This window comes from Vulpes vulpes, chromosome 9 (assembly GCF_048418805.1).
Source record: "Vulpes vulpes isolate BD-2025 chromosome 9, VulVul3, whole genome shotgun sequence".
Lineage (NCBI taxonomy): Eukaryota > Metazoa > Chordata > Mammalia > Carnivora > Canidae > Vulpes > Vulpes vulpes.
This window is the reverse complement of record NC_132788.1, coordinates 21,645,248-21,781,297: the sequence shown is the minus strand read 5'-3', so window position 1 is coordinate 21,781,297 and position 136,050 is coordinate 21,645,248. Positions and strand designations below refer to the sequence as shown.

General features: G+C 47.8%; 3 protein-coding genes, 1 non-coding gene and 1 pseudogene across 6 annotated transcripts; 2 read left to right on the top strand and 3 right to left on the bottom strand.

Annotated features, from left to right (window-relative positions):
* Positions 1-1,809: 1,809 nt before the first annotated feature.
* Positions 1,810-1,952, bottom strand: LOC112926844 (U4 spliceosomal RNA). The gene has a single exon (XR_003236418.2). It is a non-coding gene; the product is annotated as a U4 spliceosomal RNA (small nuclear RNA).
* A 2,744-nt stretch (positions 1,953-4,696) lies between these two features.
* On the bottom strand, positions 4,697-60,646 carry SCARA3 (scavenger receptor class A member 3). 2 transcript variants are annotated; one of them, XM_072719543.1, is made up of 6 exons: positions 60,390-60,524; positions 36,322-36,420; positions 35,007-35,126; positions 31,315-31,413; positions 28,895-29,938; positions 4,697-5,188 (listed from the first exon to the last, which is right to left on the bottom strand). In XM_072719543.1, the coding sequence occupies exons 1-6, from the start codon at positions 60,394-60,396 to the stop codon at positions 5,157-5,159; spliced, it is 1,401 nt and encodes a 466-aa protein (XP_072575644.1). In that variant the 5' UTR covers positions 60,397-60,524; the 3' UTR covers positions 4,697-5,156. The 2 variants fall into 2 exon arrangements, with proteins under 2 accessions (XP_072575644.1, XP_072575643.1); XM_072719542.1 differs by lacking the exon at positions 4,697-5,188 and adding an exon at positions 10,377-13,160 and having other exon boundaries at positions 60,390-60,646.
* An 8,274-nt stretch (positions 60,647-68,920) lies between these two features.
* On the top strand, positions 68,921-68,987 carry LOC140594085 (U4 spliceosomal RNA; annotated as a pseudogene).
* Positions 68,988-76,168: 7,181 nt separating this feature from the next.
* CLU (clusterin) lies at positions 76,169-93,765 on the top strand. The gene is made up of 9 exons (XM_026007878.2): positions 76,169-76,707; positions 80,293-80,424; positions 81,986-82,134; positions 85,058-85,228; positions 86,900-87,305; positions 88,405-88,509; positions 91,655-91,884; positions 92,797-92,972; positions 93,517-93,765. The coding sequence occupies exons 2-9, from the start codon at positions 80,328-80,330 to the stop codon at positions 93,524-93,526; spliced, it is 1,344 nt and encodes a 447-aa protein (XP_025863663.2). The 5' UTR covers positions 76,169-76,707; positions 80,293-80,327; the 3' UTR covers positions 93,527-93,765.
* Positions 93,766-102,002: 8,237 nt separating this feature from the next.
* LOC112926784 (L-gulonolactone oxidase) lies at positions 102,003-134,071 on the bottom strand. 2 transcript variants are annotated; one of them, XR_011994170.1, is made up of 12 exons: positions 133,739-133,902; positions 132,782-132,883; positions 130,235-130,360; positions 128,185-128,279; positions 124,313-124,403; positions 121,012-121,197; positions 111,411-111,518; positions 110,404-110,480; positions 106,440-106,589; positions 104,914-105,540; positions 103,514-103,604; positions 102,003-102,747 (listed from the first exon to the last, which is right to left on the bottom strand). XR_011994170.1 is itself a non-coding variant. In XM_026007879.2 (12 exons), exons 1-12 carry the CDS (start codon positions 133,739-133,741, stop codon positions 102,619-102,621), a joined length of 1,323 nt encoding a protein of 440 aa, XP_025863664.1. In that variant the 5' UTR covers positions 133,742-134,071; the 3' UTR covers positions 102,003-102,618. The 2 variants fall into 2 exon arrangements, 1 of the variants encoding a protein (XP_025863664.1); XM_026007879.2 differs by having other exon boundaries at positions 105,376-105,540; positions 133,739-134,071.
* Positions 134,072-136,050: the final 1,979 nt, after the last annotated feature.

Here is a 136,050-nt window from a genome sequence, read left to right as displayed (position 1 = left end):
ACACAGGCAGAGAGAAGCAGGCTCCATTCAGGAAGCCTGACATGGTACTTGATCCTGGGTCCCCAGGATCACACTCTAGGCTGAAGCTGGCGCTAAACCTCTGGGTCACTGGGGCTGCCACATTCTCTGCCTTTTAATTTGAGTGTTTAATTCACTTATATCTAACGTAATTATTATATAATTTATTTAAGTGCATATCTTTCTCTTCATTTTTTAAATTTACCATTTTTTTGTTCATTAACTCCTCTTTCCTATCTATTTTTAGATTAAGTATTTTGGTTTTATTTTTTGGGGGTTGCCATAAAAGTTACAATGTACACCCTTACTTATCATAGACTACCTTGAATTAATTTATTTCACTCACATATCATGTAAGAACTTTCAACTTACCTACCTCCCTTTCATTGTGCCATTAATATCACTCATTTTGCTTTTTTTGTTTGAAGTAACTTCACAATGCATTGTGATGATTTTCCCTTTAACAATAAATTTTATTTTAAATAAATCAAGAAATAAAAAGTATTTTATATACATAGCACTTATGGTATCCTTCCTCAGGTAAGGGAGCGTTGTATTTGGAACTTAAGTTTCTAACTGGTGTAATCTCCTTTCAGCCCAAAGATCTTCCCTTAATATTTCTTTTTTTTGGGCAGGTCTACTGGCTATGAAATTACTCAGCTTCATTTATATGAAAATCTCTTTTACACTCCGTGTTTATGTACTTTTACATGTTGACAAGTTGACATGCTTTTAATATATTTAAGAAATTTTTTGCCTAACTATTACTAAGATTTTTCTATGGTTCTTTTTTGATGTTTTATATTTTTAGCTTTTACATTTAGGTCTATAATACATTTTGAGTTAATTTTTATGTATGTTCTAAGATAAAGGTCAAGATTCATATTTTGTATATCACTATAGCATTGCTTCAGTACCATTTGTTGTAAAGACTATCCTTTCTCCATTGAATTGCTTTGGCACTTTTACTGAACGTCAATACACAATATATGAGTTGATCTATTTCTCAACCTTCTATTCTGTCCCATTGATCTATGAGTCTATCTCTATACAAATACTACATTATCTTGATTACTATAGCTTTGTAAGTCTTGAAATCAGGTAGTATAAGTCTCTCAACTTTGTTCTTTTTAAAAATAGTTTTGGCTCTTCTTGGTCCTTTGCATTTCCAAACAAATCTTAGAATAAGTTTATCAATTTCTTTAAAAATTCCTCATGGGATTTTTGTTAGAATTACATTGACTCTATATAGCCATATGGAGTAAAAGACAATATTGAGTCTTCTGATCCATGAACATTGTATATATCTATATTTATTTAGGTCTTCCTGCAGTTCTCACAGCAATGCTATGTGATTTTCCATTTTCTAAATTTTAGGTTTTACGTGTATTTTGCCAAATTTATTACTGAGTATTTCACATTTTTTGATACTATTGTGTTATTATTTTTTATTTCAATTTCTAATTGTGCCTTGTTAATATATAAAAATACAATTGATATTTGTATATTGACCTTGTATTCTGCAATTTTGTTTACTCATAATTTTTATGAATCACTTTTTTTTTTTTTTGTAAATCCTTGGTGTTCTTTACATAGACAATCAAACTGTCCTTAAATAAAGACAGTGTTACTTTTTCCTTTTCAACCTGGATATTTCAACCTGCAATTGGATGCAATTGGATGCATGGATGCAATAAAGGAAGTAAAAGAGCTGTAGTAGTTTAACACATGGTTAATTCAAAGTGGTTAAAGCATACATCTTTTATTCTTTTCAGATCTTAGGGGAAAGCATTAAGTCTTTCATTATTAAATATTATGTTAACTCTAGGTTGTTTGCTTCTTTGTTTTAGGAAATTTTTTTATCAGTTTTCAATTAGCGATAATTGCACCTCGGATAAGCCTCACTGGCTATGATACTGCCACTGCGCAAAGCTGGATATTTTTTTATCAGATTGAGAAAGATCCATTCTATTCCTAGTGTAGTGTGAGGTTTTTTTTAATAAATGAATTTTGGATTTTTTCAAGTGCTTTTTCTGCATCTATGGAGATGATCATATTGGCTTATTTTCTATTAATATGGTGAATTATCTTTATTTTAAGTGTTGAAACAACTTTGTATTCCTGAGACAAAACTTATTCATGATATATCACCCTTCTTATATATTGTTGGGTTCAATTTGCTAAAACTTTGTTAAGAAATTATGCTTCTATATCCTAAGTATCTGCCATTTCCTTTTCTTATAAGGATTTTCTTTTCCCGTAATATGTATTAGGTTATGTTATCAAGATTATGTTGGACTGATAGAATGAGTTAGCAAGTGTTTCCTCCTCTTCTATTTCCTGAAAGAGTTTGCGTATAATTTGTATTATTTTTTCTTTAAATTTTTGGCAGAATTCATCATTGAGCTCAGCTGAGTCTGGAGTTTTCTTTGTGAAGGCTTTTTAACTAAAGTTGTATTTATTTAATAGTAAGAGAGTTATTCACATTTATTATTATCAATTTCTTCTTGAGTGAGCTGTAGTAGTTCATGTTTTTCAAGAGATTTATTTCATCTAAGTTTTTATTTTATTGGCTCACATTGGCTTAAAATTGTTTATAATGTGTCATTATTATTGTAATATCTTTAGGATCTGTAGTGATAGCCTCACTATCATTGTTGATATTAATAATTTGTGTCTTCTCTTATTTCTGATCAGTGTGATTAGAGGCTTATCCATTTATTGATCTTCCCAAGTAACCAGTTTTTTTGTTTTATAAACTTTTCTCAATTTTCTCTTTTATTTTTTTATCCTTATTATCTCTTTTCTTCTGTTTACTTTGGACTTAATTTACTTTTCTTTTTCTAGTTTCTTAAGGTCAAAGTTTAGATAATTGATTAGAAAGTTAGAGAGCTTTCCTCTTTTCTTTTCTTTTCTTTTTTTAAAGTAGTTTCCATGCTAACTGTGGAACCCAATGCAGGGTTTAAACTCATGACCCTGAGATCAAGACCTGAGCTGACACCAAGGGGTGGACACCTACCCTACTGAGCCACCCAGGCACCCCAAGACCTTTCTTCTTTTCTAATGTAAGTATCTAATGTTATAAATTTCCCTCTAAGCGCTGCTTTAGTTATATCACACAAATTCTTTTATGTTATGTTTTCATTTTCATGAAGTTCAAAACATTTTCTAATTTCTCTTGTGATATTTTTCTTTGATTCCTGGGCAGTTAAAAGTGTGTTGTGTAGTTTCTATTTATTTGGAGATTTAGATATCTTTCTATGTTCATTTCTAATTTAATCCCATGTGGTCAGAGAATATACTCTGAGTGGTTTTAATTCTTTTGAATTTGTTGTTATTTGTTTTATGGCTTACAGTATGCTTCATCTTGGTAAATATTTTTTCTGCCCTTGCAAAGAATGAATATTCACCTGTTGTTGGGTGCAGTGGTCTTATCTTATCATTAGGTCAAATTAGTTGATAGTATTGTTCAAATTTTTTATATCCTTACTATTTTTCTGTTTACTTATTCTACCAATTATTAAGAAAGGCTTTCTTACTGTGTGTCTAAAATCAGTTTACAGTCATCTCATGAACCCTGTGTTTCTTTCTGTACACATTTACCCAATCATTCAAAAGTGCACTCAGTGCACAGCTTCCTCCTTCCCAGTACCCTGTCTGGCCCCCAATTCTAATTGTCTTGGGCAGCCCCAAAGTCCAGCCTCTACTCCTTCCACCTGGTGAGACCACTATGATCTGGGCCCTACTTCTCTCTTTTTTTAAAATAATTTTTTAAAAGATTTTGTTTAACTTTTCATGAGAGACACACAGAGAGAGGCAGAGACATAGGCAGAGGAAGAAGCAGGCTCCCAGCAGGAAGCCCGATGCAGAACTCAATCCCAGGACCCTGGGATCATGACCTGAGCCAAAGGCAGATAGATGCTTAATCACTGAGCCACCCAGATGCCCCAGGCCCTGCTTCTCTGTGAGGTGGTTTGGAAAGTGTTCCTGGGCAGGAAGCTAAAATGAATCTGGAGCTCACCATTTTTCTTTTAAACCAAGTACAGTATGTGGCAGCTAGTTGCAGCTCAAGAACTATTTGTCAAATGAGTGAACAACTTCAGTGGGACCTCCACACTACCTATTAAGTTTTTAAATGTTTCCATGTCTGAATGAAGGGAGCTCTATGAAGCTGAAATAAGGACAATGATGGATAATGGGGAACAGGATAATGTAAATAGCAATCAGGCTTCTCTAGGGCATTTAGAAGTTCTTGAAGTTCAGAAGAAGGAAACATTAGACTACAAATCTAAAATCATCACGTGGGGATTCTTTCCAAGTAGGGAGCTCTGCTTTATCACAAGAGAGAATGTTAGAAGCAACAGAGCTGACTTAGGACAGTTGTGTTCAAATATTTTTTTCATACCCCTTTAGTAAAAAAAAAATTGGGAAATTTTTAGATTCCCTAATATATGTAAATAAATTTTATACATTATTTTTATGTTTCTAATATTGGCTAATGTCTCAAGGCATAACTGCAGTTAGGGCATTGCTTATTATTAAAGATTGTGAATATAAATTATTTTCAAATCATATTCTTGGTCACTTCAAACTCTGGCTGACTTCATATCAGATCTGATTACATGAAAACGAAGTATGACTTAGTATAGATAAAACACAATTAGTAGACATTTTAATATTTAATAGTTCGTTCTTCACACTGGAGAATTTAATTGGGTGCCCATTTTGGAGATCTTGGGTTTAGGGAAAAGACCACAGGGAGGTTGGTGGCCTGGCTGAGGGTAGGCACCTGGCTTCCTTTGCAAAGTCTCCAGCATTCACAGCAGGAAGCATGCTCCTGCCTCTAACTCCTGCACTGCTCTTCCCAATGCCCTGACATGTTAGTGACAAAGCAGCTGGGACAGAAAGGCTGGGCAGCTCTGAGATTCAGGGCCTTTTGACTGCTTTGTCAATAGCTCGCTCTGCGTTCTTGAACAAGTCTGCTTCTGCAGAACTCCACTTTCTCAGCTGCAAAGCACAGGCCCAACTAAATTCCCAATCCTACCATTCTGTAAGAAGTATCTCACTGTAGCTGACTTCTATAAATTCTGGGTCCAAATCCTTCAAATCCACATAACATCAGCGTGGCCTTGGGTGAATTACTTGACTTTTCTCAGCCTTGTTTTCTGACCTATAAAGTGAAAATACTTTTAGTTTGTGAGAATTGAATGAGATACCATTCACAAATTAAAAATACAAACCAAAACATGGTTCACTTTCTATATCTCTTACACCTGTGATTCTCAAATTTTATTGGGGGCGGGGTGGTATCAGAATTCCCTGGGATTTTCCCCCCTCACTCCTCCTAGGCCACCCCATCTGTGATTCTGAAGCAGTGGTGTGGAGGCTGGCAGTCTGCATTTGTATGGCCTCCTGGGTGGTTGTGCCTGCTAAGAGCACTGCCCTAATCTTTGTGCATCTCCTACCACATCAAACACAGAGCCTTGCACTTTGAAGTGTCCAAAAGAAAACAAAGGGACTGGACAGGTGATGGCAAGGGAAACAATCTATGCTTCTGCAGGTCAAACCAGCCCCTGCGAGGCTGCTCAGTGTGTAGCTTGTGTGTCCAGCCACTTCCCTCTCCAGCCCAGCCCGGCCCTGCTGGGAAGCACGGTGCGGTCAGACCATGTTTGTCAGCTCTCTGCTTGCCTCTCCTATGGCTCTGTTTTGACAGGTGTGTCCAAGGCTGGCACAGCACATGTTGCCAGCTCAGCCCTGGAGGAAGGTCTGGACACACTGCTCTGGGCCATGTCCTGCCCTAGCTGGAGGGGCAGTGAGGTGGCCAGGGGAGGAATGGTGGGCAGGCCTGGGGTTTTTAGACATATCCCAGTCCTGTGGCCTCCAGGAAGCCCCTTTGCTCTCCTTAGGAGGAAGCCCAGAAGTTTCTTCACGGCTTTGCAAATCTGGTGGAGATTAAAATAACCGGCCGGCAAAGGCCATGATTCTAATCCAGTGACTGAAATCTCGCAGGCTATCACCCCTTAGTCTGAGTTCAGACTTGAATGCCTTAGCCCGGGGATTCCTGGGTAGCTCAGCAGTTTAGCATCTGTCTTTGGCCCAGGGTGTGATCCTGGAGTCCCGAGATCGAGTCCCACATCGGGCTCCTGGCATGGAGCCTGCTTCTCCCTCTACCTGTGTCTCTGCCTCTTTCTCTGTGTCTCTCATGAATAAATAAATAAAATCTTAAAAAAAAAAACTATTAAAAAAAAAAAGAATGCCTTAGCCCTGGCAAGTTCTAGGAAAGCAAGCAGGGCAGGAGGAAGAACACTTGGCTAGGATGGCAAGATAAATATGGCACATTCCAGGTGACTCCCTGATGGTTTTAAGACTGGGCCACTCTCTTTGTTTCCTAGCAGAGAACCCAAAAGTCAGAGAGGGGCAGTGTCAGCCTGCAGTCCCACAGGAATAGGAAGCCCAGCAGGGCAGAAGCGTGACCAGTTCCACGTCCATGAAGGAACTCCGTCATGGAGCCCATCCAATCATCCCACTATGATGTGGATGGATCCATCTCACACAGATTTTGCACAGAACAGTGTACTGATTCATAGTGTCGTTACACACTTATGGTTCCAGCTGCCCTCCCCAGCAGCACCCGCGGTCAGCTCTTGGGCTTTCCAGCAATACCTAAAATGGTCTGGACACTCTGAAGGGTCACATTAGTAGGAGGGGCTGTTTGATAAGAGAGAGGGACTGGGGGTACTTTCTGGAGAATGTGCATCAGGCGCTGCCCAATGGTTGTGACCAACAGCAAAGTGGCCTGAGTAGAGTTGTAGCACAACCAGAGATGTGAGAGGTTGTGGGGACCAGGACCTGAGAGACCTGAGTTCTGATCCCAGATGGGTGACAAACTCCTGACCTGTCTCAGCCTTTGCTTTTTGCCATGTGAAGTAGAGAGGTTGAGCCTGGTGACTCACCAGCTCACTCTTGAATCTAACAATGCAGAGAATGTGGGAGTGGGAGTTGCAGGGGCTGGAGTTCTGGCCAGTTGTCCGCAGAGGACAGGGTTGAGTGCCACTGCCATTCAAGAAGCTCTGGATTTGCATAATGACCCTCGTGGTAATGGCTGCTAATGGCATAATCACCATTGCCATGTACTACAGTCTGAACTGGCTGAAGCCTTAACCCCCAGTGTGACTTATCTGGAGATTGGATACTAGGAGGTAACTGAGGTTAAAAGAGATTATAAGGATGGGGCTCTAATCTGTTAGGACTGTGGCCTTATAAGAAAAGGAGAAGGATGCTTTCTCTCACTCCCTTCCTCCTCCTCTGATGCTTCTCTCCCCTCCCCCCATCCCAGAACCAGGTGGGGACACAGCAAGAAGGCAGCCATCTGCAAGTGAGGAAGAGCTGGCATGTTCCTCTTGGACTTCCTAGCCTCTAGAACCCCGAGAAAATTAATTTCTATTGGTTGAGCCACCTGGCCTGTGGTACTTTGTTATGGCAGCCTGAGCTGACTAATGTAGCCAGCAATTGGCCAAGTGCATTGTTAAAAAGAAAACTCCAGGTCCCAAATGGTGGTGGTAATTGGGCCAGGTCAGGCCATCAAACCTGGGCTGAATATCTAACCTAATTGTAGTTTCGATCGCCCCTAGAAATGTAAGTCTTAACCTGTCCATCAGGCATTTTCTGATGAGCCCCAGTGAGGTCATTTGTGGGGCCTTCTCCCTTCCTCAAAGGAAGATGGGGTCATCTGCATAATAACCCCCACCCCCTGCCCTTCCCAGCATGGGAAGGGGATTTTGCCTGAAATAATCCTTCCTTTTCTTTTGCTTATAATTTTTTTGCCTCACCCTCCTTCCTACAAAAACTTTCCATTTTGTGCGACTCCTCCGAGTGCTTCCCTATTTACTAGAGGGGATGCTGCTGGTTTCATGAATCATTTAATTAAGCCAATTAGATCTTCAAATTCAGTCAGCTGTATTTTTGTTTTTTGTTTTTTTACAGTATCCTTTTACTTAACCCACTCAATGACCTCAGGAGGTCAGGAGGTAGGTGCAATTATAACTCCCATTTTACAGGGAAGGGAACAGAAGCACAGAGAGGGTAACTTGCCCAAGGCTGAGTTTCTTTTTCTTTCTTTTCTTTTTAAAAAGATTTTATTTATTTATTCATGAGAGACACAGAGACACAGGCAGAGGGAGAAGCAGGCTCCCTGTGGGGAGCCTGATGCGGGACTCAATCCCAGGATCCCAGGATCACACCCTGAGCCAAAGGCAGATGCTCAACCACTGAGCCACCCAGGTGTCCCAACGCTGAGTTTCAATATAAGTACATCTAAAAACTCATCATCTATATGACTTTGGGAAGTTAATCTCTCTAAACCTCAGTTTTCCCACCTGTAAAGAGGGAATGATGATAGTACACATGGACAGAAGAGCTACATTATAAACTGTAATGAGGTTTAGATGTGTTATTATATGCAAAGCCCTTCGAGTGGGATTCTGTTGCACAGTAAGTCCCCCACCCGTGTCTACTTTTATTATTGTCGTTGTAATTCTCTTATTCCTTTACTGTCAACTGCAGTGTTCATGGCCAGCTTCACTCAGTCAGTCTTGCTCTTATGCCTCTAATTTTACCACATGACCCCCTCCCTGTGTGGTCCTAGCCCATGGGATTGGGGTAGACCTTGGACTAACCGCCAGGGTTAGCAATTTGATGACTCTCCTAGGGCTGGGGATTAGAAACTGAAGACTAGTCTTTGGGTGGAAAGCAGTAGCCCTGTTAAGCTATGCCTTACGCAAATAGAAGATGCTGGTCAGGAGAAAGGAGACAGAGGGGAGCCGAGAAGAGAAATCAGTGGCCACTGAGAGACCATCATCCTCTGCAGTGAAGACAGGAGCCTGGGATGCTGGCAGCTTTCCATGGGTAGCTGGTCTTAAGTGTCTGTAGTGCTGATATTGCCTGCTGTGCCCACATCTTAAATCCCCCCTCTTTTACTTCCTTGAGAGGACTTCTGGGACCAGGGAAAGTGGAGGTGTCAACCTGGGTGTGTGTGTGTGGAGGGCTGTGTGACCGCACGGTGGGCTCCAGGTGACTACCTCACCCTTGCCTGTGGATCAAGCTGACCCCCTCCAAACCACACAGCCAGGGATGCTGGTGCCAACTGTCCAGGACACATGAGCTTTTCTTACGTGTTTGCTTTTATGCTCTCAAATCGCTCAGTTTTTGATCCCTGCAGCCTTGTCTCTCATTCTGGACCCCAACTCATCCCTTGGAATTGATCGCAGATCTAACTTTTCTGGATTTTAACTCCAGGACACTGGCTTGCCCTCCAGCTTGGGCTCCTCCAGCTCTTGCTTGCCAAGCCCAGCTCTCTGGGCTCTTGGCTCATGTTGGTGTGTCTCAACACGGCCCTGCCAGCCATGCCGTCAACCCCACCCTGGACAGTGATTAGCTTGAATTTCCAGAGGTGTTCTTGGGGACCCAGGCTGTAAAATGACACCACTGGATCGTCCTCGCTGCCTCCCTCAAGGCCCACCATCTCCGTGCCACCGCCTGGGTGACACCTTCCATGGCCTACTCAGCCTCACCTGCCACACTTGCTCCCGGGGACTCCTTCTTCTCCCACCCTTGGCCCACCTCACACACTGCAGGAGAGGGAGAGCTATCACCGTTCCCTATGTGCCATCCTCCCCTCCTAGAGGTGAGACCCACGCACAAGGCCTCTGTGCTAACCACTACTTCTACGGGTGTGTCTGTGAGGATGTTTCCAGAAGAGATTAGCATTTGAATTGGTAGATTGAATTAAGAAGAGCACCTTCACTAAAGCAAGTAGGTATCATCCCATCTGTTGAGGGTGAGAGAGTAGAACAAAAAGGTGAAGAGAATTCTCTCTCTACCTGACCGTGTGAGCTAGAACATTGGTCTTCTCCTGCCTTGCACTGGAACCTACACTATGGTCTCTCCTGGTTCCCAGGTCTTTGGACTCAGACTAGAACTACACCATTGATTCTCCTGCATCTACAGTTTGCAGACAGCAGATCATGGGACTTCTCATTCTGGATCTGTCTCTGCCCACCCACTCCCCCACGCCCCAATATATATACACACACGCACACACACACAGGTGTACTGTTGTCTGCCCTTATATGCACTTTGCTTCCCAAGTTATAATTACAACTGTCAACACAGTCCAGAAGCTGATGATCCTCCTTCTGACCTAGAGGCGGAAGGTCAATAGTAGCTCAACACCTATGTCACAGCGCCTACGTCATTCACCTCACTTCCTCCCATCACATAGGCATTTTATCATCTCACATCCTTGCGAGAAGAAGGGTGAGTACAGGGCAATAAGATACTTTGAGAGAAAGAAAAAGAGACCACGTTCATACAACTTTTATTATAGCATATTGTTATAATTGTTCTATTTATTATTGCTGTTGTTAACCTCTAAACTGTGCCTAAGTTATAAATTAAACTTTACCATAGGTATGTATATTTGGGGGGAAAAAAAGCATAATCTGTATAAGGTTTAGTACTATCTGTGGTTTCAGGCATCCACTGAGGGTCTTGGAACATATCCTTCACAGATAATGGGGGACTACTGTATAGTCTATTGGTTTTGTTCCTAGGGGGAAAGTACAAAATACAAAAATACAAAAATACAAAATACAGAAGCAAAACAGGGCATAGGACTTGAACCAGGCCATGTTTTGCTAGCAAATGAACATACTATGCTACCATAGACTGAATATTTGTGTCTCCCCCAAATTTATATGTTGAAATTCTTAACCCCCAGTGCGATGATAATTAGGAGGTGGCAGCCTTTGGAAGGTGTTTGGTTCTTCAGGATGGAGCCCTCATGGATGGGATTTGTGCCTTTATAAAAGTGACCCCAGAGAGCTACCCCCCCACCCCCCCGCTTCCTGCCATGTGAAGGCACAGTGAGAGTATGGCCATCTACGAACCAGGAGGTGGTCTCTCGCCAGACCCTAAATCTGCTGGCACCTTGATCATGGACTTCCAGCCTCCGGAACCATGAGAGATAAATTTCTGTTGTTCATGAGTCATCGATCTGTGGTATTGTTATAACAGCCCGAGTGGACTAACACATCGGCTGTAGAAGCCAGCCCCCGGGGACAGAGCCCCCTCACACACTCCAGCTTCCTGGGGCTTGGCTGATTCACGGAGGGGGGTCCCCAGCTGTCCTCTGCTGGATCCTGGAGAGCCAGGCCTTTTGGGGGAGGATCTAGCCTGGTCTCTTCCTCCTTTTCCCTTTTATCTGCTCGTCTTAGACGCAGAAACGGGCAGCCTCGGGAAGGGACCCCTCAGGTGTCCGGGACCCGTTTTAGCCTGCTGCAACAATAAGAAAGCTCACCTTGTTTCTCCCCGGGCTCCTGCTCCTGAAGGGGAATTCCCTCTCATGCTCTTGGTTCCTGGCCCCGACAAGACCACTGTGAGTTCCTGGCAGGGCTCAGTGTTTCTAGATCAAGGGCCAGAGGGTTAGCCCCAAACTCCACAGTGAGTATCCAGGGGACTCCTTGTCCACTGGTTCCCCGTCAAAGGCCAGGCAAGCAGAACCCCAAAAGGCTAAGCTATGCCCCTGGCTGGGCCAAAAGGACCAGAAGACAGCTCCCTCCTGGAAACAGCTCTTTACTGAATCATTACTACTATGTCGCATGATATCATGTCAACAGAATTACATGGCAGTAGTGGCGGGGGGGTGGGGGGACAGGTGGGAGTGCAAACCAGTTGCACACCTGTTAGAAGGAGGAGGTGGCATTAAGGCTTTGGGAAGGAGGAGGGGGCCAGGGAGGAGGCGGCTCCAGGCCCCCAGCCCTGGGTGGTCAGAATCTTTGGAATCAGTTGAGCCTGTGGGCGGCCTTCACCTCGCTGGGGGAACTTCCCGGTGGCCCTTCTGGCCCAGTGACCGCGGCCTCTTCACACTTGCCTCTGCCTCCCTTCCACCAGTGTCCCAGCTGCTGGGCACCGCTCTGGGAGAATGTTCTGGGGCCTAGATAGCCTTCCTGTGCAGACGAGACTCCTTCTTGCATTTCCTCCAGGATGCTCCTGAGAGAAAGTGGCCAGGATGAAGTGAGGAATTTTTTGAAGACGTGAAAAAAATTGCTGAGCTCCTGGGAGCACTGGGCCCAGAGCCTGAGAATGGTGGCACACATGGAGTCACTCTGTCCCGCGTGAGGCAGGGGCAGCTCCTGGGACTCTTCCCACAGTCGTGATGAGAGTGTTTGGGTGGTCACATCCACCTTGTCCCTAGAGTTTGAACCATATCCCCTGCGGGTTTTCCTGGGTCTTTTTGACCAAAGGCAACTTCTGGCTAGGTTGGTTCTGAAGATGCTGCAAAGCAGAGTTGGTCAGCAATTCAGAAACAGACTCAAGACCTTCCTCCCAAGGTAGCCACCTCCCTGGCAGGCTCAGTCACAGGAGACGGGGGTCTCTTCCTGCACAGCCAGAGAAACCCGGCTGGCCCCCCTGGCCAGCAGGGAAATGCGTGTACGTGTGCGTGTGTGTGTGAGGGGCTGCTTTCTATGGTACAGTCAGTACTGGGGGGCCCGGAGGTGCATGGGCAGGCTGGGAGGCAGCCCCTTGGGATCAAAGGGCCACAAGTGTCTGTAGGTGTGGCTCTCTGGGTGGCCGGCTCTGCCCCGAGGCCCTTCCCAGCATTCTGTGTAGCAGTGTTTGGGACTGAGGCCCTTAGTAGCGACTCTGGCTTCCTGGTGGGCCTGGGGGCCCTGGGAGTCCAGGGGGCCCCTGAATCCCTGGTTCACCCTTCAGCCCCACAGGTCCCCGCTGGCCCGGTGACCCTGTCTTCCCAGCAATCCCTGGTTTTCCCTGAGGCCCTGGGGGCCCTGGAGACCCTGGGGGCCCCTCTGGCCCTGGGGGACCCACGTCTCCCTTAGGGCCTGGCTGTCCTCTTGCGCCTCCACTTCCAAAGCTGCCCTTTGATCCTTTGAGACCTGGGAAACCTCGAAGGCCAACCGGCCCCCTTTCTCCCACAGGTCCTGGGTCTCCAGGCTGCCCCTGAGGACCCTGGGGGCCTGGGGGGCCCAAGCTGCCTGGGTCTCCTTTTGGTCCTCTGCTGCCAACGGGCCCTTTCACGCCCAAGTCTCCTTTGAGTCCTCTTGGTCCTGGAGGGCCAGGAGCACCTAGGGCCAAAGAAGAGAGGGAAGAAGTCAGTCCACAAGGGGACGGGTCTCATGAGGCTTGCCCACGGAGTAGGTGTGGCAACACAGGCCACTGGGACAGGCCCAAGGATCAGCCAGACACCAAGGCCAGATCTGCCAAATGCAGTCTCTGGAAGCTCGGGCTGATTAAGTGACTTCTCTAAGTCAGCTGTACCCCCTGTGACATGGGGATGAGAAGACTCACCGGCAGGCTAGCGGGGATTCTGAGACAAGGCATAAAAGTGTCTGGCATGAGGCCTGGTGTGCAGTGGGAATTCATCGTTCTGACCTCAGGGCTCAGTTTGGGAACTAAGAGAACTAGACAGCTCTGGGAAAAGGCCAAGAGTGTCCCGGGACTGTCTGTCCAGGTCTGGAGGCCGCCTGGCCTTCTACACCTCCTCGTGATTTTTTAAAGATTTTATTTATTTATTCATGAGAGACACAGAGAGAGGCAGAGACATAGGCAGAGGGAGAAGCAGGCTCCCTGCGGGGAGCCCAATACAGGACTCGATCCCAGGACCCTGGGATCATGACCTGAGCCAAAGGCAAATGCTCAACCACTGAGCAACCCAGGCACCCCTCATGGTCTTTGATACAACCCCCCTCCCCACTGACGTCTCAACCCCAGGCTCTGCCCCTGACAGTCAGGCATCTGGGACAGGAGATGGAGTCAGGTGACATAGGTCAGAAAAGTGAGGCATGAGAAGCAGACCCCTCCCAGGATTAGTGCATGGGGCACAACAGCCCAGAGAAAGGACAGCTCCTCCAGGAGGCCCACCCTGACTACCCCCACCAAATCTCTAAGCTTCTGCGGCTACTACTTGCTGAATCTTTCAGGTGACATGTAGAAAAAGAAGCCATGGTACAGTGAAAGCAAACCTGTGGTGCCTATCTGGTGAACCCTGCTAGACTGTGGAACCCCAGGAAGAGGGTAAGGACCACAGCTCACATCCCCTGCCCTGGGCAGGGAGCGTGGCACATGGCAGGGAAAGCTCACCAACAGCTGTGGACCCCCCTGCTCCCACCGGGCTCTGGCCTAGTGCCTGGGGCAGATGCTGAGATGAAGATGTGGTCTGTCCCTAAAGAGCCCAGGTCAGCTCCCAAGCCAGATGACCGTAACACCCTTCTCACTATGTAAGTCTCAGGGTCACCACCTCCCGAACTGTGCCAACTCTGAGGATACAAAGCAGAGTGTGGCCATTACTCTGCCCAAGGCATCCCTGAATGCCCGGAGCATGGAGCAAAGAGGACCCCCCGGCCTCGTGAGGATCATGCAGCAAAGGCCCAGCGAATACCTGGCTTTCTTTAGTGGTCTCTGCAAAGGACGCTGGGTAGGGGTGGTGGGAGCAGCAGGCCGAGGGCTGGCCTGAGGGATGAATTCTAATGCCCATACTCAGCTCTCCCTGAGAATTCTGTGGCTACATCATTCCTCTTGTGAAAGACTTGCAGCATTTTCGAGCGAGGTGGGGGCCAGTCCAACTCCTACATTTCACGGAGGAGGCGACGAAAGCCCAGGGAGGTGAAGCAGTATCCTCAGGGGCCCCTGAGCGGAAACCAGAACCCAGGTAGGCCTCTCGGGGAGGAGGGAGCCTGCAGCTGGGAGCTGGGAGCCCTGCCAGTGGCCGTGACCCAGGTCTGCGGCGTCAGGGCCTCCTCCCCAGCTAACGAAGATGCCACTGCTGTTAATCCTGGCTGGTGCTCCCTGCTGCCCACCCTCTCCACCCCTCAGTGCTCCCCACCCCTGCTGCTCCCTGTGTCTGTTTCCCAGTGTTTCTACGGAACAGTGTCGGTGAATACCAGCCTCTTAAGATCGAAACTGGGATCTAAACTGGGAACTGGAGCCCAGACAGAGTCAGCCCCCCTGAGGGCCAATAAAAACCTTCCAGCCATTCCCTGCCCCCGCCTGCCCCCGCCTGCCCCTGCCCACTTTCCCCACACGGGGGGCTGCGGCCCTGTGTGGGCGGGGTTCACGTGGCCTGCCAGCTGCACAGGCTGGATTCCATCACCGGGCTGGCTGGCTGCGGAGGGGACCTGGCCTGGGAGCAGCCGGGAGGCAGGATCTGCTCTTCGGTCCTCAGAGGGCCTCCCCCAGCCCCTCACCCCACCCCGCAGCGAGGCAGCCAGAACCACCTGGTACAGGGCCTGGCAGGACTTGCTGGGAGCTGGCAAAGCCACGGCACCGGTCTTCACCCCAGCTCTGGCCTTGGCGCCCGAGCCAGCTGAGGTTGGAAAAGCCGAGCCATTCAGAGGTGGAGAGGCCCCTGGAGGCTTGCTGGGTGCCTGGGCGTCAGAGGGCCCTGGAGCAATGCTGGCTGAGCTCCTGCCCACGCTGGAGCTCATGTCTCATTCATGAAATGGAGAGTTGCACCTGACAGTTCCGAAGGGCCCCTGTAGCTTCGCTACCCCCTCTCCTCGTGCCTCCTCGGCCTGCTTCCTTGGGCTCACCCTCTGCCCGGTTCTCCAGCTCTCTCCTTACACCTACTTCCGCAGCTTCCACCCTTGTTCCCTGCATGGATGTGTCCACCGTCCCCATCTCCAACCTTGACTCAGGAAAAGCATGAGAAGTCTCATCTCATCTTGACAAGGTGACCCTGCTCTGAGCAGCCCCCAGGTCCAGCAGGGCCCCCTCACTCTCTCCCGTGCCACTGTCTTCATCAGGTGCCCACCCCTCTCTTGCCCAACAGGTGCAGCAGCTGACTGAGAGGACCGCTAAGGGCCTCTATGCTGGTAGCAAGGGAGAAAAGGCAGGGGGTAAAGGCCCTCTCTTCTGTGCCCCCCTCCAGTCCTTGCAGGTGCCTCTTCCTGGGGAAGCTCTTGGCGGCTTCCCTGGATGGGGAAGGCTGGGCGCCCACATGCCCGGGGAAAGGTGCATTCAGAAGCCTGGGTCACACTGTCCACCTCATTGCCTCAGGAGGCAACAGCCTCCAGCATGAGTGGAAGGAGGACTTCAGAGGAAAAGAGAGACCTCCCTCTCCGTACCCCCAGTTCTGGCTGCCACCACCCACCACATCTCTGAGAACACAGAGGGAGGTCCTAGACAGTCACCTTGAGGACAGTGGGGGCGAGGGGTGGCCTCATCTGGGGCTAAAAACAAGGCCTCCCTCACTGCCCACGTCAGGGGCCGGTGGTTGGAGCCTGCCCCGTGGTGGCATGCCTGTGCCATCCAGCCCCGGGCTCCCTCTCTGACTGCTCTGTGACCTGCCTCTTCTTGGAGAAGGATAGGGCAATGAAAGCAGGGAACAGGTGTCTACTGAGTCTCTCCCATGTCAGCGCCGCACAGGGAGATTGTTGGCCCATTCTACAGAGGAGGAACAGTGGTGCAGAGGGTGGCAGCTTGCCCAAGATCATCAACTAACTGTAAGGGGGAGAGACCAGATTTAAAGCCAGGCCTGAAGCTCAGAAACCCAGGCTCCTTCCCCCTACCCTGCTCCTTCTGGTCCTCATCACACTGTGGCCAGGGCTCTGGGCTCCTTCCCCCCACCTCCAGCCCCTCCTGGCCTCTGATGGCCAGGGCCTCCTGCCTAGTGCTGCCCAGAGGAGGGTCCACACGGAGTGGGGAAGGGGAACCCAAAGGTGAGCTGAGCCTCTGCAGGTCCCTCCTGGGCTGGCCATGAATCATGCTGTCGGAGGGGAGGGCCGGCGGGACCTGGGTCTAGCCTGGGAGGAAGTAAACAACCGTAGTTTAGTGGTTAGCTTTGGAGCCAGGAATGTGGACAGAGGCACTCTGCGGGACAGGGTGCCCCTGACACAGCCCATAATCAGATCTTGGTATTGGTAGGGCTAAGGGCAAAGGAGGGGAGGGCTGAATCGTGCTCTGGGCTGTGGGGGGACACTGAGCAGCGATGGCTGAGTTGGGGGAGAGGCACGGAGTACCCTGCAGTTCTGGGGAGGCCCATAATTACTCAGGAAGCCAGAGACTATAATTAGGCCATCCTGGCCCATTAGGGTAGAGCCACAACTGACTGCATGTCTGGGACAAGTAGGTGGTCTCCCCCTGGTGTGCATAGGGAATGGGAGGAGGTAGTGGAGGGGTGTGTGTGAGCAGAAGCACCAAGTCTGTCAGCACCCAACACTGCCCACCCAGGGGTGGGGTGGTGCATGGGCAGGAGGGGCCCATGGTCTGCTCATGAACCAAAGCAGCAGGCCAGCTGGCAAGGATGGAAAGAAATAGAAACAGAAGGGGCGCCTCTTAGAAGACTGGTGCCATGGAAGGTACGCTAGCCTGGCCAAAGGGGTGGGGGGACCCGGGTTTGGGTCTCAGCTCTGGTATTCACAAACCGGATGGCTGGGGAAGTCTTTGTCCTTCCTGGCACCTCAGGGTTACTCTATTCAGTGAATATGTTGGCCTGGGTCAGGGACTGTCGATACCGATACCGGCTGTTGCTGCCTGAGGAACCTGGGGAAAAATGACAATGGACTTCTACTTCCGTGACGCGCTAGACCCCAGCGACCAAACTTCCCACTGAGAACAATCGGAATCATCAGATAAAGTAGCAAGACATCCTTCTGATGGCTTTGAAGAGAGATCAAAGGCCGGAATCAACCAAAATCACAGGCAGAAGGGAGACCCCTTAAAGCCTGGCATTCTTTGCCACTTTTCTTCTCAAGGGATCTGTCGATTAGTGATTAGTTTGGGCAGAGAAGCTGGGAAGCCAGAGAGAAGGCTGCAGCTGTCAGGCTGAGAAGTGGGGCAGGCTTTCGGCGGCTTCGCTGGGGCTGGCGTTCAGGGCTGCCAAGATTCAGGAGGAAGGAGACTGTGCGTGTGTTTGCTGTGAGGACACAGGGCAGAGAAGTCGAACAGAGCACTCAGCTTCATTCAGCGGTGCTGGAGAGACAATAATTGGAGTTCAAGAATGACAAGGTGGCAGCGCCCTACTAAACAGTCCTCCAGGACCATGTACTGTAAGTTCAAGGGCGTCAAAAATAGGCCAAGTGTTAGGGCACCCGGGTGGCTCCAGCTCGGTTGGTTAGGCATCCAGCTCATGATCTTAGAGTGGTGAGATCGAGCCCCACGTGGGGCTCTGTACTGGGCTTGGAGCCTGCTTAAGATTCTCTCTCTCCCTCTGCCCTTCCCTCCTCAAGCACGTGGCCTGTCTCTTTCAAAAAGCAAAAAGAAATAGGCCAAGTGTCACCTTTCTTGCCCACCCTCAGTCTCTAGCTTTGTTTATGCTTTCATTATGCATTCACTGAGCAAATGTTTCCTGAGTGCCTTCCAAGGGCAGGCACTCTGCTGGGTACTTGGGGAGTGAGACAAGGAGCCCATCATCAAGCAAATTAGATTTGGAATCACCCCTGAAATTAGGACACCCTTTTACATTTTGCAAAAACTTCTCTCTGGCTTCTCAGCTTCTTTGTCCATTGTTCATACCCATTATTGACAATGATATGGGATACAAGCAAGGTAGGTATTAATATTCCTATTTGTGGATGAGGAAAATGAATTGAAAGTAGCCAAGAGCCTTGTCCAAGGTCACGTGGCTAATGAGCAATGATGGTTTCCTGTCTCCAATTCTCAAGTAACATCCTTGTCTATCATACACACAGAAATCATCCTACAGAGTAGGAAGAGAACTATCCTATGAGAGGCACAAACACTATGGAAGTGTCCCAGGCTTTCTGTTGAGCAAATGGAGCTGGAGGAGGTCTCAAAGAACAGCTGGTCTTATCCTTCCACTTTCAGATAAAGAACAAAAATAAAAAATGGAGGCTTAAGAAGATTAAAAGATTCTGCCTAAAGAATCAGAGCAAATTAGAAGTCAGACTTCTTTCCCATGTAGTTTAAAAGTCCAGCCCTCAGTCAGCATCTTCCACACTGACAAATATAAATTAACATGACTCCCGTAGGCTTTTAGAATGAGGTTCCCCTCCAACACTTTGAATATCATCTCTCCCTTCTCTATTCTGCCCCATACCCTACACCTAGGCAGGACCTGAGTGGAAGTCCTTTTTGGTATCTGCAAACTCATGTTCTGGATGTGTGCATCTTAGAGGCACAAGGGGTCAGAATTTATTTTTTTTAAATTTTTTTTTAATTTTTTTATTTATTTATGATAGTCACAGAGAGAGAGAGAGAGAGAGGCAGAGACATAGGCAGAGGGAGAAGCAGGCTCCGTGCACCGGGAGCCTGATGTGGGATTCGATCCCGGGTCTCCAGGATCGCGCCCTGGGCCAAAGGCAAGCGCCAAACCACTGCGCCACCCAGGGATCCCAAGGGGTCAGAATTTAAAATCATAGTGTGACCTTGAGTTCATGGCTTAACCTTCCCCAGTCTCAGGTCACCCTTCTGTAAAATAAAGACACCAACTGCCTTGTCTACTATGCTAAGGTAGTTGTGCAGCTGAAATGAAATAAAGTGCATGAATGGGCTTTGTCATTGGGAAAGCTTTATATTTCATTTGTTCTTAGGCTCAATGCCACAAATATACAAAATTACCAGAGAATGAACCGTGAGAACTACCTAGTAATGTCTTTGCTGGAAAAATGCATCCTAGAGCGTGTATCCTAGAGATACATATTTTAGGTGAAATACTGTGGGGAGGCTTCAGTTACCCAAGAAACACTTGGTACCTGGGTTTGTTGCAAAAATAGGACAACAGGTAAACAAGACCTACCCCCACCCAACAACATCAATTTAGATTAAATTAAAAAAAAATTAACCCTAGTGGCAGTAGAAATGCTCAATGATATAAAATAAAGGCAATATAGGTTTGAGATGAAATGGTTAAAGCAAAATAGAGAATCAGAGAGGTTGGTTCCAAGTCTGTGCTCTGCAGAAAGAACAGAGCTGTCTGGGGTTGTGGGGTCCTCCTTCCTTCCACCTTAGAGCTCCCTAGGTTAATAGGCCCAGATGTTTGGCCCCTCAAATGTGAAGCATAAATTCTGGAACTGCCAGATCTCGGTGGCTAACTAATTATATTATCTAGAGCCAAGACTGGTTATATTTTCAGGTTGAATATTCTTCCCACAAAGACCTACGTTTCCTTGGGAAGGGCCCAGGGAGCCTGAGTGTAGCCGTCCAGATTCCTAGTATAAAGGAATCCTGATTAGGAGTCTTTTGGACTATTTTCCAAGAGAAAAACTGTTGGGAATGCTGCTGTGAAGGAGTAGGATGAAAAGGTAATAGTATTTGTTAGGGATTGAATTGTGTCCCCTCAAAATTCATATTCTGAAGTCCTAACCCCTAATACCTTGGAATATGACCTTCCTTGGAGACAGGATCTTCATAGAATCAATTTCAAATGTGGCCACTAGGTAACCCCGAATCCGATATGACTGGTGTCCATATGAAAAGGGGAAACTAGATACAGAGACAGACACGCACAAAGAGGAGATGAAGAGACAAGGAGAAGCCAGAGCCATCTATAAACCAAGGCTTGGAACAGAGCCTCAGAGCCCTCAGAAGGAATCAACCCTGCTGACACTTTAATCTCAGACTTCTGGCCTCCAGAGCTGTGAGACAGTACATTTCTGTTCTTTAAGCCTCCTGGTCTTTGGTACTTTGTAACAGCAACCTGAGCAGCTAATACAGTGCTTATTTTGTAATGAAGTTCTCATAAGCAGAAGCCATAGAGCATTTCAAGTAAATTGAAGGAGTGAGCAAGGGAACCCACCTTTGATATGGAATCTAGGGGTAAGCTGGGGATGGAGGTACCCCAAAGGGAAGAGGAGGCCAGCCTCTTGCTGGGGAAATTGATGGGGAGTAGACAGGACCAGACCACAGCAACTACACCGAGCAGCCTGCACTGTCACCAAGGAGCACGTTGCATTTGCTCAGGTGCTTTTAGAGGGACAGGGTTTTATGTCCTTGGAGAAGGCCATTCAAGGCAGCTTGCAACTTTGGATCTGAACTTCCTCGAATCTGAATCCTGTGTCCATTCTTGATACCTGTGTGAGCTTGGCTAGACCCCCATGTAATATCCAGTACTTCAACTGTAGGCTTTTTGGGTTCACAATTTCAGGGCTCCTGGGAATGAAAGGAGATAATGTGTATGCCATATGCTTTCTCCAGGATCTTGGTATGTATTGCTCCCTCCACCTAGAACTCTTCTGCTCATCCCTGCTGACCCTGCTATGTCTGACTTATTCCTCTTTCTTTCTCAAGTCTGATGATTAATTTCATATGTCAACTTGACTGGGCCATGGGATGCCCAGATATTTGGTCAAACATTATTCAGGGTATGCCTATGAGGGTTTTTTTGGATGAACTTAATATTTGAATCAGTAGACTGAATAAATCCCCAATGCGGTTGGGCCTCATTCGATCGAAGGCCTTAACAGAATAAAAAGGCTAAGAGGGAAGTCCTCCTGCCTGACTGCTTCAAACTGGTATGTCAGCTCTTACCTACCTTTGGGTTTGAACTGAAATATTGGTTATTCCTGGATCTTGAGCCTGCCAGCCTTCAGACTGCAACTACAGCATCAGCTTCCTCAGGTCTCAGACTTTTGGACTCAGACTAAAATAAACATTGGCTCTCCTGCTTGCTGACTCACCCTGCAGATCTTGGGCTTTACTGGCTTCTATAATGTGTGAGCCAACTCCTTCAATTCGTTATAGTAAATCAATCAATCTCTCTTTTCAGAGATCCTAATGGACACAAGATATATATATATATACTGTTTGTTGGTTCTGTTCTCTGGAGAACCCTGAATTAATATAAATTTTGTACCAAGAGTGATTCTAAAGGAACAGAATTTTAAAGATGAATTTTCTAAGTTGATCTAGGGTTTCTGCAATTGACTCTCTGATCTAAGATTTAAAGATGCTAATGACTTTATTTCTAGTAGTAAAAAGAGCCTAAGAGTCCAAGGCATGATCTGACTGACAATAGAGATATGGAAAATACTGGGGACTTCTCATCAACCACTCATGAGGGGCAAGGATCTGGGTGACCATGTGTATGATACTTTCGAACATTTTTTTTTTGTCAGAATAACAAGTATAATGAGATTGGTTGCTCCTAATGTTACTGGACAAAGTGTGGAAAGAAAAAGTTGAGCTTGGTGATTCAAATTCCCAGCTCAAGTGTCACATAAATGACCTGCAAGCTTCTAATTTTGCTCATATCTCCTGCAGCCATAGGGATAAGACTGCTGAATATCTAACTTACAACCTCAATCTGTGACTGGCTGAATTGCAATGCAGACTGAATTTCCAGCTTTCCAGGGTATCTACTATTAAAGTAAAGGTGTTGACTGGGAAGGAATGGGATCCTGAAAGTTGGAATGGGGATATGCGCGAAGATCTTGATGGACCCCTAAATTCTGATGAGTTATCTTTGACAATGGAAGCTGTTTCTCCACCCCCAGCAGAATTGCCTCCTTGGGGCACCTGGGTGGCTCAGTCGGTTAGGCATCTGACTCTTGATTTCAGCTCAAGTCTTGATCTCAGGGTGGTGAGATCAAGCTCTGTATCAGGCTCCACATTCAGGGAGGAGTCTGAGATTCTCTCTCTCCTCTCCCTCTGACCCTCCCTACCCCACACTTGCTCTCTCACTCTCTCTCTAAAACAATAAATAAATAAATCTTATAAAAAGGGGGCCTCTCAATTCCTGTCTGAAGCTTGCATTGCCTGAGAAGAGGGCAGTGGCCTCCCCTAAGGCACTGCCAAGCAAGACAATGCTGATTCCCCTGAGGATCCAGCCTCACCACTCCTCTTTGCTTCTAGACCTATAACTAGACTCTGTTCTCAGCAGGACCCTAAAGGTGAAGTACAAAGTATGACCCATGAGGAGGTGCCCTATACTCCAAAAGAACTACCTGAGTTTTCTAATTCATACAGACAGCAATCTGGGAAGTATTCGTGATAATGGATACAAAAGATGTGGGATAATGGTGGAAGAAACATTAAAATTGCATTAGACAGAATTTATTTCTATGGGCTAACTAAGCAGATTTTTCTATTTAATGTTACATCTTGGGGAGTTAGAAAGGGTCTAACAGTTTGTTAGTAGTTTGTTTGGTGGGTTGACTAAAACATAGGCCCAAGTTTGACCTACAGTGAATGAGTATGAAATTCTGGCTGTCCTTGATTTCATGTAAAGAAAGGGATTCAAAAACAGGGAAGGTGGGATGTTGGAGTGTGTTTGTCATCTGAGACCCACTCACCCACCTTGGGAAGGTCCAGAAGACATGCCTCTTACCATGACTGTGAGAAATAAATCTGTGAACAAAGTCTTTGAATCCTTGAAGAGCCCTGTGATCATTCTTTATAGGCCAGACCTTACAGGGGGAACCACAGTCACTGAACTGGGAAACCCAACCACAGTGAGAGTAATTGGATCCTGGGGTGGTGGATACCCAAAGGTGGCATTCAACTGTCTAAGGCAAGGACAGCATGGATACCATAATGGACAGCAGGGTCAATGCAGTGATCGGAATAGGCTGACATGCACAGACCTGTGGTGTTAGCTATGTGGTCGTGATGTGCCTGGAAGTGAAATAGGTAGGAAGCCTAACAAATCCTTACTTGCTCTGTATAAGCAGAGAAGTTCTAGGTCAAGTGAACAAAAGTCTAGAATTATAAAAGCAGTCATGGCTCCTCAATCATTTCTCAGACTTGAGCCAATTTACAAACCCAGACTCCTTTAAATGAAGGGGAAGCTGGGTACCCTTGAGGAAGGACCCCAGGATACTACCAAATATTTATACTGCTAATTTCTCCAGCCTTCCCTAAAGGGACCTATAGGGGAAAAAGGAAATAATCAGCCCTTTGAGGGACTACTAGACACTGGCTCTGAATGGGCACTGATTCTGGAGACCCAAACAACACTGTGGTCCTCTAATCAGAGTAGGGCCTTTTTTTTTTAATTTTTATTTATTTATTTATGATAGTCACAGAGAGAGAGAGAGAGAGAGAGAGAGAGAGAGAGAGGCAGAGACACAGGCAGAGGGAGAAGCAGGCTCCATGCACCGGGAGCCCGATGTGGGATTCGATCCCGGGTCTCCAGGATCGTGCCCTGGGCCAAAGGCAGGCGCCAAACCGCTGCGCCACCCAGGGATCCCCTCCTTTTTTTTTTTTTTTTAAATTCAGAGTAGGGCCTTATGGAGGTCAGGTGATCAATAGGGTTTTAAGTCAAGTCCATCTCACAGGAGGCCCAGTGGATCCCTGAATCCACCCTGGGTTGTTTCCCCAGTTCTGGAATGTGTAATTGGAATAGACATACTGAAAATCTGGAGGAATCTCACGTTGGTTCCCTGATCTATGGAGTAAGGGAAATTATGGTGGAGAAGGCCCAGAGGCACTGCTTCTACCTATGAAAATAGTAAACCAAAAGCAATCTCGCATTCCTGGAGGGACTGAAGAGATTAGTGCCCCCATTAAGAACTTGAAATTGCCTATCTGGCCTGTGCAGAGGACAGGTGGACCTTGGAGAATGACAATGGATTTCTGTAAGATTAACCAGGTTGTGACTCCAACAGTGGCTGCTCTATCAGATGCACTTTCATTGCTTGGGAAAATTAACACATCCCCTGGTATGCAGCTATTGATCTGGCAAATAAATGATTTTTGTCCCCACCTGTTCATAAGGCCTACCAGGAGGTTGTTTCAATCTGGCAAGACCAGCAATACACCTTCACTGCCCTGCCTCAGGGCATCTCAATGCTCCAGCTCTATATCATACTTCAGTTCACAGAGAACTTGATCTCCTTTCTCTCCCACCAGATATCACTCTGGCCCACACATTGATGATATTATATGGATTGAATTTAGTGAGGAGGTAAGTAGCAGCTCTCTATTTGTAGACATTTATGTGTTGGTGGTGTCGGGGGTGATAAATATGACAAATATTCAAGGCCCTTCTATCTCAATGAAATTTCTAGTAGTCCAGTGATGTGGGCATGTTAAGATACCCGTTCTAAGGTGAAGAATAAGCTGTTTTATTTGGCCCCTACAATTAAAAAAGAGGCACACTTTGTGGGCCTCTTTGGATTTTGGAGACAACATATATATATTCCTCACTTGGCTGTGTTACTCTGACCCATTTACTGAGTGACCTGCAAAGTTGCTGGGTTTGAGTGCCCAGAACAAGAAAAGCCTCTTCAACAGGTCCAGGCTGCTGTGTAAGTGGCTTTGCCACTTGGGCCATATGATCTAGCAGAACCAATGATGCTTAAAATGGCAATGGCAGATAGGGATGCTGTTTGGGGACTTTGGCAGGCCCCTATAAGCTAACTGCACTATAGACCCTTGGGATTTTGAAGCAAAGCCAGGCCATCCTGTGTTTAACTACTCTCCTCTTGAGAAACAGCTCTTGGATTTTTATAGGGCTTACATAGAGACTAGATGCTAGCCATTGGCCACCAAATTACCATGGGACCTGAGCTGCCCATCTTGAACTGGGTACTTTCTGACCCACCAACCTCTAAAGCTGGGCACACAGAGCCACATTCTATCCATCCTCAAATGGAAGTGGTATATGTAATCAGGCCTGAGCTGGCCCTGAAGGTATAAGTAAGTTATAGGATAAAGTGGCCCAAATACCCATGGTCCTCACTCCTACTATACTACCTTCTCTCTCCCAACCTGCACCTATGGTATTATGGGGGGCTCCCTGAGACCAGCTGACAGAAGGAGAGAAGATTCTGGCCTAGGATATGCAAGAATCACTTTGAAAGTGGACAGCTGCAACATCAGTCTCTCTTCAGGACAACCCTGAAGGACAGAGGTGACTCACAATCTTCCCAGTGGGCAGAACTTCCAGCAGTGTACCTGGCTGTTGTTCTTGCTTGGAAGAATAATGGTCACACATGTGATTATAACTAGATTCATGGAGTCTGGCCAATGGTTTGGCTGGATAGTCAGGGACTCAGAAGAAACACAATTGGAAAACTGGTTATAAAAAAATTTGGGGAAGAGGTGTGTGAATAGTCCTCTCTGAAGGGGCAAAAAAATTTGAAGATATTTGTGTCCTATGAATGTTCTCCAAAGGGGGAGCTCAGCAGAGGAGGATTCTAATAGTCAAGTGGATAGTATGACCTATTCTGTAGGATACCAGTCAGTCTTCTTCTCCAGCCACCCCTGTCGTCGCCCAATGGGCTCATGAACAAAGTGGCCATACTGGCAGAGATGGAATTTGTGCATGGGGTCAGCAACATGGACTTCCAGTCGCCAAGGCCAAAGCTATGGCTACTGCCCAGTGCCTAATCTTCCAACAACAGAGACCACCAGCAAATCCCCAATATGATACCACTCCACAGGGTCATAAGCCAGCTACCTCGTAGCAGGTTAATTACACTGGACGATTTCTGTCACGGAAGGAGCAGTGTTTTGTTCTTGTTGGAATAGAAACTTACTCTGGATACACATTTGCCCGCCTTGCAAGAAATGCTTGAGCCAGAAAATACCATGGAGAATGCATTATCCATCATCATGGTATTCCATGGTTTTCCAACATAGCATTGCTCATGATCAAGGAAATCACTTCACAGCAAACGAAGTGCAACAATGGGCCCATGATCATGGAATTCATTGGTGTTATCATGGTCCCCCCCCCATCTTGAAACAGCCTGCTTTACAGAGGTTGAAATGGCCTTTGAAGACTCCGTTCCAGTGCTAGCTAGGTGGCAATATCTTGCATGGTTGTATGTGGTCTGAATCAGTGTCCAGTGTGTATAGTGCTGTTTGGCTGATAGCCAGGATTCACTGGTCCTGGGATCAAGGGTTGGAGATGGGAAAGACATCAGCCACTATCACCCCTAGTGGCCCGCTAGCAAAATGTTTGCTCCTTATTCCCACAACCTTATGCTGTGCTGGCTTAGAGATCTTAGCTCCAAAGGAAGGAATGTTTCTGCCAGGGGATACAACAATGACTCCATTGAACTGCAAATTAAGACCGCTGCCTGGTCACTTTGGGCTTCTCACGCCTCTGAATTAATAGGCAAAGAAGTTATTGTGCTGATTGAGGTGACTGATTCTGACTACCAAGGAGAAACACTACTCTACAACAGTGGTTAGGGAGAGCATGTCTGAAATTCAGAAGATCCTACAGGGTGTCTCTCGGTGCTACCATGCCCTGAAATGAATTCAGTGGAAAACTACAACATCCCAGTCCAATGTAGGAAGGACTAGTAATGGCCCTCCAGGAATGAAGGTTTGGATCACCCTACCAGGTAAAGAATAACAACTAGCTAAGGTGGTTGCCAAGGGCAAAGAAAATGCAGATGGGCAGTGGAAGAAGGTAGTTATACATACCAGCTATGACCATGTGACCCATTACATTACAAAAATAAGGACTGTACTTGTCAAGAGTATTTCCTCCTTGATGTGTTATAAAATATAAATATATATACAGTAAATATCTTCACTTTCTTCCCTCTCTTACCCTCTTATCATGTAACAAAACATACAATATATTGACTTCATATCACAGTGTTTTAATATTGTTAACTTTATATCATAGTATTTAAATTATGAGATATTAAAGGGAAGAGTAAATAGCTCTCAAGGACTTTACCTTCTCTTCTGGGGAAGGGGTTAGTGTGGCTTTGGCTGTACACAGGATACTCGCATCATGAGCATTAGGGAGAACTGTAACCTTGTTATGATCTTCATTTGGGAATTAAATATGAGTTAAGATGTGTATGGATGCCCAGTTGACTTATGATGGTTAATTTTATGTGTCAACTTGACTGGACCACAGAATGGCCAGACATTTGGCCAAACATTATTCTAGATGTGTCTGTAGGGGCGTTTATAGATGGAATTAACATTTAAATTGGTACTGAGTAAAGCACATTGCTCTTCCCAGTGTGGTGGGCCTCATCTAATCAGGAAGACCAGAATAGAATAAAAGGCTGACCTCCCCTATGTAAGAGAGAATTCTCCTGCCTGGTCACTTTCGAACTGACCCATCATCTCTTACTGTTCTACAGCAGCTTCTGGTCTTCCAACTCAAACTAGAACATCAGCTGAGCATATTTTGGACTTTTCAGCCTCCCTAATTACATGAGCCAATTTTTAAAATAATTTCTTTCTCTCTTATTGGTTCTGTTTTTCTGGTGAACCCTATCTAAGGCAGGGGTGAGGTGAGAGAAGAGAGCTTCAGAGTGATAGGCATCTGAGGGGGAGATGACTGAGTGCACCAGTGATGGAGTGGGAAGGGAGAAAATGAGATAAAAGAGTTTCCAAGACGAGGTCTCCCTATGTCTCTGTATGGACCCAATCACACAAATTGACATATGAAAATCCAGATTTGCATGGCAGGCAAAGTTAGGAGCCATAGCATCTTTACAAAAGAGGTCTTTACAGACAGTAGTTCTCCCTTATTCCGGGTGGATACGTTCTAAGACCCCCATATATAGCCTGTTTTTTCCTATAGATACTTCCCTGTGATAAAGTTTATTTATAAATTAGGCATTATATGAATGTTGTCTCTCTCTCTCTAAATATCTATCACACTGCATCTGCCCTTCTTATGATGACATTAGGTGATAAAATGCCTAAGAGGTGAGATGAAGTGAGGTGAAGGACAAAGGCGTTGTGACATACGTTAGGCTACCATTGACCTTATGACTATACCTCATTAGGAGAAAATTGAAACCACAGATAAAGGGGGGGGCTACTGTATTTTTTAAAGCTCCCAGTTGCCCTAGGCATTTGCGACAGGATTGTATGAGCCTACCAGGACTTTTGCCTGAAACCAGGTGTTTCTGTGGGGCAAGATCACCACGGTCCTCTGGGAGCTCTGTAGCAGGTGTGGCCAAGGTCTGGCCCTTACCTCTAAGGATGGTGACGTTGCGAAGGATTTCCCCATGCTGCGTGTCCACAGCCTTCATCTCCTCCACGATCATGGAGAGGTTGCGGACGTTGAAGTCCAGCCGTGCACTGAGCAGACTGAAGCGCTCCCGGAGCAGGTCCGTGGTGCCCAGCATGAGGGAGACGGACTTGTTCAGGTAGTAGAGCTCCTCGGCATGTGTGTGGAAGCCTAGCGTGCAAGAGAGCCTCACATCATCCAGGTACTTGAGCATGCTGTGCACATGGTTGTCAGTGGCATTGATGTTGGTGAAGATGGTGCCGATCTCGATCTCATGTGAAGCCATGCGTCCTTCTAGCGTCTCGAACCTCTCCACCGTGCGGTTCTGGGCATAGCGAGTATGGTACTGCAGATCGTGCATATTCTCCTCGTGGTCATCCAGGAAGGACGAGATGTTATCCAGCTGCAGCTGTAGGCCCATGACCTGCAGCACCAGGTCATGCATGCTCTCGGCATTCTGACTGATGCGTTGCGAGGAGACCCCCAGGATGGCCTGGATGTTCTTGACTGCTTCTCCGGTCTTGGCTGAGGTGGTGCGCAGGTTGCTGAAGAGCCGGGTGTAGTTTTGCCAGTCGGTGACAATCTTCTGGAGGGTCAGGGTCTCCTCATCAGTCTTCCGCCGGATCCCATGGATCCACTCTGAAGTCTGCCCCACAGTGAAGTTGATCTGGTGGACTGTAGCCTTGACATCATAGCAGTCCTGGGTGAGGTCCTTCAGAGAGAGGTCCAGGCCAGCTGTGGTGGCCTGCCAGCCTCTCACCTGGGCGAGAAACAGCCCCAGGGACTGGTTGACCTGGTGGATGGAGAAGGAACAATTGCCCATCTCCTGGGAGATTTGACTGCTGGTGGTGGAGAGTAGCTCATGGGTCTGAGAGGTCTGGTCCAGCTGGACCTCCTGGGCCAGAAGCATCTTCTGAATTCCCTCCAGCTCTTCTTGCAGTTTTCTGATCTCCTTCTCCAGCTGCCCAGCCTCATGGCAGAAAGAACAGTTGTTTGGGGCTTTCAGATCTTCAGGAGAAAGGGACAACAGTTTGAGTTGCTGAAGGCTCATGGGACAAAAGTTACCTCTTTACATATTTCAGAACATAATGAATTGTCAAGCGGCTTCCCAATCCCTCTTCCTATCCTAAGTCTGCTAGGAAATCCTTTTTGGAAAAGCCTTACCATCTCTCTGAAATATTATTTTTACCAAATATCTTTACTATGACCCGAAATGTAAAATTTGGGATATTTTTTCCATCTTGCCACCAAATTCTCGAGAATATATCTTCATAACTCTTTGAAGGTGCCAAGGACCACCCATTTACACTTTATCTTAAGATTTCTCCAATTATCTTTATATTTGTTATCAATACACTTATGGGGAAAAGATAGTGTGGGGATTATTTCTCCCTGTGACAGATGAGAAATAAGGCACAAAGAAGAGGCTTGCCAAATATCACTCAGATAGTATTTTCCCTTCCCGTCAGGGCAGACAACCTCTACCCCTTCTATTACCGCATCTTCTGTCTCAGTCTCAGAAAGAGAAGGTCCCTGGTGAAAGCAGGAGATAGAGAGCGTTATGAGTTGTGTACACTTTAAGGCAATAGTGAGGAAAGGGTAAACTCGTCAAGAGGCTTTGGAAGATCTTAAAAATAATTTCTAGGGATCCCTGGGTGGCTCAGCGGTTTAACGCCTGCCTTTGGCCCAGGGCATGATCCTGGAGTCCTGGGATCGAGTTCCTCATGGGGCTCCCTACATGGAGCCTGCTTCTCCCTCTCCTGTGTCTCCGCCTCTCTCTCTCTCTCTCTCTCTCTCCCCCTCTCCCTCTCTCTCTCTCTCTCTCTCTCTCTGTGTGTCTCTCATGGATAAATAAATAAATCTTTAAAAAAAAATAACTTCTGGGTGGCTAAGTCAATTAAGCATCTGACTCCTGATTTTGGCCCAGGTTATGATCTCAGGGTCCTGGGATAGAGGATAGAGTGCCACGTTGGATCCCTGCTCAGCAGGGAGTCTGCTTGTCTCCCTCTGTCTCTCTGCCCCTCCCCTGCTTGCCCTTGTGCTCTTTTTCACTCTCAGATAGATATTTAAAAAATAATAATCTCAGATACATGAGAATGACTGAGGAATGGACTGTCTTTGTGTTCCTCCTCTACCTGTAGGCTCAGGCTAGATCTGTACCACACACAGAACCCCTGGCCCCAGTGTTGGGTGAATCCCAGGGCAGCAGCCCCCTTTGGGTGGACAGGAAGGCAGGGAGCCATACATAGCTGTCCTTCCCTTGTGCCTAGAAGGTTGGTTGCCTTACTCCAGGGCACCATAGCCCAGGGGAGAACACTCACCCATCCCTCATTAATACGGTCTTCTATCACAGTCATGAGCACATCTGGACACTGAACACTTACCCAGTCCTTGGAGATTTTCCTGCATAGACATAAGCTTCTTGTCGTAAATGGCCTGGGCGAGGGAGATGTCTTCTGAGAGAGAGTCCACTTTCCTGAAAACTGTATGGAAATATAGATGAGGAACTGGCGCAGGGCCTTAGCTCAGAGAAACAGCAGTTGTTTGTTGAGAAGGTAATTTTATCAGCCTCCCTGCAAACAAAACCATTAATCCTTCCATGGGGCTTTTCAGTGGTGGTAAAGGAAGGTGCTTCTTATGGCCAGAGTCTGTCATATATCCCTTAAAAATCTGTATCTATACCTCTTTAAATATCTCCCTTAAGTGTTTATATGTATGTATACATATACTTGTGTGTATGTATATATATATGTACTTAGAGTTTATGGTATTTATTATTCCATTTGAGCCTCCCTCAAATTAAAATTCCTTGTATAGATAGAGGAGCAGGGGTGTAGAGAGACCGAATGACTTTGATTCCTACTCTAAGGCTTTATAAAATCTATCTCCAAGCCAATACGCTCATTCATAGAATTCACCCTGTTCATTTCCTCGCTGTGCATTTCATGATCTGCAATTATGTGTTAGTATGTCTGTTTACTCTTTTCCTTACTTTTTAGATCTTATTTTTTTCACATCTTTTCAAAATTGTGTCTCATGATGTATACTAGAAAGAGTATACATGTGTAATTTATAAACAGATACCTATGTTTTGCAGGTGTGAGATTATCATTTTTTCTTTCCCAATATTTAAGTATAAAAATTTTCAGAGTAACCAAAGGACTTGTACAGTGAATATCCTACCTGTACAGTAGGTACTAGTGTATCTACTACTTAAATTCTATAATTAACACTTTATGATATTTACTTTATTATACATCAGTCCATTTTTACTTTTTAGCCATTCATCAACCCATCTAGTTTTTTGATGCATTTTAAATCAAATTTTTCACTGATGGGGTGCACAGTCAAAAAAAAGTTAATAGATTACTGCTCTGGACCAAGGGTCAGCAAAGCAGGATCTGCACGTTTAATCTAAACCAATGTCACTTTGTTGCGACAAAGCCATCTCCATTCATTTATGTCTCTGGCTGCTTTTGCTCTATAATGGCAGAGTGATTTTGACAAAGACCACAGTCAAAAAAAAGTTAATAGATTACTGCTCTGGACCAAGGGTCAGCAAAGCAGGATCTGCACATTTAATCTAAACCAATGTCACTTTGTTGCGACAAAGCCATCTCCATTCATTTATGTCTCTGGCTGCTTTTGCTCTATAATGGTAGAGTGATTTTGACAAAGACCATGTGTGGCCCATAAATCCTAAAATATTTACTACCTAGCCCTTTACAGAAAGTTTACCAAACCTTGCTCTAGATGATAAGCTCCATAAAGATAAAGCCCAAGTTTTATTAGGCAGTATATGCCCAGTACAGTTCTTGGCTTATAGGATAGAATGCAACAGATACTCAATTAAACAAGTTCCTATGAGGAAGATTGATTTTGCTCGATACTCCTGACTTTATCCATGGTCCTGACCATAACACCATGACTAGGAATTTCCACATATATACTTACAAATCTCTAGTCATTCATTTGATGAATATTATTGAGCACCTACCAACCAGGCCGGATTGGTGCCAGCTCTGCTCTAGGGACTTGGGATAGCCAGGTTAGAGGCAAAAGCAAAAAGGAAACCTAAACTTCCCCCTAGATTCCCTGAATTCACTCCTCACCCCCAATTATTATGATCTTCTGTTCATTGTCTCTGGATCTTAGGGCAAATCATTTCACCTTTCCAGATATGGAGAATGAGGCCTGCCTCCCATTTTGGGGCTTGTTGAGATGATTCATGGATATCATGTACACAACAGTGCCCGGCACCTGGTGAGCACCTGGTAACTCTCTATACCCTCTGAAGCGGATCAGTGCCTCTGTTCCTCGCTGGACTCAAGTGTTCCTCTCTGGAGCTTTATTAATAGTCCTGCAGGTGCTGCAAGCTGAGGCCCTATAAGGCCTGACCCAGAACCTCTGGAAGTTCTCTGATGTCCAGTTTGCTACCTCAGAATTATGGACAGCCACTGCCCTTCCTTGCTTGGATTTTGGCTGCTTTCTGAGAAGCCAAGCCCCATGAAGTGATTTAGTGGAGAGGTGGGGCTGAACAGGGTGAGTGGCTTTGAAAGTTCTTGAAATCAATGGTCCTCAAATCTGGCTGCACACTGGAATCACCGAGGAGTTTCTCTAGATTAGTAAGGCTGGGTCCTACCCAGAGATTATTATTTCATTCATCTGGAGCCAGGAGCTCTGGCACTGTCATTTATTTTATTTTATTTTTTAAGATTTTATTTATTTATTCATTCATGACACACACACACACACACACACACACACACACACACACACAGAGGCAGAGACACAGGCAGAGAGAGAAGCAGGATCCATGCAGGGAGCCTGACGTGGGACTCGATCCCAAGACTCCAGGATCACTCCCTGGGCCAAAGGCAGGCACTCAACTGCTGAGCCACCCAGGCATCCCTGGCACTGTCATTTAAAGGCTCTCTGAGGGATTCCAACGTGCAGACAAAATCAAGAACCGCTCCCTCTGAATGGTGAAATGTAAGGGACTCATCTTGGGGTTCCTATCACCCGGCACAAAATAGGTACTTGACTTGTGTTGGATTAAGTAGCACCTTCAGGACTCCTGGAACATGACTGGAGTGTCTATTCAAGTCATTAGCATGCTGGCCTCTTGCCCTCAAGCCAAGAAGGCCAGTTGCTGAATATCTCCAGCCAGGCCTAGGACCGGGTGCCTCCTTTCAGGGAGGTGCTCATCATCAGGGTTATACAAGTACAGAGTGGCACCTAGACTGAGGCTTACCTCCCCCCGCCTTCCTCACTTGTCTCACCAAGTCCCGGCCTTGTCCCTGGCATCTAGTCCATTGGAACAAATAAACCTACTGGCCTCCTTTAGTAAAGACATCTGGATTTTTAAAATCTGAAGCCGAAAAAAAAAAAAAAAAATCTGAAGCCGAGTGGAAGGGGACTGCAGCCAGAAGGCATCAAGTTTGTTTCCCTCTGTTTACCATCATCTATTAGCATCCAGAAGGCAGAGGCTGCCCAAACCTGACTACATGCCATCATATGGCTTGGCTACCATAGTCATACAGCTGCGGTGTGTGTGAGAGCCACCACACTCCAGGTCCCTGGGCTTCACCTGCAGGACTCTGCTTTAACAAGCAAGGACCATTCCAAAAAAAAAAAAAACAAGCAAGGACCAAGTGAGACTCAGGAATCTGCATTTTAGCAAATCCTGGGGATGATCTTGAAGCAGGCAGGCATCCTACTTCACTTTGCAAAACGCTCACAAAGACCACAGAAGGGGCTTAGAAATTGCCCCATCCAGTGATCTCAGCCGTGGATATACATTATCTGGGGTGTGGCCCAGGCATCCATATTTTTTTAAAGCTCCCAGATGATCCTAACACGTTGCCGAAACTGGGAACCACTGAGCTGGTCCTGTCCTCTCATTTTACCAGCAAGAAAACAGAGCTCTAGGGAGGGGAAGTGCCTTGCTCAAAGTCACACAGCTACTTACTGGCTGGAAACCAGAGGCCAGTCTTGGAAGTCTGAAACAAGTATGAAGAATCCCTCACCAGGAAGATGCTGGACTACCCAGATGCTGCTGGGAGCCTGCACTCACCCAGAGAGGCTAGCACAGCCACGGCCACCAGGAGCAGGGCCAGGAAGAGGTAAAGAATCCGCACCGATGTGTGCAAAGACAGGTTCTTCTGACAGCGGCTGCAGCGGGGCCCTGGCCGGCCTGTTGGGAGACAAAGGAGACCGCTGGCTGAGGCTGCAGGTGAAGGGTCAGTTCCATATCCCTGCTCTGAACTGTCTCATCACATATCAAACCAGCCTCAGAAAGGGAGCTGTTCTCCATCCACATGTCTACCATCTCACTGTTTTCTCTAGGTCCTCAAGTTTTTAACAAGAGAAGAGAGCAGAGTCGGGGTCTTCAAAGAACACCCCTATCACTGCCATCATTCTCTCTTAGCGCAACATCAATCAGCTGGTGGTGTAGGGCAACACCTCTTCCTGATACACTGGCCTTAAGATGGTCCATGATATGGGGCAGCCAGCCTTGTTTCACCACTGGGTGACCAACTTGTTTCAGTTGGCCTAGGACTTTCTAGGCTGTAGTACTGAGTCTCCCATTGTGGGAATGCCTCAGCATGGTACAAGCCAGTCACACACCCTGGGAAACCCCTCAGTCCCTAAACTTCTCAGGTGACAAGCAATTCTCCTGGAAATGGAACAAAAGGTTCCAGCCCACCAGTTGGGTCCCTGGTATGGAAGAAGAAGGAAACTTGGTATTCCTGGCTCCTCTTGCAAGTGACCAATGTCCAGTGGCAATGCAATGATGTTGCCAGTTGTGAAATTTCTAAGGCAGATTCGACTTCAGCTGCACATTATGAGTACTAGGAATGTTTAAAAATCCTTATGCCCCTTTCACACTCCAGACCAAAAGGAATCAGAATTTCTGAGGGCTATTTACAGGCTTCCTGGGGGGATTACAATACACAGCACAGGTTGAGAACAGCTGTGCTCATTGAAACCCACCAAGAAGTCTTTCTCTAAGTAACACTTCAGGTGGCATTGGTTTCTGAGATTATCCAAGTGCCAAGGGGGGCCTGGTAGGCCAAGTGGATGAGCCACTTGGGTGGCATGGGATACGGTGAAGGGGACAGTTCTGGGTCAGTTAGAGGACAAGCCCTGGGGGAGATGGCAGTGGTCCCTGACAGGTTTCAAGAGGAACCCTGGTGACAGATGTCAGTCGTGTCAAACCTTGACATCATCCATACTGCATAATGTAGGCCCATGCAACTCTTGCCTTTTCACCCTCCAGGAAGCAGTGGGGAAAAGGACAGCCAGGATTTTGTAGCCATGTAGGGAGATAAGTCACCAGCGTGGGAATAGGGGCAAGGAGATCAGAAAGCAGACCACAGAGCCCTTACCCTCTTGTGTGCATGGGAAGGTCGGCATGTCCTCGTCGTCACCAGCCAGATCCTCTTCTGTAACACACAACGCATCTCCGTCGCCAGTGGCCGACCTCACTGTGACGGAGCCAGTGCTGTCAGACCCGGGGTTGGAACCTGGAGCCACACCCACCCCTCTCCAGCTGCCACAATCCCCACACCCCATGCTCACCCCCACCCTTGACTCCAAGTCAGGTCATTCAAGCTCCAGATGACCTGATAGTAAGCAGAGGAAAAGAGAAAGAAGAATCAAGTGACTGAGGAACCGTGATGTCCCAACACCTCTAGGTAAGGAGATTTTATGATCTCCCACAAGCTGGTAAAGATAGGCCAGCTCAGCTGTCTAGTCTATTCTCTCTATACCTTGCTCAAACCCTTGGGGTGAAATAAGAAGGAATAAGAGCTGGTTGTTTGATCCAGCTCATCATCCTTCCACGCCCTGGCACATGATAACACAAGCAGAATTCCTTTCTTCCAGGTCAAGGGTAAACCTGCAAGACTCTGCATTCAGCCTAGCTGGGGGCCACAGAGAGGAGGAAGTGGGAGTGAAGAGGATACGAGACAGTCACAGACCTCTGCCTCACACACTGTGTCATTCAGGACCTGCCAGGGCATGGAAGGGACCATAGGAGGAGCAGTTCTCATATGGGAAGGCTAATCTGGTACATGTTCCCTGGGATCGTGTGTTCCCCAAATAAGACCTAGGTGATGGATTCCCTCATTCAGAAGATAACAAGACCTGGTCCTTGGTAAATGATGAGGAGAAAGATGCCCAAAATAGGCAGAGTGAACCAAATTTCCAAGTGGGTGTTTAAGAACTGACCTAACCAGTACTTTTGTCCTGGGGAGTGGGTGTGGGGTGGAGGGATGCACAAGCTGATCATGACAACCAAATTCCTGGGAGATATCTGTAGAGGGGATTTTTTTACAACCAGCCTCAGGGCACCTGGATGGCTCAGTCAGTTAGGCATCTGCCTTCAGCTCAGGTCATGATCTCAAGTCCCACATTGGGCTCCCTGCTCAGCTTCTCCCTCCCCATCTCCCTCTACTCCTTGTACTCTCTGCTTGTACTCTCTCTCAAATAAATAAATAAATAAATAAATAAATAAATAAATAAAATCTTTTTTTTAAATAAATAAATAAAATCTTTAAACAAAAAAACCTATCCCTCAAAATCCAGAGGCAATAAAAGAAAAAACTGATACATTTGACTACATGACAATAAAATGAAAATGATTTTGCATGATTAAAAAAAATTAATGACAAGCTGGAAGAAAATATTCACAGTATATATTACAGATAAAGAGCTAATACACCAAGTTTATAAAGAACTTTAAAAAATTTAGGAAATGGAATAAATTCATCAATCACAGGATACAAAATCAATGCTAGAAATCTACTGCATTTATTTTTCATGTAGGCTCCATACCCAGTGTTGAGCCCAATGCAGGGCTTGAACTCACAACCCTGAGATTGAGACCTGAGTTGAGATCAAGAGTCAGATGCTTAACCAAATGAGCCACCCAAGTGCCCCTGTTGCATTTCTATACACCAATAATGAGGCAGCAGAAAAGGAAATTAAGAAATCAATCTCATTAACAATTGTGTCCAAACCAATAAGATGCCTGGGAATGAACCTAACCAAAGAAGTGAAAGACGTATACTCTGAAAACCATAAAACACTGACAAAAGAAATTGAAAATCACACAAAGAAATGGAAAGACATCTCATGTTCATGGATTAGAAGAACAAATATTGTTAAAATGTCTATACTACCTAAAGCAATCTACATATTTAATGCAATCCCTATCAAAATACTAGCAGCATTTTTCAAAGAACTGGAATTAACAATCTTAAAATTTGTATGGAACCACAAAAGATCCTAAGTAGCCAAAGCAATCTTTTTTAAAAACTGGGAGTATCACAATTTCAGATTTCAAGCTATGCTACAAAGTCATAGTAATCAAAACATATGGTACTAGCACAAAAATATGTGGAATGGAACAGAAAACTCAGAAATAAGCTGACAATTATATGGTCTATTAATTTTCAACAAAGAAGGAAAGTCTATGCAATGGGAAAAAGAGATTCTCTTCAACAAACTACTGTTGGGAAAACTGGACAGTTACATGTAAAGGAATGAAACTGGATCACTTTCTTACACCATATACAAGGATAAATTAAAAATGGCTTAAAGACCTAACTGTGAAACCTGAAACAATTAAAATCCTAGAAAAGAGCACAGGCAGTAATTTCTCTGACATCAGCTGTAACGACATCTGTCTATATTTGTTTCTTGACACAAGTGAAGCAAAAGCAAAAATAAACTATTGGAACTACGTCGAAATACAAAGCTCCTGCAGGGTGAAGGAAAACAATCAACAAAACTAAAAGGCAACCCACAGAATGGGAGAAGATATTTGCAAATGACGTATCAAATAAAGGGTTGGTATCGAAAGTGTATGAAGAATGTATAAAATTCAACACCCAAAATATGAATAATCCAATTAAAAATGGGCAGAAGACATGAATAGACATTTTCCCAAAGCAAACATCCAGTGGCTAACAGACACATGAAAAGATGCTCAACATCACTTATCATCAGGGAAATACAAATCAAAACTACAATGAGATATCACCTCATACCTGTCAGAATGGCTAAAATAAAAAAACAGAAAACATCAGTGATGGTGAGGATGTGGAGAGAATTGCACTGTTCATGGCAAACTAGTACTGTGGAAAAAGAGTATGGAGGTTCTTCAAAAAATTAAAAACAGAACTACTCTATGAGCCAGTAATCACATTACTGGGTATTTACCCCCCAAATACAAAAACATTAACTCAAAGGGATATACATGCACCCTTAAAGCAGCATTACTTACAATAGCCAAATTATGGGAGCAGCTCAAGCATCCATTGATAGATGAATGGGTCAAGAAGATGCACTACATATACATGTCACATGGGACGGAATATTATTCAGCCATAAAAAGAATGAAATCTTGCCATTTACAACAACATGAATGGAGCTAGAGAGTGTAATGCTAAGAGAAATAAGTCAGTCAGAGAAAGACAAATGTCATACGATTTTATACTTGTATGTGGAATTTAAGAAACAAATCAAATGGGGGCGCCTGGCTGGCTCAGTCAGTTAAGCATCTGCCTTCGGCTCAGATCATGATGTCAGGGTCCTGAGATTAAGCTCCACATCAGGCTCCCCACTCAGCAGGGAGTCTGCTCCCCCCTCTTCCTCTGCCCCGCCCCCTGGTTGTGCTCTCTCATTTTCTATCAAATAAATAAATAAAATAATAAAAAACAATACAAAACAAATGAGCAAAGGGGAAAAAAGAGACAAACCAAGAAACAGACTTAACTATAGAGAGCAAACTGATAGTTACAAAACGGGAAGTGGGTGGGGAAATGGGTAAAATAGGAATAAAATAAAACAAAATAAAATATCAGGAAATAAAGGACCAAAAGTCACACAGAAAAATGAACAAAACACCTAAACAAGCAGCTAGGACAAAGAGATACAAAAATGTCCCCTAAGTACTTCTAGTTATGGAATGCATAAATCATGGGGGAAAAGATACAGCATAAGGAATATAGTCAATGGTATTGTAATAGTGTTGTATGGTGACAGATGCTAGCTGCACTGTGGTGAGCACACCGTAACATATGCACTTGTCAAATCACTATGCTGTACACCTGAAAGTAATGTAACATTATGTGTCAACTGTAATTAAGAAAAATATCCCAATGGAATATGACTCAGCCATTAGAAACGACAAATACCCACCATTTGCTTCAACGTGGATGGAACTGGAGGGTATTATGCTGAGTGAAGTAAGTCAATCGGAGAAGCACAAACATTATATGGTCTCACTCATTTGGGGAATATAAAAAAATAGTGAAAGGGAATAAAGGGGAAAGGAGAAAAAATGAGTGGGAAATATCAGAAAGGGAGACAGAACATGAGAGACTCCAAACTCTGGGAAACGAACTAGGGGTGGTTGAAAGGGAGGTGGGTGGGGGGTGGGGTAACTGGGTGACAGGCACTGAGGGGGGCACTTGATGGGATGAGCACCGGGTGTTATTCTATATGTTGGCAAACTGAACACCAATAAAAAATAAATTTATAAAAAAAGAATTAAAATAACATAAAAAAGAAAAAGATCCCATAAACAGATAAAAAGATGTTCAACTTTATTTATAAGATAAATGCAATTTTTAATTTTTTTGTTTTTTTTTTATTGGAGTTCGATTTGCCAACATATAGTATAACACCCAGTGCTCATCTTGTCAAGTGGCAATTTTTAATTTTTAAAAAAACTTTCATTTATTTATTTTTTTAGAGATGGGAGAGAGATAAAAGAAGAAGGAGAGAGAGAATCTTAAGCAGGCTCCATGCTGGGGCTCAATCTCACAACCCTGAGATTATGACCTGAGCTGAAATCAAGAGTCAGACACTTAAATGACAGCCACCCAGGTGCTCCAAGGTAAATACAATTTAAAACTACAGTGTGAAAACATTTCTCACCCGTCAGACTGGCAAAAATGCAGAGGCTGATAATATTACTCAATTGGCCAGGCTATGGGGAGTTGGGGTAGGAATGCAAATGGCCTAGACCTGATGGAGGGAAATTTAACATAAATATTTGCCCTTTGACAACCATACTTCTTTTTTTTTTTTTTAATTTTTATTTTTTATTTTTTATTTTATGATAGTCACACAGAGAGAGAGAGAGAGGCAGAGACATAGGCAGAGGGAGAAGCAGGCTCCATGCACCGGGAGCCCGACGTGGGATTCGATCCCGCGTCTCCAGGATCGCGCCCTGGGCCAAGGCAGGTGCCAAACCGCTGCGCCACCCAGGGATCCCGATACTTCTTTTTTTAGAAAATATTTATCTGATAAATCAGATTTATTTTTAAAATATTTTATTTATTCATGAGAGATATAGAGAGAGGCAGAGACACAGGCAAAGGGAGAAGCAGGCTCCATGCCTGGAGCCCAATGTGGGACTTGATCCCGGGACTCCAGGATCATGCCCTGGGTCAAAGGCAGGTGCCAAACCACTGAGTCACCCAGGGATCCCTGACAATCATACTTCTATGAATTTATCCATAATATACACCTCCAACAATCTGAAAACATATATGACAAGGTTATTCACTGCAAGATTACTTGCTTAAATTGCAAAAACTGAGAACTATTTAAATATTCAACTATGGGAGATTGGTTAATATGCCATGGTTATATATACACAATGGGACTCTATGCAACTATACAGATGAATAAGGAAAATATCTAGTCACTGATACGGAGTCATTTCCAGGCGATATTTAATAAAAACAGCAAAGTGCAAAGGAACATATATAGTATAACACCTTTTTTTGTAAGAAAGAAGGTAAAATAAGAAAACATGCATATATCGGGCAGCCTGAGTGGCTCAGCGGTTTAGCGCCGCCTTCAGTCCAGGGCCTGATCCTGGAGACTCGGGATTGAGTCCCGCATCAGGGTCCCTGCATGGAGCCTGCTTCTCCCTCTGCCTGTTTCTCTGCCTCTCTCTCTCTCTGTGTGTGTGTGTGTGTGTGTGTCTCTCATAAATAAAATCTTAAAAAAAAAAAAAAGAAAACATGCATATATCTGCTTATCATTAAAAGAAACACAGGAAGTAAAAAGACAAAAAGCAATTGTTTTCTATGAAGAAGGATAGGGTGGGGGAAATGGGGTGGAAGGGACACAGAAGGAGTGGCATTTCTCTGAGTGAAACTCTTTGTATAGTTTTGACTTTTGAAAACATGTTAATATTTTACATATTCAAAAAATTAAATTTTATTGATCAAAATAAATACCCCATGTGGAACCAAATGAACCTTACTTACATTTTGAAGGAATACAATAAGCATACTGAAGTGGGGGATGGGAAGGAAAGAAAAACTAATTTAATACCTTGCCTAAGATTATTTAATCTAAGTAAACTAAATTAGTTCTGAATATGTAATCCCTGTCTGGGATACGGTAGGATATAATTGGGGAAGAAATGCAAACAAATCTTAAACTTCTAAAATAATTTTATTTATTATTATAGTATGTGTAAAGCAATTCTGAAATTATTTTAGGTTAATTCAAGACTGAGCAAATGAGTAAATGTGTGGATGTGGTTTGGACTCAGGGTTTTTCACTGTGGAAAAGGGGACCCAGAAATATGGAATGGGGGAGATAAGGAAAAAACTTTGGAGATGGATTGAAATTGAAGGTATCAACATAAACTCATAATTTCTAATATGTATAGGCACGTAGATATTCATGCTTATGTGCATATATAACATGTATATGTATCTGTATGTGTAGATATGTATATACATATAACTTTGTTTGCTGAAAGGTCCAGGAAGTAGAGACACTGACATAGCAATGAACACCCATAGCAACCCAAATCTTGGTGGCTAATACCATTTCCAACTTGAAAAAAGCCAGGGATCCTTGGAGGAATAGCTAATTCTAGGGCTGGGCTAGAAGGTAGGTAAAAGATGAATCTGGAACATCTTGGTATTTCAGAAATTAAAGGAATGCTTAAAAAAAAAAATGATAGGGGCATGCCATAAGGAAATAGAAACCATCCTGAAGATGTCCTTACTGGCCAAATCTGGAACAATTTGAGCCCTAAAATAATTAAGTTATAATAATGCTATTACAAGTCATTGAAAAAATAGGAATTCATGAATCCATATCGCTGACAGAAGGAAAGGCTCTTCATTTTTTTTAAGTTCTTAGCTTATTAATCATCTATTTAAAATATCTGCACAATTCACCACAGATAAAGTCACTGAAGAATCTTTACTCCTTCTATTTTATCTCTAGCTCACTTTTGGCCAGCACCAACACTGGCTTTTGCAGTCCCCCTGACTTTTTTCATTCTGTTCTTGTGTTCCTTTCCCTATTTTCTTGAGGTTTTTTTCTTCTCATACAGGCCATGTCTTGCAAGTCTACATTTGGGTTCATTTTTCTTTACATAATCCAAGGAATCATAAATCATGCCAAAGCCAGTTATCTTGCCACGACCAAAACGGGTCCTGAATCCAAATACAAAAATGACATCTGGTGTGGCCTTATACACTTTGGCTAGGTTTTCCCTAATTTCTGTCTTAGGTACTGTGGCCTTTCCTGGGCGAAGAATACCACTGACCATTTGTTTCTGCTAAAGTTGGCCATGAACTTCCTAGTCTGGATAATTACTGCGTTGTTCATGATGGTGGCTGAGTTTAAAGCAGCCAGGGGAGGAAAGGGAAGAGCTCTTTCTTAACAGTAGTGCTGGAGTTGGGAAATCAGCCCTTTGCAATCAGTATACTAAAGATCAAATCAGGCAAGAACCATCACCAGATACTACTTTTAGGGAAAACTGTGATGAAGAGCAGTATACATGCATGGTCTTAAAGTGTCTTCTTATAGAAGACTTATTAGTTATGAGGGAGGGGGAACCTCAGTAATTATTATTGGGGAAATGAGACAACACCTTGACCAGGTGATCAAAATTAACATCACCCAAGAGGGACAGATTTACACTGTGTGCCTCCAGATGTGACAGCCAGAGCAGCACACAACTTATTGGCCAAGAACGCATAACCCCAATCCACTCACCAGGAAACAGGAGAAAAACACAAACTGAGGATCATCACATTAAAAAAAGTTATGTGGGAGGGGGTTATATTTTTCAAAAGTATCAGTCATAACAGACAATAAACGTCAAAGAGACGGGACAACTAAACGCAATCCTTGACATTAGACTGGATCCTGTGCTGGAGGAAAAGGAAATGTGCAGAGGATAGTGTCAGTCAACTGAGAACACTGGAATCCATATACTGTAGGTTAGATAAAGTATCAAGGCAAATTCACGAAATTTACAAGTGTACTCTGACATATTCCTATTTTTAGGAAATCCGCACTGAATATTTTAGCAGGGCCATGAGGTATGTGCTTCACAAAAAATTATGCTCGCCTATGTATGTGCATATGTGTTACATGTGTGTATGGATACTTCATTGAAAATTTTTGTGCATACAATGTGATGCACATGTAGGATTTTCTCAAGATAATCTCCTAAGAGTGAACTGACTGGATCAAATGGTAAGGATATTTTATTTTGTTTTTAAAGATTTTATTTATTTATTCATGAGAGACACACTGAGAGAGGCAGAGACATAGGCAGAGGGAGAAGCAGGGAACCCGATACAGGACTTGATCCCAGGATCCTGGGATCATGACCTGAACCAAAGGCGGACGCTCAACCACTGAGCCACCCAGGTGCCCCTGTAAGGACATTTTAATGCCCTGGAAACAAATGAACGAACCGCCATCTGGAAAGGGCACGCAAATTACACTCCTACCCATATAGCGTATGATAGACACTGACATACTAGTTCCTCCCCAGTGAGTCTTACCATAAAAATAAATGTTTTTACCAGTTTAACTCAAAGCCTCTCCATGTTTTGTTTTGCACAATTAAAAGTTATTAGGAGGCTGACCATTATCAAGTGCTTTCTAGCCATTCTTTTCCATGCATCGTCTATATTTAGCCTTTGCCCATTTTTCTGTTGAGCTGTGGATTTTGTGTGTGTGAGAGGCTTACTTAAGAACATAACTTTTTATCACCTGTCTTGCCGATATTTCAATATATTTCTTTCTAAAACTGTTAAAGCTTGTGTGTGCACAGCTCTCAGGCCACCACAGTGCCTTCCAGGGGGAAGGCAAAGACCGGGGAGCTGTTGAAGGGCATTCACATTGTACCCCCTGATTAAACAGTAGAATCCTGAGGAGTCTGTCTGTATTCAGGACTCTTCTTCCAGAGGGGATTTCTGTGACTTTTGCCAGGTGCCAGGGGAGCTACCAATCTGGGACCACTGCAGTTTGAGTTATTAAACTGGATTGTCCAAGTATGCACACTCAACATATAAACTGGACTTCCGGCCCACATGAGGGCAAGCCTCTACTTACCTGGCACAGTCTTTTCCACCCTCTGGACTCTCTGGAGACATCCAGTTTCCTAGTCAGCTCTCTGGCAGGGGGATTCCCACCACCACTCCCCATCCTGTCCCTGCCCTTTTTCCAAGGAGTAGACTAGTGGGGGTGCACTTCAAAATCTTTAACCAGAGGTATGGATATTGACCAATCAGTAGGAAGACTGACCAATCAGAAAAGACTGGGACCAAACAAACAAACAGGTAGAAAGGCTGTCCCAGGGTTTCACAGGGTGACACAGGGTGACAGGCTCTACGGTGAAGGTCTTCCGGCCAGCTACCCCCACCCCCCGCCCCCGGCCTACGCCACTCACAGCCTTGTTCCTCCTATACCCAAGACTTCAGGTTCCTGACATCCGGCTTCTGTATTTGTTCACTCTTGGGTTTCAGCTTCTAATCTGAATTTTTTTTCTTGGTCTTCATAAACTTCCTCAGTTTTCTTTCAACTTTAGCTATGCATTTAGCAGTTCACTTGTTGTTTACTATATAAACTTCATAATCCACGAATATTTTAAGCTGGGAACACTAGAAGTAGAAGCTTGAAGTTTTTGTTTTTCTTTCTTCCCTTTTTTGATGTGATAAAAATTTGGGTCTTGCCTTATGGCCATCTTCACCACAACCCTATATACTTCACAGTCTAAAATATCACTTGGGGAATGCCTGAGTGACTCAGCTGTTGAGCATCTGCCTTGGGCTCAGGGCACAATCCCAGGGTCCTGCAGGGAGCCTGCTTCTCCCTCTGCCTCTCTCTCCGTGTCTCTCATGAATAAATAAAATCTTTAAAAAATATATAATTTCCATGGACAAAAAGACTGAGGTTCAGAAAAGTTAAGAATGTTGCTTCACAGCACACAGAATATGTGGTGAAGCGGAGATCTGAACTCAGGAATCTTTTTTCTGTCATACCTACCGCCTCCTTGGAGTAACGAGCAGAGGTCCCACAAGTGCCAAGAAATCTGGCCTCTGCATCAAGGCAAATAGGTAGAAGTGAAGGGGGCTGGTGCCGACAGAGCATGTGATGGGGGCTCAGAGGCTCTGGCAGTGACCTGGAAGTGGTTCCAAGACCTCATTTCCCAAACCCTGTGCAGTTGTGACCACTGGTCAAGATGGGAGCCAGAAGGCAGAGTGGGCAAGGACACTGGGTAAGTGGAGGCACCCGGAATGGGCTCAGGAAGGGAGGGATTGAGGGGGACCCCAAATTAAAGATGCCACCAATCATTGCCATGAATGCCTTCTGCTGTCGTCCAGGTCACGGCTTATATGCCACTTCTTCAGTGGCCTTCCTTGAGCTCCCAAACTGGACCATCCCCTTGTTATATATACTTCAGCATGGGCTGTGTCCTCCCATTGTAGAAGGCACCATACCTTTCATTATTCAGCAGCTCTCTCACCCAGTGTTTAAGATCTCAGGGCAGGGAATGTGTCTGTCTTGTTCTCTGCTTTATCCAAACACCCTAGAGCGGCGAGTGGCCGTGAGTAATGCTCAGCAAACACAGTTTTAAAGGCATCTATGTGGACACGTGGGTGGCTCAGCGGTTGAGTGTCTGCCTTCGGCTCAGGTTGTGATCCCGGGGTTCTGGAATCGAGTCCCACATCGGGCTTCCTGCGAGGAGCCTGTTTCTCCCTCTGTCTATTTCTCTGCCTCTGTGTGTCTCTCATGAATAAATAATAAATCAATATTTAAAGGAGTCTATGAATGATTTTACATTACATTTTTAAGTCCATAGTTTGCACGTGGAATCGCCGGGGAGATTGGTCAAGACACCAAAGTTAGTGTCCCACTCTCAAAGTTAATTTGGGGGAGGGTGGAAAGCTGGGATCATATTCATTAGTGCATTTGGTCCTTATGACTAGCCTGAGAGATAAACAGGGTGGGAAGCCACTCTTCCCATTTTATGGGTGAGGAAGCGGAATTGGGGGTGGCCAACAAGTCACAAAGCCAGCCAGTGGCAAAACCTCCTGAATCCTGGCTGATTTCCTCTCTGCAATAAAGGACTCGAGGTAGCCTCTCTCTGATGGAGCAAGTGAGTTCTCAGGTGTGTGTGCACGAGTGTGTGTGTGTGCTCGCCCTGCAGGGGGGTGGGTATGGTGGCAGAAGGAGGGCTGACATGGCAGGTACCACTGATTCCCTCATAAAAAAACCTAAGAAATCAATCTTTCCAGCCCTGCTTTGTGTCTCAGGCTGCCATCCTGTCATCGATCTGCCAACAGTTTATGAGGGGGGTCACCAGGATTGCCATCCTGCTGCCATAAATGTAGGTCTCAGATGAGGCAGGCTCGGATCCTGTCTGGCCAAGACCTCACCCTAACCAGCCAACCTGTCTCAGCCCCGGATGATCTCAGCCAGAACCACGCTGTGCGCTGTCGGGTTTACCGCCGCCGCGGTCCCCAGGGGAGGTATTCCTTCCATTCTTTGGAGAAGAAATGGCTTCTAGGTCTTCCTGCCCGTTTCTCATTTCTCTCCACCCCTTGATGATGCTTCCCTACCCTCCCTTGTGACGAGGCCTCCTCCCTGTTCTGGCTCCAGGGCCAATTTCATCACTTCGCTGTTTATAGCCTCTGCAAGGGATCTGGGAGGACTTCAATCAAGCAAGGCTGACACTGACCTTCTGCAAACACACACCCCCCCCCAAAAAAGCACACAGCTTTGTCATAGCTTGCCTCTCCCATTGAGGGCCCCTCAAAATCGGCACGTGGGAATGAAGAAAGACCCCCATTCTGGTACTTTGCAGCCCATGGGCAGGGAAATGATAGTTGCCAGGACAGAACTTGGCTCTCTGTAGACAAGGGGTTCACAAGTATTTGGCGCTGTTCCCTCTGTTGACATCGCAGCTCCATAATTCACGCCCTCTCTGATCCCCAAAGGGGTCTCCTCCTTTTTCTAAGCCTTTGGACTTCCTGTTCTCCAGCACTGGGCCTGCAGGCCTGGGGGACCGCTAATTTATCTACGTCCGGAATGCTCTAGCGACTCTCCACTTTAGCCTTGTTCATCTTAATGAGAACATAATCCAAAGCATTTGGGAGGCTTTTATAAGCCAAGCCCTTTGCAAGCACCGGCTCATTATATTCACATTACACCAAGATTGTTCCGGTCGGGGACAGAGGAAGAAACAGAGGGGAAGCATCGAGAAAAGTTTGGCTTGGGGATACAGAGGCTATGATTGATCAGAGGATGATTGATTAGACAGGAGTCTGTACTCCCTCCTTGCACAGAGGCCAAGTGGGGTGGAGAGAGACAGGAGATGAATTTTCTTCCCCTTCTTCGTCTCCCCTGCCTTCTGCTGTGATCTGACTTAGTGCTGGGTACGCCAGCTTTCTAAAGTGTTTTCAGAGTCAGGGAGGGTGGGAGGAACTTACAGGTCACAGAGCCCATCTGTCATGGTACAAAGGCTTGGAGAGGTGAAATGACCTGCCAGCTTGTTAGTGGTTCCTGCATGTCCAGGGAGCTGAAGGAAGATCCAAACACACATACAGAATGCTTGCAGGCTGGCCTATGCCCAGCTCAGACAAGCCACAGAGCTGGGATAAGCCTTCTCTATCCAGGCCTGATGTCTGTTTACATCTCCTTGAGGTCTGAAATCTTCCTCCAGCCTCAGCCAGCACAGGGCTGATCGCATAGTGGGTGTTCAAAAAAAGATGGGTTTGCTGACCGTTTTTGAGAAGGCCTGCATCCCTAGTTAATTCTCAACTTCTGCTGTTTCAATTAAGAGCTCATTTTTATTAAAAAAAAAAAGATTAATGACTTTGAATATGGTTTAAATTTGGTTTATTCTTAGTTCTCCATGTCTAGGGGGTGTTGGGGAGTGCTAATGCATTGAGGATGCAAAGGCTTAAAGCAGCAGGCTTAAAGCAGCAGAGGCTTAGCATTAACATCCGGGGCCTAACGTTTGAATTGAGAAGGAATGAAGGGGGAGGGTGCAGCAGAATGTAGGGTCTGTTTCCCCTCCCTTTCTCAGAACTAGAACAAGGGATATGATATTCCTCTTCTAAAGCTAAAAGGCCTCTTTTTAGGGAGGTTGGGGGAGTATTCTTTTTTCCAGTGGAGTCCCAATTAATTACTTTAGAATACCATCAGCATTTTACCACCCTCTAAAATAAGGCCCTGGCTCTTCCCTGTGTCATACATAAGTTACCCATGAAACTGAGGACTTCTGGCATGCTGAAGACTGAAGGAACCTGAGTGTCAAACGTCATGGACTGCCAGGTGTCTGCAATGGCTCAAGAAGAGGGCATGTTGCAGGCCATGGGTGTCTGAAGGGAGGCTAAGTTTCCAGAAAGGGAAATAGGCTCTGAGGCCTTCTATCTCTTTTTCTTTCCTTTTCCCATCTTCCTGACTCCAAGATCAACTGTGACAAGAAGGGGTGGGCTTCGGAAAGGACACTGAAGAAGACATGGTAATGCCAGGACTATAAATAAGTCTTTGGGAAGGCCACTCTCTCAGGACAAACTTGGGACAGCGTCAACAAGCTGTCCCAGTTAGCAAACATCTAAGCCAATTTCTGCTTCCCCTGTTCCAGAGGCCTCAAGGGATTACAGCTGTCACGAGGGAATATCCGGGTTGCAGTAATAAAGAAGCCAGACCCAAGAATAACTCACCAAAGGCACAGCCAGGCTCTCTACTCTTCATCTAGTGATCTCTACAGAAATTGCAGGCAGTGTGCTTAAAACAAATTAACCAACTAACAAAAAATCCAGCAGCCTTTGAAGGCCAGTGCTGCAAGCTCAGACTCACAAAATAGGGGCACCCACCGAAGATCTGAAAGAGCTTCTGTTCCTCTCATACCTGAGGTCGTAACAGCTGACTCAAATATCAGGACAGCCCCAAGAGAAACCACATTTTTTTTTTTAAGCCTCTGCTCCCACAGAGCCACGTAGAAAGTGTGATGGAAGGTGCACGTCTTGGCACATTGCTAGGCGTGACTGCTGACTCTGTTGGGGTTGAGCTCGGTTCACTCCTCCCTGGAGGTGAAAAACAGCTGGGACCTGTGAACCAACTGCTAACTCGCCTGTGGTTGCCGACTCCGGCTTTCTTTTGGTTGACCAAAAATATGAAGTTAATTTACTCCCTCAGCCTTTCTGGGACAGCAATCTTCCGTCAGAGTCAGCAAGGGGGAGAGATTCGAGGAACTGAATAAAAGGTCTTTCTTTGGGAACTTCAAGGAACATATTTTGATGATTATCTTCTACGGAGTTCACAGAGTGGGTTTTCAAAACAGCCAATTGGGTCGGTAAAAATAAAGATTTCAGAGTCTTCTCGGGAGCCAATGCTATATTTAAAGTTGCAGCATAGCTATAGTTTAAGGTTGGAGAATGCTATAATTAAGGTTGCAAGATTGTTTTCATTAGAGCCCTTCCGCCATTAACCCCCTCCCCGCACGCTTCCTGTGTGGATGCATCTCTATTCTGGTGGGAATCTGTCTGCCCCACTCTGCTCTAATGAATCTGGTCCTTCCCTTGCAGATTCTCCTGCTCATCAAGTTGTCATGATCCGATTCCCTGCAATAATCACCTCTTTTCTGCTATTTCCTTCCTAAAATCCCATCTGATGCTCTGGGACAAGTTTTTTCTCTCCTCCTATCACCTCTGTCTGGAACCTTGGAGCTGGCCCACAGCCTGTCTTTGCATTGTGGTCCTGGTCACCACACAGTGTGAGGGAAAACTCACACCCTTTATCCTAAGCCCTCTTTGTCCTCAGTGACTTTCCTCCCTTTTTCTGCCCTCTGTGTTTCCAACTGGAGCACTCAGCATCAGGGTGCTGCAATTCTTCTTCAGACAGGATTTACCCACACTGTGCAGACTCCTGGCATTCTAAATGCCACCAGCAATCCCTGGTCACTGTGATAACTACAAATTCCCATCCATTTCTAGATACCCCTTCAAGGGGTGGTGTAGCGTCCAGTTGAGAAGACAACACTGTCTATTCACTCCGTGCCAACAGACCCAACCCTCCCCATCATATACACACTGGTCCTCCTCTGTGGAGGCAGAAACTCCTCTGCTCCCCTTGAACCCTAAAGTCCCATGGGAATGGGGGAGGAATGGGAATCACCAGTTGCTCCATCTTCTCTGTTGTCATTTCTGGATATTCAAACCCTTCATTCTCCCTGTGTTTCACCACCTGAGGTCCTCTCTCTCTCTCTCTCTCTCTCTCTCTCTCTCTCGTGGGGACTCTCTTCCCTTCTCTCAGCTTCGGGTGCAAAAGAGAGGGCATACCATCTACTCACAGAAACCAGCGAAGTGATAATGACAAGTACCTGGCACATGGTAAATACTTTTTTTTTTTTTTTTTTGGTAAATACTTGATAAATGGCAGTAGTTGTCATCTTCCTTGGGTTTCTTTTCTGATGCTACTTGAATTGCTACTATCATTTATTATCCTTTCCTGGTGCCCTCATGCTCAGGACCAATTTCCAACTTTTATGAAATCTATTTTTCAGGATGCCTGAGTGGCTCAGTTGGTTAGGCATCTGACTTGATTTTGGCTCAGGTCATGATCTCAGGGTTGTGAGACTGAGCTCTGTGTAGGGCTCTGTGTTGGGGATGGAGCCTGCTTGGGATTCTCTCTCTTCCTCTCCCTATGCCTCCCTCCCAATCTCTCTCTAAAAGAGAGAGAGAGAGAGAGAGAGAGAGAGAGAGAGATTAAATCCATTTCTCAAACTATGCCCTTTGAAATACTAATTCCAAAATATTCTTTGTGAAAAAAAGTTCTTCGGTCAAGTAAGTCTAGAAAATGCTATACCATCTTAAAACTCATATTAACATAGTGAATATTTTGACAAGTTCTGAAAAAAAAAACCCACTCCATTCTGTGTTTAATTTTATGTTCCTCAAACATTTGATCATAGAACTTCCTGCCATTCTTGAAAAAAAAAAAAAGATATATTGAATCCCATGGAACTAGTATACAGAGGTGCACCTAGTTTGAGGATCACTGTTCCAGATAAGTACATTGCCTGGATTGGGTTATTTTTTTATCCTGTACTCCTGCCATCATCTTTAATGGAGGGAACATCTGTTAACGGTCCACTGGTTCTCTAGACCTTAGGCTGGCTCCTAGACCTGGGATCTATCTCTTCTTCACTGCAGCCACAGCTGAGCCTGTGAGCCCTCTGGAACAGAAGGCTTCCTGTGGTTTCATCTGCAGGATCTCAAGGACCTCTCCCACTGCTCATCCCACTCCCTGCTGCACTAAGCCTTTGCACGCCTTACTCTATCCTGCCTTTAGTCTGGTCCCCCGTGATAAGCTTCAGCTTGCTGGAGCTATTAGCTTTACCTTCTGGAAACTTGTGCCCTTCACCCACTCAGCCTGTTTTCTCTGCACTGCACTGGGGAAACCCAGCCTGGGGTGGGGGCACCTCAGAGAGCAGTGTGCATTTGTCTTCAGTTCAGTTCTGCCACCTGGATCCTTGCTTGCTACTCCTCCTCTTCTCAGCCTACTAATTTCCAAAGATGAGCTCACTTCCTCCTTTTCCGAAAAGATCAAAATTCTTCACCTTCCTCAAACTCTCTCCAGGTGTTACACCCCAAACCCAGTGGGAACGAAGGACCTGCTTGTGTATTTGGAGCAGTGTGGCATCCCATTTCCAAACTTCAAATGGGCATGCCCTTTGATTCTCCAAACCCCCTTCTAGTTTTTTTCCTCAGGGGATACTTAAACAATGAGGCAAAGATGGATGTGTAAAATGATCGATGCATGCTATGACAAACACAAGGAAAAATGTAAAGAACTCAGATGCCCAGTTCCTCAATGAGGAATGGGTTAAAAAAATTACTGTAAAGTTGTATATGGAACATTTTGCGACCATTTAAAAAATAATGCAGGTCTATATTTTCCCCAGGGAAGATATCTATATTTTATTATTGAATTTTAAAAGTACATATGCAGAATAACATGGAAAGTATAATCTTATCCATATGAAAAAAAAATCTGTGTGCAAATATACCCAGAAAGATTTCTGGAAGAATGCTCATCCTAATCTTGTCAATTATCTCTGAGGAGTAGGAGTTCATGTAAGTACTTTTTTTTAAAGGTTTTATTTATTTATTCGAGAGAGAGAGAGAGAGAGAGAAACAGAGACAGGCAGAGGCAGGCTCCATGCAAGGAGCCCGACCTGGGACTTGATCCCTGGTCTCTAGGATCACGCCCTGGGCTGAAGGTGGCACTAAACTGCTGAGCCACCCAGGGATCCCCATAAGTACTTTTTTTCCCCCTCCCTCTTCTGAACTTTTCAAAAAATTTTCATAATGTGGATGTGTTATAAAAAGATTAAATGCAACAAGTCTATGCCTGTATATGTCGGTTCTTCCCTTTCTTTGGGTCCAAGATCCTTTCTTCTTTCGCAGGCAAAGCTTTCCCAAGCTCCCTCCTTCCTCACCACATGCCCGTTTCCTCCTCTCTCCTCTCCCACTCCCTTCTAATGAGCACCACCTCGAAAACCCCTTCCGGCCTGCCCCGCTTCTTGCTTCTTACCGTCACTACTCAGTGGTCCCTTTTGCTGAAACTTTCCTAATGCGAGGCCTCCCTGCACCTTTGCTTCAGATCTACCCATCGCCCTCAGCCTGTGACCTGGCTTTCTCCAATCGTTGAACTCTGCTGATGAACAGTCAATACTGTTGATCACTTCTTCCTTCTTGCAACTTTCTCCTCTCAGTTTCTGTGACATGAAAACCAGCACAGTTCCCTGCCTGGGTCCCTTACCACTCCTGGCTCTCCCACAAGTCATTTTCTTCCTCCCATTTTCTAAAAGGAGAAATTTTAATTTTCCAATGTGCACTCAAGTCATGAGGGCACATCTCTAGGGAGAGGCAGCAACAGGCCATCTACTGACGAACCCTTCCAGGGCCTCTCCAAAGTCAACAGGACACAACTGGAAGTCCTTGGCACCGCTCTCGAGGCCTCCGGGTCCAGTGGCTCCCCAAGTCTCTGAACCAACTCTCCACTGCAGGCCGATCTCACTACCCATAACTAACTGGTTACCTGTGACAGAAATCCGACTTTCCCCAACACTACTTCCTGCCCCTCCTGACAATCCCGAGTGACCTGATCCAAGTTTTGCTCAGCCTTCAACTCCTCCTGAAAGCCTCTCCAAACTGCCCCAACCTGTAATGCTCTTTACCCCAAATCTACCATACGGACCATTCATTTGTTCTGTTCCTTCATCTCCCTTTGTGATGTGATTTTCTTCTTAAGTGTGTACGTCTTGTCTGCCTGAGGGCAGAAACCATCAAAGTGTGTGGCAACATCTCAGGATAACCAATACCTTAGCTTAGGTTCAGGTGGATGTGACGGTGTCTCATTTGAGCCTTGAAGGAAGCATCCACAGGTCTCTATCGACAGGTGTTCGGGACACTGTCAGAAATACGCGTCTGGAGCCCAGAGGAGTAAACCTGGTATCATCAGCCTCTCCCCACATGTCAAATCCACAAGACTGAGTAAGACTATTCAAGGATGGGTGCTTCCTAAGAACCAGAGGCTCCACAGATAACAGATTCATCCAGAAGAGGAGCAGCTAAAGAAGAGACAGGAAAAGAACCAACACAACCCCGAATGGCCTCCTTGGGGTCTCTCTCACGACACACTTTAACTCTTTTTTGAATGATTTGGGCACACATCTGAAGCGCACTAGCAAAGGGCAATCACCTTGAGGGAAAGGATGTTGAGCTCTTCCCTTTCTTTGGGTCCAAGATCCTTTCTTCTTTCGCAGGCAAAGCTTTCCCAAGCTCCCTCCTTCCTCACCACATGCCCGTTTCCTCCTCTCTCCTCTCCCACTCCCTTCTAATGAGCACCACCTCGAAAACCCCTTCCGGCCTGCCCCGCTTCTTGCTTCTTACCGTCACTACTCAGTGGTCCCTTTTGCTGAAACCAACCAACAACCGAGCCCTGACATTTGGCAGTTGGTCAGTAAATGTTAAATAGAAGCATGAGTCTTTATTGAATACCTACGTTAGGTTCTGGGGATACCATGGTGTTACTCTTGCCTTTAAGGATTTCAGCCCAGTGGAGGACTCAGATTTACTCACTTGCAAATGTAGGGGATACCTCCAAGGTGCCAGGCACCGTGAGAGAGTGAGGCAAAGAAAAGGGAGATAGAGTCACCATATTCATGGACCTCACATTCTAACACTACCCTGTGGGCTTATTCTGAAAGAAAAATAGATATAGACCAATAGATCGCTGGATGGATAGATAAAAATATAAATATAAAAAAAAAATATATATATAAATATAGAGGGGATCCCTGGGTGGCGCAGCGGTTTGGCGCCTGCCTTTGGCCCAGGGCGCGATCCTGGAGACCCGGGATCGAATCCCACGTCGGGCTCCTGGTGCATGGAGCCTGCTTCTCCCTCTGCCTGTGTCTCTGCCTCTCTCTCTCTCTCTCTGTGACTATCATAAATAAATAAAAATTTAAAAAAATATATAAATATAGATATATATGTAAACCCTCCATATAGAGTGGAATATTACACAGCCATAAAAAGGAGGAGATCGTGCCACCTGCAACCTAGGGGGTATCATGCTAAGTGAAATAAGTCAGCCTAAGAAAGACAAATACCATATGATCTCACTTATAAGTGGAATCTGGAAAAAAAAAAAACAACCTAATAAACAGAGAGCAGAATCAGAGCTATAAATATAGAGAACAAACAGATGGTTGCCAGAAGGGAGGTGGGTGGGGGGGATTGGCAAAATAGGCGAAGGGGAGTAGGAGATACAGGTTCTCAGTAATGGAATGAATAAATCAGCATATAGGGCACAGCAGAAGGAATACAGTCAATGATACTCTAACAGGGTTGTATGGTGATAGATGGGAGCTACACTTGGGGTGAGCACAGCGTAATATATAAATTTGTGCAATGTTGTACACCTGAAACCAATGCAACATTGTGTGTCAACTCTACTCAAATAGAAAAAAATAAATAAATGTGCCCTCTCAGGAGGAAAGACAACAGAGTAGAATGTTAGAGCTGGGAAGAACATCAAAGCTGGCCCAGGCTGCTTGCAGATAAGGAGGCCCAGAGACTACCAATGACTTCATCAGAGCTACTAGGTTATAAAGCTGGTGGGTGATAGGGCCAGCTCTCACCTTGGACTTCAGTGCTCACAACACACACACACACACACACACACACACACACGCACACACACACCTGCTAAATTAAACATAATCAGACATGGGCAGTGTATATATCTATGAGTGATGAGTGGCACAGTTCGTCCTGCTGCAGTACCTGCCAGTCCTCACACCCTCACAGCTGCCTGTCCTTCAAGAAAACTGCTAAGCTATTCCAGCAAACAATTCTAATGGAGAAGCAGAATTCTTTTTTCTCTCAAATTTAGCTTTGGAATTTAACTTGGTTATTAAAATTACCCCAGATGGATGGCACGGTGAGTGCGGTGTGTGTGTGTGTGTGTGTGTGTGTGTGTGTGTGTGTGTCTGAGGGTTTGGAGCTAGTCTCTATCAGCTGAGCCCTCGGGTCCACCAAATTGATGTTTAGTGGCTCTCTGCACCCTGCCACCTTAGCTCCTTTTCTTTTAGACTTAGGCTCCTTCTTGCACCTAAGGTCTGGGGATGGGGGGTGGGCTTTCCAAGGGGACCCAGTCTGCCCACTCATTGAGTGGATGATCTCCTCGGCCAAGCTGTGGGTGGTAGATTTTCCTGGAATCACATTGCTGTATCCTGCAGCCCTTTTTCTCCCTGTCCGCCCTTTGTCCATGGGATGTGGGCACTGGTCTCTGATTCTGCAGGGAGGGGCTGTTCCTCCCACGCTTGGGGAACAGGGGGGTGTGGCTCTGCCCTGTATGTGGCAACTGAGGACAAGTCTCTCAGGGGCAAAGAGTCGCTCGTGCTGTGGGCCTGCTTCCAACCATCTCTCCACCGAGTCCCTTCCGCTCCCCAAGTGGTACTCAGGCTCCAAGTTCCTGGGCTGAGTCACACTGCATCAGAGCAGGATGGGCCTCAGGGACCACCCAGGAGAAGAACAAGGCTCAGAGAGGGAAACGCTTTGGCCAGAGCCTGACGTGGGGCCAGGAATAGAGCCCATGTCATTGACTCTCAAATCACAGTGAACCAGGCTGCTTCTAAAGGTGTTGGGGTGGGGGGCGCTCATACACCTGGGAGGGCTCCCACCGCAGGACCCTCACACCACAGGTGTGTAAACAATCCCGCAGGTGACTGTTAATGGCTCAGCCAAGCCAGTGGGCAGCTCCAAGATGGGCCATCACCAAGGGGCTGGTGGCAGCTGTGTGTACCCCTCAGGTATGAGAAGGGCCACACCTGGGGCTAGGTACCAGCCTGCATCAAAAGATGTGGCTGCCTGGGAGGCCCGGCCAGAGGCAGGCAGGCAGGAGGGGCTCCGGGGTGGAAACAGCTTGGCTGGCAGAGCAGGCCCTGGCGTCCGGCCACCGGTGGCGGTGCTCCTCAGCAAATGCGTTTTCTTGCCTAAGTACCGTCCCCACGAACACCCCTCTCCCCCACCAAGCATAACATCACCATGTTTTGCTTTGAGGGGGGATAGTGAATCTTTGCCAACAGATGTAATTCTCAGATTGAATGTGGGGCCTTTGGAGGAGGGTTTGAAGCCAGTTCCCCTTGGGGACGGGCCAGTCTGGAAGGGCCGCCCTGCTTTGCTGGGCACTTTACTTTTTCCATGTGGGTGAAAAAAAAAATCCTGATTCTTCATAGTCCACAGATCCAAAGGCCAAATATTTGCTGTCTGCCCTGCTTTTTCCATCTCAGGTAGAGATGGTAGCTCTTCCTGGCTCGTGGGGGACTGGGGTGGGAGGGGGAGGGGGAGGATGAGGGAAGACCCTATAGGGAGGCGTCCTTGTCTCCCCCCCCAACCCCCCACTGCAGCTTTGCAGCCCATGCCCCTGGGATGTTATGGGGGATCAGAAGGTTTCCTGGAGACTGGAGGAAAAAATACATGAGAGCTGCCCCCAAGGCCCCAGTGAACAGGAATTTGGCCCCACATGGTGGTGAGGCTGTTGGTTGAAAACTGGGAAAAGGAGGTGAGAGGGGCAAAGCTTGGGAACCCAAGGAGGGAGCCCACAGACTTCCAGCCAGCAGGCCGGGAAGACCCAGAGACCTGCTGCCACGGTATGGCCCGTCCTCCTCCAAATGTTCATCCACACCAGCTTGTTCCTCTTCCACTCAGAGGAATGGAATTGCCTCGATGAGTTTCAAAAAGGCAGGTCATGTGCTCCTAACTCCATCCTCTATGGGAGCAGGATGTTTCCTCCATTTGGGAGGACTCCTGTCCTGCTTCTCTTCACGGCACTAGATTTTCTCTTACAGGGTTTGTCAGGAATGTTGGTGGAGCCAAACCACTCTGAGTATGTGGAGCATCTTACCATCATCATTAAGGCCCCTGTGGTGAGATGTGGTCTAAGACCCTTCCGGAGGCTTCTGGGTAATGACCTGCCCCCCAGCGGGCTAACGGGGGTGGGTACAGCACCATAGATGTGGTAGCTGAAAGCAGGAGCTTGGTGGGTGAGGCTCCTCTCTGCAGCCAAGGGAACTCCCTGGGGTTGATTATAACTTGCTTTCCTCATCCCGGTCAGCCCAAGACATGGCGAGGCCACTGGGAGACACAAACAGAGGGGCCAGAGGGAAGGAAGCACTAGAGAGGCAGGGGCATGTTAGCCAGGGCTCTGGTCTGGAGGTCAGGCCCCTGGGCTCTGGTCCCCCTGACTAACTGTGACTTTTGAGCAAGTCCCTTCTCCTATCCACAGGACCAGCAACATCATCTGTAGAGCCCAGCGCAAAATGAAGGCACGAGGGGACCTTGTTTAAAAGTTATTAAGAATTTCAAGACCTTAAACCTCGTATGAGGCCTTCTGAGTGTGGGGACCTATGGGGACGCACAGGTTTGCAGACCTGTGACGCTGCTCCTCTACCTGTTTGGGCCTCAGTTTCTTCAACTATACAACATGGAGGCTGTGTTCAGTCAGAGGTTTGTCCGTGAGCCCCTTCTGTGTAAAACACAAACAGAGCTGCTTCTTCGGTATAGTTTAGAGCCCTATGGATGATCTCAAAGGTCTTATTCAGTCCACACATTCAGTGAGTCAGAAAGAAGCGAGGGAGGTTCTCACTGCCGGGAGCACGAGCACCTGCCAGAGGTGTTAGGGAAATATTTAAAGCAAGTATTTAAAGCACGGGACAGAGCATTAAAATCCTAAAAGGTTCCCTATCCCGTAGGATGATTCCAATGTCTGAAGCTCCCCTAGTCAGAAAATGAGCGTGAAGACAAAGTGTGCTTTTTCCCCAGGCCTTGAGAAAGCCAGGCCCGGATACGAACACTTGAGACCAAGTCCTGCTCCTGTGTCCATCCATCCCGGGGACCTGGCTGCAAGGGCCACCGTGGGGATGACCCTCTGCCCTGCGGAGAGCTCAGACCCGGACCACTGGCCTTCCCCAGCTGCTGAGTCCCTGGGAGGTCAGAGGGCAGGTCAGCCAGCGTCCAGAGGTCCCAAAGGGCAGGGTCTGGGCTGAGGGGCTTGGACACACGAGTCTCTCCTGAGGACGGGGCTGCAGCTCTTGGAGGAGAATCCGAGGCCTGGAGCCTGGTGGGAGGCTGGGGAGAGGCTGCAGGAGCCTGGGAGGTGGGTCCCCTGGATGGGGATTTAACACTGCCCGACGGTGGGGCTGGTGACACCACGGGTTCAAGGGATCAGAAACTTGTCCAGAATTTATAACTGCTTTTTAAAAAGGGATAGAGTGAGAAGAGGACTGTGTAGGGGGCTGCGTGTGAACTCTCCCCCCCTCCTCTCCCTCTGCTGGAGACCTGGGACTCCCTCCCAACTCCTTCTTGGGCAGGAGGATCAGAGCCCCCCGCGCCCCCCCCCCAGCCCGGAGCTCGTCCCCCCCGCAGCGCCCCAGCCGGAGAGGCGCCCGCCGCGCCCGGGCGGAGGCGGAGGCGGAGGCGGAGGCGCGGGGCGCGGGGGTCGGCGGGGGCGCGGGGGCGCAGGGGGGCGCGGGGGCGCAGGGGGGCGCAGGGGGGCCTCGGCCTCCGGCGCGCGCGGGGCTTACCTTTCATGGTCCCTCCTGCGAGCCCCGGGGGCGCCCCGGGCGGCGGCTCGAGCTGCAGACTGGCGGGGTGAAGCCCGCAGCTCCTCGGCCCGCGCCCGCTCGCCGCCCTACGCGCCGCCCGCTGGAGCGCCCGGCTGCGGAGGCGGCGCGCCGAGGGGAGGGTCCGCGGGGTCGCAGCCGGGGGGCGCGGGGCCGCCCATCCCGCCGCCCGTCCCGCCGCCCGCGCTTCCCGCTGGAGGCCGGCGAGGTCTGCGGCCGCCCCGCGCCCCGCGCCCCGCGCCCCGCCCCGCCGCGCCCCGCCTCCCCGCTGCCCGGCGCGCGCTCCCCCCTCCCTGCGCGCCACTCCCTGGGCCCCGGCCCAGACCCACTTCCTCGGGAGTTTGAAGACTGCCGCGGCCGGGCCTCTTTGTGCCGCCGCGGGTGCCCGATCCCCCCGCCCCGCGGCCGCGGCGCCCCGGGGAGCGCGCGGGGACCCTCCTCCCGAGCCGCCCTCGGCCCCCGGGGTCGCCTCGTGGCCGGGCTGCTCCGGGCTGCGGGGAGCGGGTCTCCGGGGTCCCCGTGCCTGCCAGCCGCCCGGTCCGGGAAGGCCCGCAAGGTTGGGCGCCCCAGCTCCGCCCCCCCCATGGGGGACTCCCCTCCCAGCCTCGGTGTTTTCTCCACGAGGGCGTTGGGCCCCGGGCGCGCGCACACACACCCGCAATTTGGTGATTTTGCTCGTGGAGGGACCTCTGGTGCAAACAGTACCACGGGAGGGAAAGTGACCTCAGTCAAGCAAGGAGCTGCGGCTGGCGTCAGAGGCCCTCCTCCAGGCTCCTCACATGTCAGTCTTCGTTAATGGAACATTTCCTGCCAACCTTCCATGTGCCAGCTTCTGCTTCTGCCCCAAACCCTGGGGGTGGGAGGAACCCTTCACACCAGCCCTTGCTCCAGGAGGTGGCATGTGGCGAGGAAAGCCAACACTCAAGCAAGTGATGGTGCTAGGTGTGATACATGCTACAACGGGATAGTGCAAGGAGAGAGGGGACCCCAGGGTGGGGGCAAGCCGGCCTGGCCCTTTCCCACATCTCCACACTCCCATGCCCACCTCTGTTTGGCCTTTATTGTAAAGTAGGGAGGGCCAAAGCCGAGGAACCATCTTCTGAGCCAGGAGCTGAGAAGGGGCCAAGACCCGCCACCCTGCGCAAATCCCCAGCCAGTTCTGCTGAGTGATGTGCGGCTCTCTCTGATCCGCTCCACCTGGCCTTGGCAGGTTTCCTTTGTAAAGCACATTCTCTCCATTCTCTCAAGACAGACTCACCATAACTTCTAGAGAGGGAGCCAGGGCCCACGGTGCCCATTTTACAGATGCGGAGGCTGAGGCTTGGAGAAGCCGTTGCCTGCCTGGCAGTAGTTCACAGTGTACTTCTTGAGTCTGGATTCCAAGGACACCTCAGCCTCCTGGGTTGGTGGCGTGGACCTGGAGAGCTGCTTGGTAAATACCGGGAGGATATTCACATCAAAGGCATCTTAGCTAGGTGACCTGGGTGTTGATTTATTTAATCTTATGAGCAGCCTTATGAGACAAGCACATTTATTGTCCTCATTTTTTAGTGGAGGAAAGGAGAGATTAATAAGGTGCTTCCTGTCGCAGAGTGAGTAAATGGAGATCTTAGAACTTGAACTCAGGCAGGCTTAAATCCGCATCTGTGTGCATAGCTACAGCGCACCACGCTGCCTCTCATGGAAGACACTCAAACACTTACTGACAGAAAGAACAAGCAAATGGCCTTTGGTTTTCTCCACGCTTGCTTTAGTTGGCTTGATCCAAGAAAGGGCCTGTCCCTGATGTGAGAGAGGGCCCCCATGCCTGCCCCTTCGGATTTGGTGGATGTATATACCCTGTGGTATTGCCATGATATGCAAATGCACCAACAAAGAAATGAAATAGGCCCGTGTCTGGCTGCAGATGAGCCCTGGGTGAGCAGATCCCAGCCCTGAAGAGGTTCAGAGGGTGAACTCCAGTTCGGATCCAGTTCTAAAAGGACTCTCAGGAGAGGGAACCCAGCACGTTGGAGTGGAAGTAAGGAGCTGGAGATGAGTCGGCAGGCAGGCAGGAGGGGTCAAAGCACCGTTCAGAGGGAAGGCAGAAAGAGGAGGATAAACGATGATCACAGATCACAGATCAGGAAGGGAGGAGAGACAGGGGTTTCCTAGAGATTTCACCAGCCCTTGGGTGGAAGCCTTCAGCTTCAATTTCAGGCATTTTCTACCAATAGCCAGTGGGATAAACCCAGGGTCAACTGAACCAATCTCCTCCCTCTCTCCCATCCTGTTCCCTCCCCTGCCCGTCCCACCCTAAGAGCCCAGATGATGGGGGCTATCAGGATGGGGCTAAGGCTGGGACTTGGTCACAGAACCACAGACAGCACAGACAGGGTGGGGTGGGGTTGGGAGAAATGCTTCATACTGTTTATAACTTGAGCTGGGCGGGGGGGGGGGGGGTACATTTTACTGACACATGAGCCACACTTCTGTTAAAAGCCAAAGGAAATTGCTATAAAGCAGAGATCACGTAGAGAGAAAAAACCAGAACCACTGGTGGTGGAGCCCTTTGTGTATTAATGAAGGCAGAAAGTCCCACCTCAGTTCTTGAGCAGTAGGTGATTTGCTCAGAGCAGAACCTCCCAGGGAGCTCCCCGGACTTGCTTATCTTTTCTACTTCAGGCACAGAATATCTCTCTTTCCTAAAGCCCAGTTTCTCCCTCTGTGCCTTAGATCCTTTCCTCTCCTATCCTGTTCTTCTCTGGCCACTTTTCCTTCTTAGGATGTAGCTTCAACTTGTATCCTCTTCAACCATTTTATAGACTTAACACTGTATTACCCTGGGTTCTTCAAAGAAGCAGAACTAATAGCCAGGAGGCTAGAGACCCAGGGAAGAGTTAATGTTGCAGTTCAAGTCCAAAGGTCATCCACTGACAGATGACCTTTCTCTGGGGAGGTTAGTGTTTTATTCTATTAAGGTCTTCAACTGATTAGATAAGACCCACCACAAGAGGGAGGCAATCTGCTTGACTTAAAATCTACTGATTTAAATATTAACCTCAACTGAAAAACATCTTCACAGAAGCATCTAAAAAAATGTTTGACCAAATGTCTGAGTACCGTGGCCTAGCCAAGTTGACACCCAAAATTAACATTCACAAATACATTAGCAGTTCCTTCTTGAATCTCTCTTCTCTCATGGTTTATCTGATCCTACATACTTCTGGTTCTTCTAAGCTTCTTGACTTCTCTTTCTCTAATAGCTACTCCTATTCAGTATATTTTCTAAATATAGGCATTCCCTATCCTGACATTAGTTAGTGTAAGTAATACTCGCTGCTGTGACAACGACCCCTGTATCCCACTATCTTAATACAGCAGAAGTTTATTTCTCACTCACATCACAATCCCGTGTAGGTTGGGCAGTTCTCTTGCAGATGGTGACCCAGGGACCCAGGGACCCAGGGTTTTACCACTACCTTCAACATGTGGCTTTAAGGTTGCTGCAAAATAGAAGATAGGATGGAAGACCGTGCATAGGAGGATTTTATGGGCTGGGCTGGTATAAAGCACTTCTACCCATATTTCATCGGCCAGAGCTTACCTAACAGTGAGAGGGCTTAAAAACAGAATGAGCTGTGTGCCCTGGATGGAGAAGAGAAGCAGAGATCAGCAAGCACTGGCACTCTCTGCACAGTCCACCCTCCTGGTCATCAAGTATCTGTTTGCTTCCTTGTCTTCACACATTAAGCACATTCACTCCTCCCAGGGGGGCAACTCCAACTCTCACCCTGTCATTGCATCAAGGTCACAGTCCAGGCTCTCCCTGTGATTCTTTTCTGTCAAATCTGAAGTAGCTCCAGTCTCAAGGAGGAGCATGGATCAGATAACCACAATAAAAACAGCCCATTTGGAAAAGGGAGGAAAGAGAGACATAGTAGCTACAGGTCTGTGGATATTTTGAGATCCCCTCAGATGCTGTAAAGGCCCCTAAGTCTGGGATGAGGAACGGTCTTTGCTTAATCATCATTCAATAATCTGGAGGACCTCTCTTGTTTATTATACCCTAGGCTATGCTCTCTCGAAGGTTCTTGCTTGGCCCACTACTTTCTGTGTATATCTCTGAAGTGCGGGCTGGGGGCTGAGCCTTCCTTGGGGTTTCTCACTTCTCCTAGCCCACTTCTTTCTGGAGCAGGGTCGTTTTACAGCTCCAATAGTTGAGATAAAAGGTGAAAGTCTGGGCATGTGGAGTTTTTGTTTGTTTGTTTGTTTTTGTTTTTTTTTTTTGGGGGGGGGTATGATGAAAATCCCTCAAAATTTTAACAAAGTCTTATCTATTTGCTTCTAGTCAATTCCATGGGCCAGTGACCACACCTAGAGTTTTTCCTCAACATAGTTTCCAAACTTGCTTTTATTTCTTTGTTACTGTCCCCTGTGCCTCTTTCTAGCTCTCAGTGGGGCAAGTAGTGACCTTGATACTATAAGACTTGACTGGGAAGGTCATATACTTCATCTGATCTTTTCACCAAAGCTGGGTCTTACTGGGCCTTTACTGCTGCTTAGCAGCTAGAAGCAGTTGGTATTTTCCTCCTTAACAGGTTTAAATTTTCTGAACTCTCTCTATTCCCTTTTATTTCTCTTTGGAAACTATCCACTTTTCCTGAGCTCATTCTTTCTTTTCTTTCTTTCTTTTTTTTTAAGATTTATTTATTTATTTATACATGAGAGACACAGAGAGAGAGGCAGAGACATAGGCAGAGGGAGAAGCAGGCTCCTGCAGGAACCCCAATGTGGGACTAGATCCCATGACCCTGGGATCACACATGCAGTGAGCTGAAGGCAGACACTCAACCACTGAGTCACCCAGGTACTCCTCATCTTTTTCTTATATTGTTCTGCCAAATACAACCAAAAGCAGAGAACATTCACTATCACTTTGATCCTTTCCAACAGATGACCCAGGGAATTAGTAGGGATGTGGTCTGCTATCCTAGATAAGTACAGTCTACCAAATGTGTCCTTCATGATAAAGATTTTCATATTTTCAACCTCTAATAACAGGTTCTTCACATCCTGCTTCTCAATTGCTGAGCTATGCCACATATTTATGTTCTTATTACAGTGGCATCCCATTTCAAGATAGTTTCTCTAGCAGTTAGAGTAGGTAGTGCTAGCTCTAATGAATGACTGTAAGATTTAATGACAGCACAGCAACAGTTTATTTCTCATTTATATCACAATCCATTGCAGGTCAAGTGACTCTTACAAATGTTGGCTGGAGGATCCAGGCTTCTTCCATCCTGCAATGCTGCCGTCTTTGGTAAGTAGCCTCCAAGGTTGATGACGAAGAATGGAAAGAGAGATTGGAAGATTGTGGATTGGAGAGTATCATGGCCTAGAAGAGACACAGTCACTATCAGCCATGTTCTACCGGCCAGAAGTCAGTCACATGACCTCAATCAAAGACAAGGGAATAGGGTAACCCCTTAGCTGAGTTACCGAGAGGAAAGGGGGAAACATAGATGCTGCTGAGACCTCCAGTGCATTAGCAAATCCTTCTCAGACCCAGACCTTGGCAGAGTTTCGCCCTGATTCCTTCAATAAGCTTTCTAATGCCATGGATTAAAACTTTGTGCAGTGTTACTGCCTTGTTAATGCTGCCTTGTTAATCACCCAAATAGTCATTCCTTGGAAGCAAAAGAATAAAATATTTTTGGGAGGCAGGTATGCTCACCACCATTCCACTAATGCTGCTCAGGAGTACATTTTTGAAAGGACCCAGAGGGCCAGTCCATGGCATTTCGTAGCAGTGTTCCAGCAATGTTGGCCATAACAGGAAAATATAAATCCCATTTTCCTGTGGATTCCATTTAAAATAAGAAATGGAATTTCCTTGGGGGAAAGAAATCCAAGGATATTCTCAGCTGAAGATGTTTGCCCAGAGAAGTGTTAAACTAGCCTCTGGCCCATTCTCCAAACAATGTGATATTTTCACAATTCTTAGTTTCCTATCTTTTATTGCTTTCCCTCCGAAATTCACCTAAGATTTCTCCCATGTCTATGGATTCTCCCCTCATTTCACATTTATCAGTACCTGAATTTTTGAGAATGTCTGTATATGGTGGTCAAGAGGTGCCCTGCAATACCACTCTTTACCAGTGGGCGATGCTATATAATATGAATTATTTAAGCCTGAGAAATTCTTAAAGGGGGCTTTGTGTTGTCAAATGAATCCTTTATCTTATGAACTCTGTAAGGGTGAAGTTCTAAGAAAAGCAGTTTTATTTTTAGTTTTTAAAAGATTTTATTTTTAAGTAATCTCTACACCTAATGCAGGCCTTGAACTTATGACCCTGAGAACAAGAGTCACATGTTCTACCCACTGAGCCAGCCAGGAACCTCTAAAGCAGTTTAATGACAAAGACACATCAGAGCTTGGACAAATCTTTCAGATTAATATAATAAGGTATTAGCAAAGATAAATACTTAGATTTTTCATCTGAATCAATTATAAATTCAGGAAGAACATGGCTGACTTCATTTGGGAATGGATATAGATGAAAAAAGAAGGAGCCTTGATGATGTGTAAAAAAGAGAAGCGTCGTTTAGCCAAACCAACCACTAAACAATGGCAAGGGATCCTTGTAGGAAATCCATAATTTGGATTATCGCAAAGAGGACTGGAAAAACCCCTGTATCCAGATAGAGAAGAATCATACATATTAAAATGGGAAGACCAGAGCTGGAGGGACATGAATGCTTTGGAGGAAGATCTTTTCCTAAGGATTTGGTACACAGCGATTTCTTTATAGCAGGCCTTCAGGAGACTGGGCTGTTAATGTGATAAGAAGGATCCTAATGGACAATCCTATCTATACTCCGGATGGAGGAGACCCAGTAGGCATGCTTATTTCTTTGCTTCTCATTCAAAGCTGGAAGAGCAAAATTCAGAACAACCTTGAGAGGTGTCTACAGTACACTTATAAGATGAAATTCAAGAGAAAAAAGATAAAATTCAAGAGAAATAAATCAAACCATATATTTAGATTCACCAACAGTTTCACTAATGAAGGACAAAGCCTTAGTAATTCAGAAAAAAAGATGTAGCTGATGCAGGGCTTTCATTCCTTCATCACACAAACACGTAGCCAGGAGCTGTGCTAGTGCTGGGCATATGTTCCCTAACCTTGTGGATATTACAGTTTTGATATGAATAAAAAATAGGGTAAGACTACTAAAAACAAAAACCACCTGGGGCCTTTGATCTCAATAGTTGAAGTTTTGATTCAGGTAATTTAATAAGTATTTGTTAAGTACCTACTGTATGCTGGGCCATGTCTTAGAGAATGGGAGCTCAGAGCTGAATGGAGGTGGGGAAACATTTGAACTCTAATCTGATAAATTTCAGTCTAATATGCTTAGTTAAAGGTTTCTCCAACTTTTCCACTGCCACAATGACAGGGGTAGCAAAAATATCTTTGAAATCTTTCCTCTTATTCTGGAAAATGATGTTAAAGTTGCAGGCCATATCACCACGAAACAGTATTTGTCTTAATATAGAAGTAATTTTTTCTGGATTGGGGGTAGGTGTGGTGGCAGCCTGGAGGGGAAGGAAGGTGAGGAATGTGGCAGAGGACTGTTACATTAGTACTTTTTGTACCATTTGGTATTTTCAGATTATACACATATCTCCCTTTGATAAAAAGAAAACTTTATTTAGAAACAAAAACAAAAGTTTAAATTACTTAAACGAGACATGTTATGCTGCCAAGTAGGAAGAAAGAATATAAAAATGTGAATTCTTCTCAAACCAATATGCACATTTAGTGCAATTATAATTACGATACCATTTTCTTTTCAAGCTAGACAAAATTAGAGTTCATACTGAAGAATTAATGTCCAAGGAGAGCCAAGAAAATTTGTAAAGGAAGAATGAGGGAGATTACTTTTTAAAAAAATTTTATTTATTTATTCATAGAGACAGACACACTCACACACAGAGAGAGAGAGAGAGAGAGAGAGAGAGAGACAGACAGAGACAGAGACAGAGACACAGGCAGAGGGAGAAGCAGGCTCCATGCAGGGAGCCTGACGTAGGACTCGATCCTGGGTCTCCAGGATCATGCCCTGGACTGAAGGCGGCGCTAAACCCCGGAGCCACCCAGGCTGTCCAGGAGATTACTTTTTTAGATATTAATTATTGTTTTAAAGCTATGTAATGAAAGCGATATGTTTCACAGGAATAAAAAAATAAATCAGAGGAATAAACTAGAAAGTCCTAAAAACAGATCCAAATTTACTTGGGATACTTCATACATGACAAACTGGTATTTCAACTCAGCATGAATACAGTAGTTTATTTGATAAATCATGTTGACATAATTGGCTGCACGTCTGGAAAAAAATGAAGTCCCATCCTCGCCTCACCTCCCTCCTACACACACACACACACACACACACACACACACACCCTCACCACATATACCATATATCACGCACACACACACACAAGCTTTGCAAAATGGCAGTATTGTAGCCAATGAGGTTTATCCAAGGTGCAATTATTGCAAATTGACACACACACACACCTACAAACACACACACACACACATTCCATTTGGATTCAATATCTAAATATAAAAGTTAACAGGAAACCAAAAGAGGGATGCCTGGGTGGCTCAGGGCATGATCCTAGAGTCCCGGAATCGAGTCCTAGGATCGAGTCCCTCGCAGGGCTCCCTGCATGGAGCCTGCTTCTCCCTCTGCCTGTGTCTCTGCCTCTCTCTCTCTCTCTCTCTCTCTGTGCCTCTCATGAATAAACAAATAAAATCTTTTTTTAAAAAAGGAAGCTAACAGAAAATTAGAAGAATATCTATATTTTAGTGAGACATTCTTAAGCAAGACAGGAGACTTAGAAACTATAAAGGGAAAAACCAAATTTCACTACATAAAAATTTTAGGAACCTCCATAATTAAAGATAACAGACACTTAATAATGTGGTAGAAACATTTGCACCGCACATAAAACCACTTTATTTATTTAAAGTGCTCCTATAAATTGATAGGAAGAAAGGATCAGAGTCCAATAAAATAAGCAAACAATGTGAATTGTCAAGTCACAGAGGAGGAAACTTCATTTAAAAATGATGAGTTGAGGGATCCCTGGGTGGCACAGCGGTTTGGCGCCTGCCTTTGGCCCAGGGCACGATCCTGGAGACCCGGGATCGAATCCCACGTCGGGCTCCCGGGGCATGGAGCCTGTTTCTCCCTCTGCCTGTCTCTGCCTCTCTCTCTCTGTGTGATTATCATAAATTAAAAAAAAAAAAAATGAGTTGAGAGGATCCCTGGGTGCCTTCAGCCCAGGGCGTGATCCTGGAGTCCCGGGATCAAGTCCCACATTGGGGTCCTTGCATGTGGAGCCTCCCTCTGCTTCTCTCTCTGTGTGTGTGTCTCTTGTGAATGAATAAATAAAATCTTTTAAAAATAAAATCTTTTTTAAAAATGATGAGTTGAGACGGCACCTGGCTGGCTCAGTTGGTGGCATGTGTCACTCCTGGTCTCGGGATTGTGGCTTCAAGCCCCATGTTGGGTATAGAGATTACATAAAAATAAAATCTTTAAAAAAAGTGATTAGTTGAAAACAATAAACAGGCAAAGGGATTAAGGTGGCAAAATGTCATTTTCACAAACCGGGTTGGCAAAAATTCAAAAGGCCAGCAGCATTCAGTCTGATGATGACATGGGAATGGATAATCTCAGAGAGTGGGAGTTACCACTACCTTTTTGGGGAACCATCAGGCAGTCTATGTTAATGTGAAGGCTACAATTCCCCTTTATCCTACATCTTCTCTTTTATCCAGTAATTCTCAATTTGTGAGTCTACCTTATGCCAGGAAAGGCACCAACATATGAAGATACATGTGGAAAAAAAAAAAAGATACATGTGGAAGACTGTTTATGGTGGCATGGTTTATAATTACAGAAAAAAAAATTGGAATAGGGGAATGAATGGCTGAATAAAATATGTATCTATGGAAAAGTATTGTTTATATCTCTCTATGTATGACCTGATGGGATAGCCATCATATCCATAATATTGTGGAAAAGAGTGAGCCATATGTATAATATGATCTTATATTTATTTTTAAAAAGAAAAAAAAGATGAAATCCCTTATTAGTTTGTATATGTAATATATATACAAACTAATATATATATTATATATATAATATATACAGATGTACATTCTAAATATAAATTTGTGGATAAATGGAAGCCCATTACTTTCCAAGCATGAGATTCAGGAAGAAATCGGATAAAGACAGAAAGAGTGAAATAAGTCAATCGGAGAAGGACAAACAGTGTATGTTCTCATTCATTTGGGGAATATGAATAATAGTGAAAGGGAATATAAAGGAAGGGAAAAGAAATGTTGGGAAATATCAGGAAGGGAGACAGAACATAAAGACTCCTAACTCGGGGAAACGAACTACGGGTGGTGGAAGGGGAGGAGGGCGGGTGTTGGAGGGGAATGGGTGACGGGCACTGAGGTGGACACTTGACGGGATGAGCACTGGGTGTTTTTCTGTATGTTGGTAAATTGAACACCAATAAAAATTAATTAAACTGAAAAAAAAAAGGCAAAAAACAAAAAAAAAATAAAAGTTAATAGTCTCATTGTAAAAAAAAAAAAGACAGAAAGAGAGGAAGAAATGAAGGAAGGAAGGGAAGGAAAGAAAGGAAGGAAAATTGGTTACTCACTAAATATCAGCTTCTCTCCCTAAATTAGAGTGAAACTGCAGCCTGCTGCTCCTGTATCTTTGAGTGCTCTCAGCACCCCACAGCCTGACGCTGGGGTCAGTGTCAACTGATTTGAGAAGCACAGTGTGTTATAACATGTTATAAAAGTAAGCAGAGAGTGCCTTGTGGGCATGGGGAGCTTTGTATTAAAGCTGTCCAAAGCTGGGTCTTGTGTATGTTCCTAAAGCCACACCAGAGGAGCCGTGACAGAATGAAGCACCCTCGAGGTGGGGAGGAGCAGAGTGAGCTATCTGGCAACCTCAGTCTAGAGGAAGGGAGTAAAGGACCTGTATAAGGAAACAGGTCTGGGACGCCTGGGGGGGCTCAGTCCATTAAGCATCTGACTCTTGATTTTGGTTCAAGTCATGATCTCAGGGTTGTGAGATCAAGCCCCTAGTTGGGCTCCATACTCAGCAGGGAATCTGCTTGAGATTCTCTCTCTTTACCTCTGCCTCTCCCCCAACTTGTGCTCTCTCTAAATAAATAAATGAATGAATAAATGAATAAAATCTTTAAAAAAAGAAAGAGGGATATCTAAGTTGAGATAGAATCATTGTTTTCAAATGGTTGAAAGGCTGTCCTGCAAAAGAGGGATAACTTAACACATGGCACCTGAGAAATAAGACAGAGGATCGAGAAGTGATAAAGGGGCAGATTTCAGTTCCATGTAAGCAAAATCTGCTACGTTTCTGTGACCCCTAGTTTTGTCCTTTAGAAGATAGTGTGACCACACACACATACTCTTCACAGTGACATAGGGATGCAGTGAGGTTGGACGGGCACAGAGTCACCAGTCACTCATAGATTGGAAAACAGCTGTCCTCAGCTTTGGCCGTGCCTTGAAACTACCTGGGAAATCTGGGAAGTCCTGATGTTATCTCTGGCTGCACCCCAGCCTGCTCCAATCAGAACCTCAGGTGGTGGGACTCAGGCACCGGGCAGTTTTACAGCTCTCCAGGTGATTCCATTGTATGGTTCCACTGAAAAGCACTGATCTAAAGGAATAATTGAATTGGAAAAAGTAGGTCTGACCGGAGACAGATGTAGGGGCCAATTAAAAGAAAATGCTCATTGGGGGCACCTGGGTGGCTCAGTCCCCGTTGAGGGGCTGGCTCTTGATTTCGGCTCAGGGCATGATCTCAGAATCCTGGGATCAGCCCCATGTCAGGCTCCGGGCTCAGCAGGGAGTCTGCTCCAGCATTTTCTTTCTCTTTCTCTCTCTCTCCCTCTTCCTCTGCTCCTCCCTCTCTCTCCCTCTCTCTCTCTTTCTGAAATAAATAATTTTTTTTAAATGCCCATTAATCGAAAGGAGAAAAAATGAGTGGGAAATATCAGAAAGGGAGACAGAACATAAAGACTCCTAACTCTGGGAAACGAACTAGGGGTGGTGGAAGAGGAGGTGGGCGGGGGGTGGGGGTGACTGGGTGACGGGCACTGAGGTGGGCACTTGATGGGCTGAGCGTTGGGTGTTGTTCTATATGTTGGCAAATTGAACACCAATAAAAAATAAATTTATAAAAAAATAAATAAAATGCCCATTAATCAATGAATTGGAGCTAAATGTTAGAGTTGACCAACTCTGGAGTAAAATCTAGATGATGTAGTCACTCAATAGAAAGTATAGCAGTGAAGATAAATTTAAGTAATATTAGTCTACTTAGAGGTCCATGCTGAGCAACTCGGAGGAGGCTAGCTTTGTATCTTTTCCCAAAAGGGTATTCCCCAGACAGAAGGATAGGGAAACGCAAGGATTGGGTGAAAATTTCTGTTGTTAGGGAGGCCCTGGAAAAGCATTCAGGACACCCCAATGTTCATAGCAGCTATGTCCACAGGAGCGAAACTGTGGAAGGAGCCACGATGTCTGACAGATGAGTGGATAAAGAAGATGTGGTATAGGGACCCCTGGGTGGCTCAGTGGTTGAGCATCTACCTTTGGCTCAAGGTGTGATCCCAGAAGTCCTGGGATCGAGTCCCACATTGGGCTCCCTGCATGGAGCCTGCTTCTCCCCCTGCCTGCGTCTCTGCCTCTTTCTCTTTTTCTCTCTCTCTGTCTCTCGTGAATAAATAAATAAAATATTAAAAAAAAGAAGATATGGTATATATATACAGTGGAATATTACTCAGCCACCAGAAAGGATGAATACCTATCATTTACTTCGATGTGGATGGAACTGGAAGGTATTATGCTAAGTAAAATAAGTCAGTCGGAGAAAGACAATCATCATATGGTTTCACTCATATGTGGAATATAAGAAATAGTGAAAGGGACCATAAGGGAAAGGAGGGAAACTGAGTGGGGAAAAATTAGAAAGGGAGACAAACTATGAGAGACTCCTAACTCTGGGATAAATGGGTGACGAGCACTAAGGAGGGCATGTGATGAGATGACCCCTGGGTGTTATACTACCTGTTGGCAAATTTAATTTAAATAAAAAAATATATTTAAAAAAAAGCAAGCTGGGCGCTGAGTTTACTGTATATAATTTTATTATGCATGATTTTTTCCATAGGTCTGTAATTGATGGAATATACCCATTTGACAATTAGGGCCTGGAGAGGCATTATTAATAACAGGTCACAAGGTACCTACTGCTCTTGTCTATTTCTGGCTTGTTCCAGCTATGTCGGCCGTGGTTAAGCTGTCATGCTGGTGGCACTGAGCTGGACAGTGTGGCAGTGATGAGAATGCATAACAAAGATACTGCCTCGCAGGGGTGAGAGATGGTGGGGCAAAGCATAGAGTGATAAATCAGATAAATCGATAAATATAAAGCTCTTTAGTTTTCCCTTCTCCCCTCCCTGATTGTCTCATGCTCCAGGAAAAAAAAAGCAAGCCACAAATCCTACACTGATTGCACAAGTCCAAGATGGGAGCAAAAAATGATTAAATGGCAGCATCTGCCAAAAAGATGATGACTTCTATATGAATCAGCCAAGTGACTCAGCAGCTGAACGAAAGCTCGTCTAGAGTGTTGGAGCTAGGGAAAAAGTGGTCAGCCTTCCCTGATATTGGCAGGTCCGCAGCTGGGCTCAGAGCGTCAAGAAGGGCAAGGTCCAGGAGGCCAAAGGACTGGGGAGGAATCAGCAAACATGGACAGGACAGGCAGCCACGAGCCAGGAGATCACTGGGAGAAGCAACTAGCTGCCTTCAACTATCTGAAGGACTACAAGTGGGGAGATGGGTTGGTTTTCCTGTACGGTTCCAAAGGACAGAACTGAGCTTGGGGCTGGCCCCTGTGGGGCCAGACTCTGCCTTAGCAGAAGAACCTAATGCTATGGACAGCTTTTCTCAACAACTGTTGCCATACAGGTAGTAAGCTCCCAGTCATTGGTGGCATTCAAACAGAGAGGCAGGATGATAGCCTGGGGGAACGTTGCTGGTGGTGGTGGAGAGTCAACACTGAAGTATGTTGTGAGAGCTTTCAAAATTTGCACTCTTTCCCTTAAAGTTTAATCTTCTGGACCTTGTTTGCTTAGTAACAGGAGCGATCAAAGTTATCATTCCCCGGGGGACCACAGTCCTGGCTGTGAATCATGTTATTTTCTTCCAAATCGCTTCTTCCTCTCCTCCCTTCCCCTACTTCAGCTGACTAAGGCAGATCTCCTTGCCTGTCCTCCAAAGTCTGATTTTTACAAATATAATTATCGCAGATTTATGCCTCCTGTGCCGGATGCCGGGGGAGCCACAGAACAGAAAAGTTACAAGGAGTGTGCTCCAAAACAGCTTCTGTGACCTCAGTCATTGATATGCTAAGGAGGAGGCAGTTTCCATAGAAAATGTAGCTGTTACTGATAATTTGACTTTTTTTTTTTTAAAGAAAAATAAAATGAGGCCTCAGGAGAGAAATATTGTTCCACATTTTCACTGGATTTTTTTTTTTCTTCTGGGCTGATTTTCTCAACACTTGACATCATCTCAGGTTAGATTGAATGGGATCTTAGAGCTGACACTTACCTTCCAAATTCTTCATTGTCTGGATGGAAGAAACTGAGGCCCCAAGGGCAAAGTGATTGTCCAAGGTCACCTAGCACCTTAGGGCGGAGCTAAGACTGTAGTCAGAAATCCAAGCACCCCCACTTCTTCTCAGGCCTAGAAAGCTCCATCCATGCTTCCTCTGGAAAAGGGGAAACCAGGGAAGTTCAAGCTGTATCTCTGAAGTTGGGGGCAGAAAAACTCAGCCCCTGACCATACAGCTCTCCTCTAAAGCCTTCCATCTCATGTGGTTTTCAGAGTTGGCCCCCCAAAACGGGATGCCTATACCCACCCTGCCTCCCCACCTCCACCCATCAGCTTGAGAGCCACCTTCAGGCAGCTTGACTTTTCACCTGCTGTGCAAATGTCCTGGGGGTCCCGAGTGGGTGGCTCTCTCTCTTTCCCAAGAAGTAGCGATACCTCAGGGGCGTTGGGGCTGGTGTCCTCCCTGCCAGGGAGTGGCACAAAGACTCCCATCTCTGCATCACACCAAAGCCCTCTACTAAAGGGAGCCTAGAAATAAGCTCCTTCTGTCAGTGGAGGGAACTGAGGCAGACCCAGCTGAGTGAGCCCCCTTGCAAACAGGACCCGCACATAATTTGCAAGGCCGGGTGCAAGACGAAAATTCGGGACCCCTTGTTCAGTTACTATGAGGAACTGCAGTGAGAGCCCTCAAGCCAAGTGTGGGAGTGCAGGGTTCCACACTATGAAGCCCACCCCTCTTGTCTGGACCCCAAGTGGATGGAGGCAATAATTGCTTACAGTTCAGGAATCAAGGAGCCAGGGGGACGTTCTGGTTCCCCAAATGTATACTCTGTTCACCCCCCAAAACACATTCCTGTCTCCTCCTGGCCGGTAGATGTACCAAAAGACCACGGGTTCCCGTTTGGTTGGAGAAGTCGGTATTTCTTTCTTCCTGTGTGTTCCTCTCCAGCACAACCCCCTCTCCATTCCACCCTGATTTCTGATGCTCTCCCACTTCAGTGCAACAACAGGGGCTCACTTCAATGTTTGAGAACTCTTGAGATTTTGTTCTGGGCACCGGCCGGGAGCGCAGGGGACCCCTGGAACCCTGCGCAGGGGTCGCCGAGCTGCGCACGTTCACTGGGGCTCTCCCCTCCTGGGGGCCGCGCCCCTCCAGCTCTGAGCCCCCGGGGGTGGGGAGCGGTGCCCCACAGGACCCCGCAGGACCCCGGGATCTGTCTCCCCGGCCTTTCTCGCTGCGGATGCCCTGCTTCCCCTACACCCCGCCCCCCCACCGGGCCCTACGCGCGCCCCCTCCGGGCGCTGCCCTGGAGCGCCATCCCCTGCCCCAGGCCCCCCTGCAGCCTCCGCATCCCCTCCGGCGCCTGCTTCCAGAAAGCTCCCGGTGAATTCCACAGCATTCTTCGGGCGTGAGTCATGCAGGTCTGCAGCCAGCCCCAAAGGGGGTGTCGACCAGGCCGAGCGCTATAAATACGCGCGCCTCACGGTGCTCACCACGCGGCGTCGCCAGGAGCTGCGCACGGTCCCGGCGCCGCTGACCGGTGAGCTGTCCCCACCTCTCCTACCGGGCGCCGAGCCGCCGCGGGACCCCTGGGAGGGCGGGGATGGCACCCTGGAGAGGACGGGAAGGTCGCTGGAGCTCCCCGGGCAGCCGGGGCTGGAGCTGCGCCGCGGATGGAGCGGGGAGCCGGGAAGGGAGGTGGCCCGAGCCCATCCCCAGGCCGCCCAGCTGGAGGCAGAACCGCTGCGGGTGACTCCCGGAGCTCCTGTGCCCGCCAGCTCCGGCCACAGTTCTGTGGGCCGAATAGAGCAGGTGTAATGACCCTCCATTTGCAAGGATGGGGAGCTGCTCCTTGCAGAACTAACGCTGTGGCCGAGGCTGGAGGCTCGGACCAGCCGCTGGGGGAGCCGCTCTGCGCTCGGGCCTTCCTGGGGGGCATCCTCCCTGGTCAGGTACTGATCCCCGCCCGGGGCTGTCCGCTTGCCTGCTCGAGTCATCGTGGCTGCTCCTGGATTCTGTAGTTCTCTCCATAGTGTCTTTATAAGTACGTTTTGATTTAAGTACACGTTGCAACCACCTAAATCGCCCTCTTTCTGCTTCCTAAATGCACCAAGATACATCAGAGAAAAGTCACAACCGCCATCAGATCTCAGACGTCTGGTCCTACCGTCTCATTTTATAGATGATAATCTGAGGCCTGGAGAGGTTTAGGATCCTCTCCTAAGGTAAACAGCATGTAGGTGTCGGAATCGGGGCTGGAACTGAAGGCTTGGTGTTCCAGAATTTCTGGATCTAATAATAAAGAAGAAGAAGAAGAAGAAGCAGTTGCCTATTATTGTTTTTAAAGAAAGGTTAGGAATATAGGAGTAAGTACTGATACAAAGAAAGGATGCCTGCTGGAGTGTTCATTATAGTAGTGGGAGATGATGTGCACAATTTAAATGCCCAACCTTGTGGGATGGCAAAATAGAGTACACCAGAAAATGCACTATTCTACAGCCACAAAAGTGTGCTTTTAAAAACGATTTGAAGATAGCGAGTGTAAGGGATCTGATCGCATACCAATGCCTACAAAACAGAAGGACATCTACCACGGTGCTAGTGTTTGCCTCTGGCTGGTATGAATTACAGGTGCCCCGTTTTTCTTTTCAGTTTAGTTTCTCCATTTGGGGAGGTAGCAGGACAGGAGCTTGGGCCTTGGGCTTTAAAAACCATGCAGCACACTGGCTGTGTGACCACTTCTCCTTCGCCTATGTCTCTGTGTCCTTCCCATGGCTCTCTCTGCTGTGGGTTAAACCTCCCTGGGGGAAAGAGGCTGCCTGGTGGTGGTGGGGACCGGAGGGCCTTGGCAGGGCTTGTCCAATCGTGAGATTTGGCAGCCGGGTGCCCAGGCCCGAGCTGAGAGGGGAGGAGGGTCAGCACACTCGGAGGGCAGTTCTGGTGCTGTCCTTGGACGAGCGGTATCAGTATCACATTCTGAATCAGACTCAGCATTAAAACAAGACACTGTCCCTCCCCAAGGGGAGTACTGGAAAGGAGCAGATCATTGCACTAGGCAAAGCCACACTGAGGGACCAGAGTTACCTGTTTCAGTTCCTCTGTCCCTCTCCAAACATGCCACCTCCTCCAACTTCCCTGATAGATTGTGCCAATGCCCATAATTGGTCCTAGGTCAGATTTCGAAAGAGTCGGGATTTACTATGATTATGTAAGACCCCTGTGTTTACAGAACACGTTCACATCTCTGAGGACCGTGCTAGGGACATTTTACAGATGAAGACTGAGGCTCAGGTTTAAGTGACGTAGTGTCAGGGAAAGAGCACTGGACTGGAGGTTGGGAGGGCTGGGTTACCAGCAGACTGCAGACCTTGGGGAGCCCCATCCTGTCTCTGGGTTTGGCTTCCCCTCTGAGGTGGAGGGATTGGGGCAGGTGACTGATCTTTTTCTCGGCTGGGACCCAGTGGCTCCCCATGGAGCCCAGGCTCCTGGTGGGAGACTATACTGGCTGCTGGGTTTCTGGACTGCTCAGGCCGTGCTCTTGCCTTCAGCTCCCAGCGCCCTGTCTTCCTGTCCAAACCTATTTCAGAGGCCCTTGTTTGAATTTCTGAGACATATCCAGGGGCCTGGCCTCTTCCTGAGAGGTGTTCTTGCTGGCTTTCTCTCTCTGGAGTGACAAAAACTCTGCTTCTCTTTGAGGCATTTCAGGCCCCAGTGAGCCTCCAGGGCAGAGCCCATGCCCCGGGGCCTTCTGGCTAGCCTGAAACAGCCCCTCAGCTCAGCCACCCACCCTGTCTTTGGGGAAGGCAATGACCCACTCTCTTCTCCCACGCTGCTCCTTTGCTCTGTTGGCTGGTTTGGGAACCACCACTTGGCTGCTCTACAAATTACTTTCCGGGAGAGGCTTCCTTTATTCGTGTGCTACCAGCCATCCATACGGGCCTGCCTGCCTGCCTATCTGAGGGCAGGTTTTAGATGCTCACAATTTCAGGAAGGGAGGCCCCCACCTCCCTGTTCTCTTAGGGGAAACCAGTGTGTTCAGATAAGCAGTGGGGCGGGGAGGCCAGAAGATGGGCTGCTGGAGAGAGGAGTTCTGTTTTATGCAACAACTTCAGCTTCTGGGAAAGTCCATTGTGTAAGATTGTCCTGGGCGCCCAGCAGTCAGCTGAGGGGTGGCAGGGGCACCTTGGCAGGGCACCCTACTGTGGGCTTAAAGGGAACAGCCATGCGAAAGGGACCTGGCAGCAGAGGCACACATCCATCCAGAGGGAACTTCTCCTGGGGAGGCGGGGGACCCACTTTGTCAACCCCTCTCTACGCTCTAAAGACAATTGTCCCCTGCTCTGCTGCATTTATATACTCAAAGTCTATGCAGGGAAGAGATCTCGGGTCTTGTGCCAGGGATGCCACATGGCATTTATTTCCTTTGCCGACCCAAAGGATTGGCTGTCACTGCCTCAGAAAGGCAGTTTTGGGTGGTGTTGAGGCTTGGTGGAGAAAAAGGGGTGACCGATTGGTGATGCCTGCTGTGGGCAGGATCCATGAGGCACACAGCCCAGGCGGTCTGCCTGAGTCCTGGAGCTGTCCCCACATTAGGGCTGGGGAAGGGGAGGGCCGGAGAAGTCATCTGAGAGGGGTTTTGAGGGTTTATTTGATATGAGCAGGTATCAGATAGATGTCCTTTCTAGATGCAGAAAGCACATGCTCAGACTTAGCGGTTCTGGGGGAGGAGGAGAGGGAGGAGGAGGACTAACGAAGAGGACAAGGAGGAAGACCAAGAGGAAGACGAGGAAGAGGAGGAGGAGGAGGGGGAGGAGGAGAAGGTGGGGGCTGGACCTGAGCCCAGGGCTCTGACCAGAGTTCTCATTTCTTCTGTATTAGGCTGCTTCTCCTGTGGTTCCTCTCTGTACCTCCCTGCCACCACTTTCTTTTGAAGGTGTCCAATGGCAAGTCTGGTCTTTTCTCCCAGTTTCCCTGGGGACAAAAACACGATAATGCCAGCTGAGGGGCCGGCTGAGGGCAGGGCCTCCGCAGGGCTCCGGGGAAGCTGCTGTAGGCTGCAGGCCCGGCCGGAAACCAGCAGGCCATCTAGCTGTTACCATGACAGTCTCCTGTTCTCTACAAACAGAGGCCTGCTGGGATTCCAGAATTGGAGAAGGAGGCATGATGAAGACTCTCCTGCTGCTGGTGGGGCTGCTGCTGACCTGGGACAATGGACGGGTTCTGGGAGACCAGGCTGTCTCAGACACTGAGCTCCAGGGTAAGTAGACCAGGTGTCCCCTCCTAGCACCCTTCCTCTTTGTCAGGGCTCAAAGTGGTAGAGGCCTTTTAATCCCATGCACCACAGCTGCTTTGCTCAGGCTGTCCTCTCTCTCAGAGCCTCCTCCCCCCAGCTACCTGGTCTAGATTCTTTGTGGTCCGGTGGGCTCCTAGGCATTTTTTTAGGTGTATCCCCAGCACTTTCTGGGGGCTGTATCCCTTTTGACTGTTCCCTCACCAGTCTGCTGTCCTGGGGCCCACACCTCTTCCATGAAGCCTGGCTCCTTTGAGCTTTTGTGAGCTCCCATTTTTGAGTCTCCATAGCACCTACTATATGTTTCTTTAACCTATCCACCTGGAAAACCAATGCTCCATATCCAGGAAAGAGGAGACATCCTCCTGCAGAGCCCAGCTTGGCCTTTCCTGAAACCGATCCTCCCTCCACCCTTCTCCCTCCTCCCCACTCTTGCCCTACAAGCTGACCCGTTCTCTGGGGTCATAGTTAAAAACCCAAACTTTGAGATCAAACTTGGGTATGTGTCTGGCTCTGTGACTCCTGTATTAACCTGGGGCAAGTATCCGACCTCACTGCATCGGTGCAGTGAGGATGATGTCAGTGCAGAGAGGATTACACAAAAGGCATGTGACGGTCAGCTCAGTGCTTGCCTCAGGATAACCACCAGAAAAGCCTTAGCTGTTACTTCTTCAGTACTTTGGTCACATTGTCTCATTGCATTTACCACACAATGTTGTGTCTTGATCACAGTCTCCCTGTGGAATGGTGCCATTAATTCATCTTTGTGTCCCCTATCACTCGGACCCGTGGAATAAGGAAGTTCAGATGCTTGGTTAAACTGCTTTCCAAAAACGCTTCTATCCAAAATAATATTTTACATTTTGATATTTAAACAGTTATGTTTCCAGGGTTTTACAAAAACATTTACTAAATTCAAGTAACATATAGTGTATGATTAGTTTCAGGGGTAGAATTTAGTGATTCATCGGTTGCACATAACACCCAGCGCTCATCACAACACATGCCCTCCTTAATGCCCATCCCCCAGTTACCCCCTTCCATCCCCCACTTATCCACCAATGACCCTCAGTTTGTTTCCTAGAGTTAAGAGTCTCTTATGAATTGTGTCCCTCTCTGTTTTCGTCTTATTTTATTTTCCCTTCCCTTCCCCTATGTTCATCTGTTTTGTTTCTCAGGATTTTTTTTTTTTTTCCCCGTGAAAACTTTCTTCTGCAGCTGGGCAGGCTTGTTCTAGAGGCACAGGGGCATAGTGGCCTAGTGCTGCTTGCCATCCCGCCTCGCCTCCAGGGCATGCCTGCTCCAGTGGTTTGTGTTCCTGAACAGCTGGTGTAGTTGGTACTTGCGCCCTGTGATGAGAACCTATGTCAGGGAAAAGCTGGGGCCAGGAGGCTACCTGCCAGGGAAGGTGCTCCCTGCCTTGACAGTCCCTAGACTGAACTGACCTTCCCGACCATTCCAGCTGGTTCTAAGGTTATATCCATCTCTTTCTCTCTCCTCACTCTACCTCCCTGGACTTCTGTTGCAGAAATGTCCACCGAAGGTAGTAAGTACATTAATAAGGAAATAAAAAATGCTCTCAAGGGGGTGAAGCAGATAAAGACCCTAATAGAACAGACAAACGAAGAGCGCAAATCACTGCTCAGCAACCTGGAGGAAGCCAAGAAGAAGAAAGAGGTAAGGAAGAGCCAGCTGACTGCACCTCCCCCTTTCCCTCCCATCCCCCCTGGCCACTGGAGTTCCCCTGCTGGAGGGGAGTGGTCACAGCTCCTCTGGTGCCCTGCTGGGTTGCCACGGTGACCCTCAGCCTTTTCAGGCTAGTGTCAGCTGATGCTGGGGCTGTAGTTAAGAAAGAAGGAAGGTTTCTTTGCTTTTGAAAGCTTCAAGGGGTCAGATCTTGGATCTGGTTTCTTACCAGCCTGGCCCAGAGCCTGATGATGACCAGATTAATTTCAATAGATTTTTCTAAACCCTGACTATGCAAGCTCCAACGTAGGCTTTGGATAGGGTCTGTCCCAGGTCAGGAGGAGGATGGCTCCCTCCCTTTGGGAACCTTATCTAGTAGGGGCAATATCTTTGGGGTTAAAGCAGGTATACACTGTAGTGCCCCATGGCTTTCTAGAGTTCTGACTACTTCATAAAGAGACACTTAACTCTGATGGTAAAAATAGTGCATCTAGCCTGGGCTTAATAAGTCAACAAAACTAAAACATCATAATGGAATAAACAACTTATTTTAAAAATCAGAAAAAAAAAAAAATCAGTAGTCTCCTGAAGGGTATTCTAAAAACCTATTCCCGTTGCCCCCATAACCCCGGATGAAGGAGATGCTAAGACAGGGTGACCTGCCACCTTCATGACCCATAATGCATAGTAAAGCATTTTAAAGGCTCTGAGAAGTTCTGCAGTAAAGGCGTTCACGGAACTTCATTTAACCCTGTGTTTTCCAAACCGAGTTGATCTGGGAATCCTCTTTTCTCCCCATGATAGCTTTAACACAATTCCCTGGAAGCCACTTAATGAAATGCTGCCCTGGATGTGGCTCTTTTTTTTTTTTTTTTTTAAATTTTTATTTATTTATGATAGTCACACAGAGAGAGAGAGAGAGAGAGGCAGAGACATAGGCAGGGGGAGAAGCAGGCTCCATGCACCGGGAGCCCGACGTGGGATTCGATCCCGGGTCTCCAGGATCACGCCCTGGGCGAAAGGCAGGCGCTAAACCGCTGCGCCACCCAGGGATCCCGGATGTGGCTCTTTTTTTTGACACTTAATGCCTTTCCTTGGCATCAATGTGTTTCCTCACTATTCTATGAGAACCCTCCAGATGCTCATAGAGAAGTGTCCGGCAAGTCCTGTTCTTGATTTTTTGTACTTGTCATCAGAGTTTGGTACTCTACAACCAGGTCCTGTGATAAAGGGCATTAAGTTTAGGAAAAGACTCCATGACTAGAAGGAATAGGTGAACAGGAAAGAAGAGAAAGGAAGGAAGTGGGCGGTACAGTTGATGCTTGTGAATTGGCATGGTAGGAGGTGTGGTGGCCTTCCCAGCAGGAGCAGGGAACCAGGAGAGCCTGCGCACCTGGATCTGCAGAGGGATCTCAGATAACTCAAACTCTTCCTGGTCAGCTCTTCTCAACATAGCTTTGTTTGGGGTGTGGATGCCCTACTTAATCCTTGTTGAAGGGTTAATATGCTCATCTGTTGAGATTTTAATACAGAAAAGTGGAAGAGAAGTTTTCCATAACCCTTTTACATATGGACAATTTACTGTTAACATTTTGATTTGTTTATTACTCCTTTTTCCCCTCCTCCATATTCTTCTGATAGCCACTGTATTCAAAATTGCAAATTGGTAACATGAAAAATGCTTGTTATATTATTTAAAACTTAACTATGAACACCCTAGCAAAGCTATACTTCTGGCCTCTGTGTGGACCACAATTTGCTCGACCTGCTTTCTAGTTTTAAGCATACAGGTTGATTCCAGTATTTTTTTTCCATCATAAATGAATCTGTAACAAATATTTTCATGAATATGGATTTCCTCTTTATGGCAGGAATTCTTTGGGATGGACTCTTACAGAGTTATTAGGCCAAATGACATGGATGTGCCAGAGCATTTTGGTAGTTGTGACTTTGATTTTGAGAGCTTGCTAATTTCTATTGCATGCCAGGGACTGGGACTGCAATAGATGAGTAAGATTCAGAGCACCTCCGGAAGCTTTGGAAGACAACATTTATTTTTATTTTTATTTAAAAAATTTTTTTTAAAGATTTTATTTATTTATTCATGAGAGAGAGAGAGAGAGAGAGAGAGAGAGGCAGAGACACAGGCACAGGGAGAAACAGGCTCCATGCAGGAAGCCTGATGTGGGACTCAATCCTTGGACTCCAGGATCACGCCCTGGGCTGAAGGCAGACACTAAACCGCTGAGCCAACCAGGGATCCCTGGAAGACAACATTTAAACACCAGAAATTGAGAATAGAAATACAGTGTAAGTGAGAGGTAAATCCTGGAGTCAAGACTCAGGGCAGCATCAGAGAAAGGGAATTCTAGTGGCTGGGGAAGACTGAAAGAAGAGCCAGTTCTTGGAAGTTGAGGAGATGTGAGGTTTTTTTTTTTAAGATTTTATTTATTTATTTATTTATTCATGAGAGACACACACACAGAGAGAGAGAGAGAGAGAGAGAGAGAGAGGCAGAGACATAGACAGAGGGAGAAGCAGGCTCCATGCAGGGATCCTGATGCAGAACTCTATCCCAGAACTCTGGGATCACGACCTGAGCCAAAGGCAAATGCGCAACCACTGAGCCACCCCAGGCATCCCAAGCCACCCAGGTGTCCCAAGGAGATGTTTAAAGCTGGGTAGAGAGGGAATTCCAGGTGAGAGAGGGAATGCAGGAGTCAGAGGAGGAAGCAAGCACGCCATGTGGCTGGACATAGGAAGGTCTGCCCTGGGGACTGGAGGGCCCGGCACCACGGTGCCTGCTTGGAGAGGGTGAAGACTTTGGTTTCTGTATGGCTAACCTGGAAGACTATACTTTCAGGGATCATTTCTATAGTTTGTATGGCTAACCTGGCCTCATGTCCTCCTGTAGGATGCACTATATGATACCAAGGATTCTGAAATGAAGCTGAAGGCATCCCAGGGGGTGTGCAATGACACCATGATGGCCCTCTGGGAGGAGTGCAAGCCCTGCCTGAAACAGACCTGCATGAAGTTCTACGCACGTGTCTGCAGAAGTGGCTCGGGGCTGGTTGGCCACCAGGTGAAGGGACATGCTGCTGGGTACAGCTAGGCTCTGAGTGGGGGAGGAGAGAACTGAGTGAAATACGCTTCTGTGCCCAATTCCAAAGTGTGGGGGTGTTCCTCACACCAGGCAATTCTCGCCCCAGCTGGGTGCCTACAAATCAGCTCAAATCTGACACTGTCTACCTGGAGACAGCATCAGATCTCAAGGGCTAAGGGTTCAGACCCACAAGACTGTCCTCCCCACCCTCCAACTTCAGGTGCCGGTCACAGGTCTGGGTTGTTACCTGTGCTTCTGTCCAACTGGCTATAGATCTGAGGTTCCCACGGCTCCCTCCTTGGGTTCAATTAATTTGCTAGAGCAGCTCACAACTCAGAGACACATTTGGCTTATTAGGTTATTGGTTTATTATTAAAGGATATAACTCCGAAAAGCCAGATGGAGGCAATGCATAGCTCAAGGTATGGGGAAGGGGTGGGGACCTTCCATGTCCCCTGAGAGGGCGCCACGCTCCTGGATCTTCACATGATCAGCAAACCACAGCTTGTCAAGCCCATCCTTTTGGGTTTTTATGGAGTCTTCCCCACATAGGCATGATTGATAAAATCACTGCTGATGGATTCGAATTCCAGCTCCTCTCCCATCCCCAGAAGTCAGGAGATGGAATTAAAAACCCGGATCATTCTAATCTTGTTTGGTTCCTCCAGCTACCAGTCCCCATCCTGGGGGCTTTACAAAAGTCACCTCATTAACATAACAAAAGACCGTTATTGCTCTCATCTCAGGAAATTCTAAGGGTTTTAGGAACCAGACCAGGGCCAAATATACACTTTCATTTTATTTTTTTAAGATTTTACCTTTTATTCATGAGAGAGACAAAGAGAGAGAGAGGCAGAGACCTAGGTAGAGGGAGAAGCAGGCTCCCTATAGGGAGCCCGACGCAGGACTTGATCTCAGGACCTGGGATCAAGCCCTGAGCCGAAGGTACATGCTCAATAGCTGAGCCACCTGGGGGTCCCAAATATATACTTCTTATTTTAAATCACAGTATCATGGCTTCAGGCCATGCCAGATGCAATTGATTCACATGCCAGATGCAATTGGTCAGCTCTGGCTGCATTTGGGCCTGGAGTGCCACGACGTCAGTTGGCAATGTTGGCTACAAGTGTGCAAATGTAAAGTCATTAAAAGCACCTGTGCCATCTGCTGGATGATTCTTATCCAGGTATTATTAGCTGGATAACATAACAAATGACTTCATAGTATGGCAAATCCCTGGGTCCCCACTTAGGCAGAAAGAATTAAGAATTTCAGCACGTTAATATTGATCCCATCCTCTCCTGCCAGCCTCGCCTGAACTCATGAAGGCCTATCAGTTGGCCCCTGGCTGACTCGAGGTGTGGGGATCCTTCGTGGCCAAAGAGGAGACTAGTCTCAGGTGACAGGAGTTTCTGCATCTCTTGGCCTCAGACATCCTCCCAGGCTCTTCCTTGTTGCGTGGATAGAATGGAAGTCCATTGGGGGGCCAGGGAGCCAGTCCTAGCAGAGCCTGTGGTCATATGCTATGTGACCAAGGAGACCGAGGGGCTGCAAAGGGCCAGGATTGGCCCTTTTCCACGAGCAGCAAGTGCAGGAGGCAGCTGGGACCTAGGCGAGCTTCTCCTAACTTCCCCATTCTGCCTGTGATAGCTCGAGGAGTTCCTGAACCAGAGTTCTCCCTTCTACTTCTGGATGAATGGCGATCGTATCGACTCCCTGCTGGAGAACGACCGGCAGCAGACCCACGCCCTGGACGTCATGCAGGACAGCTTCAACCGGGCATCCAGCATCATGGATGAGCTCTTCCAGGACAGATTCTTCACCCGGGAGCCCCAGGATACTTACCACTACTCACCCTTCAGCCTATTCCAGAGGAGGCCTTTCTTCTATCCCAAATCTCGCATCGCCCGGAACATAATACCTTTCCCTAGATTCCAGCCCTTAAACTTCCATGACATGTTTCAGCCCTTCTTTGACATGATACACCAGGCTCAACAGGCCATGGATGTCAACCTGCATAGAATTCCTTACCACTTCCCAATTGAATTCCCAGAAGGTTAGAAAGCTCTCTCGTTTTTCCTAAGATGGGATGGGAACTAGCAGGTTATTGAGAAGCCTGTTAGATTCTAAGAACTATGCTAAGGGCTGGCGTGTGTCATCTCAGTTTACGCCAGCAGTCCCATGAAGGTGGTATTGTCTCCCTTTAAGGAGGAGAAAAATATGACAGAGAGATGATGAAACATGTCTGACCTGGTAAAGGCGGACCCAGTCAGAATTAGCCCTGCCAGACTGGGAATCTGTGTTCTTTCAAGTTTACCATGCCCCTTCCAGCAACTGGTAGGCAGGGCATTGATTACTCCTTTCTAGAGAACCAGACCCTTTGTCTTGGCAACTCAGGTGACTTTATGGGGATGCCATGCATACAGTGGTGACAAATTATATAATCAATCCATGTTACAGTTTAGAAAGCTGTTCTTGGCTATGACCTTGGGGCCTGGCAGAGAATGGGCATGCATGAATATTTTTTGAATGAATCAAGTCTAATACGGACATGAAAAGTTAATATTTTAGAGGTAATTTCCTTCATTGAATTAATAGACATGGTTTGCTGACACTGTCTCCTAAATACTACAATTTGACTGGCACCAAGTTTGGCTTGAAATTGTTTGGAGATACAGGAGGACATTGAATGGAACAGCATCTACTGTGTATCTGTAATTGAGGGGGAGCCTTGTGTTACAAGGAGGCTCTAAGGAGGATCCCATTCCTGCCTTCAAGGGGCTTGCTGATGGGCTAGGGGGAGAGAGATGAGCCAGATAGAATGCAGAGCACACAGGGTTTTAATGCAAAGAGAAGTGCATATAGCTATGGCAGTGTGGAGGTAGGAAGGTCTCATTGGATGGACATGGTGGGAGGTGAGGCCATACCCAGCTGAGGGATCCCCTGGAACCACCTCCTGGTCCCTCTGCAGGGAGCCCTGATCAGCGAGGCCTGAGTCTGCAGGTAGACAGCTCATTTCCAACCTGCTCTGCCCACAGAAGCATTTCAAAGGGGCAGACGGTAGTGTGGAAGGGATCAGAGGGGTGGCCCATCATTGTGTTGCTCTGTGTGGTGCCTCAGCATAACTGACTCCCTCTTCCCTGGTATGTCTCCAGAAGACAACCAGAACCGCACCGTGTGCAAGGAGATCCGTCACAACTCCACAGGGTGCCTGAAAATGAAGGACCAGTGTGAAAAGTGCCAGGAGATCTTGTCAGTGGGTGAGTTGGGGAGCTTTGGGTCCCTGGTGTATCACTGGGGCTCTCCTTAGAGGATCAGACACCTGGGACTTGAAATTTCAGCTCTGCTGCCTTCTAGCTGTGGTACTGGGGGAAGTCCTTGGCTCTGCTCCATGTAGGCCCCCATCTGTAGACAAGGGTTAAGATGGATGGTTGTCCCAGAAATTGGGGAGATACCTTTTTTTGATTTTCCTAGCTATTCTCTTCCCAAGAGCTGAACCTGGTAGGCCTCCTCATTTCTTCCTGTAGATGATGGAATCTTAGATAATATGCAATCTGTTAACAAACACCATGACACCGTGAGCACTGTTCGCACCGTTGTTAAACACTTTGCAAACATTTACTCATTTCCTCAGACTGACCCTGAGTTGGGTACGGTTCCAGTGCCTATCTCACAGAGGTGAAAAAGCTCATAGTCACAGGAAGGTTGGGTAACTTCCCTAGATTATAGGATTCCTTGGAGAGCTAGGTGTTGGGGATGTGTTCTGGGGTCCCTGGTAGTGGTACCTTGGCATCCCAGCAAAATACCTTTTGGTTGGTCAGTCCCCAAAACAAAGAAAATAGGGTTGACCATTGAACAACGAGGCGGTAACATAAGCCATCCATAAACATGTATTTCATAAGTAACATGTATTATATACTGTATTCTTAAAATAAACTAGAGAAAAAAAATCATCAAGAAAATCATAAAGAAGAGAAAACTATGTTTACAGTACTGCCCTGTGAAGAACCCGCGTCTAAGTGGACACAGTTCAAACTGTGTTGTTCGAGGGTCGCCTGTACTTCCCTTCAGCTGTTCCCGCCTCAGCTTTATCAGATCTGTTCCTTGGCTCATTTCTTCCTACTTTGAGTAGCAGCTGTCAAAGCCTCTGCAATGGCTCCTGGCACACAATAGTCTCTGTTCCGAAAGAGTTTATTATTTTCCCTTGGACATAGCAGATCAATCTCGTGGCTTCGCTCTTACTTAATACGCTTGGGCAAGCCAGGGCAAGCCTTCAGAGTCTAGTTAAATATTCCTAGCCTCACGCCTATAATTTTCAAAGCCACTGCAAATAAATACAAGTGTATTTGCAAGTGTATTTGTGAGGGGCCGATGGATGAGGTGTAGATGAGTCCTCAACCAAACCTCTTGGGTTTTCCTCCATCAAATATCGTAGAGTAGCACAGATCACACAGCTTCTCACCACAAGAAAATCATGTGTAGGGCCAGAGGATGAGAGGCACAGATGCCCAGGCTCAAATTGGCACTCCTAGCGCTGATCTTAATGGTCCTGGATCCCAGCTTACCTACACTGCCTTCCCTTCTACACTGACGAAGAGTTACTGTCTCTTATTTAAGATGCGAGCAGCCGAATGAGCACGCACTGCATGAACGTTCTAGACTAGGGTTTCTCAGCCTCGGCACTATTAACATTTTGGACCAGATTGCCTTCTTCTTCTTTTTTTAAAAGATTTTATTTATTTATTTGAGAGAGAGAGAGAGCATGAGCGAGGGGAGGGTCAGAGAGAGAGACAGACTGCCCGCTGAGCAGGGAGCCTGATGTGGGGCTCGATCCCAGGACCCCGGGATCATGACCTGAGCTGAAGTCACTCAGGGACCCCCAGACTGGATCACTTTTTGTCATGAGGGGCTGTCCTGTATGCTGTGGAATGTTTAGCAGCACCCTTGGGTTCTACCCTCTACGCACCAGTTGCCTCCCCTGCCCACCAGTTGTGACAACCAAAACTATTTTGAGACCTTGCCAAATATCCCCCTGTTGGGGGGAGGAGGCAGCAGAGGCCCTGGTTGCGATCCACTGCTCTAGACTGCGTCTCGGTTCTCAATGACTTTTCTCATTTTTAAATTTTTTCCTGGTGGAAGGGTTAAGGTTATTCACTATGTTATCTTTTTTAACCTGGTTTTTATCTTTTGCCCCAGCTAACATTTAAAAAATTCTAATACAAATGATTAAATTTACTGGGACGACTTATGGTAACCCTTTATAGGAAATGTAACATGAAAAGATCTTTTTTCCCCTGGCTTGCTAGGGTCTCATGTACCATCCTCGGGACATTTTTGAAAAAATTAGGGAATGAAAATCAGTAGCTTTTAAAGAGAAAGTGAGGAGTTACCAGCTCTTATCAATCTGACAACCTTCAGTGGGCATCCCAGGACCAAAAGCAGTCACCTGTGTCTTCTCTATGCTCCTGGTGACTTTGTTGATCTGCCATGGTGGGCAGATCAGGCTGCTGTGCTTTGTGCCCCAAGGATCCTGGCCGGCTCTTGAACTCACGGACTGTTGGCACTAGATTTCTAGCTCTTGCAGATATGCTCAAAACAGGCGTGGAGAATTTTCCAGAGCCACAGATGGAGAGAGGAAGAGCCTACTCTGTAGGAGTTAAGGTCCTGGGTTCAAGTCTCAATTTCATCCCTGGTAATATTTAAGGTCAAAAAGATGTGATTTTTGAAGATAGTGGATTTCTAAAGCACTCGCATAGGTGCCCCACAAATGGCAGCTGTGAGTGACGCTCCCTGTCTCTGGAGATGATCTATCCAGGGACTAGGGCAGCAAGAGTAGCTCCAGGTCTGAGCACATAGACTGCGATCAATGCTTCTCCAAAGTGTGGTCAAGCCCTTTGTCACCAGTCCCCAAGGAGAGAAGGCTCTTGCATCCAAAGGTAAATCATTGGTGTCACCAAGGACACTGTTTAGTTCAGGTGACACTGTTTTCCAGATCAAGACTTTGTTGATGAAAGAAGCTGCGTGTTGATTTACATTCTGGGGCAAGCTCCGTATTTTGTTACAGTCTGATAGCACGTGGCCCGTGGTTGGGTCTTTAGAGTAGCTCTGCTGTAGGTCCTGGCCCCAGGAACTGGTTTCCATTCATTTTTTTTTTTTTTTAAGATGTTATTTGTTTATTCATGAGAGACACAGAGAGAAACAGGGACACAGGCTGAGGGAGAAGCAGGCTCCCTGCAGGGAGTTGGATGCGGGACTCGATCCCAGGACCCCAGGATCACACCCTGAGCCAAAGGCAGACGCTTGATCACTGAGCCACCCAGGCACCCCTCCTTTCATGTTTTGATCCCTTGTTAGCCTGCCCTTCACACGTCTGCTTTTTTTTTTCTTTTCCCCATCTCTGGGCAGATTGTTCTTCCAACAACCCTGCGCAGGTCCAGCTGCGACAGGAACTTAATAATTCCCTCCAGATTGCGGAGAAGTTCACCAAGCTCTACGACGAGCTGCTGCAGTCCTACCAGGAGAAGATGTTCAACACGTCCTCCCTGCTGAAGCAGCTGAACGAGCAGTTTAGCTGGGTGTCCCAGCTGGCTAACCTCACTCAAAGTGAAGACCCATTCTATCTCCAGGTCACGACGGTGAGTCACATGCTGACCACACTCTGAAGCTCAGGGCCCCTGGGTGTGGTCTGGAGGGGATGTGAACCTCCCCTGGGAGCAGAATGGGATGAAGCTGTTAAAGGGGGCACTTATACTTTGGATTGAGCATTTGTCATATGGCGGGAAACCTAAAAACTTTTAGGTACATTGTTGCAGGGAAAAGCCTCATCTCCCAGTGAGATGAATGTCATGCCCCTATTATTAGTAGTATTATTTAGAAAGGGTGGAGGAGCAAAGGGAGAGGAAGAAAGAGAATCTTAAGCAGGCTCTGTACCTAGTACAGAACCTGACGTGGGGCTTGATCTCATGACCTGAGCCAAAATCAAGAGTCGGATGTTTACCGACTGAGCCACCTGGTGCTCCCATCAAAACCCCATTTTATGGTTGAAGAAAGTGAGAGATTCAACAGCTTGCCCAAGACTTAATAACGAATAGGTGACGCGCCTGGGTGTTGGAACCTGTCCGCCTAGTTGAAAAGCCTGTGCTCTTTCCACGAAGCTGCCTCGCTGCTCTACGCCAGGTAGCATGGCTCATGAATTGGTGCATTATTTACCAGTGATAGGAAGCTTCTCTCTAGTGCTGGGAACCTTTCTTTGTTTTTCTTTTCCTGATTCCTTTTCTGCCACTACCCCAGCCAGTGGCTTCCCAAAGAACATATAGGGGCTTAGAAACCACTTTTCCTCTGTGGGACTCCCCATGGGCTGGTCATCTGTGTATAGTGTTTACACCTACAACCAAATGGCTCTGAATTAGGGCATTTCTGTTCATTGAATCGGAATGATCTCAAACTTAGTAAAAAGCTTGTCCAGACTGAAGCCTGGCCTTTTTTTTTTTTTTTCTCAAAATGTTGACCAATATTTCAGTCCTTCTCTTATCTTTTTTTCCTCCTAGGTGGGTTCTCAGACTTCTGACTCCAATGTTCCCGTGGGCTTCACTAAGGTGGTTGTGAAGCTCTTTGATTCTGACCCCATCACGGTGATGATCCCAGAAGCAGTCTCCAGGAACAATCCTAAATTTATGGAGACTGTGGCAGAGAAGGCTCTTCAGGAGTATCGCCAAAAGCACCGGTGAGTATGCAGGCCTTACCTGTGGTCCTTCCAGGCTCAGCAGGTGTCCAGGAGCCAGAAGAAATGCAGCATATCCAGCCTGGGAATGATTGTTCCCATAGCCAGAGCCCAGGCAGGAAGCCAGAAAAATCACTGGAAATTTTATTTCTCCTTTGGAGAATGTTCTTTTTCTCTCCTCTTTCTTCTTTCTTTCTTTCTTTCTTTCTTTCTTTCTTTCTTTCTTTCTTTCTCTCTTTCTCTCTTTTTCTTTCTTTCTTTCTTTCTTTCTTTCTTTCTTTCTTTCAGATTTTATTTATTTATTCATGAGAGACACAGAGAGAGAGGCAGAGACATAGGCAGAAGGAGAAGCAGGCTCCCTGTGGGGAGTCCGATGTGGGACTCAATCCCAGGACCCCAGGATCACTACCTGAGCCTAAGGCAGATGCTCAATCACTGAGCCACCCAGGCACCCTTGTTCTTTCTTTATAAGCATTTGATTATTGGTTGCTGCCCCTCTGTGCATGTCCAGCCCTCACCTTCTCTTCTCCTATGTTTTTGTTTTCAGAGAGGAATGAGATGTGAACATTGCTTCTCCAAATATGGGAGGGCTGAGTTCCTTTGGCCCCAAGATGAGTGCTAGGCCCCTAGAGAGAGCTCTGCATGTCACCAAGTGACCAGGCCTTGCCTCGAGGCGCTCCTGTCCCCTCACCCAGCTTTCCTTCCTCTGGACTCCGCACTGTAACGCCTACGTTTGCTGATCATGGGAAGAACTCCTGTGTGCCACTAACTCAATAAAACTGCCAAGGAATCTGAATGTGCTGGGGTGTCGTCCTTTTATGCTGGGCTTTTCTATCTCCCACCCACCTTCATCTTGACATGGGAAAAAAAAAAAGTAGAAAAGAAAAGCACTAGCTAAGATGGTATAAGGAATATCATATAATTGAGAATAAAAGGAGTGACAAAGTTAAACCAAGGATTTCTTGCTTTTAGGAGCAGAGATGTGTTCCAACGGCCAAGTAAAATACATTTCTGAAAAGTGAATCTTGTCCATTCCATTATAAAACGGTTGATGTATTCTGATTGGGGTGGGTGAGATCTCCTGAAGGAATATATTGAAAATAAGATTGAAGAAGGGATGATAATTAGGCATGCTGGGTATTAAAATACCCAGCTGATCTTTTCTTTTTTCAAGATTTTACTTATTTATTCATGACAGACACACACAGAGAGAGGCAGGGACATAGGCAGAGGGAGAAGCAGGCTCCATGCGGGGAGCCCGACGTGGGACTCGATCCCAGGACTCCAGGATCGGGCCCTAGGCCAAAGGCAGGTGCCAAACCGCTGAGCCACCCAGGGACCCCCCAGCTGATCTTTCCTTAATGGAATCAAAATGGAATCTATTGTCCCAAAAAGACAAAATGAAGCAATTTCCTTTTTCCTTGTCAGGGTTTGGAATTCCTGTGGCACTTTCTTGACTGTTGGCATTATTTGTCTGCTCCCATCCACACAACCTTCCTATCTTTCCCTGGACCACAATTTCTCATCTACCTGGATTTTTCCCTGGGCGTGTATTTACCACTTAGTGGGATATAGCTGGGCTGCAGTGCCCCGTGCTGCCAGCAGAGGGCCCTGCCCGGCCGTGGTTCTTCCCTCAACATCACCTTATGAAACCTTAACCATTTTTGGGTATTTTCTAACTATAGAATTCCTTTCATCAAATATACTTCACATGAAGAAAACACATCTGGTGGCATTCCAGGTTTGTGGCAAAGTCCACATAGACATGAAAAGCTTAGAATGTGCTTAGGTTACCATTCCTTGTCTCTCTCTTGCAGTTCTAAGTATCTGCTGCATAAGTAACAGACTCCAAGGCTTAGCTCATCAAACAAGCTAAGTATTTTCATATTACTCAAGGAAATTCAGAATAAAGTCCGTATGATTCACTTAGTGACATATATTAATATTAGGTTTATGGGTTCAGGAGGCGTTTCCTAGAATGACCATCCTTGTAAATTGTATATCACATTAATATCACATGCCTTATTTCAAGATTTACTTTTTGCTTTCTATTATGTCACTAGATTCTGGAAGCCACTATATCCAACTGTTGCTCCTTTTTATGCAATCTACTTTACACTGGCCTAGGCTCGCCTCTTTAAAGATAGCCTAAAGCTGACTCCGAGGTTTGCTAGAAACCCGTGTGTCCATCTTCTGCCCCCCTTTGCACAGTGGCTTTGTTGGGGGTCCTTGGATGTCTCTCCATCTCTGACAGGGGTCCTAGCCTGAGGCACTACAAAAACCGAGGCAGGACATGAGATCACCAAAGCGCAGGGATGAAATGGGGAATTCCAGCAGGGAGACTACGGCTAATGAGGCCTTGGTTTCTGGTCTCTAGGAATCTTGTGGCAAAGTGGGAGCAGGGCTTGTTCTGAGAAGAGAGGGCTTGGCATCTGCCTGGCAAGGGGGATGCCACCAGCCTTGCGGTTAGGCCCTATGACACTTGCTGGCCTTCTGCCAGAACACTGTAATAGAAAATAATCTCTGCTCATTACATGGTGAAATGACACCAGAATTACACAGTGTACAGCTTGTGCAACTGTACCAGTGGTCCTGGGCCAGCCAAAGTGCTCTACCACTTGGGCCAATTGTTTCATGTAATCTCATTAGGTCCCCCAGTTGCTCTCTAGGCAGAGGTCATTTCCCCCATGTTACAAAGGCTTCTAGGAGTAGCGTTCGTTAGAAGAGCGTGTGACTCAGAAGGCTTAGATGGAAAAACATCTGACCCTTATCCTTGTGGCCCACAGAGGCTATCAAGGGGATCTCAGGTTGCTCACCCTTCACTGTGAAGTGGAGGGGAACGGAGGAGGGAGGTTGGAGCCAGGAAGCTGCCCACGTGTGCAGAGCAGAGCTCACCACTAAGTGGTGGGGTTGGGGGTGAATGAAAGGCCATTTGGCTCAGGCTTCACTTACCCAGAGGGCCTTCCATTGGGCTTCTGACATCATCTCCAGTGGGGTTACACTTTGGTCACAGAGTTACAGTGACAGGATCGAAGGAACATGCTCACCATATAACAGTACCCAGAGCGGGCTGGAGGCTTGGGCTGCTGGCAGGGGCCGCCCTAGAGGTCTAAGGGTGCCCAAGTGAAGTTCAAAGCCAGCGCAAGGAAACCATCATTCTGTCTACAAGGAGAGGACAGCACCTGGCAGGAGCAGTCTAGGTGACCAGACCGAGCAAGACCCCGCCCCACCTCAGATAACCCCAGACAGCTTGAGCTGGGGGGATGGTGGGGTGGAGGATAGGGTCCAGAGCCAGACGATGCCCCTCCCAACTGCTCTGGACTCTCGGAACCCGGGGTTGGGGTGTGTGTGAGGGTAGAGTGCCCCTCACCTCCACCCCTCCTCTGATGGGGGACGGGAGGGGTTCAGATCCGGATATTGGATTGACATTCTAAAGTACACAAAACCGGTTGTTTTATAAACTGCGGCGTGTCCAGGAAGGAAAACGATCTGCAGGAGATGTGATTTAGTGATGGGAACGGCCCTTAGAATGAATAAGAATATTTCATGTTTGTGTCCCCACCTGAGCTGAACCCCATGAGAGGCGGATTCCGGGAGCTCTGAGCCGCGATGGAGATGCAGCGCTGGGCGGAGGGCACCGGGGCTCAGGTTGCAGGGATAACAGGGACGGGTTGCCCGCCGTCGTGCCACCTGGGAGTGGCAGAGCCGGGATCGAACCCAGGCCTGACGCCGGGGCTCACGGGAACCTCACCACCACCTTTTAGCCGCTTGGGCCTCCCACCTCTATCTCCCATCCAGCCAGCATGGCCTGGCATCTTCTGGCCGTGAGAGAGCAGCTGGGCAAACCTGGGACGGATCAGATAGCTCTAAAGACAACGTGGAAAGGACTCGGCTCTGCAGAGCTTCTTGATATATCAAACCAGTGATCACCAAATCAGTGATCACCAAATCATCAGTAAATGGCATGTCCCACATGGGACAAATTGACAAGGTGGATGACGAGCTGTCCGGATGCCTGTGGGATATTCTCAAACACTGGGTCAGAATCCTGCAGGTTGGGACACCTGGGTGGCTCAGCGGTTTAGCGCCTGCCTTTGGCCCAGGGCGTGATCCTGGAGACCCGGGATTGAGTCCCACGTTGGGCTCCCTGTATGGAGCCTGCTTCTCCCTCTGCCTGTGTCTCTGCCTCTCTCTCTCTCTCTGTGTCTATCATGAATGAATGAATAAATAAAATCTATTAAAAAAAAAAAAAGAATCCTGCAGGTTTATGATATGGCTGAGAGCAGGATGGGGACCAGTAGTTGGAACAGTCCTTCCTGCCCACCCCCCCACCAGCCACTGCTCTGAGGACTCAGTTTGCTGATGGCCCACAGTTGCCTTCAGCCCACCCAGGCCCCTCCAGGGCTGCGGAGGCGCTTACTCAGGCTGGGAAAGGGGATGGAGAGAGGATAGCACCATTGCCTGTCTGCCCTCGTTTGTTGCTTCCAGTGCTCCCGGGAAGGGGGTGGGGGGCAAAGACACTGACCTTGAACTAGTACCAGACATTTGCCCACAAGCTCCTCTGGATCTCAGTCCCCCTCCGGTGCCGAGTTCAAGAGAAACCAACCGCTCACCCAATCTTACCTCAAAGAATGCACATCGCAGGGGTGGGATGACAGGTGGAACTTGTGTTCATAAGGAGACTTTGGACGACTGTGTATGACTTCATGTACGTGAAATCACAGAGAGGTGTCAAAGGAACGGATCCATTCTCCAACCTCAAACCCACATCCAAGCATTGGTCCACCTGCATGGAGTGCACAGGGTGCTGTTGGCCTTTCACATAAGAGCCTGCAATGATCTTGAACACGGCACAGCGTGGATGTCAAAAGTGGAAAAAAACAACAACCAAATTTTGATAATTTCCCGGAGATGTCTAGGTGTCATCTGGTCTCTGAAACGCCCTGCCATGTGGGAAAGAAAACCAGGGGAAAAACCAAGATAAAGCAGGCTTGGGGGATTTAGTTCAGCTTTGCTCAGACCCTGCTTTATTGTATGGGTCCTTATTTATTTATTTATTTATTTATTTATTTATTTATTTATTTATTTTTAAAGATTTAATTTATTCATGAGAGACACAAAGAGAGAGAGAGGCAGAGACACAGGCAGAGGGAGAAGCAGGCTCCACGCAGGGAGCCTGATGTGGGACTCAATCCTGGGACTCCAGGATCATGCCTCGGGCCGAAGGCAGGTGCTAAACCACTGGCCACCCAGGGATCCCTTTATGGGTCCCCTTTTAGTCCATGGGTTCCTGCAGGGCTCCTAAGATTAGGATGCTCATAGCTATTTTCCCAGCTTCCATGCCCCCATTGTGGTTAGCTCCTGCCTTTGGCCTCATTTTAGTAACTAGAGACCTACAGGTAGGATCTTCCTTGTAGGGTACCCAGACATCTCTAAGTTTGAAACCTAGGCTTGCATAGAGAACTCTTCCCTCTCAGCAACCCCCCTCCATGGCTCCCCTCCCTCAGGGTCTGCTCCCTTCTCTGTGGCATTCCTGGCTGCTTTACAGTTGGGCACTAGCCCACCACACATTGTAGGTCAAGCAAGGGGGGGCTGCTTTGTTTCTGCCCGGGTACCTGGGCTGTGTCAGCAGAGCTGCCACGAGGGGGCGCCATGAGTCCCTGTTCTGGGGCTGACCGTGGCTGCTGACCTTGAGAGGACCAAAGTTGTGTTGCAGCTCAACGGGTGGGCTCTGCTGCCCCCGCCCTCGAGGCGGCCCCATCTATTCACCCTCTTAGCTATCCTCTTGGCCCTGTCCATGCAGGTGGCCAAGTTGGCTCAGCCGGTCTGGGGTTATCCTTGCACAGAGACACCTGCAAGTAAAGTGAGGGGGCATCTGTCTTGAGCCTTTAAATGTCTCACATCTTTGAATTTTGGGAAATTTTCTGGGCAGAAGTGCATCCTTCTGAGACCCTCAGAGCTCACCCGGACTGCTCCCATTCTCAGCTCTGCCCCGGCGGGGTGAGGGGCCAGGTGGCTGCCCTGAGGGGAGAAGCCACCCACAGTTCACTCACTCCACTTGGTGAGATTTGCAGTTTTTCTTTTGGCTGGTGACCTCTCGCCCCAGATTTAACCTTGAGAGCCCGCATGGCCTAACAGCCCTGATGCTGCACTACAATTTAGTTTCCCATTGGCCCAAGGGAAATGCCATTCCTCATCCTTCCATCTGTTTCTTTAGAGGGTGCTGGCAGGTACTGTTCACTGTTAGAAACCCAGTCCCAGAGCATAGGTCTCAGCACCCATGATTTCCTAAATCTCCTCCCATGAGAATGTTTGCCACAGAGGGCAGAGCTGGCTCGCGCTACCTGAGGCTTACATAATAAGGCTATACTGGGAGAGAAAAGAAGCCAGCCAGTGGGAATCTGGGACAGAAGAACAAGCAGGAATCAAGGAAGGAGAGAAAAAGTGGATCCATATCGGCAATGCCCTCAGGAGCCCAATTTATGGCCTCAGGGCACACCATTCAATATCAAGAGTATTCTGCAACAATAATTTTTTGGGGAAAGATGAACTCCAGGCATCAAAAGATCCCAAATCAAAGGAAGAGTAAATTATATTCATCAAAAGCCTGAGCCAGAAAAGACATCTGGGCTCTCTGATAATTAGAAAGTCTATTTCCAGAGTATTCTTTGCCCTAGCATTCCAGGACTTGAAGTTTTTCTGAATCTCAAGGTTTCAGACTTCAGACATTGGGCTTCAATATCTGTGTCCTTCAATATCTGTGCGTCTCCCTCTGGGGAGTGCCAACAGGGCACTCCTTCCTAGAGCAGAAATGTTACTTAAAGATTTGGAAAGTAAGATGTTGCTCAAAAGTTTAAAACACAATTACATAATGAAATAGAATGCAACATGCATAGATTTTAGAAATTAAGTTCAAACTCTCAAAAATGTAGGGCTGTGAGACAGACTTTGGTTGAAAGTTTTGCGATACTGCCTTTCGTAACTTGCTGTGTGATGTCGGACAAGTTTCTCCACCTCTCTGAGCCTTGGTTTCCTCATCTGTAGAACATGAGAGTGAATGGATTTCGAAAGCCTCAGGGTTTTGCCTGCTATGCCTTTCCTTTAATTAACTTTACTCATCTCTTATATGTATCCGTCTGAGTCCTCTGGACTCAGAATCAACGCATATTTCATACTCATCCAAGACATTGGCTCATGTGATGTTCCCAAGTCTGAAATCCGTGGGGGCAGCCCCACAGTCTGGAAACTCTGTCAGGAACTCAGGAGGCAGAGTTCATGCTTCTTCCAGAAACCCCAGTTTTTGCTTTTAAGTCTTTCAACTGATTGCACAAAGGCCACCCACGTTTTTGAGACTAATTCCCTTTATGTAGAGTCCCTGGCTGTAGATATTAACCACATCTACAAAACATCTTCAGATCCATGCCTAGATTCAATAATTCAGTACTCGAGTCTGGTAGGTTGACACACAAAACTAGCTGTTGTGGCTGTGATATACACGTCTGGGCATGACCTTTGTGGTGCTCAGAAGAATCCTAAGCTTAAATTAATGCTCTGCTGTCACCTGCCTGACATTTTTGTTTTGCACTGGACCCTGTGACTGATATAATCAACCCCGCCGAAGGGCTAGTTCTGGCTCTCATAGCCACGGTCTTGGATCTTTCGGCTGAGGTAGTTTTTGTCCAGGTGGGCTGGCCAGGTCTTCATGGCTATACCATTTCCCTGACCCTTCATCTTGTCTTCCTGGTATTACTATTTCATGTCCTATGCACATTAATTTTGTTTCCTTGAACTAGAATATACATTTCTTCATATTCCTTGGCGTAAGAAATATATAACATAAAATTTCCCATTTTAACCACTGTTAAATAAATAATAATGTCCGTGGCCGTATTAAGAACATCCACATTGTCATGCAAACATCACTGCCATCCATCTCCAGAACTTTTTCATTGTCCCAAACTGAAACTCAGTCCCCACTCACCACCCAGTCCCTACTCCCCCTCCAAGACCCCCTGGCCACCACCATTCTCCTTTCTGTCTCTAGAAGTTTGACTACACCAAATACCTCATCTATGTGGAATCATACAGTGTTTCTCTTTTTGTGACTGGTTTATTACATTTAACGTGATGCCTACAAGGTTCATCCATATTGTAGCATAAGCTAAAATTTCTTTCCTTTTCAAGGCTGAATAATATTTCACTGTATATTATACATTTTGCTTATCCATTCATCTATGGACAGTTGGGTTGCTTCCACCTTTGAGGATTGCGAGTAATGCTGCTCTGAACATGCTGTCCAAATCTCTCCTCAAGTCCCTACTTTCAGTTTTTCTGGGTATATACTAGAAGTGGAATTGCTAGATGGTGTGGTAATTGTATGTTGAATTTTTTGTGGAATCGCCATATTGTTTTCCAGAGTGATTGTGCCAGGTTACATTCCCCCCAGTGACGCACAACAGTTCTACTTTCTTCATGTCCTTGACCATACTTCTTATTTTCTGTTTTTTAAAATTTTTATTTTTTAAATAATACTGATCCTAACGGGTGTGAAGTGATATCTCATTGTGGTTTTATTTGCACTTCCTTAATGATTAATGATGTGGAGCATCTTTTCTTGGGCTTATTGGCCATTTGGATGTCTTCTTTGGAGACATATCTACTCAAGTCCTTTGCCCATTTACAAATTTTTGTTGTTGAATTGTAAGAGTTGTTCATATATCACAGATATTAACCTCTTATGGGATATGAGATTAGAATATACATTTCTTGAGGCCAGGAACCTGTCTTCATGTTCTATCAATCCCCCCAAAGCACTTGACACCTAGTAGGTGTTTAGTGAATATTCACAAAATAATGGCCACAAAGTGTGAAACTAAGGCAAGTTGAAACTAAATTTGCAAAAGGAATATGCAGAGCATTTTCCGGGCAGGCCCAAGACCCATTATCTCTGGAGGGAAGCCAGGAAATTAGTGAGCCTCCTGTTCCCAAACGATTACCTGTTCCCAAACGAGATGAAGAGATGGGGGCAGAGAGTGAATAATTCTTAGTCTTTATTTAAAAGAAGGCGAGGAGAGGCCCACTCCCCAAACACCCCGTGAAATAGACATGCTTAGAGGTCAGGCTATGGGAGGTCAGGTGGACAGACAGAGATGGAGGAGGGCAGTCCCAGGGCTGGTGGACACTCACTTGAGCATTTGAAACCCCCTCAAGGGTGTAAGGAGGTAGCATGCATGACAATTGTGCCCAAATATACGTTAATAGGGGCTCTGGAGTTACAGACACCCAGCTAGCAGGTGGAACCCCTAAATGACTGGATCCCTGACCTCTTAAACAAACATAACATTTTGGGGTTCCTCTATTTCCTGGGAAAACAGAAGGTGGTAGTCGTAGGTTTAAGAAAAGGGACTGCCCCATGGAGATGCAAATGGAGATTTGGGTGCTCTTCTTTGCATGGGGTTGTTGTGAAGATACAGGAAATAGAATGGGGAGCCCTGCCCAGATCCAAGCTCATCGCTGTGGGTTGGAGCAGCTGTGGGTCCTGCAGAGAGAAGTCTGCTCCCCATCAGGCCAGTGGGACATTGAGCCTTCAACCTCACCAGAGGTGGGCCTGAGGGAAATGAGGTGGGCTCAATTAATTTCTGTTTCTGCTTCAGTAGAACACCTTCTCCAGATACGCGTTCAGGAACATCCCGGTGGGGTCCAGCTTTTCTCGGATGGCACAGAACTTGGAAAAGGCTGGGTACATTTTCTCAAAGTCCTTCCGGGTACAGTTGTGGGCCTGTGGAAGCAACCAGACAAAATGGGCCTTGTTCCCTGGAGCTGACATTTCAGTGAGACTGCAAACAGGCAACCCTGTGTCTGTGTGCCTGAACATGCGACACTCCTATCCCGGGGCACACACAGGCATCCACTCACTCACACATTCATGCATGCATGCACACAAAATGCATGTACCCATACCTACATGTGCGTGTGTGTGTGTGTGCACACATATCCAGGCATACGCATGCACGATGCATGGACACACATAATGTAAAGACCCAAACACGAGAGAGGAAGTTCTTAGGAAGGTAAAGAAGAAAAGTGTTACCGTGCTAACATTAAATTCTCCATTCCCCTTGCCACCTCACAGTGTGACCCTGGAGAGGGCTCTGGCCCCAATTCTACTGTTGGCTAGGAAGTCAATCCCATTACCTCGGAGAGACTCTCCGTTCCCTGTTAAAGGGGCTCATTGACTCCTGCCTTATCCTGCCTGGTGGGTTTCTATGAGAAATCAAATAAAATGAAAGATGAGAAATTTCTCTGAAAACTCTGAGGCAGTTTTCACTGAGCACAATCATGGAGCTGTCAGAACAAGGATGCCAGGGAAGCTGGGTCTGGGTACAGCAGTGAAACCCTCCCTTCCTGTGACATGTGCTCAGCTCCTGGATGGCAATTTCTGAGCCTTGGGCAGGCAGAGGAAGAGAGGCACCTGCTGGTGAATCTACACTTCTCAGCAGTGGCCAGGCTGATGGCCCTGTCAGCCTCTCACTGGCAAATCCTACCTTGGCCCAGTGGGGCCTGCCCCCGACCTTCTTCATGATGGTCTCGTAGGTCAGCCAGTAGTCCAGCCGTGGCACATCCTTGCCGTAGGGCCTGGTGGGGAGCAGAAGGAGGTGAGGCCCCGTCCCTGCCCTAGCATCCCACCGTAGTTAGGTGGCCTTCTCCGTGCCATACTCAGCACTTGGCATGCAGTGAGGAATTTAAGCCATGGCTCTGCCCGCAGGACACGGATGGCAGTGATCAAGCAACTTGAGGGGTTCTGCTCATTGCTCATCACTAGAAGGATTTCATAAATGGCTGCTTCCTCTCACATATTTTATAGTTGGCATCCAAAACTTATCATGAGTTTAAATATATTATACATGCACACACACATCTTTATGGTATAACATAGAAATATGTCATCTTTTTTTAAAATACCATGACAGTTTTTCTTTCTTTCTTTTTTTTTTTTTAAGATTTCTTTATTTATTTGAGAGTAAGAAAGAGAATGGGAGAAGGGCAGAGGGAGAGTGAGAAGATGGAGAGAGAATCTCAAGCAGACTAGCTGAGCACGAGGCCCAATGAGGGGCTCGATCTCAGGTCTCTGAGGTCATTATCTAGGCCAAAATCAAGAGTCAGACGCTTAATGGACTTAACCACCCAGGCGCTGCTCAATATGTCCTCTTTTTTTAAAGAAAATATTTTATTTATTCATTTGAGAGAGAGAGAGAGAGAGAGAGAGAGAGAGAGAGAAAGCATGGGTGGAGGGGAGAGGCAGAGGCCGAGGGAGTAAATATGTCATCTTTTTGACAAAGCCTAGGAATCTCCAAATCCCCTCACCTGACATTTAGAAAGCATGACCATAGAACCTTACTGCCAACAGCCAAGTCAGACTTACTGACAAAAAAATCTAAATCAAAACTTTCAAAAATTCAAATAAACGCGATGTATACCCATGGCAACTTTCTCACTTCTGATCTGCATTCTTAGGTAGAGAGAAGACAGATAGAGGGACAGACAGATAGGGTCTGAGCCTTGCCAACAATCTGTCCCTGTGTGAAATAAGCTGCCTCCCATTCAATGCATCTTTCCAAAGCTCTCTTTTCTGGCTTTTTGGGACATGTTTCTGGAACAGCGCATTCTATAATTGTCCCTTGGGCATCCTCTACGTTTGAGGTTTTTACATGCTGGAGAAATACCCCATAGTAAGATTCAGGCTGGGGGAGAGGTATGTTTTTCTCTTGTAAAGTCAGAGGAGGGCTGTTATCAATGAGGGCTGGAAGAAGAGGCAAAAGGAGGACACATTTTACAGGGGAAATCTTTTTAAGAGATGGGCTTCTTAAACGTGCATGTCCTACGCCCTGTCCTGGAGACAGCTGTGTACAACTAACCAGGTAAAGATCATGCAGCTGTAAGGTACCTGCACAGGGCCTGGTGGAGCTGGTCGGGATGGGCAAGTGCATCCAGGTAGGCAGCTCGGATGGAGCGGGATCTTCTTTTCTGCTTAACTTAAACCTGGCCTCAGAATCCGCCTCAACACGCCGTTCCAGGCTCTCAGAACCATCGGCCAGAGTAGGCACGCGAGAGAGCGTGCGTTTGCCACTGCATGATACCCATCTCCCAAGTGGTAGCTACTCGGAGTCACATCACTTATTAATATTGATTATTGTATTAACATAACAGGGGGTGGAAATGGTAGTTGTAGGAACCCAAAGGAGAGAGAGACTGTCTTCTGCTGCCAGGATCAAAGAAGTCTCACCGGACAAGGTAGCATTTGAACTGGCCTTGAAAGATGAGTAGGGAGGGGGTCCTTTCAAAGCTGAGGAGCTGCCTCCCCAGCCCCTACCCCCTCCCTGCCCCCCCCCCCCAGAGAGCCAGTCACCTGTACATGATGATGTTCATGTAGCAGCTGTCCCTCTGGAAGCAGGGGCTCAGCAGGATGTCATCCCCGCGGGTGAAGCGGACCTCCACGGGGAAGTGGGCCACCATCTTGGGGTGGGCCTCCAGCATGGCTTTCAGTTCCAGCAGGGCCTCCTTGGTCTTCTCTCTGCACTCGGCCAGGGGGACAGAAGCCAGCCCTCGGGAAGGGGCCTCCAGGAGCCCTCACACCGGGCTCCCCATGGCCCCCCCAGCCCACGCCCCAGGACGGGGGCTCCCAGCTCCTCAGGAGGCCCATTCTGGTGGCTGCTCTCAAAGTCCTTCCTATGGAAGTAGAGCCTCTGAATGTCCCTCCTGGAGGGCTACTAGGGCTCTTGGTTCAGCCCTGCCTACCCCCTGCCTAATCAGGGGGTTCCCTCAGGTGTCTGGCCACAGCTGGCCCACCCCGCTGGCCTCTTCCTTCTCTGTCAGGGTAAAGTCAGTCTGATTCTAATACTTCCACTTGTCCTTCTAGTCCCTCTGGGACAGTAGTGCCCCAGCCCTTGAACGCAGTGACGGGACATCCCCTAAGCCCTGGACACCATCAACCACTTTCCTGCAGAGAGACAGACAGAGGGGACCATTCAGAGAGAAAGTTGTAATGAGTCATGGACCACAGACCCAGCTTAGGTCCTCACCAGGTGTCTCTCCCAAGGGAGAGTACCAGCCTCTGGCAAACGAAGGGGGGCTCTGTCCACCGAGGGACTGAATGCAGGGGACAGTCTTCCAGAAAAACAAGAAGCTGGGCAGGAAGCCCCACGCTCCACGCCCATGGGCTGCAACCCACCTCCAAGCTGGAGAGGGACCAACCAGGAGGACAGAGGGGACTCCGTGGCTGGTGTCCCCTCACAGGTAGGACAGCTGGGTAACAAGGGTGCCAGAAGGGGGCTCGGCCTCCAGTTTGGCCCCTGCTAATAATGGGCGAGACTGGGAACCTAGCTGACAGTGTACATGCCCGGGGTTCCGGTGAAGCACCAACAGTGTCTCTCTGACACGGGCCATCTGCAGCCTGGCCCGCGCGGCCCCTACCTGGGGATGGCCCAGTCCTGGACGTGCTGCTTGAAGCGGCACTCGTAGGTGAAGATCTTGTGGCTGAGGTCACTGCTCTCCTTCTTCCTGGTGAACAGGAGCCAGAAGAAGAAGCGATTGATCCAGCCCACGAGGCCTGGCAGGAAGGAACTGGGGGGACAGCACAGAGGGTGATTCAGGATCACAGCACCCAGCACTTAGCGGGTCACCGCGTGTGCTTGCAGACTGTGCGGTGAGTTCTTACAAACCTCATTCTCTACAGACTCTGCTACTTCTGGATAGCCCACATGTTTGCCACTTGCTCTCCTATTGATGAGCAGCTTGTTTCCAGTGTTTGGGTGGTTTTTTTTTTTTTTTTTTTTTGCATTCTTAATTTTGGTAAAAAAAAAAAAATACATGACATTAAATTTACCATCTTAGCCATTTGTAAGTGTGAAGTTAGCAGTGTTAAGGATATTCACATTGCTGGGGTACGGGATCTCCAGAATCCTGCCAGGCTGAAAGTCTGTCCCCAATAAACAACTCCCCGTTCCCCTTCCCCTCCCCAACCCTGGCAGCCCCCATTCTACCTTCTGTGTCTATGACTCTGCTCTAGGGCCCCTCACAGAAGAGCAATGTACAGGATTTGCCTTTTGTTTGTTAGTTTTTATAGATTTAATTTATTTATTCATGAGCATACACAGAGAGAGGCAGAGACATAGGCAGAGGGAGGAACAGGCTCCCTGTAAGAAGCCCAATGCAGGACTCGATCCCAGGACTCTGGGATCACAATCTGAGCCGAAGGCAGATGCTCAACCACTGGGCCACCTGAGTGCTCCAGGATTTGCTTTTTTGTGACTGGCTTATTTCCCTCAACATCTTGTCCTTAAAATTCATCTATGCTGTAGCCTGTGTCAGAACGTCCTTCCTTTTTAAGACCGAATACTATACCATTATAAGGAAAGACCGCATTTTGTTTATCTATTCATCCATCGGACGTTTGGGTTGCCTCCACCTTTTGGCTGTTATGAATAATGCTGCTGTGAACATGGGTGTGCAAATCTCTTTAAGTCCCTGCTTTCAATTCTTTTAGATATATACCCAAAGGGAACACAGGCTCTGAGGCCGGTTGCAGGGGCCTCCCTGGTCATCCCACTCATAAGCCCAGTTCCTGCCAGCCTAGGCTCCTGTGAGCTGAACTGGCTCTGATCCCGTCAGTTGTAGCTTGTGCCTCTCCTGGAGTCACCCAAGACTCCTGGTAACAAGGCTTAGTCTGGCTTCTTCCTGCCTATGGGGAGCCTCTGGTTAGAGGGACCCTCCCCAGACGCCTGTCCCTTGTCTCATCACTTTTGTCTCATTGTCAAAAACCCATCCCAGCTGCTCAAACTCATGGGGGTACAGATAAGAACAGCAGATCCGGGGACCCCTGCCCCCTTAGGTGGGGCACTAGAGGCCATTGTGAGAAGGGAGGGAACACCTTTCATGCAGACTTGATACTGAATCCTCCAAACAATCCAATTGTTGCTAGTGTCTCTACTTTATTTTTTTATTTTATTTTATTTTATTTTATTTTATTTTATTTTATTTTATTTTATTTTATTTTATTTTATTTTATTTTATTTTATTTTATTTTTTTTAGTGGCTCTACTTTATATATGGGTAAACCACAGCCGAGAGAGGCTGAGCGATTTACCCAGAGTCCCACAGCAGGAAAATGAAGGGGTGAGGACCAGAGTCCGTGTTCTTCTGAATCCACAGCTCATGCTCCTCCTGTGGTCCCAAGCTGCTGAGTTTCCTGGGACTCAGAGAGGGTACCTGGGTGCATGCTGCAGGGGCAGGGCAGGAGAAGGATGTTGTCTGTTTCAAGGTAGATGTTCTCTGGTGTCTCAGAGGCCAGCTGGCTGCGGTGGAGCTTCCACTGGCCCCTGGGAGAGGGTTATTCTAACCACAGGAGCTGAGCTCGGCCCTGGCCTTGGCTCACCCTCCAGGGACTTGTTCCCAACAGACAGCCTGCCTTTCTGTGCTGGTCAGCTACAGCCACCACCCTCACCCCTACAGTGGACCACTACCGAACTCCTCAAAGACAGGCGTCAGGCTTTTCATTTGGTGTTTCTTACACAGTTATCCAGGAGCCACCTCTAGGTGCCAGCCACTATTTGGGGCATTAAGGACCGAGTGTGATGGGACAGACAGGGTCCTTGCCCTTGCAGGGCCACCATGAGTCTTACAGTGAAGCAGCCATTTAAACCACCAAGCACAATCTGTTATTCACTTTTCATTCCCTCACTTTTGGGCACACAGCTTAGTGAGCGCTGCAGAACTGCCGGCGTGGGGGGAGCCGGGTGGATGCAGTTTCCAGAAGCAGCTAAGCCAGAGCCATGGGGGCTGAACTCAGAAGCTGTGGAGCTCCCACAGAGCGTCCACCTGGGGCCGGGAACTGGCAGCTGTGGTTTAGAGCCCAATTTATTTGGGTGCTCACTGGGCTCAAGCTCCAGAGACATACATGTAAAACTGCTGAGAGGCTGTGATGGAAGCTGGAGAGAAAGCCCCTGACAGGGCATTTTGCACCCTCACTCCCATCCACAATCTGCTGGAGTGGTGGCTCCCAGTGGGGCTTACTCATGGCTTCTTGTCCCATCCCTGCTTGGATGCAGTAAGTCCTGGCTTGTGTTCACTTTCCTAACACCTTCCAGGCAGTGAGTCACCCCAACGTGGGTCCCAAGTGGTGCCACCTGTTGCCCCCCTGCCCTGGCGAAGGCCAATTTTTTCCCAGATGCCGGGATTCAGACTCATGTCCAGGACCACCAAGAACTTCAGCTAGTTCTGCAGGTCCTGCTGCGGTGCCACCCTTGATGGGCTTTTATGCCCTGATTTCTTAATAAGACACAGAAGTACCAAAGTAAAAGAAGAGATGGCTAATTTTCACATTAACATTAAATACATCTACACGGTAAAAACGATAAAAATGCAAGACAACACAAACAGGGAGATGTTGCAACAAATTGCTCAAAATCTATAAATAAAAGTCTACAGGACAGTAAGCAAAAAATAGCCACAAATTTCACTTAAGACAAAATAAAAGCACCAGGAGCAATGGTTGAGAATGCTCACAACAGTATCATTTATAACAGAAAAAAAAATTTCGGAAACAACCCAAATATCTGAGTATGGACAAATACATCATGCATATAGTGACTAATGAGTAATTACAGCTATGCATATCAACATGGGTAATTATCATGATCGAAGCTGGATTACCACATTTATTATTTCAGGATTTGCAAAACTAAGCTATAAATAAGAACAAGGAAAAAAAAAAAAAGAACAAGGGAACGATAAGCATAAAGTTCAGGGTGGCGATTCTTCTTGGTGACGCCTTGGAGGCTGTGATTTGGGACTTTACAAAGACCACTCCAACTGTACTCATGTTGTTTCATTTCTTTTTTTTGTTTTGTTTTTGTTTGAATTCATTTATTGCTATTTTGGTTGTTTCATTTCTTAAGCTGGTGGTAATCACATGGGTGTTTAGGACATTATTCTGTATACTTTAAATATGTTTTAATACTATTTTACATGTATAAAATATTTCAAAAAATTTTATAGAATGCCATCCCATGTCTTGGCTGGTGACAAAGTTACCACTCAAGGCCCCATGAGACCTTCCCCATCTCTCAGAGTTACATGTCTACTGGGCCAACATGGGGCCTGAGCATGAGCACAGATTTTAGGCTGGGAAGGCAGCAAACAGAACAATATGGGAAGATTTACATCACTAGGGGGCCAGAGAGTGGAGCCTGGCACTGGTATTTTTTAAAAAAAGCTCCTGAGGTGATTTGAATGTGCAGGTAGGGTCAAAAATCCTTGCTCTAGACCCAGGAGACAGACCCAATTTCCATGCATAAAGGCCAGGGTATTATTCTTCTGATGGACTGCATCCTCAACAGCATTTAGCAGATGCTGGAAGAAAGTACTCTTGCATTCCTACCTGATCCAGAGCAGGAACTCCAGTAGGTAGAATCCGATGGCATAGTCCCAAAACCAGTTGGCGGAAGAGGAGGGGGGCTGGGAAAAAGAATCTGTAATCAGTGCAGGGCCAGAGCTCAGCTGCTTTCATCACTATATACGTACATATATATAACACGTATTTAAATTTTAATTAGTTAACATACAGTGCAATATTGGTTTCTGGAGTAGAATTCAGTGGCTGCTTTCTGATCTATGCGTCACCGTGTCCCCTTAGAGGGAGATGTAGTCCCAGGAGTGGCTGCATGTGTGTATGGGTGGGGGTGACCCCAAAAATAGGACAATTGAAAGCCTCACTTCTTGGTGACACAGCCAATTCTCATGACTCTTTCATCTCATGTGTACTTACATATGTATTTATTTTGCACAAGACAACAATGTGCATCTGTCTCTCCTCCTCTGAGTCTACAAGGCAGATGTCTAGCAATCACCATTTATGGACCCCATGCCAGTCCCTAACACACGATGAGTATCACTGCTTTTGCCGGACTTGTCCCATGAACATTCATCCTGAGTGATGGCTTTGTGTTCTGCTGAGAAGCAGCCCATTTGCTCAGGACATGGGACAAGACCATTGGTTTCTTCACCTGTCCACTTGGGGGTGGGAAAGTTGGGGGTGGTGGAGAGTATTAGATGGTTTGAGGTATAGCCCAGGTGCCTGGTAGTTTATCTTATCCTACCCTGGTCCTGTCAACACTTCTGCTCCCCTGTCCCACATCTGGGCTGTGCCTTGACCTCCCTCCTACGCATCCTTAACTGTGACCACATTGGACCCTTACTGGGCCAATTTTCCTTCTCCTTCCACCTTCCTGCCTTTTCTGCTTCTATCCTCATGCTCAGTGATGCTCACTCTTCCTTTTCCTGTCACACCTCACTGATCATTGGGACAATGACAAATGTCAGCCATCCTGGGGACTGCAGGCTATGTGTGAGAATGGGAATAAGGTAGCTGTTGCTACCTGTTGCTACCTTATTGGTGTGGTCCTGGTAGATGACGCTGACGTTCTCACTGTGCGGGAACCAGAGGAAGCGGAAGTATTCGGATTTCTTCAGGTGGCTATCCAAGTTGTTAAGAACCTGACGTCAGCAGAGAGAGAAAGGGAAAACTGGGTTGGTTGCAGGATAATGGTGAGGAAGTACTAGAATTCAAAGCTCGGGGGTGCCTCAGTTTTTCCCTATCAAGAGAAAATACTTAAAATTGTTCCAACATTGTCAAATGACATGGAATGTGGTTTGTAATATGTTGAACATTGAAATGGTTCTTTTGCATGTTGCCTTCCCCAAGCAGTTCAGAGGATAGAAATGATTTCTTATTTGTCCTGACTTGAACAATTCCTAGCTATATGAGTTTAGGCAAAGCACTTAACATCCCTGTGCCTTAGGTCTATAAAATGGGACTAATAACAATACCCATGTCAGGATTGGTAAGAAGATGAAATGCACTAATGCCTAGAGAGTGTTTACAATGGTGTCATGAACACTGTATGGGTTAAGCAGCTGCTGTTGCTACCCCCACATTGTCATCATCATCATCCTTTAACCCCATAATGTCTAACACATTGTAGGTCCTTAATAAAATGAACAGAGAAATCTTGTTCTAATATAGCTCATCATTGCACTCTTGGAGATGACATCACAGAACAAATCATATCCTCCTAAAACCCATCAAGCAGATACAGGACAAGGGTAGACAGATTGGGGGTTTGACAGAGAGCTGAGAGGTTGAGGTAAAGCACCACCAGTCCTAAAGTAAATTCTGGATTTGTGTCCTGGTCTGCAGCTTACCAGCTGCATGGCCTTGGAAGAGCCATGTACCCGAGCTTTGGTTTTCTCACCAATAACATGTGGACACTTGTGCAATGAAATGACATAATCTACATCAAAGCTTCTGAGTACAGTGGCTGCCACATGGCACATACCCAAGGAACACTTTTGGTTCTGGGTTTGATCAATACTAACACACACACATCCAGGGTACTGGGCCTATTCCCTCCAAAGTCCCTAGCTGTGACTTCCAGAAAGTCCTTTGAGGCCTCTGGGTAGCATCTCTCCATTTGTAGAATGAAGACAGTAATACCTTTCCTTCCTTCCTTCCTTCCTTCCTTCCTTCCTTCCTTCCTTCCTTCCTTCCTTCCTTCCTTCCAGGGCTGTTGTGAGAAGCAGCGGAAATCGTGGATTTGAAAGCATTTTATAAGCTGTAAGGTCAACATGTGCATACAGGAGGACAGTGTCAGGAAAAACAGGAAAAAAAAAAAAAAAGCTTACTGACCAAATGCACTATGGGGAATTTAGTACCCAGCATAGACAAATGGCTGGATCCAGTCATGGGGCAATACAGTATCCAAGGAGATTTGTCCAAAGAGGTTTGCTAACCAGTGCAAGGTGCAGCCAGGGATATAAGGATGGGTGGGTGATTGCTGCATTCAAGTGATGTGGCTGTCATCCTAACTCTCCTCCACCCCACCCCAGCTCCAATCTGTTGGTCACCCTGTTGTATTTCTGCAAATGTCTTCCCAGTCTTCCTTCTCCTGTGACCTACTGCTGACATCCCCCTTAGTTGTCATCTATACTCTTGCATTGACCTCATAATATGCCTCCTTTCTCATCATTCCAGAAAACATCTATAGAGAACATCCAAAGCAAGATCAGAAATCCCCATGACCTCTCTTTTTCCTACAAAATAGAGCCCACAAAACTTAGTTCAGCAGCTGGGACCTCTGTCCACAAACACTGTCCAATACAACAGCCGCCAGCCACAAGTGGCCATTGAGCACCCTAAAAGTGACTTATCTGAATTGAGATGTATATAATTCAAATGCTCCTCATAAAGCCATCTCCTCCCATTCAAAGTGGCTTCTACTTATATTGCATCCATCCCAGAATTATACTGTAGTTATGGAGGCATCCATCTCTGAAACTGGGCAACATTCTCTTATAGGTTAGGGACCTATCTCATCCAGCTTTGGTTCCCCCTGCTAAGCAGAGATCAGCAAATTTTTTCTGTAAAGAACCAGATAGGAAATATTTTAGGCTTGGGGGGCCATATGGTCTCTGTTACAACTATTTAACTCTGCCATGGTATTATGGAAGCAGCCATAGATAATACATTAACAATGAGCATGGTTGTGTGCCAATAACAATTTTTACAAAAACGGGCAGTGAGACATATTTTGCCTACAACCCCTTGCCTTAGAGCTGCTGGAACAATGTGTTGCACAGAAAATGCTGGAGTACCTTATCATTCCTTATTTGAAGAGGAAGACCTTTACTGCTGTGCTAAAGGCCCAGGAAAAGCTCAGAATGAAATCCCAGGGCTCCTGTCACTATTGCTTCCATCCTGACAGGGTGATGGTCTGTAGGACTCTTATTTGGGAAGCCTCTGGGCAGAAGTGATTTTCCCCTGGGAAAGCCAGAAACACAGCCTGGTGGATTTGCCTGGAGGATGGGGCTGGGACACTGTAAAGGAGAAACCCCTCATCTCTTCATGTTTGGCATCCCGGACCATCCCACTGCATTGCCCAGAATCCCAGTAGTAGAAGTAATGGTGCCCTTCTCAGCTTTAGTGAGAATCTAGCTTCCTACCTAGAATGGAGTGATGAGAGTCAACCCTCCATTACATTTTGAACCTCTCTGCTGACACCAATCATTTGTTTCCTCCCTACATTAGAGAAACAAGGTATATCTTCCCCACCCCTAGACCTCCACTAACCGGCCCCCCACATAAAATTATAAGCTTCTAGAGGCATGAACCATGCACGATCAAGCTCTAGACTCTCTGTGGCCCCTAACTTAGCACCAAGTGGTTGCTGAATGGTGGAACAATGACCCCCACCCCACTGTAAATTAAACTGTCTCCTTTAGGACCTACAAACCATCCTAACTGGAGGAGATGATCCCTAGGATTATGGATTTCCTTGATCCGACTTGTGTCTTCTGGGCGCTCTACCACAACCCTTTGGGTTCCAGAGGATTCTCTTCCTTGGCACACTATTGGCATGAAGGATGGAGGGTTCTATCCCCCCAGATTTAGACTTTGTGACACTGCTGAGTTGGCTTTTGGGAACTGGCTACCAGGGTTGTGACTAGTAAGCTCCCAGTACCATGGCTGGGAGGTTACTCAGCATCAGTGGACAGCCACCCCAGGGAGTGGCTGGCATCTGGCTGCTGATGACAAGGTCAGTGACACACTAGGACTGATGACAAGGTCAGTGACACACTAGGCTGCTGATGACAAGGTCAGTGACACACTAGGACTGCTTCGTGGGGCGCTGCAGGAGGGCTGATGCAGCAAGCAGCTGTACTCATCACATCTCATTATGGTTTGGGTGGCATAAAGGGCAAAAGGTTGAAAACAATTTCTAAAATCTTCACGCTTTCTAACTGGCTGTGATTCCATACCAACCAAACTCCAAGAGTCTGAAATGCTGAGACTTTGTGAGAAAAGCCATGAAGGCTGCCCCTTTCTTAGCACCATGAAACTGGACATCTTTCCCTGCCCTACCTCCCTGCATCTAGAAACACTGATTGAAATTTCCCTGGGGCCAAGGAATGACTGTTACCCCTCATATAGTTTTGAGCAGCATTCAGAAATCATGTTGTAATGTATTTAAGAGAATCAGTAATGGGAAGCCCAGACTTGTATCTGAGATGGAACACCACATAGCATGGGTGGGAGGAGAAGGGGAAAATCCCAGAAAGGATGGATTTTTAATAAATTGCTGATCAACTGACCTTGAGTTATCTTGTATTGAGCACTGTCATATATTTTGTGGATGCTGGGGAGCAAGATAAAATCTCTTGCCCTCCAGAAACTAATCACTGAGCAGCAAAAAGGAGAGGGAACATTTCAAGAATTGGTGACAATGTTCATGAGCAAAACAGAGTGACCAGCACCCTTAGCCTGTTAAGTACAGCATTGACTTAGATGCTAGGATCTATCCACGGAGCAGGTGTCAATAGGTAATATTCTCTATGAGTAAAGTCAGAGGGAGGAGGCATTAGGGGTTCCTCTCTGAGGCTATAAAGAAGAGCAGGGGCTGACAGTTCACCAACAACATCCTATGGGGACAGTGGAGCTCTTATCCCTACCACACAGGTGGGGAATCCAAGCTCAGGGAAGTGAGGAGGCTTCTCCGGACTCATACAGGGTCAGTGGAGAAACCTAGCTTCAAACCTGGGGGTCTGACTTGGAGAAATATTCCCTCTACATCGCATCCCTCATGATAGGTCTACTTGGGCTCTTTCAAAGTTCAAGGCTGGAAAATCCATGGTAGACATTTCATAAACACGGGCTAAATGGAAGGCAGGAAAGAGAAGAAAACTAAAGGAAGGACAAATAAGGGAAAAATGGTGGAGTAGCTGGCTCTTCAAACACATCTTTATGTGCAAGAAGCAACTGTCATTCTCCTTTGTCCTGTCTTCCTGTAGCTCAGGACCAGCCAACCTGGAGGGTTTGGCCATCAGGGACAAGCCTGTGTCCAAAGGGGACAGGATGCTGGGGAACTGCATCCATCCTGGAGCAGCCCAGACATAGAGGCAAACACTTAGGGTAGCACAGTTTGCCAGCCTAGTGGAGGTAGGACAGTTTCCTAGGAACTTAAATGGCAAGAAACCAGGTGTCAGCACCAATGCATGAATAGGAGGGTGCACCGTCTTCCGGTTGGTTCTCAAAAACTTTATGCCCCCTGAAGGTTACATCCAATTATTGTTCCTTTTAGATTAGAGGACAAATATCCCAGGTCAAGCAAGGATGAGAAATTGCTCTAATAATGATTTTCTGATCTTTCCTCCTCTTCCATGGGTTTGTTTCCTTTGAGGGGAGGAAGGCCTGTGTTGTGTGGCTTTTATATCCACTTATCTCTTCCTCCTAAGGATTCAAAGCCTCTTGAAGGTGCCCTTTAAAGGCTGCTTTGAGTGGAAAGAGCAAAAGCAAATTGAATGTGGGGCCATTTATTGCACACACCCCTTGGAATAAATCACAGGGCTGCAAATGCAACCAACCCTCTGTGGCAGTCCTTGTTTATGGTCTGCGACTGTGGGGAAGGCTGTCGGCAGGGTTTGATGGAAGCTGATGATGGGCCTCTTAGAGAGCCAGGCTGGCTCTGTCGCACTGGGGGACTAGCAGCTGCCAGTTCACAGAAAGGGAGAGAGCCACAGAGGGCTTGCTGACTCCTGTTCCATGCTGCCTCTTCTGGTGAGCTGGGATCTGTGGGAGCAGTGGGAGTATTCCATGGGGCTCATGCCTCTCCTGGGGGTAGGGTCCAAGCACTTTACCAGATGCTCCAAAGGAGAGAAACAATGCCAGAGGTGACCCTTGCCTGTGGCAAGGTGAGAGGAGAGCTTCACATCCAAGCGCTGCACTGACTTGTGGAATGTTGGGGCTGAGAAAGGCCTTAAGGGCCATCTACTTTGACCCTACTTTTAAAAAGGTAAAGAAACTGGGGACCCCAAATGTGAGGGCTTTGTTCAATTAGGGTAGCAGGGTACGCTATTCAAACAGGGTAGCTGCACAGCCAGACCTCAGGGGGTCCTGCCTCCCTTCCTGGAGACCTTTCATCACATCCTGTTGAGTATTTATTGTTGTGTAATTGTGTGTGTGTGTGTGCATGTGTGTACACGTGGGTGTCTACTTTGCCTTTTAGGGGAGGAGATAGCAACTGCTATTTCCCATGTGTCATCACAGCCTTTCAAAATCAAGGAAGTTGGAAGCTTTGTGAAGAACGTAGCAGATTGCCTAGAGTCGCTTAGAATTTTCAAGAATGTCATTTCTAAGTTAGAAGTCTCCCTGTTGAGGTAAATTGGAGGCAAAAAAATCCTTGAGCTCTGGAAAGACACAGAGGCCAGCCTCTGTGTGTGTGTGTGTGTATGAGTGTGTGTGTGTGTCTGTGTATACATGCATGCATCAGTATGTTAGGGTAGCCATAGGATGGCCTGAGATCAGGCTCCACTAGAACCAGGACTTGGCTGTAATCAATTTTAGTCAATCTCAGCTGGGTCAGAGGAGGAGTAGAAAGAGGACCAGGTATCAGGAGACCATCCATCTACTCAGCTACAATATCCTACTAGGAATCTGGGAGCCAATCCTATTGGCAAAAGAAGCAATTTTTTTTTTTTTTTTTTTTTTTAAGAAGCAATCTTTTTATCTCTGGGTCAAAACCTTCAGCTTCACAATTAATAAGTGCTGACTTATGTGAGAGGCAGGAAAACAGATTCAACAATAAAGCACATTACAGCCCCTTTCTGCTTCAAAGTGTTCTGTGCTGCCCATCTCCCTTCCCCGTTGGTGATGTTCATTCATCCCTTAACCTACCCCATGCTCCGCTGAAACCATCCTCACCAAGGCTACAGCCTCCCAATGACCAGACCAGTCAATATGCCGAATCCCCATGGCATTGGACTCTGTTGACCACCTGTCCTGGACACCTGGTATCCCTTGCCTCTCCTCATTGGCTTCATTCCTCTCTGACCCATCCTCCTTGGTCTCCTTCATGACATCCTTTCCATCTTCTTATACACTCCCATCTCACTCAAACCCACTCTCTCTAGGTGGTCTTGCCTACCTCATGATCACCTAGGGGGCTGACCCCTCTTTTGGGCTGAATTGTAACCATCCCACATTTGTATATCAACGTGCTAATCCCCTATACCTCAGAATGAGATTATATTTGGAGACAAAGACTTTAAAGAGGTAATTAAGGTTAAATGAGGTCATTGGGTGAGCCCTAATCCAATATGACTAGTATGCTTATAAGAAAAGATTAGGACACAGATATGCATAGACAGGAGACCATGTGAGGACATGCAAGAAGATGGCCATCTATAAGTCAAGATGAGAGTCCTCACAAGGAACCAATCCTGATCCAGTCCGTGCTATTTGTTACTGCAGCCCGAGCAGACTAATACAGCCCCTCAATCTGTATTTCCAGCCTCTGCCTCCTGCCTAAGTTCCAAATCTGCAAAGCCAGCTGCCCTCCAATACCTCCACTTGAGGGACCTCAAATCTGAGTTCCCAAACTAAACTTATTATCTCACTCCCTACACCTGCTGTGCCCCCTGGATTCTCCACCTCTGCGGTAGCACCATTTCTGCCTCCCGCCTCCTACTCCCTCACCCCACACTCAGCTGCCAGGTCCTATTGGTTCTTCATCTTAAATATCTCTTACATTTGTGCCGTAAAAAAAGTGGACTTGGCTATGTATTTCAGCCCCTTGGATACCTCTCCAGACTATGCCCACTCAACCTCATTCCCTTCCAAATCTCCCTCCCAGAACTGACTTTGGTCAAAGCTCTCTGCCAAGGCTCCCTTTGGACTTGACAGTTGTTATGAACTATTTCTTTAGCTCCTGACCAGGCCATCTGCGTTGGCTGCCATCTTCAGTGTCAAGCCCTGGAGCAGGCTGGCTAGTCTGTTGGTCCTGGAGCCCCAGCTTCAAGACTACATGCCTTCGTTGGCCACAGCGGCATATATGATTAATCTCAGAGTGGGAACCGAGATGATCTATCCTTATAACCTCCTCCTGCACACATTTCTGTAATTCTCTTTCTGTTAAAAATCCTTTGGCTGAAGAAGACTGAAATGCTTGGCTCAGAAGCATCAGAGATGAGGGAAGTTGGAGGATCTGTTATCTTCTCTGCAGCCAGTCCAGAGACAAGACAGCCTGGAGGGTACAGAGGATGGATGGGGGTAGCTGCCAAGGAGGAGAGAAGTAGCCTGTCCCTGGATCTGTTGAGAAGAAAGGCTTCCCACTGAAGCCTGAGAAGAATGCATGGGTGGTATCTCAGTGGGGGTCCCTGCCACACCTTGCTGAATGACCAGGATGGAGTAGTCATCCCTCTAAGAAGTACAGAAGGATAAGTCTGAGAATACTAGAAGCATGACGGCTACAGAAAAAAAATCAATCTTTGCAGTGGATGCTCAGAATGTTATTCGATGGCCTTAGGAGTTAGCCCTAGAGTTATATAAGTCTCAAATGCTGACCCCAAACAGGCCTCAAAATCAACATGCCTGATGATGGACAGAATGTAGGATGCTTTCTGAACCCTACTAGGAGTGAACAAAGCATCTAGATCCTCCCTCTAGCACTGGTCTGGAAGGTTGTAGCTGGTTGAGGCAGGCCTAGGTGGTCCCAAAGATCTCAGAGTCTGGGCTGGTTCTTAGCAGAGTCACGTGGGACTCTGGCCAGAGCCTTATGGGACTCCTTAGCCACACCTTTTCCCTGCCAAACAATTCCATGAAATGTCATTGTCCCAAACTCATCCTACTTTCCTGGGCCAAGGCATCAGGCAGTTCACTTCCCAATTATCAACCCCATAAGGCTCAGTTTTTGTGCTCCAGGGATCCATGCTATATCCCGCAGAGCTGTGTGGAATCATTTTCTTGCCACCAACTGGGAGTTCTGGGGATAAATTTTCACCCAACACCATGCTCTGAGTAGGGGGCCCTCTGGATTCAAGGCCTTTGCCTTGTAACTTCATTGCATTAGAAACTCTAAGGATTTTAGACCTGGTTCTAAATAACAATATTTTCCTTTTATCACTGACTAGTTGCCACTGGGGCAAATTTTAATACTGAACTAGACAATTGATATGTTTAATTTATCTGATTTAATCCTCAGATTCAATCCTTTAAGGTAGATATTATTAACTCTCTTTTTGGATGAGAAAACTAGGGTTTAATGAACAGGGTCAAACGATGGGCTCAAGGTCACAGCTTAGAAGTGGTAGAGAAGGCCAGGCCAATCTGATCACCAATCCCACCTTAACCATGTTGGGTCAGTAGTGTTTACATCACTGACTATTCTAACTGTGCAGAGGGTCTACTCATGTTGAAGGATAAGGTGACCACGGAGGAACTCAAAGACCAAGGAACTTGGAACCGTAGATTTGAGTCCCATAGCTTAGTGATTACCAGGCATAAATCCTGCCTTCCAGGCATTTCAGGAGGGCTGCATGTTACCCATCCATCCATGCATCTATCTGTGCATCTGATTATCCATCCGCCCATGCATCTATCTGTGCATCCATCCATCTACCCACTCATCCATTCAACCAGCCAGCCAACCAACATGCTTTTCATTCATTCCCAAAACATTGCTACCAATCAGAAGTCATCCTTTCTGCCCTCCATCATCTAGGTCCACATCCCTTGCATGAGACCTTGGGCAGCCAGCCAGACTGAGTTAGCCTATCCACTTGGCTGTGGAGAAGCCATTATAAAGGGAATTCTGGGCACATTCTATGGCTCAGTGCAGTTGAGAGTTAATGCCTTCCCAGGAGCAGTCAGCTCGTGCCAGCACCATATCTCCCCAGACAAGTCTCTACCTACTACCCTCCCTCTTTGCCCATACCTCTGCCAACCCCTTGCAGTTCCTCTGAGCTTCACTGCCCTGCTCAGAAAGGGACCTGGCCACAGTATCCTTGGGCCAAGGAAGGAAGTGCTAGAGAGGTCAGCCCACTCCCCTATTCGGGGAGTCTGAAGAGCCACCGGGGGCCATCAGTAGAGCATGGTCTACTTGTCACTATCCTCCTTTTATCTTCTGAAGTTGAGTGGTGGTGAGCAAGAAACCAGTACCTCTTCCAGGGTCGAGGGGAAGGAGATCTCCTGCAGGTGGAACTGGGACACACACTGCAGGGTGACGGTGAGGACCACTCCAAGGCAGCCCAGGTGCACCCGCGCGGCCTGGAACACGTCTGCGTTGCTAGACTCAGAGCACTCAAGAATGGTCCCATCAGCCGTCAGCAGGGTCAGCGCCACCACCTAGGAGTGGGAGAAGAGTCACACTTCAGAACCCTGGTGGGCATGTCGTGTAGATTCCAGGTGAGGCCCTCCCTGTCCTGTTTGTCTTTGGAAGTGAGGCCAGGTAGCACCTATGCCCTGGCCACAGGGCAACGGGGAAAGGAAGGCTCCATCTGGGCAGCATCAGCCCTCAGCAGTGAGGGGGCCATCCCTTACAAGCGGTCCATGGGATCCCAGAGGCTAGTCCTCCCACCACTACCTTGCTCATTTGTGGACTTCACTGTCAGGATGCAGCGAGGCTCCCCTCTGCCCAGAGGACACTGAAGATGAGACAGGGCTCCAAAGAGCTGTGGGTGTTGCTTAAAGTTATCTTTTGAAGGTGAAGGGAAGATGTGCGTGCATCTGAGCTAGGGCTGTCCCCACCGTCCCAGCACAGCCCAGGGACCAGGGTCCCCTGCATCCTCTCCCTGCTAGCTGCTCCTCTTGGGAGGAAGCTAAGTCCATGCTTTCTTTCAGAGACCCACTTGTCTCAGGAACTAGATTCTCCTGCTTGGCCACATCTAATTAGAAACCTGGATTCCTGTAAGAGGTGGGACACTCAGCTGGAAACAGACGATTAACTCTAGTCTCTTACCCTTGGCCCCCATTTCCAGAGGAATCCTCTTTTATCGCCCGTTTAAGTACTTCTCCACACTCCACTACCTGCTAATTCGGATAGAAATAGCTTTTGACATGTTTAGTTGGAGGCTGGGTGCTCGGGGTGAGAGAACAGAGAAAGCTGAACTAATTCTGATTAACAGTGACCAAGACCAGACGGGAGAAATTGGCAGAAATGGGGCACGATGGCCATCTGTAGGAGTGAGGACATCGGAATGATTCTTATTAAAAACCAGATTTTGTCTAAGATCCAGGGCTGTGAGTGAGAGTTGGCCGGTGAAATGCCTCAGCAGGATCCAGCAACAAATAAAGGTAGGCACTGCTTTACTAGCTGTGTGGCCTTGGGCATGTTATCCAACCTCTCTGTTTCCCCATCTGTAAAACGAGGACAATAACTATGTCAGAGACAGTGTGTGAAGTATCCAGCTAAGTGGTGTACAGTGGACACCGAAGATGTCAACTGCCCCCTCCTCGCTCCCTGCCATTGGCATAATATCTAAAATAAAACAGTGGGGGCTTTTCCACTCCTTTCCAGGGGCTCAGCTGAGCTTCCTAAGAAAAGGGGTCAGTAAATCTCATGCACAGTTTGATTTGTGGCCACTCAGAATTATTCTGCACCCTGCTGAACATTTTTCAGAAACACCCGTCAGCCCTGAAAGTCTCTCAGGACTGTGGCCTAATCTTGGGGGGTGGCTGTTGTGTTACCCGTCACTCCCAGTTATCACTGGGCTCTCTTGGGCAGTGAACCCAGCTTTGAGGGGGGTCATGGTGCGTCCACAAAGGGCTCTGAGTAGTTGGGAACCGGGTCCCACAAAACCCAGCATGCTTTGCAGCCACAGTTCTTACCTGTGGAGGCGGTTGAGCATGATTAGCATGGGTGCCCTAGGATGGTATCCCCCCCTTTTTTTTTTGGTATCCCCTTTCCTGGATCACTCCCTGCCCTTGGCTTGCCCCTCGCCTGCCTGGAGAATTCTGTGGGGTTTTCGCGATAGAAAGAGGGAGGGGAGAAGGACAAGAGAAACCAGAGGCCGTGCACCATGCTGATGAGAAAGCAAAGTGAAGTTTTAAGGACAAGGGGAATTAGGTTTCCCTCTTGGTGGTCGAGAAAACAAATACAAAAAAAAAAAAAAAGTCTCTTAGAAATTGCTTTTGGGCCATTTTCTTTTGATCTCAGAGCTGCTCTGAGACTGGAGCACAGGGGACCCAGTCCCCAGAAGTCACATTCAGACAATGCTTGCTGGGGTGTCTGTCCACCTCAGGAGACAGCCAGACACCTGGGTAGACTGGGGGACACTCAAGTGATCCGTGTGATCCCATCCCCAGCAATCCTGAAATTTCTTTTACAGCACAGGCTGCAAGCTCCTGTCTTACATGCAAAACCCATCACGAATGTTTATTGAGCACTAACTGTGTCCGCTCTTCCAACACCCCAGATGCACTGCTGTTCTGACCATCCCCATTTTCCAGGTGAGCAAACTCAAACTGAGGTAGCCAGAGGTAGAGACTTGGCCCAGGTCACACAGACAATACTGCTAGAGCCGGGATGCAAAACCCAAGCCCCAGTGCTTAGCTCCAGTGGCCAGAGGCCCCACGGCCCAGAGTACAGATGAGCCCCTGCAGGTGAGGACACGAGGTGAGCTGTGCAGTGCACAGGGATCTCTTCCGGCCCATGTGCAGGCCAGCACCCCGCTTCATGCAGCACAGCCAGGCCTGTTAGGAAGCCCCTCCAGATATTCAAAGGTAAAAAGAGGTGTGCCCTCCGAAGGACGGCTCCTGACACAGAAAGCACGAACTGTCCTTGGCTCGGCCACGTATTTAACATTTATTATCTCATTTACTCCTCCTGGGTTGAGGATTATTCTCTCCAAGTTACAGATGAAAACAGGGAGGTCCTGAGGAGCTAAATAACCTGCCTACTGGCGCATGCCTCGTACATGCCAGGTCTTGAACCCAGATCTGAGTCCAGAATCTGTGTTCATAACCAGCTCCCCAAAACGGACTCTCATAAAGTTTAAGAAATGCTTTTCAGTGTTATGGTCAGGTGCATATGGACACCGTCCCAGGCCCCGGCTCCTGTCCTGGCTCCTCCCCTACCTGCTAACCCAGAAAGACCTCCTGCACTGTCCGGCTCCTGGCTCAGAACTTTTAATGGGGATGGAACCTCTTGGCCTGCTTGCCCTTTTCCGCAGGGTGGCCAGGAGGCTCCTGGGAGGCAGGGATGCCTCAACATGCACGATGGCTCCTTCTCACTTGTGTCTGTTGGAGATGAATGAGGTTTAGTGGAGATAGCGTGTCGGGAGGGCACCTGCCAAGTGTCTGTCGGAGAGGGGCCTGGGGTGGCTTTGAGGCCTGTGTGGAGCTGAGCCGACACTGTCCACGGAGCCCCTGATTTCCCAGGAGCTTCCGTGAAGAGGTGTCCATCCCAACCCCCCCCACCCTGGCCAGTCAGTGGAGCGGCGAAGGGGGTGCCGAAACTCACCTGGGTGGCCAGGATGCCGTGTTTGATCCCTGTGTTATGGGTTCCGGACCCGATGACGCCCCCCGCAGTCACGTCTGACACAGCTCCCAGGCTGGGCTCAACAGGAAGGAGGGAGAGGAACACAGGGACCCGTTAGGCTTCCCTGGGACCATACCCCGCACCCCTGCAGTTGCAGTACAAAGCCCCTCGGAGCAGAATAGTAGATTCATCTCTTGCCCAGGTTCTGGCCCCGAATGTACCACGACTTAGCTTGTCTGACTTGGTGGCCCTTCCCTTCTCTGAGCCTCAGCCTCCCCATCTCAGTGGCCTGTCGGTAAGCAGGTAGGGGGCATGGTTCGAGTCTGAGGGGGGCTGCCTGCTGACTTTGGGGTTTCTGCAGCATAGAACATGCCTTTCCTTTGCCCTCCACCTACCAACAATGCCTTCTCCACCAACCAAACGCCCAAATGCTCCTGCTAACACCTCTCTCAACGCAGCCTGTCAAGGCCCACAAAGTCCCTGAGGGAGTGACCTGGTTCAAATGGCTCACACAGCTGTCCCAGGAAGGTACGAGAAGGCTGGAGCCTCCCTGAGCCGACAGCAAAGGGAGAGGCGGCTGTGTCATCCCCGTGCTCAGAAACAGTCAGGGGCTCCTCAGGGTCCCCAGGATAAGCCCACATCTCTCAGCCCAGAGTCCTGGGCCCTGGGAGGAATGCTAACAGCACTGCGTGTGCACAGGAGGACCAGGGTCCTGAAGGGGAGCCTTGGAGACTTGTGCTCTGGGGCAGGTGTTAGAGACGTGTGCCTGGATCTCAGGGTCAAGGGAGAGGGTGTTCAGAAGTCTTACTTCCTAGGATCATCCTCTGAGACATCTCAGCCCTGGCTTAAAGGAGAAGGAAACGGATGTTTACTCAAGGCCTCCCCGGTGCCAAGGGGTGGGAGCATTATGTGCTGCTCAATATCTTCACAATAGTTCAGCCCACATGAGAGGTGGGCTCAGCAGGTGAGGCGGTGTGCCCACCACCTCGCACCCCCTGGCTCCCAGCACAGAGCAAGGACCCCTACGGCAGGCGGGGCCTGGCTCCCAAAGTTGCTGCAGGAGCCCCGTGGCCAAGACAGTGATTAGAAAGTCTAGCTTCAGGGGCCCTGGGTGGCTCGGTGGTTGAGCATCTGCCCTTGGCTCAGGTCGTGATCCCAGGGTTTGGGGATAGAGTCTTGCGTCGGGCTCCCCACACGGAGCCTGCTTCTCCCTCTGCCTCTGTCTCTGCCTCTCTCTGTATCTCTCATGAATAAATAAAGTCTAAGAAAGAAAGAAAGAAAGAAAGAAAGAAAGAAAGAAAGAAAGAAAGTCTAGCCTCAGACCTTCCTAGGGAGGTGGTGAGACCCGGAGGCTGTCCTGGCAAAATAGGAAGAGGATGAAAAAACCCAAGCCTCTCCAGCCTCCCCTTACTCGCCCCCACTACCACCTTTGTGTCTAGTCTTGTCTCTTTGTCCACGTTCACTGGGTTACTTGGGAAAATACCAGGATGTTTTTTTTTTTTTTTTAAATAAAGACTTTATTTATTTATTTGAGAGAAGGGGAGAGAGAGAGAGCACGAGTTAGGGGAGCGGTGGAGGGAGAAGCAGACTCCCCACTGAGCTTGGAGCCCAACAACGCGGGGCTCAATCCCAGGACCCTGGCATCATGCCCTGAGCTGAAGGCAGACACCTAACCGACTGAGACACCCAGGTGCCCCGAAAATACCAGAATGTTAAGAGGATCATGGTATCCTGCCCTAGGGAAATCCTCCAGCATGTGGAAAGGCGTATAGCACGGAGATGTTCATCACGGCATGACGTAGAAATAGTGAAAACCTGAGAAGGAGCTCAGAGCCCACAGAGGGGGTGGTTAATGGGACTGCAGGGTGTCTCCTCGTCTCCACGAACTTTACCAGGCTACTACAGGAAACAGGCTTGCCACCACCTCGTGAAAAGGAATAAACTGGATTAAAGCGAGGCCCTGGCGGAGAAGGGTCAAGGAAGGGAGGATTAGACTGGGCCCTGAGAGGCTGGAGGCAGCCCGCCCAGGGGAAAGGTCACCTCTGGAACCTGTGAGGGGAGGCGCCGGCGGAGCCAGAAGGTAAGCGCAAGGGGACGCTGACTGAGCAGTCATGTGGGGCAGCTTTAGCTCGTCCAGTCCTCCGAGCCCCCTGCTCTCAGACCCGTTTTCTAGGCCTGAGGCCCAGACGGGCCAAGGAACTGGACGAACAGTGGGAATGAGGCAGAAGCAGCAAGATTTGCACCCCGGCCATCTGCCTCTGGAGCTGGGGTCTACACCATGCTGCTGTCCAGCCTCCTCTGGTTCACCATTGAGGTGGAGTGTTCCAGAACTTTCCAGCTGTGTGGCCTTGGTAAGCCACTTTGGCTCAGACCCTAGTTTCCTCATCTGTAAACAGGCTTATATCCCTCACCTGTCAAGCACCCAGCATGCGGCCTGCCTCAGCTCTGGTCTTGCCCCTTCAGCCCCCCCAGCCGCAGGTACCCCTGGAGTGCCCACAGCATCCTCAGAGCTGTCCACCCAAGCTCCCTCCCGCCGATACAGAGGATAGGACACCCTAACTCCCTTTGAGTGGCAGAAGGGCCCCATGCAGACGGCCACTTGAGGACTGGGTCCCCAGGGTGGGGACGGAGACACACCATGAACGGGGCACAGAGATGCTTCAGAGTCCAGAAGCTGATGCCCATAGTCAATAGGACATGTCTCTTCCTGTCATCATTGGCCACAGGTTCTGTCCCACTATCTGCTCACAGGCCCCTGTATGCCTGGCACGCTCTCCCCCTCCTGGCCTTTCACTCATGCTGTTCCCTCTGCCTGAATCCCTTCTCTCCTCTTTTTCTCTGGTTTATGCCTGGGCATCTTTAGGACTCAATCCAGGGGCCCCTCCTGCAGGCTCCCTGATTCCTATCCTCACACTCGTCCCCCTGTCTGCCAGGGCTGAACCTGGGGCCCCCTGAGAGCCCCAAAGGCCCTGAACACTTCTCTGACATTGAATCTAGGGTCCTTTATTATGCTTATCATTTTGTGTATTAGTCTGCTCCTTGCAAGGTGCTCCTTGGGGTTTTATTCATCCCTGCCTCTTGAGGGCCTACACATGGCAGTCTCCTCACAAATGTTGGAGTTGCCATGATCTTTGGAGAAGCAGGAACAGGATAGGATAGGTTTCCAGAGTGAAAATGTGTAGCACTGCCCCAGGGCCTGTGGTAAGAGAGCTAAGGCAAATGGACCCCCCACACTTGAAAACAAACCACAGGCTTCCATGGGTGCAGTTTCCAGCTGCGAAGAGATATCCAAGTCCAATATCCAAAACACCTGTCACATCTTTTTCCAATGGTTGATATTCTACAGGTAGACATTCAATCCTTTGGCTGTATTTAACACCTGTTTCGATGGAAATCCTCTGATATTAAACTGAGCAGTCCCTGACACCACGTTTGGATAGAGAGATGAATACAGACAGAGATAGGAATACCAGCAAGTCCTGCAGCTCCATCAGCGTGCCCTTCCGTTCCACCGTGCTTATTCTGCAGACCCTTCTGTCTGGGTCTGTGCAGTTGTTTATTGCAAGTTTTAAGAAAAATTTAACCATTGTTTTCCTGCTCCTTTACAAGACTGGTACTAACACTTGACCCATCTCTGGCCTATTTCTTTCTATTATCACACAATAGTCCCTGAACTCATGGGGGACAGCGAGACAAGTACTCCATGGGGGAAGAACAGGGGTCCAGAGAAAGGGAGGGGGTGCATCCTGGGAAGCATTTCTCTGTCTCCCATCAGATCCTTGAGTGTCCAGCCGAGGCCAGGGGAGGGTAGTGAGCAGTGTTAGCCCCCCAGGGAAGGGAGAGGTGGTTCTTACTTGGACAAGGCCAGGCTGTGCTTGCCCAGCTGTGGGTGCAGGTCAGCCAGGAGGATGCCGGCCTCCACAGTCACCTGCTTCTTCTCTGTGTCCACCTGCAAGAGACCAGCACAGGTGGTGGTGGTGGTGAGGCTATCACCCAGCCCCCACCCAACAGTCATACTGCCACGAATATGAACCTGTCTGTCCCAGCCTGTGATCGGCTCAAGCCACCACTTGCTGCAAGCAGCTGAAGAGGGTGTGGGCAGGCCCTGGATTTGCTGGAGTTCTGGGAATACAGCTGTCCCCCCTTATCTACAGGGGATACATTCCAAGACTGCCCCAGTGGATGCCTGAAACCACAGATAACACTGAACTTTATATATACTATGGTTTTTTTCTATATACACATACCTATGATAAAGTTTAGATATTATGCACAGAAAGTAACAACCCTAACTAAAAATAAACTAGAACAATTATAACAATATACTGTCACAGGGGATCCCTGGGTGGCTCAGCGGTTTAGCGCCTGCCTTCGGCTCAGGGCACAATCTTGGAGTCCCGAGATTGAGTCCTGCATCGGGCTCCCTGCATGGGGCCTGCTTCTCCCTCTGCCTGTGTCTCTGCCTCTCTCTCTGTGTCTTTCATGAATAAATACATAAAATCTTAAAAAAAAAAAACAACAAAAAAACCCCCAATATACTGTCACAAAAGTTACATGAACTCTCTCTTAAGATTTCTTATTGTACTGTGCTCAGCCTCTTTCGTCTCATAAGGATGTGGGATGATAAAATGCCTACGTGATGAGATGAAGTGAGGTGAAGGACTTAGGAGTTGTGACATAGGATTAGGCTGTTGACCTTCTGATAATGTCAGGAGGATCATTTGCTTTCTGATGGTGGTTGACCCCCAGAGCAAAACCACAGATAAGGGGGAGGCTAGGGTAACCCTAGCTAGGGTTCTCTGTAACCCCTTCTTCTCACAAGAGAGGGAGATGAGCAGGGAAGAGAAGGGGTTCACCCAGAGTGCCCCAACTGCACTCTCCCCAAACCCCACCCTGCCTAGACCAGGAAGGTGGGATTCCAAGAGGCGCACAAAGTCACCAACTGACAAGGATCTAATCTTATAGGGGCTTGATTTTGCTAGATGGGAGTCCAGATTCCCCACTTATTCTCACCCAGGGAGGTCTGAGGCAAAGACTGAGGACCAGAAGAGGACAGGAGGTTCCTGCCCTGTGTGAGAAGAGGCACTAGAAGATCCCTGGCAGCGCAGGGAGGTAGGAGCAGATTGTCTCCTTTCACAGGAAGGAGTCCAATCCTCACTAACTAGCAATCAGAGCTCATTACTGCTGTGACTTGATATCTTGACCAGAGCATTTTCTACACAATGGAGACTGTCAGCCTGAGCAAAGAAGGAAATAATAGAGAGAAGAACCCCAGAACCTCTGCTAGCAGGGCTGGGTGGACAGGAGGTTATTTGGCAAAACTAGAGCTCAAAGGAGCTGACCCTGTCGGGTGAGGAGTCTTCCTAACATGCGGGCACCTGTCTGGCCTCTGCTCCCTGGCAGGTGCCTGCGGGGGGCACTCACCGAGCATGGGCTGAATTGCATGGACAGGGCTGGGGTCAGATTCCTGCGATGGTGCCCAGCTCTGCTACTGATCGGGCGTGTAACCCTAGGCAAGGCACTCATCCTCTCTGATCCTGTCCCCCCGTATGTAAAACCAGTGAAGTGTAAGTCCTCCTGGATTTGTGATTGTGAGTCCATCTTTGGGGGGCTGACCTGCCATTCTTGTTCAGGAGTAGAGAGGAGGCCCATCCTCTCAGTGGCCACAAGGAGGTGCACACACCTGCCAAGAAGCGTGGGCAGGCCCATGGCTCTGTGAAGGGGTGATCATGAGCGGGTCAGAAACAGGGTGGGGGGTGGGGTTGGAGGCTGTCACTTTGGACTCAGGGACAGGGAGGGGATCAGGTCTGAGGGCCAAGACTAAGGCCCCTGGGGTCTGGGATGGAGGTTGAGGCTGCTGGGTTCAAGAACAGCAGAGGTGGGGGGAGCCAAGGCTCTGAGTACCTGGAGAACCCGGTTCATCTTGCCCATGTGGATCATGAAGCCATCCGTGCAGGCGATGTCCGAGGGTGAGTGGCCACCACCCACCACCTTCACCCGCTTGTTCTGTTGCCTGGCCAGGGCCAGCACCTGCCAAGGTAAAGCCAGCGTCAGGCCCAGCTCGGGGGTGTCTTGGTGAAGTGGCCGGAGACCTTGCAGGACCTGCAGGGGGGTGGGCCGCCCAGGCTTTGCGCCCCTCCCCTGCCACCGCCCACCAGGCCTCCAAGGCCCCCAGCTGGCTGGAGGCTGCTGTGCAGTCCACTCTGGGAAAGAGAGCTGGAGTGCAGGGCCGGGAGGTGAACGGGATGGAGAACCAAGGAATCATCCTGGGTGGATGGAGGGTTCCTGTGTACTCTCCCCACCTCAGCTGGAGGCTCTTCTATGGGCACATCTGATCACTCTCTTCCCCAACACGAAGCCTTTCAAGGGCACCGCAGTGCCTTCAGAATAAGGTCCCAACTCCTCCTCTTGGCCTACTCGTGCTCAGCTGCCTCCCAAGCTGGAATGAAGGCTCCTGGGGGTGACAGTGGCTTAATTTGACTTGGTACCTGTGTCTACCCCAGCCCCAGCCTCACGAGTCTCTAGTGATCACTGAATGAATACATAAACACATGGTCTCACTTAAATGAACGGATTCCCTTTCACCTGCATGTCCCTGCTCAAAAACCTCACATCTGGTCCACGGAACACTCGTCGTACAATAGGTACCACAAGGGGTTCCATGAGGAAGTGAGATGGGGAAGGGCTCGACTTCACTAGCTCCTTTATCCACCAACCGTGCCTGTGGCACGTTCCAGACTATAGGCTCTACAACAACGAAGTCTGTTTAACACCATCTTGCATGAGCCCCCTTGACCACACAACCTAGATTTCGGACCCTGCTAGCCCTCCAGGGAAATGTCAGCCTGCGGTGGCCTCAGCCTGCTAGGAATTCAGTTGTGTAGGTCAACACAGCTTAGGAACGGCCTTGACATACGGCCCTATGGCATACCTCCAGCTTTTCCCTCAGCTCAGGAGGAAGCCAGTTACCTCGGCATTCAAGGCCCTTTGATCCCACCCTCCCAACCTTCCTCTTCTGCCCTCGGCCGACTCATCCCCTCCAGGCATGTCTGTACCCACCCCTGAGCCCTCTGCTGACTCCCCAGGCATGCTCCTCACTTCCCCCTTGTTGGCAGTGCCGTTCCCCGGAAGTGGAGCTCTTATTCATTCTCCTGGGCCCAGCTTTGAATCAGACAATCCCTGTGTGAATCCTGGCTCTGATCCTTATTAATGTGGGAGATTACAAAGTCTCTATTAGCCTCAGTTTACTCAACTGTGAAACAGAATAATTGCAAGTGATTATAAATATGCAATAAGGAAACAAACAAGGAGCGGAGACAGAGAACACTGGGCCATACTGCAGATGAGGTGGTCTGGGAATCCACTGAGGAGCTCATCTTTACCCTGAGACTGGAAGGATGACAAGGAGTTAGTCCTGTGAAAAGTGAAGGCACAGGCATTCCTGGCGGTGGGAACAGCAAATGCAAAGGCCCTGAGGTAGGGAAAGGTTTGATTTGCCTAATGCACCAAGGGTGAACCAAAGCCAGGTGATACATGGCATTGGGAGTCAAGCTAGGGTTTATTCCACAAACAATAGGGAGCCTCTGAAGGGCTTTAAGCAGGAGAGTAGCCCAACCCAACTTATATTTTAGGATGACTACTTTTACTGATAAGGAAATTTCATTCCAAGGAAGTAAAAATTGAATCAGGGAGACCCAGGACAAGGCCACTGCAGGTCATGGTGGGCGAGGAAAGGATGAACTGGGCATGGAAAGTGGCAACCGTGATGAAGAGAAAGAGATGGATTCTGGAAACTTCTGGGGCCAGGCTTGCTGATGTTAGATAAGAGTAAAGAAAAGAGGGACACCTGCATGGCTCAGAGGTTGAATGTCTGCCTTTGGCTCAGGGCGTGATCCCAGGGTCCTGGGATTGAGTCTCGCATTGGGTTCCCTGCAGGGAGCCTGCTTCTTCCTCTGCCTCTGTCTCTGCCTCTCTCTCTCTGTGTGTGTCTCATGACTAAATAAATAAAATATTTTTTTTTTTTTTTTTTTTAAGGGGGTAGAGAAAGGACAGCGACCACTTTCTGGCTTCCAGTTTGAGTGACCAGGTGCCCGATGCAGAGACAGGGATAGAAAGACATGGAAGTCAGAAACCAAAGAGCCCCAGAACACTGGGAATGGAGTTCGGGGCGTGTCAGTCTGTGATGCCCCGAGACCCCCAAGGAGGCAGTCGCCGGCAGCTCTGCACCCCGATCGGAGGCCTGAGCTGCAAGTGAAAGGCTGGCGGTCATTGGTGGCACAGTGGGTTGTAACCCGGAGCTGCAGCAGGGGAGGTGGGGGCCAGGACCCCGGAACGCAGCCCCCTTCGTGGGGCTCTCCCCTGGCCAGCGATCCTGGGAAGGGGGTGCGTTTTGGGGGGTGGGGAGGTTCCTAGCCCAGCAAGTCCCGCTCCCTGCCCTGGAGGGACACTCACCTCTCTGACCTCCTCCACGGACGTGGGCTGGAAGTACATTTCTGGGCAGCAGCCATAGGTCCTGGCCCAGTTCTGGAACTTGACTCCTTTGTACCCGTGGACCTGCGAGGGGCGAAGAGCTGGGTGGCCAGGGCTGAGGCCGCCGTGGGATGGGAGGCTGCGGCCAGGGCGCTGAGCCAGGCTGCTCCGCCCCGGTCACGGTCACCGCTCAGGGCCCGGGGGGAGGTGGAACACGTCGGCAGCTCTGAAGCTGAGCAGCTACGTGCAGCGCTTGTCGCCCTGGACCCCTCGCGGCCGCGGGGGCGGATGGCACGGGAAACCGTGTGTCCCTTCTTAGTAGGAGGGACGGGGTCAGGGGCGGAGGCTGAGAGGGCAGGCCTCAGGGCGCCTGGCCCTGCTCTGTCTGGGGCACCTCTTGGGGGGTGACTGGAGAAGGGGTGGCATGAGCTGGCCTGGTGGCCCGAGAAGGCCTTGGAGCTGGCTCTCACCTCTCCCACCGGGCTTCTCCTGCCAGGGAGGGCCAGGTCTGGGAGACTCCACGGCAGCCTTCCCGGCCTCGAAGCCGAAGCAGGGAGCCCCAGGGATAAGCCTGTGTATCGAGCACTGTACTGAGAGCCTCTATATATCACATCTTATTTAGACCTTATAATAATGCGGCGAAAGCGGTAACATTGCCATTTTCAGGAGCAGAAACCAAAGCTCAGAGAGGTGAAGTAACTTCCCCAAGCACACACAGCAATCAAATGAAGACACGGGAGTCCAACCCGGACTTTCACCTCCCAAGCTTTCCCCAACACCCCAGTGCCACCCCTAAAGCCTCAAGTCTAATTCAAGAGGGTCCCCGTGGCCTCCCCCTGCAGCCCCAGACCTGACTTAATTTTGTCCTCCCCTGCCTGGTTCATGGGCACAACCTGGACGCAGCCTGCCGGGCTGGCGGGCTGTGCGGCGTTAGCCTACCATGGCTCCAGGGGTGGGTCGGTGGCCTTGGCTGACTGTGGCTTCCTCGGGGACAGAGCACTGGGCAGCGGGCTGCAGGGACGAGGTGGAGCGAGGGCCCGGAGCACAGTGACCTCCCTCTGCTCAGGGCTGACTCTGATGTACCGCATACCCCGAGGGGCTTTGGGCCCTGGCAAAGGTGGGTAAACAGTGTTGCGACAAGCTCCACCCATACAAACAGCAGCTCAGGCCTGCCCCCTGCCTCGGGGGCCCTTCTCAGGCAGAAGGTGGAAGAGCAGAGTTTAAGAGGTAGTGGCTCTGTTCCGGAAGTGTCTTGCACTCTGACCCCAACCCCAACACCCTGCTGCTTCAGAACTGGGTCCTTGATTCCGTAGGTCAGGGGAGGCTATGATGTGGGGGGCTTGTGGGGGTCCTAACGTAGGGCCTCCCTTGGTGCCTGCTTGCAGGAGGGTACACGTGGCACGCCACATGGAATGGAATCTGCACCTGTGCTAGTTAGCCCACTTGTCAGACTCGGGGGATGAGTACAGGAAGCCAGCCATCACTCTAGGAGACAGGACGGGGGTGGGGGGTGGGGGGAGAAAAGGGACACTCAGTCCAGGCAGAGTCTTCTAGCAGAGGCCTTCCCTTCCCTAGGCTTTAGGGCAGACAGAGCTGGTTCCTTATCTATACTTTTTGCCTGATAACACTTGAGGGCCTCGTTTTCCTCCTTGATAGTGTTGGGGCACATTTGCCTAATTCTCTGGGTCCATGGAAAGGTTAGAGGTGCTGGATGAGGAGCATGGGGACACAACAGGAACTTGGAAATGGCCCCAAGCTCTTGCATCTGCCCCAGCTGTGAGCTGGCTGGCCGCAGGATTCTGGGGACCCTACTGTCCTACTGCCAACCCTTAGCTAGTGTCTGGCCCAGAGCCAGCGTCCAGAGCACATTTGTGCAATGAACAAACAAATGAGTCATTGAGCATCTCGGCTTCTCAGATCTCTCCAAGCAGGAAGCATGAGCAACAGCCCTGGGGTTTGAGAAGAGGAAAGGCTGGGCTGCTGGAGCGGAACTGGGGGTCTGAGAAGCAGAAAAAAAGTCCTGGAAGGGGGGTGGGGTGTCAGAGTCCCATCTGTATCCCCCAAACCAGGATTCCTGCCAAGCAGTCGAGGGCACGTGTCTGAATGGTACCCCAGCCCCAGATGCAAATGTCCCTGTGTGAGATGGGGGTGGCAGCTGTGTGCTCCTCCCAGGGAGGGCCTGTCCGGAGGCACTGTGTTTTATGGCAACTCAGCAGCTGGGTCATAGAGAGAGGAGTCCTGGGGCCACAGGAAGGAGCTGACTTTGTGGGAAGGGCCCTATTATAGGCTGAACCGTGTTCCTCCCAAATTCCTGTGGTGAAGCCTTAACCCCCAGCACCTTTGAATGTGACTGTACTTGGAGATAAGGCCTCTAAAGAGATAATTAAGGGACGCCTGGGTGGCTCAGCGGTTAAGGGTCTGCCTTTGACTCAGGGAGTGATCCCGGGGTCCTGGGAATCGAGTCCCACATCAGGCTCTCTGCAGGGAGCCTGCTTCTCCCTCTGCCTGTGTCTCTGCTTCTCTCTCTCTCTCTCACTCTGTGTCTCTCATGAGTAAATAAAAAAAATCTTAAAAAAAGAGAGAGATATAATTAAGTTAAAATGAGGTCATTAGGACGGGCCCTGATCTAATGCGACTAGTGTCCTGAGAAGAAGAGGACAGTAGAACACAGGCACGTAGCACGAAGGCCATGTGGGCACTCCTGGAAAAGGCAGCCGTCTGCTGGCCTAGGAGAGAGGCCTCAGGAGAACCCAGCTGCGCTGACCGCTTGATCTTGGACTTCCAGCCTCCGGAACCGTGAGGACATAAATCTCTGCTGCTGAAACCACTCAGTCTGTGGTACTTTGTTAAGGCAGCCCCTGCAAATTAATGCATAGAGTCTACAAGCTCCTGAGGCTGGCCCCCCACCCCCCGCCCCCGCCCCGAGGCCTTCACGAGAGAGAAGAGCAGGGCCTGGCTCTCACCTCTGAGCCTGTTTCACTTGGGCTGTCCCTGATAGAAGAGGCAGTGTCTGTGCACTCCACGGCTGCTGGCTCCCTGTCAGAGAGGAGGCGGGGGTGGGGTGGGGGGGGTGGAACCTCCCCGTAGAACCTCAGCTTCCCTGCCTGGGAAAGCAGGGCTTGGTGAGGGACACAGGGGGTGGAGGCCTTGGGACTCAAGGTGGAGAAAGCACCTGGTTGGCTATTGTTCCAAAGGCCTGGAAGGAGGTCCAGGAACTGTAGCCAACTGATGGGGTGAGTATCAAGCCGGAG

What these genes read in the sequence shown, in the direction of transcription:
- LOC112926784 (XM_026007879.2), bottom strand. An exon ending in CACAGCCTGGCCTTGTCCAA is followed by an intron (nt 124,404 to 128,184) that starts GTAAGAACCACC and finishes TGTTGAGCCCAG; the next exon opens with CCTGGGAGCTGTGTCAGACG. An exon ending in TCCCCTCGACCCTGGAAGAG is followed by an intron (nt 111,519 to 121,011) that starts GTACTGGTTTCT and finishes TGCTGACGTCAG; the next exon opens with GTTCTTAACAACTTGGATAG.
- SCARA3 (XM_072719542.1), bottom strand. An exon ending in CTTCCCATGCACACAAGAGG is followed by an intron (nt 35,127 to 36,321) that starts GTAAGGGCTCTG and finishes GTCTCCCAACAG; the next exon opens with GCCGGCCAGGGCCCCGCTGC. An exon ending in CAACGTCACCATCCTTAGAG is followed by an intron (nt 13,161 to 28,894) that starts GTAAGGGCCAGA and finishes CTTTGGCCCTAG; the next exon opens with GTGCTCCTGGCCCTCCAGGA.
- CLU (XM_026007878.2), top strand. Translation starts at nt 80,328, where the DNA reads ATGATGAAGACTCTCCTGCTGCTGGTGGGGCTGCTGCTGACCTGGGAC. An exon ending in AAGCCAAGAAGAAGAAAGAG is followed by an intron (nt 82,135 to 85,057) that starts GTAAGGAAGAGC and finishes GTCCTCCTGTAG; the next exon opens with GATGCACTATATGATACCAA. An exon ending in CCAGGAGATCTTGTCAGTGG is followed by an intron (nt 88,510 to 91,654) that starts GTGAGTTGGGGA and finishes ATCTCTGGGCAG; the next exon opens with ATTGTTCTTCCAACAACCCT.